General features: G+C 36.9%; 2 protein-coding genes across 2 annotated transcripts; one reads left to right on the forward strand and one right to left on the reverse strand.

Moving 5' to 3' along the window:
* The first annotated feature begins 18373 nt into the window (after positions 1–18373).
* ANO4 (anoctamin 4) lies at positions 18374–90118 on the forward strand. The gene is made up of 26 exons (XM_058191396.1): positions 18374–18492; positions 27303–27413; positions 32995–33131; positions 34425–34583; positions 37162–37262; positions 40881–40925; positions 44221–44352; positions 46866–46972; positions 47704–47759; positions 49423–49544; positions 54959–55093; positions 57109–57205; positions 58152–58212; positions 61371–61453; positions 63083–63223; positions 66223–66387; positions 68267–68303; positions 70189–70300; positions 73091–73148; positions 74313–74410; positions 77007–77149; positions 78502–78654; positions 80249–80396; positions 84907–85026; positions 87794–87899; positions 88576–90118. The coding sequence occupies exons 1-26, from the start codon at positions 18441–18443 to the stop codon at positions 88765–88767; spliced, it is 2871 nt and encodes a 956-aa protein (XP_058047379.1). The 5' UTR covers positions 18374–18440; the 3' UTR covers positions 88768–90118.
* On the reverse strand, positions 88957–120396 carry LOC131202556 (sodium-coupled monocarboxylate transporter 1-like). Its single transcript, XM_058191660.1, has 15 exons — positions 120169–120396; positions 118392–118457; positions 116218–116269; positions 114606–114673; positions 113510–113664; positions 111694–111834; positions 110169–110298; positions 108238–108326; positions 104436–104545; positions 102709–102776; positions 101795–101881; positions 100029–100213; positions 97497–97600; positions 96800–96885; positions 88957–89049 (listed from the first exon to the last, which is right to left on the reverse strand). The coding sequence occupies exons 1-15, from the start codon at positions 120379–120381 to the stop codon at positions 88957–88959; spliced, it is 1647 nt and encodes a 548-aa protein (XP_058047643.1). The 5' UTR covers positions 120382–120396.
* Positions 120397–121896: the final 1500 nt, after the last annotated feature.

Consider the following 121896-nt stretch of genomic DNA (forward strand, 5'->3'; position numbering starts at 1 on the left):
AACAGCATCCCTGCGGGGACCCTACGAGTCAGCGAAGAAGACCCACCCTAGATGACAACGATGCAACAGACCGTCTCCAGGAGAGCTTTTTACCAGGTCCGCCTGGTCCGCCAGTTGCGCCCCTTTCTAGACCGGGATGCCTTATGCACAGTCACTCACGCCCTCGTCACTTCTCGCCTGGACTACTGCAATGCTCTCTACATGGGGCTCCCCTTGAGGTGCACCCGGAGACTTCAGTTAGTTCAGAATGCAGCCGCGCGGGTGATAGAGGGAGCCACTCGTGGCTCCCATATAACACCGATCCTGCGCAGGCTGCACTGGCTACCTGTGGTTCTCCGAGTGCACTTCAAGGTGCTGGTTACCACCTTTAAAGCGCTCCATGGCATAGGACCGGGATATCTTCGGGACCGCCTTCTGCTACCACATGCCTCCCACGGCGATGCGCTCCCATAGAGGGGGTCTTCTCAGGGTGCCGTCAGCCAAACAGTGTAGGCTGGCGACCCCCAGGGGGAGAGCCTTCTCTGTGGGGGCACCTACCCTCTGGAATGAGCTTCCCCCAGGACTTCGACAACTTCCTGACCTCCGGACCTTTTGCCACGAGCTGAAGACGTATCTATTCTTCCGAGCAGGACTGGCTTAAATAGGGTTTTTAAATATGGATTTTATTGGGGTTTATTTTATATTTTGTATTGTATTTTAAATTTTAGGCCATATTGAATAAGTTTTTTAAAGAGTGTTTTTATTGTAATATATGGTATTATTTTATTTGCCTGTTCACCGCCCTGAGTCCTTCGGGAGAAGGGCGGTATAAAAATTAAATTATTATTATTATTATTATTATTATTATTATTATTATTATTATTATTATTATTATTATTATTATTATTATTATTATTATTTTGGCACCACAATAGCTTTTCCTAGAGAGGGGTCCAAATTTAGAGATTGTGCAGTTCCAATCTGGAGGTGGGACAGGGGAAGAAGTTCAGGGTAGACAAATCTAGAATCTCTCATGAAATATCTAGTAGCGTAGAAAGTTATAGCTTTTATTTGGCAAGATTTTGTCCAAGGACTGAACTCAATTGGATTTCGCTATGTCGTCTCAAAGCTTCAACCTGATGGTGAGAATTATTTCAGATTTTTTACTGAAATATTACAAATACATTTTCTTAAGTGTCAGATCTCTGATTGCAAAATTATTCCATTAGCCTTTGAAACTGATGAATCACTATTTTAGGAATTGCACCTGCAGCAATATGGAAAGTATGTTTCATGTGTCAAAACATTCTATTTTATATTTAAATCCAGATACTTTTGCTAATATTATTAAGTTTATTTTTAAGTGAGGGAAACTTGCTACTATTATTGTAAAAAGTTATTCAGAATCTGAAATTCTAACTGAGTTAGATTTTAGTTTGTGGGTTTTATCTTGGGTTTTAATTTTTATATTTTTAATTAAGGCTTTTGAATAAGTTTTTTAATTGTTTTTAGAATTGTATTTATTGTATTTTTTGTTTTTAAATGCCTGTAAACCGCCCTGAGTCCTTTGGGAGATAGGGCGGTATATAAATATAAACAATAAATAAATAAATAAATAAATAACCTTTTACCCTACAGTTGAGAAGCAAGATTCTAGTTCCAGTTATATAATTTTTTTAAGTATCAGATAACTTTTTTTAAAAAAATAAGTCTATTTTTTAATGGTACTAATATACTTCCATTCATGACACGGACTAATATACTTCCATTCATGACATGGATTGTCATATACACTTATTTCTCCAGTAAAAATAATTTTATTTTGCATGCAAATGTGTAAGCCATATTCTCATTTTAGTTTCCATGGTATACAAAATAAGAATTAAACCGAATCCAGGCTTTCTGGATGAACTCAGTTGGAAATGCATGCATGCATATTGCATCAGGGCTGAAGGATGCATAGTTCGTTATGACCCTGAATTTCTGGTTGTGATGTGATTGCAGTAACTGTTGTACAGTATTTGCAGGGCAAAAAGAAAAAACAAAGCCTAACGTCCCTACTGTAAGGCGTGTTATTTTCTGTAAGATATTTAAACGTGCTCATTCTGCTTTTCTGCCTGTAACACCTTGTCCTCTCCGTGACTCCGGGATGACTGCCGCGTGGGGGAGAAATAGTGCGGTTGACACCAAATCATTCGGACCGCGGGGGCTTCCGATCCCCTCCTCAGGGCCAGCAGGCAGGCAGGCAGCGTACGCCTCCGGGAGGCCAGCAGTCCTCCGACCCCAGCCTGGGAAAGGTGTGCGCGGGGCTTGCTCGCCTCAGTGGCGGGCTGCCAGCGCTCTTGGCAACGGGCGGCCAAGCAAGAAGCCTGATGGTGGTGGGGTCGTTTCCGCCACTTTTCCCCCCACTCCACAGAGGGCGCGCGCCCCCGCCTCTCCCCTACACTCACATATACACAGACAAACGCAGGCGCGCGCAAATAGTCGCGAGCTTAGGAAGGCAGCAGGGCAAAGCGAGAATCCCCACCGCGGAGCTTCGGCGTGTGTCCCGGCGAGGGAGGACCCAATTTGCCTGCGTTTAGCTGCAGTGCTCCAGGGGCAGAGCCCTCTCGCCCCACATTGGCCACTGCCGCACCGCGAATCGCCGCTGACAGGTTTGGGAGATACTGGAAAGGCTTCCCTGTTGCCACGCGGTGTGTGTATATGCCTCTGTGTGTGTGTGTGTGTGTGTGTGGAGTCTCGCACCGCGCGCCTCCTTCGCTTTGCCTCTTGTCCTCCAGATGACTATTTGCCGGAGCTTCGCTTGAACCTCGTCCCGTTACGGCCGCCTTTCTAAAGGACGCCTCCTTTCCTAAGCTGCTTCCCCCCCCCCTTCCGATGTTGCGATTCGTGTGGTAAGTGGCGGGTGTGCATAGATGGAGGTGTATTTGCTGCAGTGCTCTCTAGCTCTACCTCCCTTCCCTCCTCTTCCTCCTCCTCGCTCTCACCCCTCTGGATCACTTAAGCCTCGCGCCCTTCGTTTGCTGGCCCATTTTCTTCAGGTGCTGGATTGAAGTCAGTGCAGTTGTCTCCTGATTTTGTTCCTCGCAACCCCGCCGAAGTCCCTTGCCCGAAATCCCTTTTGTCCTTGACGGAGGAGGCATGGAACAGGCACCGGTTTGCTGTGCTAGAACAATATAGAGAAATCCCGCGGAAATAAAATGGTGTGTTTGGGGGGGGGGTTACTGCTGGTTTCTGTACGCCAGATTAAAGTCCATTCCCCAGAGCAAAATAGCCTCGAGCTGCAAAGAACAGGGAAGGAAAGCAAGTCGCGTAATTCCAGGACAGTAAGAAGTGGGGAGGGTGAGACAAATATGCGTGCACACACACACACACGTGTTCTCATCGACACTTGGTCCCTGTCATTAAAGACAGTTCCTTAACGCGGCTCTAGTACTAAATGCAAGTATCTGGGGGGAAAAACTTAACAGACATTTAATGGACGTGTGTGTGTGTGTGAGAGAGAGTGAAGGGTGAAGTCAATATTAGAAAGCAAAGCTATTTGATCCAGTAGATTGTGTACATTTGTAATCCTGCGGTTGTTTTGTTTTTAATCTGAAAAGTTGAAATGTGTTGCAGCTCTTCATGAAGAAAGAAAAGGGTACATAATGGAATTGTAATGGAGAATGTAATTGTTTTGATCCTACTTTGTCAGTTAGTGCAACTTTAACTTGAATATCAGAGGTGTTTAGAACTGAATCATTATACAGTACAGAACAGTAGCTTTTTGGAATATTAAACCCTCACATCTTCCTTCTTACTTCCTGTTTAAAAAAATAAAAACTTGTACATAATTTACTATGAAATCATATATCACAGTATTTTTCCACTGTGTATTAACAATTTCAATGAGATCATTTATCATAAACAATATTAAATCCTCAAAGTGCCACAAAATAAAAACCAGGACTTTATTTCAGGTATTATGAGTTTAATGTGCAGTACTTGGGTCAAAGATATGTTGATAGAAATCCATGTGCTTTCTGTCAAATGTATTTATTGTGTTTCATATGAATCATTCTTTCATCAGCATAATTGGCTCCAGGGCAACTGAGAGTCATATTTTACTGGCTGCTTCACAGAAGACCACAGCTGCCAGCTTGGATAGCATACATCATACTTACCTTAAAAAAAGAAATGCCTGCCCATATTTTACTTATATTTGATTCCCTCCTTTCTCTGGAGGCTTGAAGGCAGAGTTGCAAGATTTGGGTTGCAAACATTCAATCTCTAAATGATATCAAAGGGACAGAAAACACCAACCCTTTGCTGCCATTTAGTGATCTCTTGGATTTGTACTGTGGGGACTTAGTAGTTACCCTGTACTGTTTGGTAAAAGTAAATATTTCCTAATTAGCATCAACTAGTGGTTAGTATATTCATAATCCAAGTCATGTGCTTGGCTCAACTACAAAATGGGTTTGCCTCTGCCTTCTTCCAGATTTTTTTAATGGTTGGGTTGAAAAAGTCATGGTTAAGTTCATCCTGGTGTCATGCGTACGTAGCCATTCCAGGTAAAATGGGAAACCATTTTCTGTTGAATAATTGTAAATAGAATACAAATGTACATTGAAGCAACATGTTTTATTAATCTTAATATAAGAGTGTTTTATTTTTAAGAACCTTCAGAAAAAGATTTTTGGCTGAAAAAATGGGATTAGAGATGTTTTAAAATCTGAATTGCAGTAGCAATTTTAACATTAATGTAGGAAGGGGGGGTTAAGCATGTAACAATTTTGTAAAACAAAAAGTGGGAACTTCCTCTAATATACTGTTGTGGCAAATTTAAGCGTGCATGTTCATGTACTTCAGAAAAATCACATTTTAAACTATAGGGATCTAAAATACAGTTCCTAAATTGTAGATAAAACAGCCTTTGGAGTTTATTTGATAGGGTTAGTAGAATTTTAGCTAGTATATTTCCAATTTATACTAGGTGTAGTATGAAAGTATTATTTTCAGTGTATTTATTAGTTCTTATGCTTCAGGCATGTTCTATATGTCCCAACAAGAAATGTGTTTACGTACTTCACAGTTAGTGCATGGGATGAAAATTGCGTTTTGCTAAGGTGAACTATTTCTGTTTTATGTATATTCAAAGGATTGCTCTGTATCACTATATTTTTATTCCATTATTGAAACCCAGAGAAACTTAGTACAATCCATCAACATGATATCTTAAAATGGTAGCAGATAAAATTTCATCTACAGGGCCTATTTTGTATAACTTTTATTAAAACACTATTGAGTTAGAGAAACACCTGCAGGAGATTGTCAAGACCAAACAAAGGATCCTGTCAAAAGCAATAAAATTATTTTTATATCATCAAAATGATTTATCATATAACCATTTATTGAAAAACAGAAAACTGATTACTGTGACATGTTCTCTTCCTATTGCATGTAGTAACTAGCTAATAAGTATAACAGCAGCAATATGTATATAAGCAGGAAACTCCTTGTTTCTATTTTTAACAGCTACCATGAGGATTCTTCCTTTGTTACATTTGAATACAACAAAGTCTTCTCCTGTACAATTAATCTATGAGTTAAACTATGATTCCTATTAACCCTAAACAACATGGGTCATGATGGCTAGAGATTATGGGAACAGCGACCCAAAATGCATGGAGGGCACCAGATTGGAGAAGAGCCGTCAAATTAAAGAAAGCTTTGGCAGGGCAGGCAGATGAGTGGATTGAAAAAAGAACATTATTATTTATTATTTTATTATTTGATCATATTTATGAACAGTGATTCCTTTTGAGTTTTGTGAAATGAAGTTCAATGTTATTATGGGCACAGTTGAATAAAGCCAGCTCTTCACTCACTGTTTATTTGATTGATATAGCAATTCATCTCACATTTGTGACTCTGGGCAGCTCATATAATTAATAATGCAACAAAACAAATAAAAATAGGCATTACAACTCTTCAGCTAGTTCAGTACTAGCTTTCGTCTAGTTGTGCAGACAATCCTCAACTTACAATAGTTCATTTTCAGTTGCTGTTCAAAGTTACGACAACACTGAAAAAAGTATCAGTTATGACCATTTTTCATACTTATGATCATTGCATAGTCACATGATCAAAATTCGGATGCTTGGCAACTAACTCATATTTATGATGGTTGCAGTGTCTGGGGGTCATGTGATCACTTTTTGTAATCTGACAAGTAAAATCAATGGGGGAAGCCAGATTCACTTAACAACCAAGTTACTAACTTAACAACTGCAGAGATTCACTCAACAATTGTGGCAAGAAAGGTCATAAAATGGGATAAAATTGACTAAATAACTGACTCACTTAACAGAATTTTTGGATTCAATTGTGGTTGTACAGACTACCTGTACTAGACATAAGCTAGAATTATGTGCTACATTGTTACCCTAACTTCAGCTCTTTGAGTATATATTATTTATTTAATTATTTAAGTGTTCAAATGCTAGCCTCTAGAAATATGATTCTACTTAATATACAGTTTTATATGCTTTAAGGGGTGGGAGTGAGGCTGGAGAAAAGGAACAACCTGTAGTCTTTCAGTATTATTGGACTCCAATTCTCTTGAGCCCCATCATATCTGACCAACAGTTAAGAAAGATGAAAAAATATCAGCAACACATGGAGATCTTTCATTCCGTATGTATTGCACACATTATATTCTAGAAAAATGTTGATTAACTAGATTTCTATGTGTCAATCCAACTCCAGGTTTTTGTATTCTTTAGTTTTACTCTGTTAGGAGACTCTGATCACCAAGTTGTTTTAGGAGCTACAAGCTAGAATAAAATGGCAAATGTCAGTGAAAGTGGTAGTTCTTCCTCTTTTAAGCTTCTTCCTTAAGGCCGCCTTTGTCCAGTGAATTAAAACAGAAAAGTGGTAGCTAGTGAGGCTAAAAGAAATAGGATCTTAATCCAGCAACAGCAAGCAGTTAAGGTTCTGTTTCCATCAGAAGCTCTAGAACCGTGATGGCGAACCTATGGCACGTGTGCCACAGGTGGCACGCATAGCCATATCAGTGGGCATGCGAGCTCAACTCCAGCGTGCATGTGTGCACCGGCCAGTTGATTTTCAGGCCTTCTGGACCCACCAGAAGTAGGGAAACAGGCTATTTCCTGCCTCTAGAGGGCCTGGGTGGTGGTGGGGAAGGCCTGTTTTTCACTCTCATCTGGCTTCAGAGCCTCTCTATGAGTCTGGGGAGGGTGAAAACTGCCTTTCCCACCCTCCCAGAGGCCCTCCGGAGGCCAGAAATGTCCCGTTTACCAACTTCTGGTTGGACAGGAAGTGACTTTTTTGCTGTCCTCAGCCTCCAGAGCCTCTCTAGGGGGGTCACGTGCGTGCGTGCCCACACCCATAATTTTATGTGCCCCAGCCCTGCGACCCCCCTGCTCCTGGCACGCAATGGCAAAAAGTTAGCCATCATTGGTCTAGAAGAATGTGTGAGAAATGAGGATAGAGCATTTATTTCATAAAATCTGTCTTGCAATGGTATTTTAGCTTTATTTTTATGTTGGAAATGCAAAAAGTAAAAAGACAACATCCATCACAGAGTTTAATGCTCTGTTTGACAATGGCAGAAAAACACTAGTGCAGTCCCTAAACTCAAGGAGATGATGATTCATGCTGATAACAGACACCATATCTGTAGCAGCGTTCACTGAGCGATAAGCCTTCATTAAATATGAAAGCAAAAGCAAAAACAATGGGGGTTACTATAATAGTATTATTTAAATATTTATTGGTATTGGTGCTTTTAATTGACAGATAGCTTCAGAGGACCTACTGTAGGTTTTAGCTCTCGCAGCACATGAGGTAGTGCTTTGCTGCACAGCATGGTGTTAATTCTTTCTGCAAGTTGCCTGAAGACTGCATAGATTGTTGCATAGAAATAATGAAAAACCTATGTTTTACATTCAGTGAGCAAACTGAAGTCACTGTAAATAAATAGCATGATGTCAAGTTTTACTTTAAAAATCAATTTATATTGGTTCATAGTTTAGAATCAAAATTCTAAAGACACTGAAGAACAATCAATTGATCTTTGTGGGACTTGCTTTTTAAGTGAACATGCTTAAAATCCCTTGTAATAATTGTGGGATTTGTATTGATGTTGTCTTCATAGATAAAGCGTTAGTTGTATTTTAGCATAAGCAATTATTTTTGCACTTTAACAGCATTATGCATTTTCAGACAAAACTGCTTTTTTTGAACTGAAATGACATTATAAACAGTCAGACGTCATGTCTTCTGGCTGTCAGATCAATCCAATTCTGCTTGACTCTCCGAACCACCGGCCACCATCACTACCGGTTTGGCTGAACTGGTCCGAACCAGTAGTATTTCACCCATGGTTTTTTTTATATTATATATTTCTTTCTTCCATTCAATTCTATCTGATTTTCAGAGACTGGTGGACAAGTCCCTGCAGTTTCCTTGGCAAGGTTTTTAAAAGTGGTTTGCCATTGCCTCCTTCCAGGACTGAGAGAAAGTGGCTAGCCCAAGGGATTCTCCATAGAGAGTTTGTGACTTTAGAAATTGATCTTGGTGGCCACATGCAGCTCATTAGCTGCATGCGTGTTGTCTATTCCTGCAAAAGAGTTTTGAGGAAATTGCTAATTATGCAAATTTTTTCATTTGGAGGGATTGAAATACTGCTAGTCCATAATTATCAGAAGTCAATCAACTCAATTAATAATATTGGGGCTTCGTCTAAGAACGATGAAAAACAAAGCTTTTTTAAGGTTTAGATCAAGGGTGTCAAACTCGTGTCATCACAGCATCATCACGTGATGTATCATAACTTTTTGCCCCTTCGCCAAACCCAGCATGGGCATGGCCAGTGTGTGATGCATCTGGCCTGCAGGCTGTGAGTTTGACAGCCCTGGTTTAGATCATAGATGTAAGTTTTTATAATGCTAGTTGAGATGTATAATGAGAGGGAAGGCTGCTATTTATTATCCAAATAAGGAAACATAACTGAAGACTGCATGGACTTTTTCAATGCACATCAACAAGCAGAGTAGGCATCAGCAGAAAGAGAAAGTGAAGCAAGTGTGAATTTCAGAGACTTTGCTTACATTCCTTTGTGAAAGAAAAAATTGTGGGATGCCCAAGAGGAACTTAGTTTGGTATTGGAGATTGTAATTATTCATTAAAGCATATAGGATTAAGGTTTTGCAAATAGTGTCTCTTCTTTGGCCGTATTCCCAAAGGTTAAATCCATGCAAATGCATTCAGCTCTATATGACACAAATGCAGCATGGAAATTAAGGATGTAGCCAACAATTCTAGCTTGTTTGCATCTTCAGTGAACATAGGTATTTTTCTGGGAAAACAAATAGTTGTGGTATCAAAATAATCTGGCCCTTAGCATATGTAGCAGCAGCAGCAGCTATGTGTTTTGATTTTGGAGACAGAAAGTAAGGAAATCAGCTCAAATATTTCTGATAGGCTTAGTGCTAAAAAATTTAAATAAGATTATTTGTTTTATAAAATATTGCTAGCAGCTAATATGTGCATTTTTAGTTTTTATTCTTTGTTATCAATATTGGTTCTTTTAATTGGTACTTTGGTCTCCATGATTATTTTACAGTATTTGAATTAAGGCAAATTGTAAGTGTTATAGAAATGCAAAAATACTGTTTTTGCATCCTGAGTGTAAGGATGACAAAATTTAAATTCCTTTTAAGAAATCAGATTCTAGTACCGTGATGGCGAACCTATAGCACGGGTGCCAGAGGTGGCACACAGACCCCTCTCTTCTGGCACACGCGCTGTCACCCCCAGGTCAGACAGCACACGCGCTGTCACCCCCAGGCTTTCCATTGACCAAAACCGTCCGGAGCCCCTGTGGAGTCTAGCACTCCCTAGACACCTGGAGGGCTGAACTGTGGAGCTTCGTGCTCCCCATTTATTTGAAAGAGGCCTGGAGGAGCTTTGCGCTCTCGAATGAGCTGGTCGGGTGGCCATTTTAATAATAATAATAATAATAATAATAATAATAATAATAATAATAATAATAATAATTATTATTATTATTATTATTATTATTATTATTATTATTATTATTATTATTATTTAATTTTTATACTGCCCTTCTCCCGAAGGACTCAGGGCGGTGAACAGGCAAATAAAATAATACAATACATTACAATAAAATACTGTTTAAAAAACTTATTCAATATAGCCTAAATTTAAAATACAATACAAAATGTAAAATAAACCCCAATAAAATCCATATTTAAAAACCCTATTAAGCCAGTCCTGCTCAGAAGAATAGATATGTCTTAAGCTCGCGGCGAAAGGTCCAGAGGTCAGGAAGTTGTCGAAGTCCTGGGGGAAGCTCATTCCAGAGGGTATGTGCCCCCACCGAGAAGGCTCTCCCCCTGGGGGTCGCCAGCCTACACTGTTTGGCTGACGGTACCCTGAGAAGACCCTCTCTATGGGAGCGTACCAGCCGGTGGGAGGCATGTGGTAACAGAAGGCGGTCCCGAAGATATCCTGGTCCTATGCCATGGAGCGCTTTAAAGGTGGTAACCAACACCTTGAAGTGCACTCGGAAAACCACAGGTAGCCAGTGCAGCCTACGCAGGATCGGTATTATATGGGAGCCACGAGTGACTCCCCTATCACCCGCGCGGCTGCATTCTGAACTAACTGAAGTCTCCGGGTGCACCTCAAGGGGAGCCCCATGTAGAGAGCGTTACAGTAGTCCAGGCGAGAATAGTAGTCCAGGCGAGATTTTACCATCACGATCTGTGCGCCACCCGACATTTGAGCTGGTTAATGGAGCTTCGCTCTCCCATTTTTGGCTGAATAACATCGGCAATCAGACCAGTCTTCAGGAACTTCGTGGTCCCTTAACAGCTCGAGCAGCGGAACCCCTTTGGGTGATTGCCACATCGCGGTTGTCAGACCTCCCTTGTACAGCCTTTCAGGAGCTTTGCACTCCCTTGGCAATTGCGGGTGGTGAAGCACCATCAAGTAGCGCCGCAATTTCTAAGTCTGCCATTTTGGAGCTTCACGCTTCTTTTCTGGTTGGTGCCTGCAGGCGGCAGAGCGCAGCTATCACTTCTGAGTGTCTGCTTGAGTCTTCTCTCTATGCTTCAGGGACTCTGGTGGCCATTAGCAAGGACCTTGCCCTCATTGCTCGGATTTCCCTATTTCCTGCTTAAACAGCTGCAGTCCACATCTTGCAATTGGATTTGGGAGCTTTGCGCTCCATTGACAGTCTCCCTACCTGTTTTATATTAATTCCGATGTTAGTGATAGGAACTTGTTGCAGCAGACAACAGCTGCCTACCGTGGTACGGATGGTTTGGCACTGGATAGCACCTTCTTGGGCGAACAGAGCCCTCAGCATACAATCCCTAAGGCGTTATTCAAATCCCGGAGAGGCGGGAAATCAGACAACGCCAAGATGGATGCCTCAGAAATGGAGATGGGTGGACCAGATGTGTTGTGTCTGCGCCCCCCGAGCCGGGCCCCCTGCCAGAAAGTGACTTGGAAAGTGAGGGGGAAGGGCCATCAGGACTTACCTCGGGATCACTGGCTTCCCTGGCTCAGCTCCAGGAGCCAGAGGCAGGCCAGGTGGAGGAGATAATGAGGCCTCCGTCCCCTGACTCTTTCCCCCCCCCAGGCCATACCTCCAGACCCAGCTGATGGCAATCAGGCCTGGCTGGACCCTAGGTTTCGTAGGCAGGAGAGGCGGGAACAACAGAAGCAGGGGTGGGGCAGGCCTAGGAAGTGCTGAGTCATGGAGCCACACCCCACAGGATATAAAACCAGCGAAGGCTGCTATGCCTCTTCATAGCAGACAAATCAACTGCTTAACTAGAGCAGAAGTACTGTTTGTTCCTGGATGACTCATCGGCATCAAGGGAGATAACAGAGTCACTTGGCAGACTCTCGCTAGTTTGCTGCCAGAGCTGATAGTGCCGGATAATTAAGCCATCGCTCGGACGGAGGCGAGGGGGGACAGAACAAGATGCTTCCATGCCAAGAGCCATGGAAGGCATAAGCAGATGCAGACATGGACCAAAGTCACCCTAAACCATGCCACCATGATAGTGCCTCTAAGGCATCCCAGCAGGATGAAAGGCACAGAGATCAGGTTCTACAGAAAATTTGTGCTAGAGCAAGTAAGCACAAGCCCTCGGCTCGGTTATCCCAGAGTGATCCTTCCACATCAGGCGCTATGCAGAAACGCAACCAGCCTCCTGGCAGCACCCAGGATCAAATTTCCTTGCAGGGTTTTTCTCTGCCCATTGCCACAGCTAACTTATGGGGCTCAATTGATGAACCTCCTGTTCCCCCATGGGTAGTGGGACAACTAGACTGGCTCCCAGGGAGGATCCCCATGATACTCTTGCCCTAACAGCCGAAGGGTCGCTACCTGTTTTGGAACCGTCACTGGCATTACCTGCCAACACTCAGGACCTTATCACTAAAGCGATTCAGCAGACTATTGTGGCTGAATTTCAACAGTCCATAAGGGCGGGATCTAGTATGTCCATCTTTTCTGACACGCCCTCAGAACCGGATCCAGAGTGCCTCCAATCCTTTCGGGATCCAGGTTCGCCTGCCCCTTCTCAGGAGAGCCGTCCATCGCTCTTAGAAGAAGGGGAACATGGTGATTCTGATCTTTCTGATGATGAAGGTCTGAGGCTGGAACAACCAGCATTCACTGGTCTATTTCTGCCAACCATTTTTAAATCGCTGCTCTTTAAAGCCATGTAGCTCGCCTTGGGTCATCTGCAGAGGGGCTATCTACATCACACCCCAAAGAGTTGGTGGACCCCCTTTTTTCTGAGCTGGATAAAGCAGTGGACGCTGTTCCTTCTCCCTGACTATTCGTGGATGTTGTTCAGTGCCAGTGGGCATCTCTAGGATCGACCCCACTACCTACAACCGCTGATAAATGTTATTTTAATTAGGACCGGAGCTGGTTCAAATACTCCAGACTCCTTTGGTCGATGCACCCATTGCAGCCTTATTGTCAACCATCAATATTCCTGGGGACCCCAAGGACAGTTAGAGGCTAGACGATCAGACCAATCACTTCAGAGGACTTACCAGGGAGCAGCCTGGGCTATTTGTTCAGCCACTATGGCTTTGTTTTTTAATTGGGCAACCCTAGTTTGGCTTTGGCAGTTGCAGGACAAACTACCGGCAGATGACACCAGATTGCAGCAAGATCTTAATAAGATCACAGCTGCGGTTCAATTCTCGCCGACACTACCTTGAACTCAGCCCGATTTGCCTCCAAAACCATGGCCTTCACTGTGGCGGCTCGCTGCCTTGTCTGGCTGAAGAACTGGCAGGCAGATGCCCGCCACAAGTGGCAAGGGAACAAGTTATTTGGGGAGGCGCTGGAACCGTTATTAGTTGAAACCAAGGACAAACGGAAAGTGTTGCCTACCTCTCACCTCTGGGGCAAGTTTCACTACTCTCTGTTCTCCCATCGTCCTCAATTTCAGGTAACCGATTGGGGACCTGCGAGTAATCATGTCCAAGGGGCCTTTGACTCGAGACAGTGCGAGCAACAGGAAAGACTAGCCAGAAATAGATTTTCCAAAATAAACGGCCCTTTCGAGGGGGAAGAAGTCATTCATTCCGAAGCCACAGATAACTGCATTAATAATCCACCCATTGGAGGCAGACTGGCTCTCTTTGCCGACCGATGGGAAGCGATTACATTGGACGTGTGGGTTAGAGATACTGTACAATCTGGCTTATCCCTAGAGTTTCTTTCCACTCCCCCGAGGTTTTTTATATGCTGCCCAGTATCTAAAGACACCAATAAGAAGGCCCTCATGGATTGGCTATGAAACATCTACTGGACATTAGGGCTATCCAAAAGGTACCAGAGAACCAGATAGGGCAAGGGTTCTATTCCCTCTTATTTCTCGTTCCCAAGGCCTCGAGGGGGCGGTGGGAGGTGGAGACTTATTCTGGATCTTAAAAGACTGAACCGATATCTGCTGTATAAAAGGTTCTAAATGCAGTCTCTTCAATCAATTCTTGCTAGTGTCAGGAAGGGCGACTTCCTTACCTCTATTGATTTAACTGAGGCGTACTGCATATTCCGATTCTTCCCACCCATAGGAAATATCTTAGATTTTATTATGCAGGTACTCACTATCAGTATAGGGCATTGCCCTTTGGGCTTTCTTCAGCGCCTCGCACATTAATAAAGGTGCTGGCCATCTTGGTGGCCCATCTCAGGGTCTGACCGGTGTGTCCCCAATGTTACTTGGATAATATTTTAATTCAGTGTTCTTCTAGACACTAGTCGACAGAGGATCTCCATTTAACAATCCAGACCCTCACTAGCCATGGGTTTTCTATTAACCTAGAGAAGAGTCACTTGACTTCTTCCAAATGCCTGGTCCATTTGGGGGCGGTGATAGATTTGATTGAAGACAAAGTGTACTTGTCCCAAGAACAGCAGGACAGTCTCAGGGCCCTAACTAGTAAGGTCAAAAGAGACATAAAGTGCCATTGGCCCTGTTATCTCAACCCCTGGGCAAAATGGTATCTGCCATCTCCATTACCCCATGGGCTCATCTCCATCCCAGAGATCTTCATTGGTTTCTTTTGCCTTTTCAGAGAGCAGGCAGAAGCAATTCACCGGTCAGGGTCCTGGTCCCAATCAATGTAATCTGCTCCCTCAAGTGGTGGAGATCACCACCCATCTCCAAGAGATGCCTTTTTTACGCCTCAACGACTGGTGCTCACAAAGGATGCCAGCCTTTTCGGTTGGGAGGGCGCATCTCCATTCGCAGGTGGCACAGGTCTTAGTGCTAAAAGACAATGTGGCCACAAGGACGCACATATACCATTGGGGCAACAAATCAAGAACTCTAATGTTGGAGGCCAAGAAACTAGGTTTTTGGGCAGAAAAACATCTGAGCTCCTTGACAGTGGAAAACATCTCTGGGGTGTGCAGGCAGACTGGCTCAGCCAGAAAGTCAACAACCACGCAGAGTGGCACCTGCACCCGTCCCTCTTCTGGGACTTGACGGACTACTTTGGCACCCTGGAGATGGACTTGTTTGTCATTCTGGAGAATTTGCAGCTCCGGAGGTTTTATTCCAGGTTTCCAACTCAAGGGGTGGAATGTGTAGATGCTTTTCATAGCCCATGGCCGTCCAGGCTCCTTTATGACTTCTCACCTCTTCCCTTCCTCCTGAGGGTGATTCAGAAGATCCTGGAAAAATGGGCAGAAATCGTTCTGCTGGCACCTCATTGGCCAAGGAGGGCTTTGTTTGCCAATCTCAGGATCCTGTTGGTAGTCACACCCTGGAGGATCCCTTACGATGTGGCATTGCTCAGTCAGGGGGCGTTGGTCCACCCAGAACCTCAGTGGCTCCAACTGACTGCTTGGCGCTTGAGCGGCGCACTCTGAGGGGGGACAGTTTCTCCTCCAGGGTCATCAGGACTATTCAGGTCTCTCGGAGACCATCCACAGAACGCATTTATTTCACCATCTTGCGGGCTTTTTGTAATTGGTGTGAATGCTTAGGGATCTTTCCCCTCATGGTCTCGATAGCCCATATCCTGGAATTCCTCCAGGATGGCTTAGATAGTGGGCTGTCGCCGACGCCTTCAGCCTTCTCTGCCAATACGTTGAGTCTGTTTCTTCATCTTCGCCAAAAACTGGGAAGCCCTAGCAACAGGAGTGGGGCTTACAACTTTGACAGACTCAGTCCTTCAACTGAACTGACAAGTACAACCCATTCCTAGATGCTGTCTCCACCCAACGAGAAGGTGCATATCAGGCAAGCCTATTAATATTACTCAGAAGTCCCATGTGATAAATGCTAGAATTAGAGATAAATGTCTCTAATTCCAGGGGGATGAGCTAAAAAACTTGATTTGTAGACCAAATTTCTTTTTAGGAAAGTTAAATTCTTTAACTTCGCTTTTATGTAACAAACCTATTCTAGAGCTTACACTACAATTTTTATGAATTTTTTTCCTCAGAGTAGCTATTATGATTGTTGTTGTTGTGATGATAAGATTCTATTGCACAACTGAAATTTGGTGGTGGTGTCAAACAGGATTCTACAGGCTACAAAACTAAACATAACTTAAATAACCTTTTATATTATTTTGTAATATTACAAAGATTTATTTATGTTTTGAAGATGATAAAGATAGCATGGCATTTAAAAATCTGCACAGATGTTAAAGTTAGTCTAGAAAAGTAAGAATGTAAAGGGTGCCCTATTGGATCAGGTTATAGCCCTATCTGGTCCAGCATTTTGTGTTATACAAAGGAGATTTGTATGCATTGGGAAGCCCGGACTATGGGACACTAAACTTCTTCCAATGTCAATTAGTATTTAAGACAGGTTATGTATAATTTAGAAAGTGCTGTAGTAAACAGCTACCAGCATTACTAGATATTTAATCTGACCAGTATTCATGTTTCAGCAGGGAGCAATCCAGGCAGTCTCCAAGAATTCAACACAATTGAATGGAAGGGTGGGGGGAGATTGATGTTTTATATATCTCTACCGTATCTCCTATTACCCTTCTTTGTTTCAAACTAAAGAGCCTTGATTGCTGTAATCTTTCTTCATAAGGGAGCTATTTGGGTTCTCTAAAATTTTTGGTTGGTAATTTTTGAATTTTTTTTAGGTGTGTATATCTCTGTTGATTACCATTCAGCCCTAAAACAAGATAATCTGTGTACAAATTTAAAAAGCACTGGCCCTTCCCCCTCACCTTTTTTAGTCATTATCCATTAATTTCTCCTTTACATCCTGTTTTCTTAGTAATTGCCAGTTCACAAAATCACCTATCCTTTTATTCCATTACAGTTGAATTTTTTTAGGCGCCTTGTTCAAGTTTTTTAAAATCCCAAGCAACATCTGCTTGTCGTTATTTCAAAGAAAAGCACTTAGATGCTAAGTTTCTAACTCCTCAATGGACCAAATAAGCCCAGGCCAAATATATGAAGCCAGATATTTTCTATTTATTCCCTAGTCATAGGCAGCAATATATTAGAACCAGTTTTGTTATAATTTCCAAAATGCTCAGTTTTGCTCAGATTAATCAATGCAAATATTTTAACTGAAGGCTTCATATGATTCTATTGTTATCAGTTTGCTAGTACCAGCTTCCTCAACCCATAGAGATTTACTGGGAGTAATACAATTTGTAGCCAAAGACATCTAGCATTTTTATTTTGGGAAGGACTGATATAAAAAATGAATGGAAGCATAAATTCCATTTTTAATTTACATCTATAAATTCGTCACTCCCTTAAGAAATATTGTAAAGTTTCCACTATACAATCAGAATAGTTTGACATTTTTCCTCAGAGCATTAGAATGCTTTAGATAAATTAAAAGTATTTTCATCCAAGCTGCTGAATTCATTCAAGAGTTGAAACACATTTGTCCCTGAATAAAAATATCATAAAGTGGAAAGGAAAGCTAAGCTCACCTCTGTAACTACTGTGATGCTGTTTTTTTTAAAGAAGTGACATTTTATCATTGGCTATTCAAATCAATCTTTTAAAAATATGTATGTGTGTATGAATATAAATAGGATATATAAATAGAATAAACAATAGAATAAATATGATATAAATTTCTAATAGTATCAATAAGGTAGAACTTAATTTTATTCAGGAAGACATTTTGAAATCAGAATTGGAGAGGAAGGGATACATATCTATCTTGATTTTTTAATTATTTTTAATTATTTTTTAATTATTACAATAAATTTGATTTGATAACTATGGTTATAAATAAGGAGAGTAAATACACTGACACAGTGATTTAGTTTTGAAGGTAAAACAGAAAGTTACTAATGAAGTTCATCTGCTCCTTTTCAGGACCTTTCCTCTAATATAGATAAATTATTCCTCTACCATCTTTTAAAATCACTAAGAGGGTAATCATAAGATATAAAAAGACATTGCATAGATGTGAGAATTTTATTAGCAGCAAATAAACTCTATTGTTATTTTGCCAGTTTCCCATCCCCCTTTTTTCATACTGAAGAGAGCACATTACTTGGTACTGTTAGGAACTATTAATCTGGAAGTACTTTAAGAGCCTTCATAAAAAGGTGATTCTTAAGTATACCTACTTAATATATTGCAACAATAATTCTCAAAACTGGAAATGTTCAGATTTAAAATATGAATCCAGATTAGCGTAAAATTTAGACATTTCTTTCAATGTTTCATTTTAGATTCTAACTAAAATTTGTACTAGTTGTTTGAACTTTGCCTCCTATAAACTTTTATCTTTTCCTTTTTGGTAGGTAAAAGCTTGTGTATTCATGGGGCTGAAAATTGTACACGGGTCTACCACAGGAGAAGTACAGCAAATAATTGGCTATTACAACATTCATCTGTGGTTAGGCATTCTTCATTTCCACAAGTTAGAAACTCAATAAACATGGAAGCTTCCTCTTCTGGATTTGTTATATCACCAATTTCTCATCACACAGGTATTTAGTTCTATTGTTTTCCTAACTGCTTTACAAAAATTATCCCTGCTTTGAAATACTGTGTTTAGAATATCTATCAACCTCCATAAAATTAATCTCTAGATCGATTAATAGATTGATTTTCTTTTTTTAAAAAAACTACAGTTATTTGCAATGATTGATAAGGAGAGCAGGAACAGAGATGGTTGGAAGATCTTAGAGAAACTGAAATATTTCATTTTGTTTCTAAGATACTCTATTATCATCATCCAGTATTGTTATGCCCATTTTTGTATTTTAAAAAAGCCATGCCAAAATAGCTATATTTCTTCTCTGAATACAAACAAATTAGATAATTGTAAATTTATCTGTATATTATGTTTGAAATATACAGTAAATTCACATTAATCTAATTTATGAATATAATTGCTTGTTACTCAGGAAACATGTACTTCAAACATGTATCAAAAGGATTTTCACACCAATGAGGACAAGAGTAGCTTCTGGGAATCTTTTTTTGAAATATCATTGGTCTTTCTGGTGATTCTGAGTTCTTGAGAAGCAAGAGCATTTATTTTTATTTTTTCTTTCAAGATTACTTTCAAATTACTGACAGTCAAAATATTCATAAGCATCCAATTGTTGTGCAATTGTTAAAGAGTCACCACAGTCTAATGTTTTAAATCTATGTAAGAATAACTTAAATCATATCCTCATATACCCAGGTGTATCTATATAGGTTCAAATAAGTAAAGAACATTGCCTATCTTCGTTGTATCACTTAACTCTGTGATTATTGTCCAGTTGATTGATGACTACCAGGCATGCAGAGCCAGTTGAAGATGTAGCCAAGAGGCATAAAAACATTAACAGTATTTATAAGTAGCCATTTGGCCTAGGAAGGGCTCATAGTGTGATTTAATCTAAAGTTTCAAAATGATTAAAGACATTAAAGGACATGATTTCACAACAGAGGGCAATGAATTAGAACTATAAATAAGGCTGTTTTAAAATTTGGTTTTAAGTATTAAAATCATAGTTTCAGTATTTATACATTTCTAAATTTGTGAAGGGGATAGTGGTTCTAGCTACCTTTACTTATGAAGCATGTGGTATTTTCTAGAAGTATGTTTTGCATTCATCCAACAAATTTCTGAATCAAAATGAGCCTTGTCCAAAATCAGGTTAAATCTAAATCTGAAACTCCTGAAATCTCATAATCCTGTTTCCAATAACTCATACATTTATTTTTAAACATTACATTTATCATCAGTACCAAACTGGGAAGAGGAGGCTAGACATAAGGAAGTTTTGAAATGTGTTTGAATATTAGTAGCTTGGGTTGGTAATTAGGCTGTTGGTTTGAGCTCCGAGCTTGGCAATTTGATTGCAGATGTTTTATCACCATTTGAGGAGACATTGTCAGTGTGTTTTGAATTGTGCTCATCTGTTAGAACTCAGGTCTTTAAATACCTTTTATGAGATGCAAATTAGTCTGAAGATTGTTTGTTTGGATATTTGTGAGTCATGATCTGGTTTTGGACTGTTTGATTGGCTGGCTGTTGTTGCTGGGATAACATTAAGTACTATCTGTGTGATGCAGATTAGGATTAGAGTTGTTTAACTGGGTGCATCTGAGATGTGGTCTGATTTCTTTTGAGACCACGGGTTATAATTTTGTTGCTGTGTTAGTGGGGTGCCTGATTGTTCATTTTTTAAATGCTACCTTCAGGATCATGGTTGATGGAAGTTCTTTTGTTCTCAGCAATTAGTAGACTGGGTCAATGTCAATGTGTCTGTGTTCTGTCCCCCTCTCCGCCTCACAGAGAAGACGCCGAGATGCGTGTCCCACAGTCCTTTATATTTACAACAGACCTGACTTTCTGTAGTGGATGACAGATTTGGCAGCAACAGTGCAAAGGCCTGCCAAATTCCGAGTTCTTTATCTCTTACGGAGACAGAAGCCCACGTGTCCAACATCCATTGCCAAGAGCTCACAGAAAAATCCTTTGCACAGTCCAGGCCTTTAAACTCCCAAACGACCGATCTGCAGTTCACACTTGGTAGCTTTTTGTCCGTCACAAGGGCCAGATGGCAACTCCACCTGCTTTTATCCCCTGTGGGGTGTGGCTAAGTGACTCAGCAATCTCTGAGCCTGCCACACCTCTTCCTTTGCTGCGCATGCTTATCTTTTCGTCGCTGCCTCGGGTCATTCCAAGATTGATCCTCTGCAGCTGGAGCCTGAGGCGTTGCCAGGGAGGAGGGGGGATCCGGCAGAGGGAGGCCTTGTCAGCTCCTCCTCCTGGCCTGCAGCTGGAACCTAAAGCGGTGCCAGGGAGGAGGAGAGTCCGGGAGAGGGAGGCCTTGTGGGCTCCTCCCCATCACTCTCAGAGTCATCCTCCTCCATGAGGACAGGCTCGGGGGCTGGAGTCACAACAGTCTGTTTATTGACTTATTGGTGGAAAACTAGGCTTCAAGGAATTCTCTCTCTCCTTGATTTCACCTGAGTTACAAATGTTGTTCCAATTAGATCAAATTTGTGACCTTCTGAATTTTAGACTGACATGAGGGATAGTAAGGGATAGTGAGAAAATTTTGTTTCATAAATGGTAGTTTCTAGCAGTGGTGAAATCTAAATTTTTTTACTACCGGTTCTGTGGGCGTGGCTTGGTGGGCATGTTGTGGCTTGGTGGGTGTGGCTGGAGAAGGATACTAAAAAATCTCAATTTCCTCCCCACTCTGGGGCTAGCCAGAGGTGATATTTGCCGGTTCTCTGAACTGCTCAAAATTTCCACTACTGGTACTCCAGAACCTGTCAGAACCTGCTGGATTTCACCCCTGGTTTCCAGTCATAATTACAGAAAATGATAATAATTTCTTTCCTCCTGGAGTTTTTTTCCCTGATGTTTGTATAGAAATGCTGAATATTTAGTTCTTTTGCTACTATTTACTTCCTATAGGTTACCTATTTAATATTTATATTACATTTTCTGTGATTTTGGCTTCAGTGGAAGAAAGAAAAAAATCCTCATAAATGCCATTGCCCTTATCTTTCTGACATGTTCTAAGTTGTCTGCCTAAATAATGGCCTATAATTTCACCTTTTTCATGCATGTAGTCTCACCCCATCCTACAATGTATAAGAGTTAGGGGGAAAATACTCCCTTTATGCCAAATTTTAATTTCCTATAACCCTTTTATACAGATTCTTTTGGCATTTTAGCCAGTTATACATTTGCCATTGTTCGGTTGTTTCTGACTCATAATAACCTAATGGGCATCATTTCGCAAGGATTGTTTGTCAGTAACTACTTCTTTGAGCTCTTGTACATTCATGCTTTGGTCATCATTGATACTATTCTATCAATCTCTTTTTCAACTGCCCTGGATTTTCCCAAGAATCTTCTCCAATGACTCTTACTTCCCTGCACATTAGGTTCCCTAAATGTATAAGTTTTAGCTTCATAATTAGTATTTCTGTTGATTGGTCTGGTTTTACTTCATTTAATATTCAATTATTCACGCTTTTTGTCCAATGTATTCTCAACTGTTTTCTACAGTACCATAGTCCAAAGGCATTTTTTTTAAAAAATAGCCTTTGGATGGTCCATCTTTCAGAACTATATGTTAGAACTGGAAATCCTTTATTTTCTATGACATTTTCATAATGGTGCCCATAAGGGATAAGGAGAAGGGGAAAGATCTTAAGCTCAACTGGTTTATTGAAAAGACCTTGAACATACTTAGATCAAACCTGGAAGAAGGGTCAGCTTTGCCTGCTGATTTCATTCAACTTTGACATATTCCATAATGCTATTATGATTGAGGAGTTTTTGGTGCTCTCTATTTTCTTGCTGACATTTCGTTACCCAAATTATTGCACTGATAATATTACCTAGTTTGGATAATAAAAAAATCTACAAGAAAACAACCAAGCTTCGAGAGTACCAAGAACCCCTCATTTCAATGTGCAAATATTCTCCTCTGTCACAATTATGATTTGAAACATCAAATATGAAAGATATTTAATTTAAGAATGTAGGCAGCATTCCCATTGCCCAAATCTTGCATAGAGGTAATGGGGGTTAAAGCCCTGGAGGGAATCCACGTCTCCAATTGCTATGAGATATGCTGCTGGTATGAACTGTAAAGGAGAAAGAAAAAGAAAAGAAAATGTTGCCTTATTTAGCCGATTTGGCAAAATGTGCATTTTCAACTGTGTTGAAAGTTTGGCTGGGAATAAACATTGCTGTAAGAATGCTGGAAAGTCAAGTATGCAGTTGTCAGGAAGCATATTTTAGTTGTGCATCTAAATATGTAAAGTATGCTAGCTTCAGTGTGGAAAACATTTGGATTCAGCATTTGGATGGAATGCCTGTTCAAAATATTGCTATAGTTTATCTTACTCAAAAAAGTATATTTCTTTGTTTTTAACAATTAACTATTTCTCATCCTATGTCCACATCATATGCAAAACAGTGATAATTCTATAATGCAACACTTCTAAAAAGTAAAAATTATTAAAGGGCAGCATGTTTTGAACACTCCCAACAAATAGAACTGCTCATAACAACTGCTAATAACTAATAATAAAATATGAATGTGACTGAGTTACATCATTTTGTAACTGAGTCAGATCAAAAGTTCTTTCTTTTTCATTTTTCAATAGCTATTGAATTGTTATCATAAACTGTTTATGAATAATGAAGAATATTTCTTGCAGTGAAAATTATACAAAAATAATTTATTAATTTTTCAATATAAATTAAAATAACATCAATTAATCTATTTAGCAACTGCAATACATTATCTATAGAGCAGACCTGGGCAAATTAAGGCCCGCGGGCCACATCCGGCCCTTTGTACGTCCCTGTCCGGCCCGCGTGAGGCCAATCATAAACACCATAAATTAAACTTTTTTTTTAACTTTTATTTTGAAATTTTATTTTGAAAAGCGTTACGTCGCTACGTATGCACGTCGTAGACGTAGCACCTTCACTCGCGTATACACGTGTGTGAGTGAAGGTGATGCTGTTCGCCAGGTTATCCCCAAGATGTCGGCACACCCCAAAAAAAGAAAAGTTGATAACGAATGCCGTATTTTCAACAAAACATGGACTTCCAAATATTTCTTTACAGAAATTAAAGGCAAAGCAGTGTGCTTAGTCTGTGGTACACAGGTTGCTGTGTTTAAAGAATATAATTTGAATCGCCACTACACCACCAAGCATGAAGATAAATACAGAAATCTGTCTGGTGAAGAGCGTGCAAGGGAGTCTGATGCATTGCTTGCAAAACTACAAACCCAACAAGGATTTTTCACTAAACTTCACACTCCCAGAGATGCAGCCGTCAGGACAAGTTATGTCATTTCTCACAAAATCGCCAGAAAAAGTAAGGCGTTTTCCGATGGACTGGTTCAATAATTGTTTTTCTTATTTAACCAATAGACCACAGTTTCACATAACCTAATATACATATTTACAGAGTGCTTTATTCTTCTGATTATCAGTACCAGCTATTCAAAATATTTAATTTAAGTATTTTACAATGAAAGAAAGTTGGTGGCCCTCTGACACAATTCAGGCTTCTCATGCGGCCCCTGATAAAAATTAATTGCCCACCCCTGCTATAGAGTTTTCCTTTAGAAAGCCCTAATGTCTTAAGATAACAGGCACAGTAACAATGAAAGTGATAGCTGCCTCTCATCCTATGTATCTGCTTGCACTTAATACTGAAAGATTAAATTTCGAGCAGCCAATATTGTCATAGCTGTTGATGTACATCTCTTTTATGATTTTACTACACTCTGAACTAATGGCTATTACCAGTAGTGAATCCAGTATCAATAAATTCAATATATCAATTACACAATCTATGAAATAATACTTCCTTTCATTTCTTTTGAACCTCCTGCAAATCAATTTAATTGAACAAAATGATTTCTAGCATGAAGAAAAAAATATATGTTCTTTCTCAGTGTGTTTTTAATTTATATTTCCAATATAAATTAAATACATGTCCAATATTTCTCTTGCTAAAATGAGACACTTTGCTTTCTTTTATAAAGTAGGGGTTAAATTATTATTTTGTTACCAGATTTACCTCTTCCTAATGCTGGGACATCATTTTAGAAAAACTGTTACTAGAGCTAAAATCATTTTTTAATTTCATAGGCTATTTTTATTTGCTTTTATTTTCTTAATACACAAAAAATATATAACTAAATTTCTCTTTTTTAGTTTTGTTCTTGTAGCTATGGAGTCTAGTAGAACATGGTACAGGTGGAAAGACATTTAACCCTCAGTATTTTCTGTGCTAAAATTTTTCTGCTACTTATCCTAAGGAAATTATTAATCATACTTCATTGTTATAATTTATAATTATTTATTATACTTGACTGTTGGGGCCACGTTTTTCTGCTATCCCTAGTAGCCGAGCATATTTTCTTTTCTCCTTCCTATATATATATATATATATTTGCTTATACCTCCTTATATTTACTCATATATATGTTTATATACTATATAATCTTTTTATATGATGTTGTGACAAATAAATAAATAAATAAATAAATAAACATTTTTGCAACCTTAATCTGGTAGACCTAATGTTGGGCTCGGTATTATATTTATACATACTGCTAGTGGAAGGGGGTGACGGTCCACTTTTGACTGTATTAGTTTGTCTTAATTTCCCAGGGCACTTGTACATTTTATACAAGTATTAGTACATTAGTATAAATTGTATTTGTGATACAATTTATAAGCCCAATTATACAGAATTTTGCAATCACAAAATGAATTCTCATAATGCTTCATGGAATATAGATCACTTAATGGGGAGAATATAAAATGCAAATGCCAAAGCTTTATTATGATTTATGTTTAAAATAAGAATTCTAAACTTCTGAAAAGCTTCTCTGAATCTGGAACCCTTAGACCTTCAGTTTCACTCCCCTAGTTTTACTGTAAAGGCAGAAAGGTAGAAGATCCAGGACCCTTCAAGTTAATTCTTGACTCTTAAATGAATGGCCTATCAGAACATGAAGAGTCTTACATCATAATTCTGAGCTCCTGCCCTCCTTCAATGAGAGAGAGAGGGGGGAGCTGGGAAGGAGAGGAAGTTAGAAGTTTTTTTGTCACCAGGAAGTCTTGGTTTAAAGTTCTCATAGAAACGAGAACAAAATACAGATTTTGTCTGATTGATCCTAAGATTCAGGCTCTGTACCCCCCAAAAAATGAGAAAACTGGAATCAGATAGATAGCATTGGCAAGGAAATCAAACACATATAATGTTGTCATCACACAAACATCATTATGACATACTTGCAAAGTATGCATAGCAGCATTTGTGTGATGACATTATGCTTGTGTCATTATATATCATAAACATAGACGCCAGGTTGATGCTAGCTTTCTCTGCTACAACTATATATTAGGAATATATCAGTCTTCAGTTTCCAGAGCTTTGGCAGGCAACGTATTTATGACTAATTTAGATCCTGATTACATTTATTTGATTTTGCTGTATATGTGCAGATGTAACTGTTTTTAACATAAATTGTTAAAACTGCACATGTGAAAAGATGATTTATCAATAATAAATTTTGGAAAATTGATAATTTAGCCTCTGTTACGTTTTGTAAAATGTTGTTAAGTAGTACAATTTTTACTGGTTAAAAATAATTTCTGTACTGTATATTGTAATGCTACATTTTGTATACTTTTGGCAAACAAAAACTAAACAACATTCCCTGGCTAAAGGGATGTGCTTTGAAACAGCAATTTAATTTGCAAATGCAGTTAGTCTAGTGGTGAAATCCAAACCGGTTTGCTACCAATTTGCTGGCCGCACATGCGCACTATGCGCCAAATGTGTGCTGCATGCGCAGTGCACACCAAATGCATGCTCTGCGTGCACATGCGCAGTATGCACCAAAAGGAGGCTTGGGAAGGTAAGTGAAGCGAGGGGGGGATCAGCTGTGGCCGCATGATTTAGCTTTGTTAGAAAGAAGGATTTCCTGCTTTCTAGCAAAGCTAAACTGCACTGCACAGCTGATCCCCCCCACTGTTCTACTTATCTTCCCAAGCCTCCTTTTGGTGCGTGCTGCATACGCACGCATGCTTTCCTGCTTTCTAGCAAAGCTAAACCCCACTGCACAGCTGATTGTTGGAAATATCAGTTCGCAGGAACCGATAGCTTTTTTTAAACTACTGGTTCACCTGAACCAGTAGCTTTTTAAACTGCCAGTGTAATAATGTATTTTCTTTTTTTGTTTGTTGGAAAAAAGTAATAAAAAAATAAAAATAAATAAATAAATAAAATAAACTGCCAGTTCAACAAAATCGGTAACTTTTTTTTTTGCTACCAGTTCAACCGAATCGGTAGTTTTTATCACTACCGGTTCCCCCGAACTGGAGCAAACCGATATTATTTCACCCCTGAGTTAGTCAAATATTTTTTCACTTTCTAAGTAGCCAGTGAGAACAAATGTCTATGGAGAGGTAAGGAAGGAAAATAATAACATGTATGTTAGTACTTCAATTACTTCAAAGAAATTCCAACAAAATATATTATTACACAAGTTGATAATCATAACATTTGTATCATGACTTAATTTCACATGTTGTTTTAATTCGTGTATGCTTCCAGGAGTGAGAAATACATTGTAATTTGATTGTTGTTTGGCTGATATTTCCCTTCACTATTATATACACAAAAATAAATACGCAATAGTAGTTGCTGCTATGGTATCTTTTCCATTCATTGCTGTTGCAGTCACTACAAAATTTTTGCAAACTCCCCCTAATTCTCTTCAATTACTTTAGATAGAAGAGAGCAATATCATGGTTGTGAATTGGAAATACCAATACCAATAAGGCCTGATGCTCAGAAGACACATGTGGACTTTTCAGAGATTCTTAATGCAATACAAGAAAGTAAGTTATTTTGTGAGTCTTAGTTATATAATATGTGTTCATATATGTGATTTGAAGAATGAGCTAGAGTGGTTATAATTACGAGAATTGAAGGTAACTTCTTATATTTAAGTTTGATGAAAAATGAATGTCTGGAAAAGACTTCTAGAGGTAAGATACCTGAATAGGTGACCGGCCTCCCACCTTATCTTCTAAGCATAAAAAAATAAACTAAACTGGAAACACAAACGTGTGAAAAAAAAATCCAATGAGTCAGATCTTTACCAGAACCAGTGCTTGAAAAAGTAATCAGAACTTTAATAGCTTCTGAAAGATAAGCAGGCACCTCAGAACCAGACAAATCTCAGAGGAGTGTTGTTCCAAAGGCCACTAGGACAATAGAGAAGGCATGTCTCCTGCTTCACAGAGATGGCATTGCCTAAGGAATGGAACATGCCAACCCTATCCATTCTTACTTTATGGACAGAAATAATTGTAGATGAGTAGATAGATGTAGATGAGTAGCTTGGCTCTGCTTCATTGAACCAACACCTAGAACTGGATCCATAAAGTGGACTGTAATCACTGCAATTTACAAAGTAATCACATGGACCCATTGAATTATGCTCTTAATTATCCATGCTGAAGTTTCCAAGTAGTCATCAAGGACAGCTCCTATATTGCAGTGATCCAATTGTGAGGTGACAAAGGCATGAATGACTGTCAGCAGGGTTTCCCCATCTGGAAATGGGCTCAACTGGCACATCACATCCATCAAGGTCCCTTCACAGGTCATTAACAGATGCAGCCAATGCTGTGCCTAGGTCTAAAACCTGATGAAAGGGATCGAGGTAATCTACTTCATCCAGGCCTTTTGAAGCTACAGCATAATGACTTCCATAGGGAGTAGAAGTTGAGAACAGGCTTCAAGAGATCATGTCCACTAATGCCAACAGCTTAGTTTCAATTAGTCAAATCGTTATAACTTTTGATAACATCTTTTTCATGATGTTATTGCTATTCAAGCTGGTAGCCATTAGAATAGAATAGAATAGAATAGAATAGAATAGAATAGAATAGAATATATATTTTTTATTGGCCAAATGTGATTGGACACACAAGGAATTTGTCTTGGTGCATATGCTTTCAGTGTACATAAAAGAAAAGATACCTTCATCAAGAATCATAAGATACTGATTCCTGATTCCGGTATCAGTGGATTCAATGCATCAGTTATGCATCCTGTTAAATGATATTTTATTTTGTTTCTTCTGAACTTGCTGTCAATGAATTTGAGTAAACTTACTTCTAGCATGATGAAGGAAAATACCATAGTATATACTCCATCTCAATATATTTTAAAGTAAAGTATTAAATTGAGACATTTGTGTTCTTTCATAAGGTGAGGGTTGTAGAAATTATTTTGTTACCTTCTTTATATCTTCCTATTGTTATTACATGGTTCTAGAAAACAGGGACCAGATTTTTATGCCATAGGCTGCTGTTATTAAACTTTTTCTTAGTAGACAAAAAATAAGTAACATTTATTTTGTTAAATCTTTATTATAGCTATAAAGTCCATTAGACCATGATGCATGTGTACTAAAGACATTTACTCTTCAATATAAACTACTTCTTCTGCTGTTATAAATAATATAATTATTTATTATACTTAATTGTTGGAAGTCTTCAGCTTAAAGAGAAATCCATTAAATATATATCTCTGCTTATTCTGTATTGAAACACAAAGCCATTATTATTGGATGTCACACTAACTGATAATGTAGTTTGCTTGCTTATAGTTAAGTATTATATCTGAATTCAGCCCTTCTAGTTTATCTAAAAAAGTTGTTGTTGAAACAAGCCATTACCTATGGATCAAGCCTTCCCAGATAGCCATGCTAGGCCATACCTCAGGCAACTTCATAGGATCTGTCATAATTCCCATTTTTCCTGAGCTCAAGTAGAACAAGCTTGAATACCTTGTTTTTGCAAATATTGATAAAGTGGCAAGATGTTTTAAAAATAGTAAACTAATAAAATGAAAAGATGCATACATTATCAAAGAAAAATACAGAACAAGTAATTAAAAATAAGTGAAGAAAAATACAACAGAAGAAAATAAATAAAAATATAGTGCATAATGTCATTACAAAAATAAATAATTACAGTTCTCTATATAATAATCCCTTTGTATTTCTTTTTGTTATTATTTTAAAAGCAGTAAGAACTATTATTTTAAAAATGCTACAAATAGTCTCTCCTGATCTTAAAATGCAGTTACTACAACAAAAAAGTTTGCTTCCTATACGTTGAATCCCCTCAGAGAACATTCCATAAAGGGTTGCTATGGGAGCCAAAACAAAAAACTTGAAACAGAGGCTTGGCTTTTGCTTTTGCTTTGAAATTCTAAAAATTATCAGCTTGACCTTAGATTGTTGATTAGCAAAGAAACATACATCTTTTCTTATATTTCCAAGTTACCAAGATATCTAACTATGGATCCTTAATACACAGTGGTGAAGTGAAATAGTATGCTAGTTTGTCAAGAGATAATTATGAAGAGGATTTATGAGTCATTTGATCAATTATCTATAGTATGCATTTTTTACTCTCTCTTCCTCTTTCCTTTTAATTTTGTGATTTGCAATATTAATTTATGTTCATTATTAATTATTTATTATTTTTATATAATTTCAAAAGACATTTGCTCTTTTCTGTTTATACAATTATTATGTTCTTATTGCTATAGCTATTGTTTAACAATGTAAAAAAAATCCTTTACATTATAAAACTAGTCATTTTAAAAAATAGAATAGTCCTCGGGACTAAATATTTACCTGATACTGGCACATGAATTCCAGTAGATATATATCCCTGAATGTAAATAAAAGGACTAGACCTGACTTTTATTCATTAGGAGTATGTTCCACCTCTGTGTGTGTGTATGCTGATAAAGAAATAAAATGTATAAAATGGTTTGTCGTGAATGTGACTGCTTGAGGGCTCCTGGATTGGAGCTGAAAGGCGAAAGGGAAGGAGTATGCTCCCTCCCACATTGGGACAGTCCAGGTGCTTCGACAGAAAAGCACTATATATATATATAACATGTATGTATTAATCACTGCCATTTAGGAGATGCTCTGCTTATTCATATAACGTGATCTGTTATAATCTGAACCTACAGTGTGTTTGTGATGCACCAGAACAAAGATAATAGATATAGTTTGAGAATGTCCTCTCAGGAAATTTTTGTCAAACGAGTCCCTAACACGAGGAATGACACCAGACCCACACTCACAAGGTCCACACAGGATGTCACCACCGCACATCCACCCAGGAAGCAGACCCAAACCCACACTGATCATGAAGCACGACCAGGACCAGAAGCCAGACCGCAGCTACAACATTAGCCATTTCAAACCCCTCCAATCCATTCATGCAGCAGACTGACACCCACTATGAAGATGTAGCACGACCACAAAGCCAAACATCAGCTATGCAGCTCACCAGCTCAAATCCCCCTGCAGCACAGACTAGACTGAGCACAACCAAGCCCCCACCAACACAGGACACACCCCCAGCCAATCAGAGCACAGAAAAACCCCATCCAATCAGAGCAACCAAAGACCTACATACAAACACCCGCGAAAACCTCAGAAAACAAATATATATATATATATATATAACATGTATATTTTAAATATCTATAGTATATGTGTATGACTACAATATATGTATCTGTCTTTATACAAGACTGATTTTTCACTTTTCTAAACTAATGATGTTGGTACATATACAATACATAACACTCCAAGCTGGCATTTTTATTGCAGCTATTGCATATGCATGAATAAATTTGAAGCAGATTACCTGGAGATGGGAATGAAAAGGTTTACAAATGTAGCAAACTCAACTTGATAATACAAATAAGATATTTATCATTTACCGGTATTTGCTTGTTTTTTGTTTCTTTCATGAATGAAAAATAAATTGAAATATTATTACATCATTTAAACAAAATCAATAGAAGGTATTTCTTAGCCAAATATAAAACTTTGACAATATTTTGGGATACAGCTTTAAATTTTTCTTAAGAAAATAGGTTTACATCTTTTAGAAAATAATTAGATTTTGTAGAGTGGATATAAAAATGAATAATAGACATTATTTTACCAAATTTATTTTATTTTATCAAATTAGAATTAGAATTCCAGTCAAATGTTAAGAAGTTAAATGGGTGCTAATATTTACCATGAGTTTAAAAACTGGACTGTAGTTCAAACACAGAACATGTATGTATTAATCACTGCCATTTAGGAGATGCTCTGCTTATTCATATAACGTGATCTGTTATAATCTGAACCTACAGTGTGTTTGTGATGCACCAGAACAAAGATAATAGATATAGTTTGAGAATGTCCTCTCAGGAAATTTTTGTCAAACGAGTCCCTAACACGAGGAATGACACCAGACCCACACTCACAAGGTCCACACAGGATGTCACCACCGCACATCCACCCAGAAAGCAGACCCAAACCCACACTGATCATGAAGCACGACCAAGGACCAGAAGCCAGACCGCAGCTGCAACATTAGCCATTTCAAACCCCTCCAATCCATTCATGCAGCAGACTGACACCCACTATGAAGATGTAGCACGACCACAAAGCCAAACATCAGCTATGCAGCTCACCAGCTCAAATCCCCCTGCAGCACAGACTAGACTGAGCACAACCAAGCCCCCACCAACACAGGACACACCCCCAGCCAATCAGAGCACAGAAAAACCCCCATCCAATCAGAGCAACCAAAGACCTATATACAAACACCCGTGAAAACCTCAGAAAATATATATATATATATATATATATATATATATATATACACACACACACACACACACACACACACACACATATACATACATATGTACACTGAGAGCATATGCATCAAGACAAATTCCTTGTGTGTCCAATCACACTTGGCCAATAAAAAATTCTATTCTATTCTATATATATACATATACACACACATATATATATATATATATACATATGTAGGTCTTTGGTTATTCGGGTTTTCTCCCGCGTAAAATTGGAAGTGTCTTGGCGACGTTTCGACGAAGTCTCATTCGTCATCTTCAGGCTTCAGCTTCGTGCTTCTGGGAGCAATTGCACCCAGAAGCACGAAGCTGAAGCCTGAAGATGACGAATGAGACTTTGTTGAAACGTCGCCAAGACACTTCTAATTTTACGCGGGAGAAAACCTGAATAACCAAAGACCTACATACAAACACCCACGAAAACCTCAGAAAACAAATATATACATATGTACATACACCTTGCTGATGCCTTATTTAAACTTATACCAGTATTTGTATATCAGTGATTGCGCAACTTCTGTAGATGCCATACGCTAAATAAATAAATTATGTTATAATAGATACACATTACATAATTATTTTACATTATATAATTATTGCAGAGGCCAGAATGATCTTGTTCCTACTAGATGTGCTGAGCTCATCCATGCCTGTTTTGAAAAGATACTTTTATTATTTAAAGCACTAATGTTTTAATTCTTTGTCATTACTTTTTAGTAGCTAAGGATGTCAATATTATCTTTGATGAATTAGAAGAAATAACAAACTCTTCCAAAGATGATGAGTCTTTGCTTCACCATGGAAAATTGACTAGTACTTCAGATGATACTAGCAGATTGGAATCTATTGAAGAGGTAAGACATTTCATACAAATATTTTATTTATGGATTTCCTTTAGGTGGCTCTGAACTACTTCTCAGTTTACTTTCCAGATAGAGCAGTATGTTCAGTATACTATAAAATCACAGTGTTTTCATCATTCTTTTATTTTGCAGATTATTTTGCTAAATTACACCGCGGGATTCCTCTAACAGCTCACTCTTATGTGGAAAATATAAGAGTGACAGAAAGTCAAACAAGCATATTAAAACAGTACATGGAATGACAAATTATTTATTTATTTAAAACTATTTATATGCAGAATAATCACCTCCAATCATAAAAGCCATAACATCCAGGAACAAAATAAAAATCAGCATTCATTTTATCTTCTGAAGACACTATAAACAATAATATATACTTGTTTCTGAAACAAATATGGAGGGAGCCATTGTATCTTCATGGAAAAAGAATTCTAAAGGATATCAGACGTGCTTGCCTCTGTATTACCATCTCCTAATGTATCTATGCAGAAGGAACAATTAATAAGTGTTCCTAAATAGAATATGCCACTTGGAAGATTCTATTCAGAGGAAGGGATCCCATACAGATCAACGACGAAAGACATAAAAAGTTTTGTAGGCAGTGACTAGCACTTCAAAATCTATCTGGAAGCCTACTTCCAAAGCTAGGCTGTAGTATTTTGGATCAGTTGTAGTTCCCAGGTAAGGCAGCCTTTTCTTTCAAAGGCAACCCCAAGTAAAGTGCATTACAAATGTGTGATGATGAGGACATGAGTGACAGTTACAAGGGCATCTTCTTTCAGAAACAATTGTATCAAGCATTCCAAGTGTTCATGTACAGACCATAGTTTCTACCTTCTATTCCAGTAAGAATCATAATTCCAAAAGAATCCATAGATTCTGGATCAGCTTTTTTTGGAAGAATGCAACTCATTAATAGTTAAAAATTAAATTATAATGGATCCAAGTTATTTTTAAGAAAGGTCTGTTAGAGCATTCACTGGGACAGATAATATGAAAATTTGAAAACATGTAATAGGCACACTCAGAAAATAACTGCAATAGGAGAACAACTATATGGTGATCATAACTACCTATGACATGATAATATGGAAAATTCTTATGTGATTTAACAAATCTTATTTCAGTGTTATGTTGTTATGCTATGCTATGTTATGAATATTGATATGTTCTGTAGTAGTTTTCAGATATTTTATTCTGAATCCTTTTCTTATCAAAATTGTTAAAGCCATTGGTGGTTTTTTTGGGGTTTTTATTTGACAACTGTACCTACTGCCTTTACAGGATATTCCAGAAAAAAATAAATCCGGTGGACTATACTTCAGAGATGGTAAATGTCGCATTGACTATATCTTGGTGTACAGAAAATCTAACTTGCAAGCAGAGAAAAGAGAAGTATTTGAAAGAAATATTAGAGCAGAAGGACTTCAGATGGAGAAAGAGGTAGGGGGTCTGGAAGCAAGAGTATTTCATTGCAATTTATAATTTACAGCTGATTTCAAGATGGTTCCTAAAATGTCCATTGACAGTGGTAGGATTCAAATAATTTAACAACCGGTTCTCTCCCTAATGATTTCTTCCAAAAACCAGTTCACCAAACTGCTCAGAAAATTAACAACCGGTTCTCCCGAAGTGGTGCGAACTGGCTGAATCCCACCACTGTCCATTGACCTATATAATTGATTAAATACAATCTAGTGATTTAGGCAATGGCCTGATTCATTTTAGCCTAATTCAGTGGCTTTCAGATTGACCTAAAACTTGATTCAAAATGAGGTTTGAAAAGCCACATCTTTGAAACGGAATATAATAACATGACATAAAATCTGATATGCAATAGAAACAAAGCAAAATAAAGTTGTATTCAGGATCAGTCTTTGTAAATTTTCTCAAGAATCATACTTTATGTTTTAAGACGAAAACTGTTACAAGCGTGGACCAGAGGACCTATGAGGTATCTTCCAGCCCTATGATTCTATATTTGTACCACATCTTTTTCTTTTTTAACTCCAGATCTACATTGAAAGCAGTCTCAGTTTCTGTTTATCCAGTAAAATCTGTTGTTCTTTTATATTCCCTGCTATAATATTAAACAATCTTGAAAGTAACTTCTGAGTGCATTGTTCCCAAACAGCCTTAATTTTTTTAAAATAATCAAATAGTGTTGGTCCATTGTAATAAAGGGCCTGTCCTCCTTCAAGAGAAATCCTTTGTCTTTTGGTTCCCTATAGCCAGCCTTCTGTTCTCTTCTTATTGTCTTATTTTCCAGTCAACAAAACTTTCTCATAGAAGGGTTTCTTACAACTGATTTCAAAAACTTCATGTATTGTCTTATATATATTTTAAGCACCCACAGGAAATATTCTTTCAAGTCCATCTAGCCCCTTAATTTTCCAAAATCAATATTTTAGTTCCCCTTTGGCTGTTTTCCAGAAATTAAAGCTTCTCATTTTTTAAAAGTCTGACTCTTTCTTTAAAGATTGCTTTGAAACATCAATATGCTATACACAACAACCTGGCTTAGATTGTTGCCTTCTTGGAAAAGGTCTAATTCCTCATCTATATTCCATTAAAGCCTCTAAAATATGCTGACCACACTTGTCTATTTGTGGTCTTCATAAATAGAGTATGAATTAAAACACATTAGAAAGAAATGTAGTTAGTGCCTGATTCTCTTTCTGGCTAGAGCTTGCATGAATTAAAGGTACAGTACTATAAAAAGCACACTAACAGAAAACCAATACCTACAGTTGTTCATTGTATGAACATTGTATCATTGTATGGTAACAACATACAATACCTGTATGTTGTTAATATGCACTTTATACTGAATCAATGAACACTAACTTTAGGTTTTGTTTTGCTTTGCACTATATTCCTATAACTGCATGATAACTAAATAATTCAATAGTAAATCTGATCAGTTGTAAAGCAATTATAACTTCAATCAATTTTTCTTGAGGGCCGTGGTGGCTCAGGCTGTAAGATAGCCTGTTATTAAAACACAGCAGCCTGCAATTACTGCAGGTTTGAGTCCCACCAGGCCCAAGGTTGACTCAGCCTTCCATCCTTTATAAGGTAGGTAAAATGAGGACCCAGATTGTTGGGGGGGGGCAATAAGTTGACTTTGTAAATATATACAAATAGAATGAGATTATTGCCTTACACACTGTAAGCCGCCCTGAGTCTTCGGAGAAGGGCGGGATATAAATGTAAATAAAATAAAATAAAAAAAATAAAATAAATTCTTGTTCCAGTTAGGAGACTTGAAGCAAATGCAAAGGAAGCTAGTTAGTGGACTCAATGTTTTATGAAGCACCTTTGAAAGATGTTTCATACAAACTTCCATTCAGACATATTGAATATGTAATAATTTCAATAGTGTTCTGCAATCAAGTTATGAAAGAATTGTGAATTCACAAGTTGGAAAGCACAAAAATATTTTTACTATGCTAAAACTGATTTACAAGCATCATCACAAGCTTTTCAGTATTCTACAACTTGCATCTCTAACCTTGCAGAAAGGCGATTCTGAATGGGATTTTCCTACATTTCATTTATGAGTCTGTGAATGAAACACTTGAAGTAGATTCGTCTTGGGTCTTAAATGATGATTCATATTTTGTGGCCTTCTATACTCTTAACTACTTAACCATTTATATTAAGATAATATTTGAGAGTAATTTTTCAAATATTCTGTGATTTTTTAAAAATATATCAATTTTTTAAATTAAGTTTATTTTGAGGGATACTTTCAAAATATCCTGTTTAATTTTTTCAGGGTCATCATATTCCTACTTTCTAAATGGTTTCTGCAGTAAAACAAACCTTTTCCCTGTTCAGATGTTTTCTTGTGCTTCGGAATAATTTATCCTATTAGTAACAGCTAAAATGGTATTTACCCACGAGAAAAAAAGCATCAGAAGAATTGGGAGATTCCCATGGTTTGCAGAGGTTTTAAAATAAAAAAAATCATTTTTTACATGGAGGAATTTAACTTATTATCTTTTATCTGTTGCAGTCATCTTTGTCAAACAGTGATATCATCTTTGTGAAGTTGCATGCCCCTTGGGAAGTCCTGGGAAAATTTGCAGAACTTATGAATGTAAGAATGCCTTTCAGGTAGGTTCAATTACAATCGTGGAGAATGTAACATGAACATGAAGTTGATGCCATTATGATTCAGTTGAAATACTTATGCAATTATTGATTGCTGCAGTTTTGATTCAGTTTTGATTTTGACTTAATATGATATATTCTGCAGTGTCGCTAGTTTCTTGGGGCATTATGTCCTTTAGCCCCTTCATTACTAGAGTTCAAATCATGCCTTGCTGTTTTTTAAAGGGACTTCTTTGCAATCAATGAAAGGAAACAAACTTCCAAGTGCCAGTCTGTCAGAACCATGTGGCATATTTAGCGGCTATGATCAGCTATGATGTAACTTGCATTATTAGAAACAAAGTTCACCTAAATATTCAAGAATTCAGATGGGAGAAATTAAATATTTATTGTTTATTGAAGAAGAATTGTTAAAATGTGATGTGATAATAATCCACAAGTAACAATATATCATTATAATTTTGATATATTTAACTGTATAGTTTTTCTAAAATTGAATATATTACAAGAATTGTAATTAACTAAAATTGATTCCTATATCATATTGTTATAAAGGTGGTATTTCAAGCTACATTAGGCGTATGTTATATTAGCAAAAAGCGGTTAATAGTAACATAACATAACATAACATAACACATAATTTAGTTCATCTGTCACCTCTATAGGCTTATATGAGTGTTATAAAAGACATTTGATTAATCTAAATTTTACAAAGGATACTTTACATAAACAAAAATTAAATTCTTACTAAGTAAAATTTTCTGATCTAATTATGTTCTAAATAGGTATTAATATGCAGAGTTAATTGCAAAGACATGTTTTTTAAATTTTAACTCCGTTCTGTAAACATACGACGTTTCATTAAAACTGTGATTTCAGGATTGACTAAATTTTCATTGTAAGCTGTAAGCTTAATTCAGAGAATGTTTTGGTAATAAAGTGTGTATGTCTATAAATTTAATGCTGACCCAAATGCTTTATGGCTAGCATTCTGTTTCCAGCATTCTTTAACAAAAAGGGAAATGATCTGAAAAGAATGCAGACTATGCTTTGGAAAATTTATGAAAGGAATATGAAAGTGATGTCCATTTTCTACTGCTTTTTCTCTTGATAATTCAGTTGCTGAATGATGGTGCATATATTCATGAATATGGGCATGTATGGTCCCTATGAGACACTGTTCCCTTAGTTTTACCTAGTTCCCCAATGATAAGATCTTTATGATACAACACTAGATTAGAAAAGCCAAGTAATGTGTTGAAATTGAACAGGCCCAACAAATATGAGACCTCTCTGCTCAATCTTGTCCTCCAATTGGTTTTGTCTGCAAATTATTCTCCTGCGTAGGACCTACTGAAGTAGCTATCATCTCATATTATTATAGTGAACTTCATAAATGAATTATGCAGCTTTTCCTTTCCATTGGCAATTCTGACATCCCAAAATGAAGACATTTCTGCTTCTAATAACCAATTCTTAACTAAATTAAGCATGTAATGTTCTTATAGACTTCAGAATACAATAATCCTTAAGCCCTATGAGAAAAATTTCATCTCAGTTTTCTTAATAATACTTCCCTTAAAGCAGTGAGGTGATATTTTGAAGCTTAAGACTTATTGTTAATATAGTAAGACAATTATCAATTTTATAGTTCAGTTTTTATTTTACATTAAATCTTAATTGAGCAGAATTCCATATCACCTCAGTAACAGGAACAGAGAAGTTCTTTCACTGTGTTGCTAAAGCAACTTTCTTCAGTCTAGCTTTGCAACCTAAATGTGTTGGACTGTAGCTGCTAATAAACTTACAGTATAAGAAGATGATAACTTTAATTCCAATACACCTATAAAGAATTTGTAATGGCAGTTGTTTGGAGGCATATCCATTCTGTTTCTAGCCTGTTCAGCTTTACTCTAGATCAGCTTTTGAATATCCTGGAGAAGCTGAGATCCTTTGACATGCAAGGTGTTTATCTGGATTGCAGGCTACCATTGGACAATTGCTATGCTGCTGAGCTCTCCTAACTTGTTTGTACCAGAAAAGCAATTGCCAGTCATTTTCCATGCATAGAATACTAAACTGAATGTATATACCTCTGCTTCTTGTTTAGTGACTGCATTTCATTCCAATGACCATGTCCTTTATTAAAATGGTTGCTAAGTGAACATGTGACACAGAGAGAGAGAGACTTCAGCATGTATTGTTGTCAGATACACAAATTTTAGTTGTAAATGCACACATTGTTGAAAAATGAATTTTGTTATACCATTTATTACAATCATATTTGTGATCACAATCACATGAGTAAGATAGTTGTTTAATGAGGAGTGGCTGTATATATACAGTGTGCATAGGTATACATGCATACAAATACACACATATGTACAAATACAATAATCAACACTGAAATAAAAAAACTATATTGCCACACTATAGATCTCTAGCTCCAATAGTTTCAGAACTATTATTAGTGCATGAGACACAACTTGTATGAGATATAAATGGTTGCTGGTTCATAACGGAAATGTTTTTTAAATGATTTTTTTTCCTGAGTGATTCTTCCACTGGACTTTATTTTTGTTTTTAATAAATGTAACAGTGCACTTTTTCATCATCTTTCAGCTATAACTTCAAAATGCATCCAAGGCAACAAATATTTACCCACTTGATAGGATAATCCTGTCTCTGTAAGGCAATTAATCAAAATTAAGTGTTGGCCTAGAATAAATTAAAGCACAATGAGCAAACCAGACAGCAATATTTGAGTTGAAAAAAGCAGGCAACAAGGAGCAAGAAGGGAGGGGAGCAAGAAGACATGCCCAGAGATTTTATTGCGGAGTGGTGGGGAAGGGGGAGGGAAGGAGAGTAAAAAGCAATATCCTTTATTAGTTCTCGCAATGTGGTTGCTGGCCATATGGTCACTGGGCAAGGTGGCAATGTAAATAAGCCCCTACTGTGTTGCTTTTTGCCCTTGATTTAGTTAAGCCCATAACATCAGTTGTGTTACTTTCTCTTCAGAACAAAACAAAAATTACACCTAATGCTAATTTGAATTAGTAGCATTATCCCATAAATTTCTTACATCACATTCCTAATGGAGAATGCAAAAGCCATTCTAATATAATCTCATACTCACATCACAGATATAGGAAATATAAAAATTAGTAGGGAAAACACATATTAAATGCCTCAATATCATTATGCATGAATATAATCTTTTCAAAACTGCATCACTAGCAGTCACCAGATCATGTATTGCATGTATAACTATAACAATTCTCTTTTATATTCTCACATTTAAAGCATTTTATTATTAATATAAAAGCTTAGCATTTTATTTCATTTCAGGTTCATGATTCATTGAACAAAAAATGCTTCAAGGTGCATGACTTAATTGGAAAAAAGAAAGTAATGAACATACATGCATGTATACACACATACAGAGAAAGTGAGAGAGAGGTTAAGGATGTTTTTGATGGTTCTAATTGTTAATCTCTTTTTAGTTTCTTCTTCACCTCTTACAGGATTCTATCTTCAATCTCCTTTCCTTCCTTGCTAGTTCATACTGTAACTGACGATGGGTTTTCTTCTCGACTGGCTTCATTTTTGCTGTTCTTCCAGGAGAAAAATCTATTACCTGCATCGACGTTACAAGATCCTGAACAAGTTAGTGGGTTTTGTTTTATTTTTGGGGAATTCAATTTAATCAAAAAGTTAAATCACAGAAGAAAAACCTAAACTGCTGTTTCCATAAAAGCAGTAATTACAAAAATAATTTTTAATTGAGCTTTTCCAGGCATTATCACTTATTTCTCAAATATGGTGATAATATTTATATACCACTTCATTAACTTAAAGGTCTTTAACAAGGCTATCTAGGCTTCCCAGTGCTGTATAATCCCAGTTAAAGGATGGATTCTTTATGAAGTGGCAGGAAGGGGCTATGTTCATGCTTCTGTATGCATTGAAGTGGCTTTTTGGTGTCAAATCCAAAGTAACTGTACCAATCAAAAGGCAATTCCCACGGGTGTATTCCTTTGAAGAGAAATGGTATATAACACCATTCATGAAATTAGCATTTTAATTATTATTTTTTAGAGTAAATAAGGTTTCCAGTAGAAACTAAAGCCTGGAAGGGTACGGTGTTAATTGCTTGATGATTGCTTGCTTGCTTGCTTGCTTGCTTGCTTGATTATATGCCACAAGTCAGTGTCAGCTCTTAGTAACTTTACTCCATGATGAACTGCCCCCAACATGGTCTTTCAGGTCTTCCAATTGTGCACTCAATACTAACTGTGCCCTCAATAGTAACTAAGTCTATCCATCTTGCCACTGGTTAGTCTCTTCTTCTCTTTACTTCCTCCTCTCTCAAGATCCTTAGAACCTTCTCCAGGAAGCTAAGCTTCAGCAAAATGTATTCAAAATAGGATAATTTGAGCTTGGTCATTTCTGCCTAAAATGAGAAGTCTGGTTTGATCTGTTTCATACTCCATTTATTTATTTTCTTGCTATATGCATGGTATTCTTAAGTCTTCTCCAACACTAAAGTTCAAAAGCATCAACACGGGTATTTCCTGACTCACAACCACAACTGGGACAGGAATTTCCATTACTAATCGATGTGGTCTTTAAGTGAATCATCATATAACTGCACCCTATTTTATGACTTTTTGTCATGGACATTAAGCAAATCACATGGGTGTTAAGCAATCATGTGGTTGTTAGGCAAATCTATATTTCCTCATTAATTTTGCTTGTTGAAACTCAGTTGGGAAAATCACAAATAGTGACCACATGACCCCAGGAAATTGCAGTCATTATAAATACATGCAGGTTGCCATGCACCAAAATTTTAATCACATGACTGTGGGGACTGCATCATAAATAACTTTTTCAATGGCATCATAACTTCAAGCAGTCGCTAAGTAAATGGTCATAAGGCGAGGACTATCTGTACTTTTTGTATCCTGCTTTTTCAAAATCCAACTTTCATATCAATGGCTTGTCACAGGGAATACAGTTGCTTCCGCTGCTTACATCTTTGTAGGTAGAGAGTAGGTTTAGGAGTTACTAACTTTTTCTCCCACCTGGTTCCTAAGATAAAATGGAAAGATAGTCCATTGTCTCTGCTTTTCACTTTTCTAATTCCCATCATGCATCTTAATTTTGTTATTTTGTTCCTCCCCCTAAGAAACCAAAGTTTTATGATTGAAAGCATAATAGATAAAAGCAGTATAAAATTTTGAAAGAAACAAATAATCTGTTAAAGACTTTTACCTCAGAGAGTCACTGAATATATGATCAGCCCAAACAAGACACAGATTTATTTGTAAAATAAATTATGATGAAAGTAAATATATTTTACAGAGTATTCTCCAAACAATAATATGAAATATCCTTCAGAGCAATGATAAATAAGAATAAAGATAGGACATTTCAGCTAGGAATAGATATTCAGACAGCCACAAGTATGTTCTAGATTTTTTTTGTTTTTTTCCACCTTTCACCAGATCATATGCCACTTATATTAATGCCATTTCTTTTCAGTACAATGTAACAAGAAAACAAATATTAACATTGGCTATTTATTTATTTTCTATAGTCATTCTTCTCAACCAAGTAACTCTGGGTGACTTATAGTTCTAAAACAATAAAACATTTAAAATCAATAAAAACAAAACTGTATAAAATATATAACAACTGAGATAATTAATTAATTAACAGAGCGCCAGACCCTGGTTACGCAGCCAAGTTTTTAAAGCCTTGCAGAAGGCCAACAGGGCTGGGGCCATTCTAATCTCCAAAGGGAGAATATTTGACTGAGCAGCATCTACAAAAGAAAAGGCCCATCTTCTGATCCTTGTCAGCCAACACTCTGGGATCTTCGGGACCAAATTGAATGGGTAGAGACTCTTGGAAAAAGATGGTCCTTCAAATAACCCGATCCCAAGCCACATAGTTCATGTTGCCTATGTATGTTATTTGTACAGTCACAATCTTGATTGAACGATACAATATGTATATTACTCTCCTTGTAACTGTTTTGCTTTTATTAAAAAACAAACTGAGAGTTTTGGGATTGGGAATGGAAAACCAGTGTGCATGATAAAACTCAGCACTTGGTGTCTATATTGATACATCCAGGAAGTTTTCTTGGAAGTGATTTGGGATTTTCTTCCACATTTTCCTTCCTAGACTAGCCTATTCTCAATTTCTTATCCAAATACTCATCAGACATTATCCTGATTAGTTTTTTATAATTACCTTCCTGAACCAAAACAAGTACCTTTGAAACAAACTAAGAGAGCAGTACTTTTTAAAAAGTTCTCTTTGTGACACATGAGTAGGAAGAAAATGGCAGTGAAATCATTGCCCTAAAGTTCTTCTGCCAGAACCTTTCATAATGATTCTAGGAAGTTTTTATTGTATTTTATGCAGTTCAGATAAGATTAAATTTTTAATCAAAAAGTTAAACCTTTTGAAAATAAAATTGTTAATAAACGGTCCATATTGAAATTTTGTGCTGAAAATTAGTGGATAAAGCATCCTGAGATTATTGCCATAGCATCTTTTCTTATTTGCTACAATCTTTAAAGCTCTTACTAGCTTTTTGAACTGAGACACTTAAAAGGAAGATAAATCTAAATGCTTCATTCCTTTGCTTTTCTTTCTCAAAATCTTTATCAATGCAAAGATGTGATTCTAAGAAAGAATCCTTCATGCTACCTATTATGAAACAAGCTAGATGGACAGTTATTTTATATATAGATTGTATATAAACACAGGTATAGTCTGTTTAGTCATGGCACAGTTAATTGCCCAAGTTAATTGTGATTAATGTCTGGAAAATTATTGCATTTAATATCCCTTGCATCCATAAAATGTTTATGAATAGAAAGTGCTTATTTCCACTTAAATGTATTGATATCATTAAGTTTGCCTTCCCTTTCATCTCCTGCAGAATTGAGAAGCAATTAAGCAGGTTTCGAGGATGGTTACCTAGAAAGCCAATGAGTTTGGACAAGGAAAGGCTGCCAGATTTGGAAGAAAATGTCTGCTACACGGCTCCATTCAGTCAACAAAGGATTCATCAGTGAGTTTTCTTTAAAAAGGCAAATGTGAAAGGGGAAATATTTATATTTATGTGAAAAATGCGATATAATGCTTGAGAATTTTTCAAATGCTGAATTCTAAATCCTCCTTAACATATACTTAAAAATTCTTATTTTTTACCATCTAAGTATTCGCTGGGTGCATAATAGCTAAATAAAAACACTAGGCTAGCAATGTATTTAGTTCTGTTTGTTTCATTACACTTTATATGGAGATCCAACTTCTCCATATAAAATATACCCTATGCAGCATATAACATCAATACATCAATTATGAAGTAAAGACCAAAATATCAAAATAAAAAAGCTGAGATAGCTGATTTACTTAAATGCTTATAATCTTCTGCATATACCGGTAGTTCATAATTCAAATCTATATTTTACAAAGCATCTTATATAACAATTTAACAGCAATAACCAATGCATCTATGGATTTCCATTATATCTATCAAAAGAACAAATAGCTTTCAGACATAAAGAGGTCCTTAACTTGACCAAGTTATAGATCTTATTCCATTTTATAGAAACATTTACTTTTCTGTCACGTCTAAAAATAAAAAGTTAGAGAATTAGTGTAGTACAGTTGTTGGGATTTTAGTCTAGGCCTATAGAGATCAAGGATCAAGTTCACCATCAGCCTCAGAAACTTACATTTGCCCAAAGATAGCATCATTATTATTTTACCAATATTTAGGAAGTACATAAATGGAAAATGAAAAAATTAGTATTTGAATTAATTGTATTCAATTGTATTGAATATTATTTGAAAGAAAATAGAGGTTTTAATATGAAAATAAATTTTGAATTATCGTTGGAAATTTCATGTTGAATTCTGTATTAACCATTACCACCATTACCACCACAATGCGAAAAGAAAATTAGTTAAACACCTTTCTGGTCCATATAGTACATGGGTGTTATTTTTAAAACTGGCTGTTTTTATTTGATATAATGTCATTGTATCTCAGTGTTCTGAAAGAATTATATCAAAGTAAAGCAGGCGCAATCTATCTTTGCATGTTTCGCCTAAATTTTCTTACAAGAAATCAGTACATTTGACCCAAATCTGTGGTTTATCTAGACCCAATCTAGATAAATCAAAATTAATTAATTGGCTGGTTTACTGCCGGCTACATTCAAAGCTATTCTTTATATGACCGTGTGCTGCACATCTATTCTACTTTTTTATGTCACATTGAGAGCACTTTCAGATATTTAAACAACCACTATCTTAGTCTACCATATAACAAAATATTGAAAATATTGTATTTCTAGTATTCAATATTTTTAAAAAGGAATGTGTCCAAAAAGTGAATAAAATGACATTTTATAATCCCAAATTACGTTATCCAGTTGGCCACCCATAACGCACTTGTCTTGTGCTAGGCATTTCAGTTGTTTCCATGCCTTGCAGGTACATTTGGTTATATACAGAGGTGGTATTCAGCCAGTTCACACCAATTCGTGCGAACCATTGGCAGAAATTTGGCCAAGGTCACTGAAATGGTAGTGATGGCTGGCTGGTCATGCCCTCGAACCGGTCTCCTGGTTGCCACTCGCTTGCCCCCATGTTCTTCGCGCACACACATCCCATTGCCTTGCAAGTTGTGCATGTGCATGTATGAAGAACATGGCGATGGCAGCAGCTTTTTCCGCGCCCTCTGGTACTTTTCAGTGGCCTGCGGCTTCTTTGCCATCTGCTTTCCAGCACCAGCAGCTGGCTGGAGGCAGCTGAAAACTGAAGTCAGCTTGCCTTCCGGACGCTGGACCATCCACTGCAGAAGGTAAGCAGCCCAAACAAAGAGACGGCGGTGGGAGAGGAAGCGAGGCGAGCGCTGGGGCCGCTAAAGGAGGGGAAACGGTGGCAACTGGCAGGGGTAGATAAGTGGAAATTCCAAAAATTTTCCTACCTTTTCCTGTGGCTGTGGCTAGATGGGGTGTGTGTCATGTGACTGAGTGGGCGTGAGTGACATCAAATTGGCCACACCCACTCAGTCACATGCCCCCCCACCTAGCCACACCCATTAAACAGCTACAGCTTTTCCTGTATTTTGGAACACCATTTTGCCTTTGTATTCTAAGCACAGCCCTAATGTTTACCTGTCATATCTGGTAAGGAATCGCATGATACTTTTTCATTCAGGTTTGGTATTGATTTAAGATTCAGTGGCCAATTTGGTTAGCATAGAATTGGCAAGGGAACTTGTCGTTTGCTTCATCCACAAATAAATTGGTATAATCCTTTCATTTTACAAAGTATATCACTGAAGCTGATTTACCTCTTTGTAACTATATATCCTACAAACTCTAATAAGCAATAGATTTTACTTACAGTATTTTTGTAAAAAAATAGTGCAGTTCGTTAGAACTTTTATAGAAGATTCATTTATTTATATTTTTTATATTTTATTGTTGGTATCTCAGAAATATTAGTGAGACTTTTTCAATTGTCAGAAACAGTAATTGCATTTTCTTGCTTGTATTTTCAAAACAGCTTTATCATTCACAATAAGGACACATTTTTTAACAATGCTATAAGAAGTAGAATTGTTCATCATATTTTACAAAGAGTGAAATATGAAGAAGGAAAAAATAAAATTGGTAAGCATGGGATTTCTGCAAATCTTACTTCATTTCAACCTTTCCTTACATAGAATAGAGTTAAGAGAAGCTGCAGTACAGGTAGTCTTCAACTTACAACAGTTCATTTATTGACCACTTAAAGTTACAACAGTACTGAAAAAAGTGACTTATGACCGTTTTTCACAGTTGCAACTTTTGTAGCAGCCCCATGATTATGTGATCAAAATTTAGATTCTTGGCAACTGGTTCATATTTATGACCATTGCTATGTCCCAATGTCATGTGATCCCATTTGCGACCTTCTGACAAACAAATCAATGGGGAAGCCAGATTCATTTAACAACCAGGTTACTAATTTATCAGCTGCAGTGATTCACTTAACAACTGTGGCCAGAACGGCCGTAAAATCAGGCAAAACTCACTTAACAAATGTTTTACTTAACAGAAGCTTTGAGCTCAATTGTGGTTGTAAGTTGAGGACTATTGATACTAGTATATTTCTTGATAAAATTATTAGCTAGCAAAATTGTTCCTTTTTGTAAAATGTTCCTTTTAATTCAAGAATAACTTTCAGAAATTGTATCTTTTCATGCTTACACCTACTGCCCACTCTTTGAATACACAGTCATATTAGATTGATTGATTGATTCATTCAATTTATGCACATCTGACTCTACATTAATGCTGGATACAATATATTATATTCATTCCAGCTTTTTCTGTTAAATGTTAAATATTTCTATTTCCAGGTCTCAATCGGTTGCTTACTAATGGTTCCTATGAAGCTGCATTTCCTCTTCATGAGGTATTCCTTCTTTTTATTTTTTTAAATCCAATTACTTCCCACCATTATTGTTGGTCCATTAATTCTGATTTTCACTATATTAAGGGGACAACCCATTTAGGTCATATCATTTGGCAAATGAAACAAAATGCAATTTCAGATTCTTTTTTAGAAAGATATGCCTTTGAATTCACAACAAATAATGACCAAAAAAAATCAAAGACAAAGTAATTTAAAGGTTTGATGTATAAATTCATATTTAAGAAAATATGTCTGAAGTTGATGTTCATAAAAGGTGATCTACAGCTTTTTAAGTCAAAAACAATGAATGATGGAATGAAAGGATATAAATTCAGGACCATCTGTGGAAATTTCAAGGAATAGTGTTACGTCTAAATAACAGAATAATAGAGTTGGAAGGGACCCTGGAGTTCTTCCACTTCAACACCCTGATCAGGCAGGAAACCCTAAATCATTTCAAACAAATGGTTGTCCAATTTCTTCTTAAAAACTTCCAGTGTTGGAGTATTCACAACTTCAGGAAGCAAATTCCTTGTATTTATAATCAAATCTATGAATTTACCAATATATATTCTTCAAGTCCTTTTCTCCTGATGAAATTAAAGACATATGAATAGGTTATTCTGATGCTTGCCTAACTGACATTACAGAAGAATTAAATCCAGCAAGTGCAAGATTTATAATCAATAACAACAACAATTAACAACTCAATATAGAATAATTCCAAATCATCAGGCCGTCCACATTTTTGTCTACGATAGATATAACACTGCACATGCAAGACAGCTATTCTGTGTGAACCTAGCTTAATTTTGTATACAGGTAGTCCTCAACATACATAGTTCATTTTGTGATGGTTCTAAATTACAACAGTACTGAAGAAAACAACTTATGACCATTTTTCACACTTATGACAATTGCAGTATCCCCATGTCAAAATTCAGAAGCTTATCAACTGAGTCATATTTATGATGGTTGCAGTGTCCCGGGATCATGTGATCAGCTTTTGTGATTTTCTGACAAGCAAACCAATGAGGAAGCCAGGTTCACTTAACAACTATGTTAATAACTTAACAACTGTGGCAAGAAAGGTCATAAAATGGGGCAAAATTCACTTAACAAATGTCTTACTTAGCAACATAAATTTTGGGCTCAATTGTGGTTATAAGACTTACCTGTAATTGTTGGGCAAAATTACATATTTTAAGAGAAATGGAGGTTTGGAAAAAGGTTTCTACACATATGTAATAACTGTAGTATTTTCTCTTTTTGTTAACTTTATAATGTGTGTAGCTTTACTACAAAATATCAAATTCAGTCTTTCGTTATGAATACTGCACTTATTTTTACACTGAGTTAAGATCTGGAACTAAAAAGACCTCCATTCTTACAAAGCAAACTTCAAAAATTATGGTTGCTTCTTTTAAAATATGGGCTCCATTGTGTTCAGTAAGATTTATTCTCAAAAAATTGTATACAGACGTATAGCTTCATTCTTAAGTTTCTGAGATGGTATAGATCACAAGCTAATCATAATTTCAATGATAACATAATTTCAGTGATAAGATGCTGAATCTATATTTATGAATTTAATACTCTAAAATATTATTCATGGATATTTATAAATATCTATTAACTAATTCGTCTTTATTTACTTGTTTAGGGCAGTTACAAAAGTAAAAATTCCATAAGAAGTCATGGGGCAGAAAACCACAGGCATCTACTTTATGAATGCTGGGCCTCATGGAGAGCTTGGTATAAATACCAACCTTTGGACCTTATACGGTATTTTTTTTAAAAAAATCCATTTATGTTGGGAATGTACAGGTAACCTAAAATACTGAAATATATTTTGAGGTTTTATTTGAGGCAATTCACAATATGTATTTGAAATTCTCAAGAACTCTTGTGAGTGCCAGGAAACTAACTTGCCCTGTTGCTTTTTCACTGACAAACTGAAAAATATGTCCTATTGCTGCTTTCTCTGGGAATGAAACAAGTGTTATATCTGCATATTAACAAAATTTTATTTATTTATTTATTTTATTTGTCACAACAGTATATATAAGCATAAGCATGAAAATAACTATATAATATATAAGCATATATATGAGCATAAGTATGTGATAACTATATTAATTGGATATAATGAAAGGAAACAATAGGACAGGAACGGTAGGCACGTTTGTGCTCTTATGCATGCCCCTTATAGACCTCTTAGGAATGGGATGAGGTCAATAGTAGAGAGTTTTTGGTTAAAGCTTTGGGGATTTTGAGAAGAGACCACAGAATCAGGTAGTGTGGTTTGGTTTCAGAAAAAAATTATCATTCAACTTACAACTTCTCCACTGTAAAAACTTATGGACTATAAATCTTGATCTAGGCAAAACAATTGATACAATCTACATAGACTTCTGCAAAGCTTTTGACTCAGTAGTACATGATAAACTTCTCCTAAAATTAAAATCCTATGGCATTTCAGGACCCCTACACAATTGGATATCTGTTTTTCTGTCTAACAGACAACAAGTGGTTAAAATTGGTAATGCTCTATCAAATCCTGTTCCTGTCAAGAGTGGCGTTCCTCAAGGTAGCGTTTTTGGACCAACTCTCTTTATACTATACATAAATGATCTTTGTGACCATATCTCAAGTAACTGTGTTCTCTTTGCAGACGATGTCAAACTTTAACATCACTGACAATACATCTACCATTCAAAAAGACCTTGATCACCTAATCGCTTGGTCTAAAATTTGGCAACTACAAATCTCAACCAGCAAATGCTCAGTCTTACATATTGGAAAAAAGAACCCAAACACTAAGTACATACTTGATGGACATTATCTTACAGATGACCCCCACCCTGTCAAAGACCTTGGAGTTTTTATATCTAATGATCTAAGTGCCAAAGCCCACTGCAACTACATAACAAAAAAGGCTCTAAGAGTTGTTAACCTAATCTTATGTAGCTTCTTTTCTAAAAACACCACACTACTGACCAGAGCATATAAAACATTTGCTAGGCCAATTCTTGATTACAGCTCGCCTGTCTGGAACCCATACCACATTTCTGACATCAATATAGTTGAGCGTGTCCAGAGGTATTTTACGAGAAGAGTTCTCCACTCCTCTGTAACCAACAAAATACCTTATCCCACCAGACTTGAAATCCTGGGTTTAGAAAACTTGGGACTCCGTCGCCTTCGACAGGACCTGGGTTTAGCTCATAGAATCATCCATTGTAATGTCCTTCCTGTTAATGAATACTTCAGTTTCAACTGCAATAATACAAGAACTACCAATAGATTTAAACTTAATGTCAACCGCTCCAATTTGAATTGCAGAAAATATGATTTTTGTAACAGAATTATCTGTGCTTGGAATGCATTACCCGACTCCATGGTCTCTTCTCATAATCGCAAAAGCTTTAACCAAAATCTATCCACTGTTGACCTCACCCCATTCCTAAGAGGACTTTAAGGGATGTGCATAAGAGCACAAACGTGCCTACCATTCCTGTCCTATTGTTTCTTTCCCCATATATATATATATATATATATATATATATATATATATATATATATATATATATATATATATATATATATGCTTATACTTCCTTGTTTCTCATCATATATATGTTTACATATTATATAATCTTTTTGTGTGATGCTTGTGTATATTGTTATGACAAAATTAAATAAATAAATAAAATAAAATAAGTGTGTTCCAAGCACTAATAACTCTGTTACAGAAGTCATATTTTCTGCAATCAAGATTGAAGCGGTTAACATTAAGTTTAAATCTATTGTTTGCTCTTGTATTGTTGTGATTGAAGCTGAAGTAGTCTTCAACAGGAAGGACATTGCAATAGATGATTCTATGAGTTAAACATCGTCGAACGTCGAAGGCGGCGAAGTTCTAAGTTTTCTAAATTCAAGATTTCAAGTCTGGTGGCATAAGGTATTTTGTTGTATTCAGAGGAGTGGAGAACTCTTCTTGTAAAATATTTCTGGGCACGTTCAATTGTATTGATGTCTGAAATGTGGTATGGGTTCCAGACAGTCGAGCTGTATTCAAGAATTGGTCTAGCAAATGTTTTATAAGCTCTGGTTAGCAGTGTAGTGTTTCTGGAGAAGAACCTACGTAAGATTAGGTTTACAACTCTTAAAGCCCTTTTTGCGATGTAGTTGCAGTGGACTTTGGCACTTAGATCATTGGATATGAAAAGTCCAAGGTCTTTAACAGGGTGGGGGGTCATCTGTAAGGTAATGTCCATCGAGTTTGTATTTAGTGTTTAGATTCTTTTTTCCAATGTGTAAGACAGAGCATTTGCTGGTTGAGATTTGGAGTTGCCAAGTTTTTGACCATTCTGACACAAAGTCAAGGTCTTTTTGAAGGGTAGCTGTATTGTTGGTAGTGTTAAATATTTTGACATCGTCAGCAAAGAGAACACAATTACTTTTAATATGGTCACAGAGATCATTAATGTATAATATAAAGAGTGTTGGTCCAAGAACACTGCCTTGGGGAATGCCGCTATTGACAGGAACAGGATTTGATAGGGCACTGCCTATTTTGACTGCTTGTTGTCTGTTTGACAGGAATGCTGTTATCCAGTTGTGGAGGGGTAGGATTTTAGTTTTAGGAGAAGTTTGTCATGTACCACTGAGTCAAAAGCTTTACAGAAGTCTGTGTAAATTGCATCTATTGTTTTGCCTTGATCAAGATTTGCAGTCCATATGTTTTTGCAGTGAAGAAGTTGTAAGTTACATGATAGTTTTTTTCTGAAACCAAATTGTTTATTAGAGAGTAGATTGTTTGTTTCTAGGTGGAGGGTAATGGATTGGTTGATGATAGATTCCATAACTTTACAGGTGACACAGCATAGAGAGATAGGTCTGTAATTTTCAACTAAGCAGGGGTCTCCTTTTTTGAAGACAGGGATGACCATGGCTAGTGACCAAAGTTTGGGAAGGGAACTGCTCGTGAAGGCTTTTCCAAAGATTATGCTTAGGAGTTCTGCTGTATTAGAGGAAAGCTTTTTTAAGAAGTATGCACATAGTCCATCAGGTCCTATAGATAGGGATGGTTTCAGTTTGTGAAGAGCTTTTTCAACATTTTCTTCAGTGAAATCTATAGGTGTTAGGTTGTTATTGGTGCGGTTGGGGAATGTCGGGTATGAGCCATTACTGTTAACAATGACTGAGTCGAAGAATGTGTTAAAGAGGTTTGCTTTAACTGTTTCATCATTATTTTCTTTGCTGTTTGATTCTTTTAGTGGTGGGATGGATCTCGAGTCATTAAGTTTTTTGTTCACAAAATTATAAAAAGCACGATTGGAATTTGTGCGCAGAAGGTCTTCTTCTTGCTTGGTGTGGTAATTGGTGCATTCAATTTTTATTTGGTTGCATATATCTCTGTAGCGGTTTTTGAAATTAGCTACATGTCCCTTTTTGTTTTTTCTCCAAAAGGATTTTTTTTTGTATTGAAGCTTTTTTATTGATATGGGTAATTTGTTTTTCCTGATTTTGGTGGTGGTTTGTGGTACGTAGAGTTTAATGACTCTATTGACTTCGAGTAGGAAAATTCTGTAGTGGTCTTCAGCAGTGATACAGATTGTGAATAGATTTTGCCAGTCAAGAAATGAGAGGTAGGTGTTTATAAGGTCATAGTTGGCTTTTTTGAAATTGTAGTTTGGAATACTATTATTATGATGATTTTTGTAAGGGTGTATATTGAAACAAAAGTCTATCATGCTGTGGTCACTGTTGGAAAAGGATTCTTTTATTTGTAGTCGATAAATTGAGTTTGACTTGTTGCAGAAGATGAGATCAAGGCAGTTGTTGAGTCTTGTATTGTTAGTTACTAGTTGTTCAAGACCTAGATTTGTAACAGCGTTGTATAGGGTAGTATGGATCGGTTCAGTTGTATATTCGTTAGTTATCCAGTTAATAAGAGGTATATTGAGGTCACCCAGGAAGATTAGAGGATATGGGCAAGAGGTAGCCCAAGTTAGTAGTGAGATTAACATGTTTGCATGTGCAATGTTGTAGTCAGGGGCTCTGTAGCATAGTAGAAATTTTAATGGTGTAATATGTCATTACACATTTTTCTGATTTATCAATGTGATAGTTAACATGGTAAAATCCATTTAGGAAGGCTTCCTCTGGCAGATGATGTTCCTGTGAGAACTGTGGCACTAAGAGAGGAATATGAGAAATGATTCCTGAAAGACTTTAGCACCTAGTATATTAGTGGAATGAAGAATTTCAAACAGTGGGTTTACAGTAGAAGCACAGGAGCCGATGCATGTTCAATTAAATATATAAAAGGTATAGTTATATGGAATGGAGATCTTTTCCCAGCCTTTTGGGAGAAATTTTACTTGTTTTCCTTTGGATATTTATTTGCTAACTGGTTAAAATGATCTTTCTACTACTAAATAATTCTACCAGGGCTAACCAAGTGAAAAAACCAGCCCAAGGACACTTTTTCCGTGTCCACTGCATCCAGTTCTGCAGAGGCTTATTTTGGGATTCTCAAAGTTTCTATATCTAGAATCTAGTTAAATTTCTGAAATCACATGCCATAAAATGGCAAATTCTGACAAGGCAAGTAGTAGGATGCAATTTCACTATAAAATCAATCTGGAACAATATTGAGATTGAAAGGCACTTCTATACCCATAGAAATCTTATCTCATATAACCAATTTTGCTGTGTAAATTACTTCTAGAGATCCTGGGTGAAAAACTGAGAAGCAGTGTTGCCAAAACTCTCATGGAAATTGAAATTATCTTATGAAACAAATCGTTTCTTGTTTTTAATACTTTTGGGCATAGAGTGGCAAAATTCAATCTGTCAAAATTAATAGCAAACGTCTCTAACAAGGTTAAATTAATGAAGAGGCAGACTGTTGGTCTAATTGTGTATAAGGAGTAATCTGACTAGCGATAATCAGTTTTTGAAACACATGGTAATATGATATTCAGTATTGCTTATCTGCATTGATTTCTGCTTTTGCATCAATATAACAATATTTTTTTAAAAAAAATAAGGGTGAAAAGATGTGGATGTGTGATTTTATTCATATATGGGAAGTCCATACATTTCTGGATCATTTTATATTTAGAATCACTGATAAATACTACTTCAAAAATGTTAATAAAATTATTTATTTTCGTATTTTTGAACAGACGGTATTTTGGTGAAAAAATTGGTTTATATTTTGCCTGGTTAGGCTGGTATACAGGAATGCTCTTTCCAGCTGCCTTCATTGGACTGTTTGTCTTTTTATATGGAGTAGCCACACTGAATTACTGCCAAGTCAGGTGAAGTCAACATGCTTATCTCTAAAATAATTATATTAATTGTTACTTTTTAATTTTTTTAATTAAATTATTATATTATGTCTAATGTTTCTTTTGGCACAGAAGATGGTAGAGAATATGCTTATGAGTAGTCTGGAAGGTGGTAGCGTTACTAAAGGTCTTGACATTCTGAGATACATTTATTTTTCTCTTCGTGTGATTTCTTTTAATAACCTATATTTACCTCACTTTCCCTTTCTAACCTATTACTGTATATATTGCTGTTATGCTCCTGTAATATGGAAATTTCCTCATTTTTCTTGCTATACAAAAGGAATCCTAAATTACTTTCAGTGGCCAGCCATATAGTATTTTGCATCTGCTGACAAACCTTGCTATCTTTATATCAGAAAAATCCTATTATTTGTTTAACAGGCCATAATCCAATACTGTACAGTAATCACTGAATCATTCTGCCACTCAAATACTGATTTATTGCAAATGAAGGTGAATATACATGTCCCAGGATAATATTACAGAATCCGATCTGGGATGATCACTGGGACCAAAGGTTTTGTCTTCTGAGCTTTTGGACTCATACTGGAGCCCATCTTCGGGAAACTTCTGTCTCTATTTTTTTTGTTAATTTGAATTTATATCCCGCCCTTCTCCGAAGACTCAGGGCGGCTTACAGTGTGTTAAGCAATAGTCTTCATCCATTTGTATATTATATACAAAATAACTTTTATTGCCACCAACAATCTGGGTCATCATTTTACCTACCTTATAAAGGATGGAAGGCTGAGTCAACCTTGGGCCTGGTGGGACTTGAACTTGCAGTAATTGCAAGCAGCTGTGTGAACTTGCAGTAATTGCAAGCAGCTTAGTCTGTTGAGCCACCAGAGGCCCCTAGATCAAACTAGAGAGAAATTTCCTGAAGATGGGCTCCGGCACAAATCTGAAAGCTTGGAAGACAAAATCTCTGGTCGCAGTGACCATCCCAGATTAGATACTGATTTATTGATTTAAGTTCATGAGTTTGATCATAGATTCCATATGTTCTGTTTTTTAAAAAACTAGACAGCTATTTCTGCTCCAAATTTAAATAAGTTAATATGATTAAGAACAATTTACTCTCTGTCTAGGTCCCTTTATTCTACTTCTATCTTCCCATACCCTCTATCATTTTCTCAGATGCTTTAATTGATATAGGTTGTTCCTTTATCAGCCAAAATGATTATCAATCAAAATGGGGAAAATATTTTCCAGAATATTCTGTAAATATTCTGTAAATGGTTAATTCCTTTTCAGTCAGCAATCAGAATGCATTACATAGTATAGATTGATTCATTTGTTTCATTGTCTTGATTTATTTATTCTGTATGAGGGTTTTTTGATAAAATAAGAGTTTTGTCCTGCTCAGACTTGTAAAGATGCATATATTTGTTACAAACTGTGACCTTCCAAAGTGCCATTTGTACTGGGATGAAACACTAAAGGTGTTTAATATAGGCTAATGTAGTCTGAAAAGTTCTAAATAATGAAACAGTTAACCATACCAGGAGAATTTATTACAATAATTTCAATGAAACACACAAAAGAACAATTGGGAAGCAAAATTTAACATCAGTGCTTCTTGTCACAGTAAAGAAGGCAGGAAATTTAGAGATACAGCAAGCACACAAACCCAGAAAATGTTTCTCCCCTTATTCCTGTCTGTGGCATAAGGAAGCATCTCAGGGTTCTACAAAATAAATACATATTTATGGAAACTAGTCAATAAGGGAACAGTATCAAGGGATGTGTAACATACACAGATGGGAATCGGTACATAAATGTGGAGAAAAATTGTACACATGTTAAATTTAATGTCCTGAACTATTGATTGATGTTTTCTTTAAATTAATTTTAAGACAAAAAGAAAACATTGTATTGGTGCAGTTATTACAGAAAGAAGCCACCTTTTCTTTAATGGGAGGGATAAAACAAAATAGTTAGAACTTGGGTTAGTAATCATTATCTCTTCTCTTTTACAGTAAAGAAATCTGCCATGCTACAGAGATTATTATGTGCCCAATTTGTGATAAATATTGTCCTTTCGTGAGGTTGTCAGATAGCTGCATTTATGCCAAGGTACAAATAAATACTGCTTTTCTTTTTTTACCAATAGTTTTATCTATGCGTATGTGTGTATGTAGTGTGTGTTTATTCTAAATAAAGACATTGCATTTAAAAATGCTAAATATTTAAGTCTATAGAGTTGAAATCAACAACTTCAAAGAACTTGCTTCTTAAGGTATTAAAATATTAAGCATACTTAATTTTTTAAAAAGGATTTGCTGATAGATATATGTAATGAGTGAGGAATAAGGAGAGAACAGCAAGTTTTTTATGTCTATAGGTCACTATATTATATTAAAGATTATATAAAATTATTACTGTTTTATATTGCCTTTATTATTGAAAGTCAAGAGCCTCTTGATGGAGATTAGGGATTCTGTTTATGACCTTTTATAAAACCTTTCTGTGAGGTTTTGAAGGCAGTTGTTGAACAGGAACTAGGAGTTGTGCTGCGCTTAAGAAATAATTTGGAAAATATATTTCACAGTTTGTGAGAGTTTAAATCCAATACTTTGCATTTGCCCCATGATCCTGGGAAAGATACAGCTGCTTTAAAGAGTTTCAGACAGATGCTACATTTGAGCCTTCGTGCTGTGAAGCCCATTTTTTACCTGCATTGTCCTACAAAATAGTCCTTAATTTAATCTCATTAGCAAAGATCCTCTTCTGTTCCCATGAGAACTTCACAAGTAGAATCTAGTGAAAACATTTTAGAACTATGAAAAATTACATAACAATTCCTTCTAATAAAATAAATAACATTTAGCTTTAAACTTCAGTAAAGTTTATTTATTTACCATTCTTTGTAGAAGTTCACTTACCAGTACATAGAAAATGTAGGCAATGACGGGGCTGAGCCCAAGGGAGGGGTAGAAATAAAAACTATGTCTAGTTTAGAAATCACAAGCCAATGTGAATTAAGAAAGATTGAATTTAGGTTAAAATTATTTTTTCCTAGGTATCACATCTTTTTGACAATGGAGCAACTGTTTTTTTTGCTGTTTTCATGGCAGTATGGGGTAAGTGATGATAAGGGAATAATGTCAATGTAAATTTGTTTAAAATAACTACATGGAGGATGTGCTTAACGTCAGCAGACTTAGATCAATGATATTAAATTCTTGGGGTACTTCTATTCCTCTGTTGTGTCCTTTAAAAGTGAACACTTCTATTTTTATCTGCCCTCATCTTTGCAAACTAAATAGGAACAGTATATAGCAGCAAGACATTAATCTTATCTTATTTTTATAAAAGAAATTAAAATAAAAGTGTTTCCCACAGGAAGGCTTCTTTATAATTAATTCCAAAATCTTATTTCAAATTTTTCTGTACCCTTAGTTTGTCTATAGCTTTCTAAAATTCAAATATTTAATCACCCTTTTGCTGTTTATTCCATAAAAAAAAATAAGTCCTTAAATTTGTATTTAAAACTTCATTTGCTATTTGGATTGAAGGAAACTTGGTTTCCTCAAACTCAAATATTAAAGCATCCTAATAGTTGAAAAACAGTTAACAAACAATTTCCAAAAGTGATTAGAAAAGGAAGTATACAAATCATCCGCCTGGTGAAATCTGCCTGTTTCTATCTGGCTCGCCGAACTGGTAGCGCTGGCGACATGAGGCTCCACCCATCCGCCAGGCTATCATTACGTCCCGGTTTTTTACCCTCTGCGCATGTGCAGAAGAGGCGGGTGCACACTCCCGTGTGCTCCCATTTCTGAACCAGTAGCAAAGGTAAGTGGATTTCATCCTGATGCAAATCCAGTTAACTTTCAAAGGCACTGATCAGAGTTTAAACAAGATGGCTTTTGCTCATTTCACAGGGCTCTAAACCTGCCAGAGTCTTGCAGTCTGCTCAGAAAAGAAAGTGTCTGAAGCACTTATAGGTGATTTCAAGTTCTCTTGTGCAGAGCAGAATTATTGATTTATTTTATCTATTTGTTTATAAAATTTATAGGCCACCCATCTTACCTCGAAGTAACTCTGTTTACAATAAAAAACACACTATATAAGCTAAAAACATAAATAACCTTGTATAAAATCCAGAACTTTGTGACACAATTAAAAGATGGGGAGGGTGGGAGCAGGATGGGGTGGAGGTAGTATCTGTTGTTAATTGATCAACCACTCCACTGTGATATTCCCCTATTGGAGCTCCAAGCCTACAGACAGAGCCAGGTTTTTAGCCTCTTCAGATGATCAGGAGGATCAGTGCTGACCACACAGATCTATGAAGAACCATTCTACTCACTGGTTCTTCATTTCACTACCATCATTAGCTTTTCATGGAGCTGTCTTCAGTTCACCATTTGTTCCCCTGAAATCAGTAGAGCACAACAAGATAACTGTAGGTTTCTTCTGTTATTAAGAGATTGTATTCTAAAGCAGATTGGCAACAACGAACAGAATACATTATCAATTATCATTCTCCACCTAAATTGTTGCATTAAAATCATGTTAGAAATATGTATCCAAAATAGATTTGTTGGTAAGAGCTGCAGTAGCACAGCAGTTAGAATGCAGTACTCTGAGTTACTTCTGCTGATCATCAGCTGCCAGCAGTTTGGCAGTTCAAGTCTCACCGGCTCAAGGTTGACTCAGCCTTCCATCCTTCCAAGATCGGTAAAATTGCCAGATTGTTGGCAGCAATATGCTGACTCTGTAACCTGCATAGACAGGGCTGTAAAGCACTGTGAATATAAGTCCAAGTGTTATTGCTATTGAAAATGAAACCATTTTTTGTTGACACATTAGAAAAAGTTTTAAACAAAGCACCATATTTTAAAAGGAAACATGAATAACAATCTATACTATTCTTCTCCTTTCTCATATTTTTTAAGTGCAAAATAAAATTGACAGAACACAAAATAGTATGTGGAAACATGTTACACCAACACTGACCAAATTTAGACTAATTTGTATATTTCTATTTATTCCTTATATCAAATACAGTTGAATTTCATGCTTTATTTTCAGGATCCTTTCAACTTGAATCTGCTAAAGAATTCCTAGGTCAGTGTTGGTGAACCTTTTGGGCACTGAGTGCCGAAATGGGGGCACGCGAACGTGCGCGTTTGCCGGAAACCAGAAGAGCAGCTGCCCAGTGCGTATGTGCGCGTTGGGAAGATGATCTTCTGGTTTCTGGCACATGCATGCACACCAGCCACCTGGTCTTCTGGTTTCTGGCGCAAATACACGCGCAAAAACCTGCTGGCTGGCGCACATGTGCTTGCTGGTAACTGGAAGATCATCTTCCCGGCACACGCATGCTCACCGGGCGGCTGCTCTTCCAGTTTCCAGCACTTCCACATGCATGAAGACCAGTTGGCCAGCATGCCGGAACCCAGAAGAGCAACAGGTGATGACTCGCGTGCCTGGAGAGATGGTTCTGCGTGCCACTTCCAGCATGTGTGCCATAGGTTTGCCATCACAGTCCTAGGTCATATAATAGGATCAAATTATATATAGTATTCCATAAACTCCCCCCCCCATTCTTTTCAACTGGACAAAACGTTGAGAAGAAATTAGAGCTGTGGTGGCGCCAGTGGTTAGAATACAGTATTGTGGGCTAATTCTGCTGACTGCCAGCAGTTCGATTCTCACCAGCTCAAGGTTGAGTCAGCCTTCTAGCCTTCCGAGGGGGGTAAAATGAGGACCCAGATTGTTTGGGGCAATATGCTGATTCTATAAACAGCTTAGAGAGGGTTGTGAAGCGATATATAAGTCTAAGTGTTATTGCTATTGCAATTATATGAAGGGGCTCAGTACTATATTTGTCTGTCTACAGGTCTCTGCTATTGGCAGAATAACTCTCTGAACAGGACCAAATTTGGTGTGAGAATAGTAGCCAACAAAAAAAGATTGACTGAAAATGGGTTAGATTCATTCTTACCTAGATCTGGTCAGGACTGCAGAGAAAAAATAATCAGAAAAAATGCAGACATTTTCTTCCATGAAGATATTTCCTCTCTGAAATATGAAGGATTACCACTACTAGCCATGCCCACAGAGTAAATTAGATGAAAGACCTTCATATGTTGTTCATTTCCTACATTTCCAAGTATAGGAGGCACTAAAATACTATTGCTGAGAAGCAGGGGGGAATACAGAGCTACCTTGCAAATTCTCATTCAATAATATGACCGGATATATTTTTCCTTCTATTTTTCTGCGGTAGCCACTGTTTTTTTGGAATTTTGGAAAAGAAGACGAGCAGTAATTGCTTATGACTGGGACTTAATTGACTGGGAAGAAGAGGAGGTTTGTATGGATAATATGTCACAATTTTAACTAATATTAATGTACTATTAACAGAATTGGGTTATAGAAAATACTGAAGATCATTGCCTGTCACATAGAGCTTAGTTTGTTTCCTGGTATCTCTTTTAGCTATTCTAGTCTATGTCATTTTAGCTGAGTCATTGTCTTGCAGAAGACACAAATCAGTCAACAGTCTGACCAATGTGAGACAGTGAACAAAAAATGATGGGCAACTGTAAAAAAAAAAAAAAGCCAAGCAATGTTAAAGAGTCTTATATCCATTGCTTGCAGAGAAGAAACTCATATAATGGTATAGTTATCAACTATTCTATAGTTCTAATTTGGAGAAAACTGGCAGTAACTGATATATTTTTCCCCAAGAAAATAGGGACCTAATTACACAATGTGTCAGTTGTTTGGTTTTTAGATAAATGAAGGGATGTGTAAAATTAAATTATGTGTTCATTTGGAATTCTTTTGGTATAATAAGCAGCATATATAAAAGAAATACTGAACCCTTCAATCCCCACATAAGAACCAGGTCAGCACTCTGCTTGTAGCAGTAATTGCCAATATGTTAATTTGCCCAGAGGCAAACACCAAACATCAGTGTTATTTTAGGCCATCTAAGGTCACTGCTATTACAGAATCAAGCAAAGCACCACCTCAGAATCAGCTCTCATAATAAGAGCAGCTTTTGAGTGAAAGATGCCATTGAAAGAAGTGAGTGCAATTAATGAGTTAATGGCAAAAAGTAGCAGTAGGGGCAAGATGTTTATCTTAGGAGATCAAGCTTGCTAGACAGCTGAGGACAGCTCGCAAAGGGTCCTTTTGTGATTTTTGATTCTCTGATGCTGTCCCAACCACATTAATCCTTTGGCATTGCTGCAAGATACTCCTACCCTCAAAATGACACTATAGAGCACTGCACACCAGAACAACAAGACACAAGAATAGTTTTTTCCCGAAGGCCATCACTCTGCTAAACAAATAATTCCCTCAACACTGTCAAACTATTTACTAAATCTGCACTACTATTAATCTTCTCATCGTTCCCATCACCAATCTCTTTCCACTTATGACTGTATGACTGTAACTTTGTTGCTGGCAATCCTTATGATTTATATTGATATATTGACCATCATTTGTGTTGTAAATGTTGTACCTTGATGAATGTATCCTTTCTTTTATGTACACTGAGAGCATATGCACCAAGACAAATTCCTTGTGTGTCCAATCACACTTGGCCAATAAAAAATTCTATTCTATTCTATTCTATTCTATTCTATTCTATTCTATTCTATTCATAATTAACCTATTGTTATGTTTTTATAGTAAAAGGCAACAAGAGTGAAGAAACAGTAACTTTCGTGAACTTTAAAGAATTTTCCTGTACTGTACAGGAAACTAAAATAATCCTTTAGCTTCGTAAAGATATTTCTATCTCTCTCTGAAGGATTACAATAGTATTTTATTAGTTTCTTAGCAATTCTTTTAAATATTTTTAACATCTTGGCCTAATGGCTTGGCTGAATGTAATGTATTAATAAAAGCTTCATAAAATTACTAAAAGCTTAAGCTCTCTACACAATTATATCTAATTCTTTTTTAAAATTTTGTATTTTTTAGGAAGAAATACGCCCCCAGTTTGAAGCCAAGTACTCCAAGAAAGAGAGAATGAATCCTATATCTGGAAAATCAGAGCCTTATCAAGCATTTGCAGATAAATGCAGCAGAATGATTGTTTCTGCATCTGGAATATTTTTTATGGTTTGAACATTTTAATTCATTGTTTTTCCTGAAAACTAGATTTTTAAAATATCAGCAAAATGGAGATCATATATATTTTAAAGTAGAATTAAGCCATCTTGACTTTTTTAGTTTTGTTTTCCTGTTTTAAAATCATTTGTGCCACAGAATTGTCATGTTCTAAAAATATAAAGAAATTTAATATTCAGTAATATTAGTACTGAAACATTTACTTGCTAACATATTTAATAAAAATGAAATCCAGGAGTGATCAATTTAAACAATGAAAATAAAACAAAACTCTAGCATGTTTTTTAAAAAAGCTCTGACAAGGGAAATCTAGCAAAGAAAAATGTTCTTATCTAATATTAATGCAGATTAATTCAAGTTATTGTGTGATATGTTTCCCCTCCAAGCATAAACACTATAGACTTATATCTTTAAAAAAAAATTAAAGACTTCTCCACAATTCAAGCTAATATTGAATGCAAAATTCAGATCTACTTTTTCTTAGAGTAGAATTATGTATTCTGTAAACTGACTATCAGCTTAACTCTACCATGTTTCCCTGAAAATATGACCCTGTCTTATATTTTTTTGAACCCTGAAATAAGCGCCTTGGCCTTATTGCCATGCCCTCAAAAGCCCAATTCAGCTTATTATCAGGGGATGTCTTATTTTGGGGGAAACAGGGGAAACATTTATATGAATGAGTGTTGACTTGGATGAGGGGCAGGGTGGGATAGGTTGGAATAAATGAAAACACATGGATAATGATATAACAATTATGGTTTTGTGTCAGGGTATCTGATACAAATAATAACAGCATTCATGCCATGACATTATGACATGCATGTCATTTGGTGTTGCTGGAAATAAAATCTGGTCCGTTTCAAAGCCAAGAGAAAGACGGTGGAAATAAAATGGAGGCAGGCTGCAGGAAAGTAAGTCTCTGTTTATTTGGTAGCCAGAAACTAGTGACAGCAACATGTTTCTGGGGTGGCTGACAAAATCGGGTTGAGAGTAGGTGGGTTTTTATACATTCTATGGGGCTTTGTGTTTGAGATGTCTATTCTTATGCAATGTACTTTGACCTGTGTGTGAGTGTGCCCTTTTAGTATTCTAATTATTGTTGCCTGCCTCCCATTGTGGCTGGGAGGTCATGCCCCGTCCTTGGAGCTGGATAGGGAATGTAGATTTTAGAAGTGTTTGTTTTTCTGCTTTTAATCCCATCAGCTTCAGCCTTCTGTGGGAGCTATAGCTGAAGGCATTTTGTTTATGAATGGAGTGTCTGGCTGTCTGTAAATGATAATGAATGGAAAGCTCCAGTTTTCTCAAAAGTATCTCATTCGTAAAAAATAAATATTGGAGGGACTGCCTGGAGTGTTTTCCTGGTAATGGAGTATATGTGTATGATTTGTTGTGTATGATTTGTGTATGATTTGTTCATAGGAAAGCCTCCGTTCTCAGGGGTGGGGGTGGGGGGTTGTGATGACTTCCTACAGTGTCATCATAGCTTCCTGCAGATACCACTGCAGCATAAAGTGATTGTAGTACAGAGGTCTCCTCGCTCTTGAATGTGCTTATGTGAAGTGGAAGAAAACTTATTCCTACAGTAACTTTAGTTTTCAAAACAATAAACTATTATTTTATAGTTTTTATTTTGATTGTTATTTATATGAGCTTAACTTTAACTATGTAATAAAAAATTGATAGCCTGAAACTGATTCTTTAGCATAAGAGCTGTGGTGGCGCAGTGATTAGAGTGCAGTACTACAGGCTACTTCTACTGATCACTGGCTGCCAGCAGTTTGGCAGATCAAATCTCACCAGGCTCAAGGTTAACTCAGCCTTCCATCCTTCCGAGGTCGGTAAAATGAGGACCCAGATTGTTGGGGGCAATATGCTGATTCTGTAAACCGCTTACAGAGGGCTGTAAAGCACTATGAAGGGGTATATAAGTCTAAGTGCTACTGCTATTTGATTCAAGGTTAATGAAATTTTTAATTTAAAACTTATTATTTGTTGAAATATATTCTTCAAATATTGAAAATATCTGTTTCAAACAGCTGAACTTCATTTTATAAGGGTCATTTAGCATTAAAATAAATGGAGCCAGGATTTATTTTACAATACAGGGAATTGAATGTTACTATATTGTTACTGTTGTATAAGAACTAAGCGCTTTTCAAAAGTCGAGGGATTATTAAAGCAGTTATTAATGCTTTCATTTGATTTTGCTTGCTGCTTCTTATCTATTTACAAGTGAAGCTCAGTAAATTATTATCTCCTTGTTTTTGTTGATTATCTCCTAAATTTTCAATAGTATCTATCAAATAAGTGCTTCAATATCTATAGGTCCCAAAGCATTCCATAATTATTCTATACTGAGACTACTCCAAGAATTGTATATCTATATTTATGGTAATGGTCATTACTTCCTTCTCTCAATTCTCGTCTAAGACTTGCTTTTTTTTTTACTGTTGCAGATAAATGTTAATTGACTTTTCTGAGAGAAACGGGTCATCATAATAGGTTCTGTTCTTGTAATAAAATCTCATTTCAGTAGAGCATATTTCTTTATCCCTTTTAATCAGAGCAGCAATTAACAAACTATTAATTGCTTCTCTGAATCTCAGCCTAACTGAGTCCTTCAGAAAACTAGAGAAAACTGCCAGCCCTTGGATATGATGCAAGGTTAAGTAATTTCACTGAGAAGTGAAAACTCACAGTACACAAAGTCCTCCAAGCATGAAATTTTATCTTCAGAAAATTAAAGTGCATAATTGTCCCTGTTAATCTGACACTTGAGTCCTTGAACATTATTTCTTTCCATGACACTAATAAAAGGAAGAGATCACATTAAAATGAGGAAGGAAATCAGGGACAAATCCCCACACAGGTCCCATTTAAGAAAATCATTTATAGATTGCTTACTTGGATTTATTATTCAATTGTTGAGAGCTACTGTACTGGTTGTAAGCTATACTATATATTCTTTCTATCACCTCTTTCTCTAGATCTGTGTGGTGATTGCCGCTGTTTTTGGCATTGTTATATATCGTGTTGTGACTGTCAGCACTTTTGCTGCCTTTAAATGGGCTTTAATCAAGAATAACTCTCAGGTTGCAACAACTGGGACTGCAGTATGCATCAACTTTTGCATCATCATGTTGCTGAATGTTGTAAGGAAACTTTTTCATACCTTGATTAATTTCAATCTGTGTTTAGGTTATTTCTTAGTTGTGCTCAGATTTCTGTAATAAGAAATAGCCTCATCAGAACTATAGCACAACTTGTAGTATATGGTGGTTTAGCCAAAGTTTGCTTATATTTAAAATGATTATTGATATAGAATTATTTTAAATGAATCATAAAATGTTTTATAAATGCACATACACATACAGGATTACACTGGTTATATTGCTTTTCCTGCATATTTCTGGTATAACAGAGATCCACTGTGAACATTTAAAAATAAACAATAGCAAAATTCAATTGCAGATTGAATAGATCAAATTTGTTAAAGGCTCAGTAAGAATTTGAGAAATCCAAGTGGAATATCTGAACAAAAATTACATATGTATGATCCAAATCTTGGGAAGCTCCTGGAGCAGTGATGGGTTGCCCTCGGTTCAGACCGGTTCTATAGAACTGATAGTAAAACCGGCGGGAGGCTCCACCCACTGACCCAAATGTCATTAAAATTCTTCTCCCCGCATGCAGGCACGATACGAACCGGTAGTAAAGGTAAATAGAACCCACCCCTGTCCTGGAGGTAGAGCAGAGTAGCACATGGATGGATGGATAGATATACATACAGCTTTAGAGTCAAAATCTTACTGACTTTCTTTTTAAAATGCCTACAGAGCTAGTTAGAGCATTTTGAATCCCACTGATTTTGCCTATTCAATATTGGTTTGTATTTGTACAAATCTATATTTCAAAACAGCTGAGACAGTGCTTTGAGAAATGTATATTTGAGACTTGATGTTTTGTATTCATTATAAATGCAAATTAGATAGATAGATAGATAGATAGATAGATAGATAGATAGATAGATAGATAGATAGATAGGATGATGGATGGAATAAGACAGGCATTTTTACAATGTGAACAAACTATATCTTCTGTTGCTCATTTTATTTGAAAAATTGAGACATTATTAAATATTTGACTAAAGATAGTGTAATGGATGAAAACTGTTTAAAATATAAAATTAGAGCCCACCGTTCCATTTAACTTGGTTTGGAAATATAATTTGAAAAAATAGTGTTCTTCACTTTAATTTTTTAAACACAATTTATAATAAAATAGATAAAGTATCTTAATCAAAAGCAGTCCCATTGTTGAAAAGTCAGTTAATGCCATCTCTTTTTAAAGTATGTAAAAAACTAGATAGTAGCAGTGCAAATCCTATGTGAATCTAATAAATACATTATTGATTATATGCCATCAAATTGGTGTGAACTCCTAGTGACTGCATAGACTTTCTCTATAGTATAAATATTAGATAAATGCTAAATCACTTGGAGAAACAAATATGGAAAAATGGCCCTCTTATAATCTGTCTGCTAACCAGAAGAAATTGAAAAATTTAGTGCATTTACATATTTTCGGATGAAAACACTGTTTCTTCTCACACCAAGACCATACAAATATTTAAACAGGAATAAATTGCCCTTCTTTTCTATTCCTGCTTTTCGTCCAATGATTAGAGTTTTAACTTTAAACGAAAGTGCTTATTTATATTTATTTATAATAAATATAAAACAGAAATAATTCATCTCAAATATACCTTTCCCAAAGCACTGTCTTAGTTGATTCAAAATATAGATTTTTACAAATGCAAATCGATATTGAATATCCAAACTCAGTGGGATTCAAAATGCTCTAATTCCGTAGGCATTTTTAAAAGAGAGATCAGTAAGATTTTGCCTCTAAAGCTGTCATTATCACCGTTAGAATAGAGAAATAAGGAATGAAGATAGTAAGCACATAATGTTCATCAAATCTGATTTATATATTACATTAAAATTATATGCTGTTTTTCATTTTTTGCAGTTGCATGAAAAGGTTGCTCTTTTTCTGACAAATTTAGGTAAGTAATGAAAATGAAGTAATACGTTTCATGGTTATCATGCGCCTTCATTTCCTGCATGAATGGAGCTAACAGTATTCTGTATTATTTGTTTCTCTGTGTCACTGTATGTATGTATGTGTATTTGTATGTGTTCATGCTTCCACAAATCAACTTACTTTTCTATATGCCAGTTTTCCCATTCATCCGGTCTTCCATCCTACAGAGCAAGGATGCAAAGAAATAAGATCTGGAACAATTCCTTGTATAACAGACAATACTAAGCAGAAGAGGTAACTAGTTGAACCCCTATGTGATACACTTACACATGCAGTAGTGAGCTGCTGCCGGTTCAGACTGGTTTGGGAGAACTGATAGTTCCAATGATCAGCTGGACCTGCCCACACGCCCCCCGCCTTATCCTGTCCTGTATTTCCTTCTTTCTGGCTCAGCTGATGCGCATGGCACAGCTGATTTCTGTGCCTCTGCTGTTCTACTTACCGGGGCTGCCTTAGAAGGTAAGCAGCTGAGCTTCAAATTGCTGTATTTTGAACACTGCGCTCATGTGTGTTAGGCGCATGCACGTGCAAAGCCTGCGTGCTCACGTGAAGCCCATGCTTATAGAACCAGTTGTTAAACTGGTTGTAGCCCACCACTGTGCATATGTATTACATTCTTTGCACAAAAATTCTATTTACATGATTAGAATGAACTGTAACTGATGTTACTTGTCCCAAACAGCATAAAATGGATTGTTAGTTCTAGTTCTAAACTTGTACAATCTATTTAAGAGCCATCAGTGTGAGACAGACTTTGTAAAAAGCTGGAGTTGTTTTTGCCATGTCAAAAAGAAGTCTTTGATTCCGGATTGAACTTTCCCCTTCACTACATTAAACAATACACATGCTGCTTTATTTCTCAGAGTTTGTTTACAACCAACTGTTTATGTGGCATGTCTTGCCTAACAAAGTGCTTAAATTTTTCAACTGACATCTTTAAGATGTTTTAGTGTTGTTTTTACAGATACCATTAATATACCGTAGGAAGGAAAGTTCCTCCAAACAACTTCCTTTGAAACCTATTGTCCAGCATTTTAGAACATCTTCTGTCAGACTTCGATACAAGAGGACCAAATTCAAGGGCTGGGAAGTGGCTCACCAGGCTAATTTTTCTTACAGCTACCGTATCTAATTGCAACTAACATTTGTACTAGCTCCTATTTTCTAAAATTAGATCATATGTGCCAAGTATGTGAAAGTCCTATTGGACACCAGTTCCTCCCACATCATCATATTTTTCTCTCCACAAAATAAAAGAAAATTTAAAGTTGGCCTCTTTGGGTCCTAAATACAATTGAGCTGCTGAGAATATTATATGAGTCAATCCACTCACATCCCATTTGATGTCCATTGAGTGATGAGTTCATGCATTTTTCACACTTTTAAAGGCTAGGAATGGTTCCAGGTCCAGATCTCTCTCTGTACAGTTACAGGTATCTCCAATTGGAAAACTGAAAGCAAGAAGCTTTCTCTATAGAAAGCAGGCAGAACCTGCAAGTTCCTGCTGATGGATACTGTCTGCCTGCACTATGTATACTACTTGTCCTGCAGTGTTTCTCAACCATGGCAATGTTAAGTTGTGTGAGTTCAATACAAAGAATTCTCCAGCCAGCTTTTCTGGCTGGAGAATTCTGGAAGTTGAAGTCCACATATCTTAACATTGCCAAGGTTGAGAAGTACTGTCTCAGAAACTAGAACTTTCCCTGAATATGGGCTTCATTATAAGCAAGATCTGTAACTAAGTTTACCGGGACATTTCTAGACTTGTAGGGTGCATGCCATTTCCCCAAATTCAGCATTCAAATTTCAATAAAGATTACAATTTCCATTTTTTTTTTTCATTACAGAGCAGCCTCGTACTGAATCTGAGTGGGAAAACAGCTTCACTTTGAAAATGTTTCTTTTTCAGTTTGTTAATCTGAACAGTTCTACCTTTTATATAGCATTTTTCCTTGGAAGGTAAGATTAAATAATATGATATCTGCCTCTTTGTAAGTTGTTGTTTGTTTTGAATTAATGCCAAGTGTGCCTTAAGTAGTAGAATACAGTATGTCCTTCGAAAGTTCCTAAATGTAGATTAACTGTGATCACGAAAGGCACTTTTAGGGAGTCACATTGTCTAATACCTTCTGTATTTTTATCGTAATACCACTTACATAAGAACATGCTATTCCCTTGTAGTTAAGCAAAGTTACAGCAAGTGCAGAAAAACAGTAAGAAAGAGTAATGAAAGATAGAACATAGGAGAAATATTCCCAACCCTATTCACTTTATCTTTCAATAAATTCTATCTTTCTTTCACTATGTCCATACATTGACTCATACATCGCCTTTTGTTATTTAAATTTCACAGCTTAGTTCCATCCAAAACCACTTTGTCTATCTTCCTCTTACTATCAACCCATTCCATCTTCTTTGTGTAATTTAATAATTCATTCTCTATATAAAACCAAGCCCTTTCAACACCCTTCTTTTTTACTGTATTCATAAAAATGTTAAACAAGGAAAGAAATATTATCTTACTCTCTGTTCAGTCATTAATTAAGCATTTCAATTATTCCCATGTTTGCTTTACTTCCATCACGTCTGCCTAGAGTTGTTCAACAGTGAGATGAGCAGTATATAAATTCAACAAATAAATAAATCATATACCATTTTTGTATTCCACAATATTACCCATTTTTAGTATTCAGTCCACATTCATTGAGCATCTATTCATTCTTGACACTATCTGTTCTAAATTTACTACATATTTCTTGATTAAATCTTTCCCACTGCATTGGACTTCCTTTTAAATTTCTCCTCATACAGCTTTCTTGTAATGAAGTGGATAAAAAAATATAAGCAGCCATTTTAGCTTCTTTTAATAAAAGTAAATTCCTTGCATACATATTACCAGTATGTATTGCCATCATGTGCAAAACCTGAATCTCTCTATCGATTTTTTCCCATCTTTAATAAATACTAGGCAATCTATAACTCCTTGGGTCATCATTTCAGACATATTTCCTTACCAGTGCCTTCAACAATGGCAGAGCTTCTAATGCACTACCTTCAATGGATAAATTGGGATACATTCATTTCATACTGATAATAGCCCATGTTGGGATATGTAGCACAGTCAAATATCAGCACAGTGAATCTTGTATGACATTTTCTATTATGTCATAACTGCTTTAAGGTAGTTTTATGTCATAATGTGTTTTATAAAATTAACCAAATTTTCATTCCACATGAATCATGGGTCCCAGATTTTGGACTCCTTTTATAAGTTAATCCATTTGAGGTTTATATCCGACTTCGCTCTGTAGCACTTTCCCATGGCACCCACCTCCCTACAGTCTGTACCACACCTGCCTGCCTTCCCACTTATGCATGTTTTGTAGTGCCTGCCTCTGATACCCTCCCACACTTTGTAGTGCTTTCCCAAAGCACCATCCCACTTGACCTTAACTCTCACCTGCCATCCTGCTTGCCTGATTTCCCATCTTACCACATGACAATCCATGCTTAATGACCCATGCGGTTTTTGAGTTATGGTAACAACTAGGATTTCAAGGACTGTGATTGCTAAGTAATCTGGTCATGTGATATTATGCTTTTCAGTGGCATCACTTAATGATGGAAATTCCAGTCCTGCTTGCCATCATAACCCAAGAACTACCTATATTTGGGACAATATATCACAAGCATAACTAAAACCCAGTTTTATTCCAAGCGTGCTGAGGCTATTCTTTACAAGATAAGATCTCTTACCAGCAGTTTAAATGCTATGTTGCAAACTAAATCCACAAATAGGTGAATGAAAAGATGTATCTAGATGTCTGAGTGGACCACTGCTTAAGTATGAGTCAGCAGTGTATTGCCTCTGTGAAGACCCTATTGTCTTTTAATACATCAACGCATCAAATAATCATTTGGAATGTTCCACTTGTTTAATAAAATGTTTTAGGGATGTTTACCAACACTTGAAAACTATCAAATTTATCATTTGTTTAAAAGATCAGTATGTGCTTTATCATGAATATTTCAATATGGCTAAGCTGAAACAATTGTCTATTAATCAAAACCAAGAACAAAATTATTATTGTTAGCCAACATCTTGTTTTTACACAGATAGGAAAAATAACTTTTATGATCAGAGGTGTCAAACTCAAGGTGCCGCCCTGGAAATAGAAAAGGACTGGCCTGTAGTACCTCTGCCAGTAAAAATGGAGTTTGGGAGGGCCACGCACAGCTCCCCAAGCTCTGTTTTCATTGGCAGAGGGCTGCAGGAGGCCCTCACAGCCAAAAACACAACCGGGGGAGGGCAAACACGCCCCCCACAAGCTCCGTTTTTGCTGGTAGAATGCTAGCAAAACAAACTGCTTGCAAAAGTAGATCCCCCCCCCAGCCCCGCCTGGGCCACCACAGGTGCCCCCGACATAAGTGACATTGAGCTGGCCATGCCCATGCCCACCTGGCCACACATCCTGAGCTCCCCGAGGTCAAACACAACCCTGATGCGGCCCTCAATAAAATCGAGTTTGACACCCCTGATCTAGATTCTTATATAAACCACAAAAATATTTTTAAAAAACAATTGGTACATTGTACATTCAAATGCTAACAACATTAATGCAAACTTAATGCCCTTTTCCATGGAAAAATACAATTGTGCCTCTCGTCTTTGATCTTCTCCTCTTACATTCCTATTGTTTTGATCAAAAACGTACCTGCAAAGAGATGATGACCTCTCCTATATTGAAGGTTTACAGGTCACCCTGGTGCCTACCTCAGGCTGATAAACAGATGGAGACTAGAAGAAGTAAGTGTTTTATATTAATATTGAAGCATATTGTACAAAGTTTCAACACGTACATTCTTAGGGTTGAAAGAAGTTATGCAGAAGTATCTGGAAGTATATCATATTTTATAGTATCTAAAATATATCTAATGTACTGTGTTTCCCCGAAAATAAGTTATATCCGGATAATAAGCCCAATCGGGCTTTTCATTGCATGTGATAATATAAGCCACTGTGCAAAATAAGCCCCTCCACCAACTACTTACATGCATGTGCAGCCGGTCCTCCCATTTCCTCTGGTTGCTTGCCGCGCAACCAAAATGAGTTGAGGGGGGGGGAAAGGGGGGACATACCCTCCCCTCCCTTTCTTCGCACCGGCCGAGTGGCCCAACATATCCCATCCCACCCCACCCCAATGGCAACAGCAGCCTGGCTGCTTCTCTTCCTCTCCATCTCTTTATTGAGAGGAGTGGCAGGTAGGGTGGGAGAGAAGCAAGATGTGCGGAGCAAGACGTGGTTCCCCTTGCATTCTCTTCTCCCCCCCACCCTCACCGGGCATGGCAGGGATTCTGCCCCTTGCTTAGCCACCCACCCCCTTTAGGGATGCAATTTGGGGATGGCAGTTAAGGCGGGTGAGAAGCGGGATGCAGGTCTTACCTTTCAAGCTCCTTTGCTTTCCTTGCTGTTGTGTCCAGGGAAACATGCTGTAAAAGAAAACCTTCTCGCGAGTTCAGTCAAATTTCTCAGTCATACAGATAAAAACTGATTTCCTTGATTCCCCACTTCAATCCCTGCAGCTTCTGTTATTAATGCCAGTGCAAGACATCATCTAAAACTGGTATTCCAAGGGACCAAAGGTCATAACCTAGTCTCTCTGGCTCAAAATAACTCTCTATGGTTTATGAATTGCCGAACCTAGCATAAACACTTACGCATAAATTTAAACAGCAGTATGTAAATTCTTCCTCCATAAATACCTTGGTGCAATTTTAAACGGCAAGGTACTAGAAAGAGTTTGAAAGATGTACATAATAACAATACGATAAGGATACATACAAGGCTGAGTTGTGTGAAATGTGTATTGCCAGTATTCCTCAGTATGAGTGCTGGTGTTTCCTTCCAATAATTCCCAGTCGGCATGGCTTAAATTTCCCTTTGTTCCCTTGCTGCCTGCTTCTTCTGCAGTGCCACCCTAGTGGATGCCTTATTGATCTCTGTATGCAGATGGGTATTATAATGGTGCTAAAGCAGACTTGGAACAACTTCATGGAATTAGGCTACCCGTACGTATGTGCTTTTTTAAAATATACATATTAATGTTTGCTTATTGTAACATGTACAGAATACTTGCTGACAGATACCTCCTGGGCAATGTAACCTATTCATTCTGCTTTTGCAGATAACATTCTATTTATTGTGAAGAGATGTCAGATCCTTTATATCAGTGGTCCCCAACCTTAGAAGTTTGGTGGCCCAGTTTGGGGTGGGGTGGGGAGAAAGGAACCGGGCTGTGCAAGCAGTGGGCCAGCGTGTGCAGCTCGACTCACACAAGAGGGCAACGCAGATGCACATGCAGCTCGATTCGCACGAGTGGTCCAGCCTGCCACTCTGTGCGTCGAGTTGTGCATATGCCAGCCCACCACTAGTGTGGTCCAGTTGCAAATATGCTACGGTATACAGCCCAGTAGTGGGTCACGGCCCCGGGGTTGGGAACCCCTGCTTTATATATATTGGAATAGTAATAATCAAAGGTTTCTGTATTGCCAAATTATTTATTATACTGTGTCATCCTCCTGGAGTTTCAAAATCATGTTCTCTTTTTCATTCCTTAATATATAGACCTTCTTGGTTTATTTGCATGATCAAAGTTATTTTGTTTAAGGGTGTTCAATTTATTCTCTAATTATCTAAACACATAGATAATAAGTTTGGTTTAGAATATTTATCTTTGTAGGTGATTTCCTTAATTCTTCTTTACTTTTAATTTCTTGTAAGATCTCCCAGATTTTTCCTGGGCTTTCTTTTTCCGCTTGCTCCCATCCCATACTCTTTTTGTCTATACCTTTGTTTAGGTTTTTGTTAAACAATTCTGTTAACTTCTCTTTGACATCTTTACTATTCACTCTTTCTGTAATAAAGTTTCATTTCCATCTAAAATTTGCTGATTTCTTTCTTAAAGTCAATTCAACTGGATTGTGATCAAAGAAAGTCTTTGAGGCCAGAGTAACTTAATTTTTTTGTTCTTATCATGTCTATTTTGAAAATGATTGGTAAAAAATTGGTGTATTCTCTAGAATTACCGGGTTTTTTTATCTGTAGATATTGACTAATGTTAAATTTTCTGTAAGAAGTACTTTGGTAATTTTCCTTGGGTAGTTTTGATTATTTTTTCAGATGTTCTATCCAGTTGTGGAAACACCATAGCATTCCAGTCGCCTATCAGACACCAACTTTGGTATGGTAGATTTAACATTAGGTCCATCATATGTTTGTTGAAAGCATTTCTGTTGTTCAGTGCATAAATTCCCAGCACACAGGTTTTTGGGTCATCTTGTTCTGTTTCTACCCTTACATATTTACTATCCTGAACAGTTGTTATTAATTATGGTTTTAATTGGAGAGGGGTTGATGTATAGAACACTGCTATATTTGATTCTGCTGAGCTAAATTCATATACATTTATGCAAATTAAGTATTTTATATCTTTATTTCTAATATATGTTTCCTGAAGACACATTATATCCTTTTTTTAAAGTGGTGAAATAGGATTCCCCTGCCTTTTGTGGTGGTGGTGGGGGAGTTGGCGCCATTTATGTTCCCGATTAAGCATCTTATTACATAGTTAATGAACTGTTTTCGAAAAGTTTGAGTGCCCATAGCCCTCATCCTTTTTTCTTATTTCTTGCTGGTTATATACTTGTCTCTCAATTAGTTTGGATGTTCTCTCCTCAATGCCTTTCTGGGTCTGTTGTAATTCATTTTTATATTCCTCTAGAAATTCTCTGGCCTTTTGCACAGTATTTAGTCTAACTCTGTTTTGTTGGAAGGTAAAATCTATGTCTTCTAACTTTTCCCAACAAAATGAGTGGTTTTAATATTTCAGCTAGGAAAGAGTAGTCTTTTCTTATAAATAGGATTCTAATAGGAATATCTTTCAAAATAATTACCTCTACATTGTTGAGCTTCAGTTTGGATTTGAAATGGCATTGGAGGATTTGTTCTCTTGTTACTTTCCTTTAAAAAATGCATCAATGAATCTCTTGGAACCTTTCTTATTGTCATGAAAAAGAGTTAAATCTATCATATATGGATTTTATTTTATTTTATTTTATTGAAATCAACTTGCCAAGCAAAGAAATCAGCCAGGGCTTGGGTCATTTTTTCCTGGATATCTTCATCTGGGTCCTCCAGGATAGCTCTAAGTCTTAAACACTGTTCATTTTGATGCAGTTCCAACAGTAAGGAGTTATAGAGGTCTCTCAAACTATATGCCCATGGCATGGATATGTTCTTATTCCATCCAGAGGAATTTTCAGCATCCCACCAATGTTTTCGATAGGAGCTAAGGGCCAAAGTGTCATCTTGCTGAGCTCCTATCGAGCAAAGTGTCATCTTGTTCAGCTTCAGACATTCACCGCTAGGTCCGCTACACTGGAACTTTGCATTTTTGGCAATCAGATTAGTACATTGGTTATTCCAATTTTTGTTTTATACTTTAAGGTGCTTATTTTAATTATGTATTTGTTATGTGGCTATTTGTTATTGGGATTGTATGAAAATGAGTACCTCTATTTAAAAAAACCCAAATATATGGCAAAAATTAAAATTTAAAATTTAAGTGATTTGAAAAATATATAAAAATAATATTCACATACGCAGGATAATTCAGAACTGGTGGACCAGACGAAGACTGCGGCAAGAGTATGGTTCACAGCAAAAAACAACTTTACCACAATGGGAAAAAGACTATAACTTGCTACCTTTGAATGCCTATGGACTCTTTGATGAATACCTCGAAATGAGTATGAACAATTCTTTCTTTGTTGCCTGATTCTGGTGTTGTTTATATATTACCCATGATCCAATAAAATAATATGTTTTTTTAAAAAATAAAAACTTCCAAGACAATGTTGCATCCATTGTAAGTTTGTAAACTTATTTTCAGAAAGAGTCATTTTGCAGCAAAAATATCTCATGGCATTTTGATATAAATTCTCAGGCATCACAGACCTAAGTGTAAATGAAATTAGGCAACCAGGCATGTTGACTCTAAGTCAACTATGCCTTCTAGCATTTCAAACCATAGCATTGATAAAGAGGTACTGAAAGAAGAAACTGATTTAATCTAGAAGCTTAGATTCTTTTCATTATTTTGGAGATGATAAAGCATTGTATATTTTAATTTGTACCTTGCCATTTTAAGCAGCAATGTAGTCCGCAAATCTGTAGATATACTGTTTATTCTGGGATATACTGTCTAGATCCATGATGGCCAACCTATGGCACACGTGCCACAGGTGGCACCCGTAGCCATATCAGTAGGCACGCCGGCTCAGCTCCAGTGCGCATGCACACGCCAGCCAGCTGATTTTCAGACCTTCTGGGCCCACCAGAAGTAGGGAAACAGGCTTTTTCCTGCCTCTGGAGGGCCTGCGAGGGGTGGGGAAGGCCCATTTTTCTTTCTCACCTGGCTCCAGATGCTCTCTATGCATCTAGGGAGGGCAAAAACAGCCTTCCCCAGGCCTTCTGTAGGCCCAAAACGGCCTGTTTCCCAACTTCTGGTTGGACAGGAAGTGATGTTTTTTGCTGTCCCCAATCTCCAAAGACTCTTAGATTGGCTCTGGAGGCTGGGAACAGCAAAAAACATCACTTCCTGTCCAACCGGAAGTTGGAAAATGGGCCGTTTCGGGCCTACAGAGGGCCTCTGAGGGGGGCGAGGCTGTTTTCGCCCTCCCCAGATGCATAGAGAGGACCTGGAGCCAGGTGAGAAAGAAAAACGGGCCTACCGGGAGCTGCCAGGAGCGGGGGAGGAGGGGGGGTTGCGTGCTCATGTGCAGAACGGGGCGCATAGAGTTATGGGTGTGGGCACGCGCGTGCGCAAATCTTCCCCCACCCCCATCCTGGCACACGATGGCAAAAAGGTTAGCCATCACTGGTCTAGATATTTCAATCAGGTCAGAAAGAATATCTACTCTTATGAATCTGCCGTTGTTAGTATTTAAAAAGAAATGTTTATTTCTATATAGAAATCATAATCATCCCTTATTCTGAATTTAATTTTTAGTGTACACTTTTACTGGCCTTTCATCATATACAATATGCATAAAATATATGTGGCTATATATGACATTCCTTCTCTCATTTTCCATCTCAGTTCTCCAGTTTGGATTCACAACCATATTTGTAGCAGCTTTTCCACTTGCTCCACTTCTGGCTTTATTGAATAATATCATTGAAATACGCCTTGATGCATATAAATTTGTCACCCAGTGGAGACGGCCATTAGCTTCCAAAGCAAAAGATATTGGTAAGCAGAATCTTTAATGGGTGTAAAGTGTTGGTGCGAATTGAAGTTGACATTTGTAATCCAAGACCATCTAGTCTTCTTCTGGGATGTTTTTCAGACTAACCTATGAGATCCTGTCTCATTCAAGAAGTGACAGGGTCGAATCTTACTTAGCTTTGTTTCAAGATCAGCCAAGATCAACTGCTAGTGATTACTTGGACAATAAGTAGAGCCATAATCCAAATGTGCCAACTCATTACTGGTACAAAACATTTCTTTAACAATATAGACTACTCAAACATATACTCCCAGCTGCAATTTCCAGAAATAGCGTTTACGGAATGCTTATTTCTGAGATAATTTTATTCTCTCATTTTCACATCAGGAAAAAAAATCAAAAAAGAATTATGTATCAGGTAATTAATAAAGTAACAGATAGCCAATAAAGTATCAGGTAGCTAATACCACAAGGTATTTCATACTTTGAAGAGACCATTTTTAATAAGCTTGCTATCTTGGACCTTGCCTTTTCCAATTCTCCCGTACTTGTAGCATTGCATTGTAGCAATGTGGAAAATGTTTGAGCCAAAAAACAAGGGTAATTTCCAGTTATTTCTATCCAAACCAAAACAAGTATTTAACCCATGGTCTGGAATAGATAGTATGTACCAGGCAGAAAAGGAGGGTGGGGAGCCAAATGGGGATACAGTGGTGTCAAAGTGGAGGTGGCGAAAGAAAGATGTTGGAAAGGTAAGATTGGTTGAATCTATTCATTCATTTCATTCCCTTGATGCCATATTCTATTAACTTGCCTGTCTCTGAACTTTTCAAAGGCTCTTCTCTCCCTGCTTTCCCTTAGCTGCTATCAATTCCTTAGCTTCAAAATTTGTTATAAAGAAAGGAAAAGAAGGCACTGTAAAGATCAGCTGGTGGGCTAATGCATAGCCCATGAGAAGGACAAAGAAAAAAGCTTACCCAGATTTTATCTTGGTTGAAATCCAAAACAACCAAAATGTTGCATTTCAGTTCTGCCAAGCCATAGCACTTCCAGAATGTCGAACATAAATTCTGAAACAGTATGTGCATATTCACTTCACAAAACACGTTTTGTTTTTCAAGCTTCTTAAATAGCATAATTGTGCTACCATCATTATAGATCATAATTATAGTCCAATGTTAGAATATCATGATATACCAAGGTGGATCCCGTAAACCAGATTTCCTTTGGTGCTTTTCAGATTTGTTGAGTTGTAGGTGTCAGACTCAGGGTGGCAAACTTTTAGTTTTAATACATTTGTAGACACCATAGGAAAATAACCATCTTAATCTATGGTAGCAAACACTAATAGGAGTCTGGGAGCACTTTTCCAACTAACACATTTCAAAAACTTATAAGATTTATCAATGGGTACTACCAGATTCTGATTTTTTAAATTCATTTGAAAAAACATCTAATGGGGAAATCTTTGGTATTGACATTTTGTAGGCATAGGTCTGGTAGACCTAATTAGAACTGGGCCATAAATAATGTTGATTAAAATAGTGCATAAATGCTACAATTTAGGTAATAATTTCAGAAGCTGAAACTGACATGCCTCTTCTTTTCTTTTGTTAGGAATCTGGTATGGAATTCTTGAAGGCATTGGAATTCTTTCTGTCATCACAAATGCATTTGTTATTGCTGTGACTTCAGATTTCATCCCACGGCTTGTTTATGCTTACAAATATGGACCATGTGCTGGTCAAGGAGAGGCTGGACAAAAGTAATTTTTTAAGAAATATGCTACAAAATAATACAAATATCTTTCGCAGTTTCAGTTTTAGAACCTCATAGCAACACGTCTAAGACTTCATTCAGTTTTCCATAGATAGGACTATGAACTTTTTAATGAGATATTTAAGGAGAAATATCATTATTAAGCTTCTTCTTTGCATCCAAATTATTCTGTTTGACTCCACTGCAAAAATAATAAAAACAATTTGAAGGAGACTAAATCACCAATACAACCCACTTTTATTAGCTTTTATATGGGAAAGCAGGCCTACAAAGCTTTTTAGAAAGAACAAGTATTCTGACAATAACTAAACAATAACTTTGGTTTAAGATTATTGATCATGTGATTGTCCTATTAAAGAACACCACCATATAAAACAATGTTCCTCTGTGACACCAATAAGATCTATTATTTCTATTTTGATATTTCTTTTATATGAGATAAACCTCTCACTATTATATAGGCTTTTGAACAACCATAGATGACATATCTATATGATTGAATCAGAATAAGCTAGGCAGCATTTGTTTCATTAACCATTTAGATGTATTATATTTTACATTTCTGCTATACAGAAAGCTATTTCCAAAATTTTCTTATGAGTGAATATACTTGGATGTGTTCTGTTTCCCTTCCCCCAATACTCCCAGCAAAGAGTCCGTCAGAGGCCTTCCTTTTTTTTTTCCCTTTTATTTACATAGATACATGTCCTGGCCACGTCTACCCACGGGCCTGCCAAGTTTCTGGAGATAACGAGGAAATTATAGATAAGGCCAGAATTACTCACGAATATATTCTTCCCTCCATGAAATAGTTAGCTCGCGCCAAATTCATTGCTTTGTCCGAGACAAAAAACCAGGAAGTCCCGCCTCCTATTTATAGTCTCTGCAGATGTCACTGCATGACAATTATGACTTGGCTTTGTCCCAACTCTTCCGCTGCTGCGCACGTCGATCAAGCCTTCGTAATCTTGCGTCCCTCCAAAACTGTTCTTGGGGCGTTGCCAAATCAGAAGAAGGGCCGGGGGAATCAGGCCGTGCCGGCCCTCCCTTTGAGTGGGTGCCAGGGAGGAGAGGGCTCAAGAGAAACAGGGCTTGCCAGGTCTTCTCCTCATTTTCTGAATCATCCGAGTCCAGGAGTCTGGGTCCAGGAACCTGGGTCACAACACTATCCCTCACCGCAGGGCCCTTCCCCCGGGGCTGACGATCGGGATGCGGTCGGGCTGGGTTCTGCTCATGGAAGGCCTGCACCAGGTCAGGGGCATGAACGTCGGAGGCATCTACCCAGGAGAAATCAGTCCCGTATCCCTTCCACGCGATCAAATATTGCAAACGACCCTTTAGCCAGCGAGAGTCTCGTACGCTGTGGACTTCGTATTCCTCCGACCCGTCCTCGGCGACAGTGACGGGTGCTGTTGGGCACCGAAGGGGACTCGGTGTGGCCTCAGGAACCAGAAGGGACCGGTGAAAAACGGGGTGGATCCGCATGGATCGTGGCAGGGTCAGTCGGTAGGCTACCGGGTTGATGACTGCCTCGACAGGGAACGGGCCGATGAATCGGTGGTCCAACTTCTTTACCGGCCGGTCGGACGGGAGGTGTTTGGTGGAGAGCCACACCCGGTCTCCAACTGCCAGCGGGGGCGTTGCCTGTCGGGAGCGGTCAGCGGACCGTTGTAGTCCTCCTTTGCCCGATTCAGCTGCTGACGTACCAACTGTTGGACCGCATGCAATTCCGTCAGGAAGGTCTGCGTTCGGGAACAGGAGAGTCCGGTGGTGCCAGAGGAAGAGCGGATGGTACCCCACATTGGCAAAGAACGGGGTCATCTGAGTAGAGGTGTGCTGAGAGTTGTTAAAAGCAAACTCCGCCAGAGATAGGTAGTCGGCCCAGTTGTCCTGTTGCTGGTTGATGAAGCAACGGAGATACTGTTCCAGTATACCGATGACCTTCTCTGTACCCCCGCCGGTCTCCGGATGGTGCGATGACGACAGACATACCTGCACCTCCAACGCGGCCATCAGGCTCTTCCAGAAGCGGGCTGTGAACTGAACTCCGCGGTCCGAAACCACCCTGTCCGGTAGACCATGGAGGTGGAAGATGTGCTGCAGAAAGAGGCGGGCGTTTTGCGGCTGTGGGCAGTCCGCGGCATGGGATGAAGTGTGCCATCTTGGTGAGCATGTCCACCACCACCAGCACCGTGGTGAACCCAGAGGACGGCGGCAGGTCTGTCAGGAAATCCATAGAGATCGCCCCCCAGGGTCTGTCGGGTGTCGGCAAGGGTTGGGGGAGCCCGGAGGGGCCCCGTGGCGGTCTTGGCTTGCCGGCACGGTACGCAGGATGTCACGTAGGCATGTATATCATGCCGCACTCGGGGCCACCAAAAGGTCCGTGTCACCAGGTGGAGGGTCTTGAAGAACCCAAAATGTCCTGCTGCAGGGTTGTCGTGGCACTGGGTCATGACGAGGGCTCGGAGTGGTCCTGTGGGTACATATAATCGCCCCCGAAACTTGAGTAAGTCCTCCTCCAAGGTCCAAGGAGACGTGGGGCCCACCTCCGCTCTCCTTTGCTGCGACCAGGCGTCCTGGCGCTGCGCCTCTCGCACCTGGGCCCGCAAGTCCACTGGCTCCCGTGCTGCGGCCAAGGCTTCTGCCGGCAGCACTGTCCCAAGAAGGTCGGGAACATCTCAGGCTGCCCAGAAAACTTATCCGGCACGGTTATCGGGCACTTGCGACGAGGAGGAGGAGTGGGAGGATGGGGGGGGGCTGCAGGCACATTCCTGGCAGCAAGTTGGCCTGCCAAGTGAGCCACTTGCTGCTGGAGCTGTTGATTAGCCGCGTGTAGCTGCTCTAACTGCTGCTGTACCTGCTGCTGATCCATCTTTGGTGGAAGATGTTTTAGTCAGGTCTCGGACAAAATGTTCTGTTTCCCTTCCCCCAATACTCCCAGCAAAGAGTCCGTCAGAGGCCTTCCTTTTTTTCCTTTTATTTACATAGATACATGTCCTGGCCACGTCTACCCACGGGCCTGCCAAGTTTCTGGAGATAACGAGGAAATTATAGATAAGGCCAGAATTACTCACGAATATATTCTTCCCTCCATGAAATAGTTAGCTCGCCAAATTCATTGCTTTGTCCGAGACAAAAACCAGGAAGTCCCGCCTCCTATTTATAGTCTCTGCAGATGTCACTGCATGACAATTATGACTTGGCTTTGTCCCAACTCTTCCGCTGCTGCGCACGTCGATCAAGCCTTCGTAATCTTGCGTCCCTCCAAAACTGTTCTTGGGGCGTTGCCAAATCAGAAGAAGGCCCGGGAGAATCAGGCCGTGCCGGCCCCTCCCTTTGAGTGGGTGCCAGGGAGGGAGAGGGCTCAAGAGAAACAGGGCTTGCCAGGTCTTCTCCCTCATTTTCTGAATCATCCGAGTCCAGGAGTCTGGGTCCAGGAACCTGGGTCACAACAGGATGTTACTGCAGCTTTGTCATAGGACAGTGATGGCTAACCTTTTTGTCATTGCATGCCAGGAGGCGGACGGGGTGGGTGGATCATGCGCATGCGCACATGCCCACACCCATAATTCTATATGCCCCACCCTCACGCATACACACGCAAGCCCCCGTGATCCCCCCTACTCCTGCCATGTATGACCCAGTATGCCCGTTTTTCTCTCTCACCTGGCTCCAGAAAAAAAAAATCAGCATGAGAGAAGTATATATTTAGCATATTCACAAATAAATATTTAACTAAGATCTATTATAATAGTTTATACTAACATAAAAATAGTTGGACCCATACTGCATTCTGTGTATCCTATTCAGTTCATCCCATTCATTTCAACTAAAATCAATATAATCTAAGTTAGCCTTGATTAAAATTCCATTGAGCCCGGTGGATATTCTGTAATTTTAAGTTTGTTAACTTTGTTCTTCATTCCAACTGTGAAAAAAGTATCTTTTTCTTATAGCCCTTTGGCTCAGTATTAAAAATAAATTAACTAAAAATTGGTCAGTGACCAAAATAAATGTTTTCATTTACTGGAATACTAACTAGAATCTCATGTGCAGTTCTCCATTGACATTATTTATCTTTTTAAATAATTTTATATAACATGTGATTGCAGAATAAATATTTTAATGGAGAATCAGTATTTTTCTCTTGAATTTATGAAAAAACAAACCCCTAAGCCCTTAAAAAACCTGAACAATTTTGTGTTTTTTCCAGATAATAAAATCTTTGGTGTATATTTATCTCAACATACAAATAACCAGACTAATGCTTTGGAAGAGATGTTTACTCTTATTTTCCCAATTGTAAATGATCAGAAGCTTGGCAGATAATTTATGTATTATTTTCATCAATTCAGAATTAAATCCAATAGTTCTTCCTAGGATGTTCATGGTTAGCAAATGATCTAAGTAATATGGACCTGAGGTTTTGTAAGTACTTATTACAGAATCTGGTGTAAGAAGGCTGACTTCTCAGTAAAATCATTCTTTCTTTCTAGGTGTATGGTTGGCTATGTTAATGCAAGTTTATCACTATTTTTGGTGTCTGATTTTGAACATCGTTCAGAGCCATCATCAAATGGAAGTGAGCTTTCTGATGCATCTTTAAAATATTGCAGGTAAAGAAACGTGTGAAAATGCTGCATGTTTATCAGAATTTTTACTGCTTTAACATCATTATTTTTATTCAATCAGTATACATCTTTTTTTAAAAAAAATTAACATTGACCTAAAGCACAGGTATCAAACTTGCGGTGCCACATTGCTGTCATGTGATGTTTTGCGACGTTTCCCCCCTTTGCAGAGCTGGGGTGGGCGTGGCCTGTGTGTGATACATCCGTCCCACGGCTGCAAGTTTGGCATCCCTGACCTAAAGCAATAGTACCTACAAAAATCCATTTTCAGAAATAGAAAACTTTAAATGCTTGCCTGAGTAAAATAAAAGTGTTTTATGCCATATGAAATCAAATCAGGGTTTTCCTGAGTTATTCTTAGGTCTTCCTCACAACTTCCATCAGCAATTTGGGATGGTAAAAATACTAATTTATCCAATGTAGTGCATATGAAGCAAAGGACTAAAATGCTGACTGGATACCATTTTATTATAGAAAAAGCTTGAACATTATCCACTAACATCCACAGGGAGGGACAAACAGGCAAGGTAGCTGTAGCATGATAAAAACCCATATGCATGACACTGAATCATATACAAACTGGTAGAGCCTCAATCATACTACAATCACCATCTTGCCTGTTCTGACATCCTCCCACAGATATGAAAGACATTAGTAGCTATGTAGACCATTGGTATCTGCCTTTAAGATGTGACTTGTACAGGTAGTTAAGATTATGACTATTCATTCAGTAACTGTTCAAAGTTATATCGGCATTGAATAAGGGAGACCTAGGATAGGTCCTCAGAATTCCAGCTTTTGCAATGTCCCACTGGTCACATGAGCACAATTTCCAACTTTCCTGCTGGCTTCCCACAAGCAAAGACAATGGGAAAGCCAGCAGGAAATCAGAAGTCACAATGTCAGCCTTAACCAGGTAGACCCACAAGAAACATAAGCTATTTCTACTTTATTGTAAAACTATATTAACAGAACTTTATAAGTGTGAAAGTACAATTGTCCCTCCATCAGTTCTCCTTAAAAAAGGTCCTTCCTGAGCCTTTCTCTGCCTATTATGCAGCTATGGACTATGCTGTCTCTTATGGACTATGCTGCCTCTTAGTCACCAACGAGTGGTCCGTGGACCACTGGTGGTCGTGAGAAAATTTTGGTGGTCTGCAGAAAAATTTGCATTTTTTAATATTGCACTAAATCAGGAGTCCTCAAAGTACGGCCCATGGGCTGAATACATGGAATGAACGCTTGTGTTGCTGCAGAAAGTCTTCACCTTTGGGGTCTTCTTGTGTGGGTCAGAAGGAGGCAGAAATTCTGACTTGGGGTCTGCTGGTGTGGGGCTTTGGGCGAAGACTGGAGGGAAGGGCCACTGGTGGCGAAGAGCTGGAGGGCCTTGATCCAGTGGGACTGCATCATGGCTTGGAACTGCCTGACCATCTCAGCCCACTAAGCCTCCAGGTGCCAGTACCTGGCCTTGCACTCCCGCAGGTCTTCCCTCTGCTTGGAAAGCCTATGGTCCTAGTCCTCAGTGAGGTGCTTCTACCGAGCCTCCTTCTCGGTCAGATCCAATATAAACTGAGCCAGCTGTTTTGCCAACTCTTTCTCATAGTGGCTGCTTAGCTCCAACAACTGCTTCCTGTTAGGGCCCTAAGGAGCCCAAGCGGGCAGGCAAGGAATGGCTGGGAGGAGAGGGGGGGGGAGAGGCCAGCGAGGCACCCCTCGATGTGAGTGACATCAAGTTGGCCATGCCCACCCGGTCACATGACCACTTAGCCACACGCATCCAGCCAGTCATTAGGCAGATCATATTAGTGGTCTGTGGGATTTAAAATTATGAATTTAGTGGTCCCCGAGATCCAAAAGGTTGGGGACCCCTGCCCTAGACAGCATCATTTTGCCTATTCTCCCAAAGACATTCTACCATACCATTGCAGTCATCATAGGAGGCCCCCACTTAACAATCCATGTGGTTTTCATTTAACAGCGGCAACTGGAACTGCCAGAATTGGCATCACTGAATGGCATGATCATGTGATGTCGCACTTTACAACCATATTGCTTACTGATGGAGTTTCCAGTTCCAATTGCCATTGTAACCTGAGGACTATCTGTAGTCACATTAAATCTGTTATGAAAATGTAACAGCACTTAGATGTAATGCAGAAGCTGTGTTTGAATTTTAATACCAAAAGATGAAGAGCAAAATATAAATAGAAGAGAGATGGAAACACAAGAAATAGGTAAGAAGCACACGTAGTAAGCTAAAAATCAGACATTTACATAGATAAATGTGGCAACCTGTGACATATGACGACTTAACCCATTGATTACCATGGTTGATCTGACTGGTCTCACTAGCTTGGCAGGTGTCCCTTTTCTCCCTCATCATTCCATGTGTCCCTCACAAAGATACATACTCAGTGGAATGGGATGTCAATAACAGATAAAATTGGTATGCCATTCTTCTTCAAATTATTACCTACTCAGTTATTTACAACTGTCATACAGTTCTCTTTTATGGCAAACAACCTGCAAATGCAAATATAAATGGTTTAAATCATCTTGTTGTTTGTCTGGAAGCTCAGTATATTGGAAATTTCCATAATCTTTCAATACCTTTAATTTCAATTATTAATGGGATCAATGGTGAACAAAGGCTTCAAGACAGACTTAATATCATAGTAGTGTTGATATACATTCAGTAGATATTTTGCATTTTAATAGATAAAATTTATCTTTTTTCTGCTTGTCCTTTCAGGTACAGAGACTATCGTGATCCCCCTCATTCTCCAGTGCCCTATGGTTACACATTACAGTTCTGGCATGTCTTAGCTGCACGATTGGCATTTATTATTGTTTTTGAGGTAAGTTTCAGTTTTGCAGCCTTCCAAATATAAAACTTAAAAATGATTGAACTGCCACTTCAGTTCAGTGTCAAGTATAAAATGCTGATATTATTAACACTGGATAGGCTAACCCTATATAATAAATTCTGGTTTCCTGTGCTCAATCTTTTTCTCTTCCAATATCTATTGAAAGCTTGCTGAAATGTTTTTTTCACAACACTATTCATATATATTCACAGTACAAGATCCTCCTATGTGAATCTATTAATTTAAAATAGCTGTTGTTTGTATGTATGATGGCTCATAGTACCAGGGATGCAGATAATTCACATGTAAACATGTTAAAATTTAATTTAAATAGTACTAAAATAAAAAAATAAAATTCTTAAATGTATCTGGATTGTTCCCTCCTATTTCTTTATTGTACTGAACTAAATAAATTGACACTAGTAAGTACAGTTAGAAATTAACATTGCTATTTGAGTACTATAAAGAATAGATACCAGTAGTTGTTCTTTGGGATGTGAGGATGTTAATAGAAAAAAAGTGATTCTTTTAAAAAAGAAAATACAGAAATATAAAGAGTGTGTGAAGGCAACTGTATTTTTCCCATTAATTTATTAATAATAAAGATTACTTCGTAAGTGTTCAGGTTTTCATGCTAGTAAACTCGCTGTTAAAACTTTTTTTACAGCACCTTGTGTTTTGCATAAAACACTTGATTTCCTATTTAATCCCAGATCTTCCTAAAGATCTAAGGGATCGTATGAGAAGAGAAAAATATCTGATTCAGGAAATGATGTATGAAGCTGAACTTGAGCGCCTCCAAAAAGAACAAAAGGAGAGGAAGAAAAATGGAAAATCTTACCACAAGGAATGGCCATAACTAACGGAATGAGCATTTCTAAATACAGGTGTAAAGTAAATTCTCTGTAATTTTTCAAATAAATCAAAAGTTCGGATGGGTATTTTATGAGGACGTTGAACAGGGGTACTGAACACAAATCAGTAACCTGCACGTTTTCCAGTTAGTGTATTTTCATTAAAGGATACAGTATAACATACTTATATCCAGCTATGGATAGGATTTAGCAATATCTTTTTCAGAGCCATGCAAAGCATCTGTAGAAGGCAGTTGATGTTCTTGAAGCATTAAAGTGGCTCTATTCTGCAAAAGGATAAGCATACTAAAAGTAATCCTTTTTTTTTTTTTAGAGAATGCCTCATTTAGCAACTATCCAAAGTTATAATGGAAAAAGTAACTTTACGACCAGTCCTTGCATTTATGACGTTTGCAGGTCTGTAAAGCACAGGAATGCTGAAACATAAGCAATGTTGAAGTTTCACTAAACAACTGCTTTGCGCTTAACTACCGATTGGCTGGTGCCAATTGTGATTACTAAACAAGAAGTACCTGTACTTTGAAGACTTTTTAGTGGCTGCCTGTCCATCATGTGTGCATGCCCAGGCCACACTTATGCTGGAAATGCAGGCACCCACACTGGTAGCCATTTAAAATCTTTGAAAGAGTAGTTGTGCTTCTTCCAGAGGAAGTGGATTCTTTAATATTTCAAGGAAGAATTTTCACCAGCATTACTTCATGTGGCTCCAGGATACTGTATAGATATTAGCATCTCTCTTCTTTTTCTTTGACATATATGTCATGTTTCTGCCAAGAGTTTTGGGTCTGGAAATATGACCAACTCTCCCTGTTTACTGTGTATGCGTGGATCTCCTCTTCCAAAGATAGAGAGGAAGAGGCGAATGGCATGCATACTCAGTAGTATCTGATACCTATCTCCAAGATACTTATTTGCAATCTGATTATGTCTCCTAGGCTGCCAAAAAACAAAAAGCTAGAAGAAAAAAACTAGAGAAATATATATTGCATTAACTATCCAGTTTTAAATTAAATTGAAACTTATTTTTTAGCATTCTAGTAACCATATTACAATCATAGTACAAGTTTAAGGATTCAGGATTAGTTACATTTAACTAATACATTTAATATAGAAAAGGCATATGCACCCTAATAATTTAACTGGAAAAGAAAGATGGAAAGAAAAACTATTAACATAAAAGTTTTAATGAAAGCTCAGCTGATTTTTGTTTATGCTGTGTAGGGCTGGGGAGGTAGCAGACCTATATTCTTTTCCTTTTGGCATTTCCTTGAGAACCCTGTCTTCAGGAAAGTGGAAATGATGCAATGTCAATTCATGGGCAATTTTAAAACAGCAAATGGGGCAAAACATTTCAAGGAGTTTATTATTTGGAATAATGAGGCAGCCTGTATATGATTGCTTTTGAATCTAGAAAAAAATAGTCAAATAAACCTAACGTATACACCCTTGATCATTTTTTAGTCTGATTGTTCTTTTCTGTGTTGTTTCATCTGACATTTTTGAGTTTGGAAATAGAAATATATATAACATTATCACTGATTAAAAGCATACCGTGTTTCCCTGAAAATAAGACCCTGTCTTATGTTTTTTTGAACCCTGAAATACGTGCTTACTGCCATGTGCGCAAAAGCCCAATTGGGCTTATTATCAGGGGATGTCTTATTTTCGGGGAAACGGTATTATAGTAGTATTTTTTACTGTTATGTACATTAGACATACTGTTTGCATTGCAATTTTTAAAGGAAATGCTATGTATCATTGATGAATATGTACTGTATATATTGTTTATTTGTAAATACCAAAAAAAACATGAAAATCAATTTTACACTTATAGAATACTATTATCATAAAGCTATATTTAGCATTCCTACAGTTATATAATAAATTTTAAAACATGTTATGAATTAAATTTTTGCTTTTGTGTTTATTTTTCAAAGAATAAAAAACATATTTTATGAAAGTCTGTTATGATTTTCTCTTTTAAAACATTACTCATTTAAATCCACATTATATTAAGAAATTGGTTGCTCCCAAAATTAGAATAATTATCTGGCACCTTAAAACATCCCCCAAGTGAGCACAAAACCACAATGTTTTCCTGTAATCTGGTGGTCATTCCAGCATGTCTTTCCAGTGTGAATCTTCCAGGCTTTGTTAGTGTAGTTTCTCTTTTGGTGATTTTTTTAAAAAACTTAATTGCGATAGTTATTGACAGGTTTATGGTACTTTATTTTCCTCCTATTAATTGCCTTGTTTATGTACTATTTATAAGAATGGTATATGTTGTTTACTATTCCTTTTTTAAATTGTATTTTATGGATTATATGATCTTAAGATTTTGCTATGCAAGATGATAGAAAAGATATCCAGTCTTCAATCTTTTAGTCTTTATCTAGCTGAAAACATTTCTAGTGGGATTCATTCCTTTCTATTCCCAAGTAGTAAAAAGAGCTCGAAGAAGCTTTTTCCCAGATGATTAGTTCATCTCAAAGTAAGATGGTTAACTGTGAGTTGTTACTTTGAAGGGCTCCAGTCCAGTGACATTTCCCTGCCCTTTGGACTGCTCACCCCAATGCTGATGTGATTAACAAGAAGAAAATTGTGTTTACATTCATTGGAAAGGAAGAAATAACAAGCGAGTAAGGTGCATAATATGGAATTCACATGAAAAGAAAGTGATAAGGCTGGCTGTTTGCCTAGTATACACTTGCAAGGCAAAATCCATCAGCTATTAACTTATGAAGATCAAGACAGGGATCTTATTAATTTCAGGCAGCAGTGCCAGTGTAGGAAACAACTAATTAAGGTCACAGAGTAGAGCTTGTTAACTAGCCATTAGTACTTTTTAAGAAAGTGTTGCACAGCAGAGAAAAGTTCCTCAGGAAGTGGAAGTGGGGGTGGCTCAGGCACAGGATACAAGTTCTCTGAAACAGAACTCTACAAACCTAACGGAGAAGAGTGAGTAGGATCTCTGATGCTTAGCCACTGAAGACACTAATCCAAAATAACCGGTCCTCCAAAAGGGCCATTTGTCCTCTAACTGCATCTTCATTACTTTTGTTTTACGCTGGTCAAGTTGTTTGTAATACAATTGAGGAATGTTACAAAGTTTCTCTTATTTGTTATTATTAACACTCCAAAATATTGAGGGCTTTCTCAAAAAGTAGAAAGAGTTCCTAAGTATCTATTAATTTGTTAGAAATGAAAAACATGAAAATGTTACTCAATTTTCATTATTTTAGGTATTTCAAGAGAATGCGCATTGGAAATTGCAGATATTGCAAAAATTAAATGGACCAGGGAGAGGATGTTTGCAAACTTTTTTCCAGATTGAGGAACCTGTTAGGATATCTGGATATAAACAAATCCCAAAACTTTTAATCAAGAGGAAGAGCTTCAGTTGATGTCCCATCTTTTCTGTTGTATCTTGGGGAAATTGTGATGAATTTTGTTCTTAATTTCTCACAAAGTAGGCGCAAATTCTTGTGGAATTCAATGTTCCATGGAACACAGTTTAAAAACCTTAATCTAGACATAAACCAAGTATATTTACACTGACAATTGAAAGACATGCATAACCGATCAATTTTCATCTAAGAAGGCACTAATCTAAAAAATTATTTTGTGCATATGCACAGAATGGTAAAGATTGTAATTTCAACATACTAGTCTTCCAAAACCATTTGCAACTTCCTTTAATAGCTTTCATTAAAAATAAAACCTCCATCACATAGTTCTGCCACATAATAGTCAGTGGAATGTGTTTTATGCATTGTAAATTAAAAAGTTTATTTGGAAAAGAGATGAAAAACAAAAACAAAAAAACACAACATACCCATGTGCACAAGGAAATTCTTTTTGTGATTTATATTGTGAATATTTTGTCACTTAACAATATTGTAAAAATTATGTTCAAAATTTAGAATTCATCAATGCATTAACTGTTTTACATAAAAGCATAAATAAAACAAATGTAAGGTTCTTCAACAAATAATGGAATGTTATATATTAAACTTTTGCTTTTGCATTTCTATAGAATTTAGTTTACCATAAAAACATGCTTATGCTTTGACAATCGGTAAGAACATAACCAAAATAATTTCAATAATTATTGAAAAATAAAAAAGTTTTTCCACTTCAAATATAACTGAGTAAAAACCAAAGATTGCTATATGCTCTACATTACTGTATTCTATGGGTTTCGTTTACAGAAGTTTTTTTATAGAAATGCTCTTCTTTTCTGTTTTGTCCTCTGAATCAGCCTTGTTCAGGAGCAACCTGTTTTGCTGACTGCAAATGTAATACAAATTAAAAACAACATAATCTTTATACAGAGATTAAAATTAAAAACAACATTATCTTTATAAAGAGGTGCTGATTCAGTTCTACAGGGGAATTATTGAATCTCATCTGTACCTCCATAACTGTCTGGTTTGGCTCTGCAACCAAACAAGACAGAAACAGACTTCAAAGGATAGTTAGAGCTGCAGAAAAAACATGTATACTACACGAGTCAAAAAGAGGGCTGAGAAAGTATCTACAGACCCCTCACATCCTGGACATAAATTGTTTCAACTTCTACCCTCAAAGTGATGCTATAGGACACTGCACACCAGAACAACTGGACACAAGGGCAGTTTTTTTTTAAATGCCATTACTCTGCTAAACAACTAATTCCCACAACACTATCAAATTAACTACTAAGACTATTACTATTCTTCTTCTCATCCTTACTAGTACCTATCTCTTCTCACTTATGGCTATATCCATGTTTATTTATTTATTTATTTATTTATTTGATTTGATTTTTATACCGCCCTTCTCCCGAAGGACTCAGGGCGGTGTACAGGCATAATAAAACCGACAATACAATATATAAGTTTAAAATACGATTTAAAAAACTTATTTTAAATTAGCCCAATGATTAAAATTTCCCATACTAAAAACCCCGTTTAAAATAAATAAATTTAAACATTAAAATCCCAATTTAAGCCAGCCCCGCGCGGATAAAAAGATGAGTCTTGAGTTCGCGACGAAATGTCCGAAGGTCGGGTATTTGGCGTAAACCCGGGGGAAGCTCGTTCCAGAGTGGGAGCCCCACAGAGAAGGCCCTTCCCCTGGGGGCCGCCAGCCGACATTGTTTGGCGGACGGCACCCTGAGAAGTCCCTCTCTATGGGAGCGTACGGGTCGGTGGGAGGCGTGTGGTAACAGCAGGCGGTCCCGTAAGTACCCAGGTCCTAAGCCATGGAGCGATTTAAAGGTCATAACCAACACCTTAAAGTGCACCCGGAAGGCCACAGGCAGCCAGTGCAGTCTGCGCAGGAGCGGTGTTACATGGGAGCTACGCGTAGCTCCCTCTATAACCCGCGCAGCTGCATTCTGGACTAACTGAAGCCTCCGAGCGCACTTCAAGGGGAGCCCCATGTAGAGAGCATTACAGTAATCCAAGCGAGAGGTAACGAGCGCATGAGTGACTGTGCATAAGGCATCCCGATCAAGGAAGGGGCGCAACTGCCGAACCAGGCGAACCTGGTGGAAGGCCCTCCTGGAGACGGCCGTCAAATGGTCTTCAAACGACAGCCGATCATCCAGGAGGACACCCAAGTTGCGCACCCTATCCTTTGGGGCCAGTAACTCGCCTCCAACAGCCAGCCGCGGCTGCAGCTGACTGAATCGGGGTGCCGGCATCCACAGCCACTCCGTCTTGGAGGGATTAAGCTTGAGCCTGTTTCTCCCCATCCAGACCCGTACAGCTTCCAAACACGGGACAGCACTTGAAAACTTCATTGGGGTGGTCCGGGGTGGAAAAATACAGCTGGGTGTCGTCAGCGTACTGCTGGTATCTCACCCGAAACCACTGATGATCTCACCCAGCGGCTTCATGTAGATGTTGAACAGCAGGCGAGAGAATCGACCCCTGTGGGACCCCACAAGTGAGGCCCCTCGCGGTCGACCTCTGCCCCGTCAACACCGTCTGCGACCGGTCAGAGATAGGAGGAGAACCACCGATATCGGTGCCTCCACTCCCAATCCTCCAACCGCGCAACAGGATACCATGATCGATGGTATTGAGCGCGCTGAGAGGTCTAATAGGACCAGGGCAGAGGAATATCCCTGTCCCTGGCCCTCCAGAGATCATCCACCAATGCGACCAAAGCTGTCTCCGTGCTGTATCCGGGTCGGAAGCGGACTGGAGCAGGTCTAGATAGACATCTTCATCCAGGTGTTGGGGCAGCTGTCGCCACGGCACTCTCTACAACCTTCGCAACAAAGCGAAGGTTGGAGACTGGACGATAATTACCCAAAATAGCTGGGTCCAAAGAGGGCTTCTTAAGGAGGGGTCTCACCACCGCCTCTTTCAAGGCGGCAGGAAGACCCGTCCAACAAGCGTTGATAATCCTCTGGAGCCAGCCTCGTGTCACCGCCTGAGTGGCCAGTACCAGCCAGGAAGGACACGGGTCCAGTAAACATGTCGTGCCGTGAAGCCTCCCCAACAACCTGTCCACGTCCTCGGGAGCCACAGGGTCAAACTCATCCCAAATGTGCTCAACAAGACGTGCCTCCTCTCCCTCGCTTGGATCATCCCAAATTCGGTCCAGACCGTCCCTCAGCTGAGCGATTTTATCGTATAGATAACCACTAAACTCCTCGGCTCATCCCTGCAAAGGGTCATCCCGCACCTCCTGATGTAGGAGAGAGCGGGTCACCCGAAACAGGGCGGCCGGGCGGTTATCTGCCGACGCAATGAGGGTGGAGGCGTAGGAGCGCCTCGCTTCCCTCATTGCCACTAGGTAGGTCCTAGAATAGGTCCTAACTAGTGTCCGATCAGCTTCGGAGCGACTGGACCTCCAGGTGCTCTCTAGGTGTCTATGTTGCTTGTATCTTTACAACTGATACTGTTTTTACTGTTTCCTAGTATGATTTGATTGCTTATTAGTATCCTATGACTATCACTAAGTGTTGTATCTTACGATTCTTGACAAATATATTTTTTTTCTTTATGTACACTGAGAGCATATGCACCAAAGACAAATTCCTTGTGAGTCCAATCACATTTGGCAAATCAAGAATTGAATTCTATTCTATTCTATTCTATTCTATTCTATTCTATTCTATTCTATTCTATTCTATTCTATTCTATTCTATTCTACCTTTGTTCCTTTACCAAGGCCGCATTCTTTATCAATTTGATTTATGTGGCCGCCCATCTTACAAACTCAGGTTCTGATCAGCTAATACAATACTAAAACCAAAAGCAAAATTGACAAGGAAAAAATAGCAGGAAACAGATGTAAAGTAACTGAGAGCAACTCCATTTGTACAACTTCCATCATTACAATGAAGCCCAATGCTCAAATGAAAAGTCAATTCTTCAAGGACTTACAGAAGTTAAAGGTTTAAAATATCAGGATGGAATATGTAGCATTTCAGATTTGATTCCAAATGTATCAAGGTATATAAAACCAGAAATGTAGTACTTTTCTGGAACTTTTTAAAGCAGGTACTATGCTTTTCTTGAGCAGAGGCTGAACTCTGCAAGCACCATGTGATCCCAAGGGGAAAAAATTGTGACATCTACTTCTGTCTGTTGCTGTTAATTGCTATGTTTTCATTCCTTTATTCTTCAAATTGTCTTACTAAAATCAAATCTACACAGCTCTATTAATATATACCCTTAAATTCCAAGTAAGGTTGGAGAATACCCAAAATCCACTTGCTCTAATTCATTATGATCTAATTGTAAAAAGGTTATTTAAATTGCCTTGTGATCTGATCATGAAGTTCAGTAGAGTGATATAGTTTAGATAAACATCTTGAATCTAACACCTATATATTTAGTAAATGTTACCCAGTTACTGATAATTAATACTTGGAAAAAAGATACTGAACTGTCCTGTAAATTCAAATTCATACCAGACATCTAATATGAATCTTTGAAATTTAAACCTACAAATATTCTATTAGCATACTAAATGGAATTAGGTACATCAATAGCACTCTTAAACTTTACTTACAAATTTGTCTTTCCAGTACTGAATATTCACCATAAAATCCTTTTTTGTAAACAGAAGTCTGTGATCTACCTCTTTATTTAAACCTCCTAAAAGAAAGTTTAATAATATAAAGCAAAATTCTGCACTTTAAGCACTGATATGATGAGCTTTGTATCATTTTAAACATTCCAAACATAAAATGCTGAAACAAAAATGAAAGTTGGAAATGTTTTTGGAAGTAATGCCGTATAAAATAAAGAAACATTTTACCCCTGGGATCTGTTTCCAGTTGCTGAACATACTATCTTGGTATTAGCAGATAATCTGTCACACATCTACTAATGCCAAAAGTGGACTTCTGAAGAAATGAATATGGAAAAAAGGAAAGACGTTTCATTGGGCTTTTAATTGTTTAATTTTTAAAAAAAAATTAGTTTAAACTTTTTATTTTAATATTGTTAGCCATCTTAAGTACATGTTTCTATTTAAAGTTGATTTATAAATCAAGTAAGTCAGCAATTACTAATTTGCATTTTAGTCAAGAAAATTGATAAATAACTTTATACTACATAAAAATTGTAACACACAAGTAATGTATAATAATTCATTATTTGTGTGTTACAATATTATTGATACAATACAAACATAGTAAAGATTGCAAGATAATTTTTAATAAACTGGCTGTGAATTTCCATAAATATAAATTAGATAGAATTACCTGTTAATAAACTTATAATTGTTCCCACAATAAATGTAATCAAAGCACCTAATGTGCTGAAATATAGATATGACACTGAATACCAGTATTCTTGAAGATATGATCTGAAAGAAAAAAAGTTTAGTATTTTCTGTTCTGTTGATTAGAGATCACTTAAAACAAACTACAAATTTAAACTGCTTTAGGTTTAGTAAATATATTCATGTGGCTTCCCTACTCAGAACTAAGCATTTTTGATAGAACCCATTTTAACAAAGAAAAATAACTCCTATTCTATTTACATTGTGCCCTATGACCAATACAGCAGGTCATACCTAATGGCAAAAAATATCCTACAGAACCATTGGTTTAAAAAGAAAAAAGCTTTTCCCTCACCTGATTGAGAGATAAGCTAATTATCTTCTTGATGGTGAGCTGCCCATAAGGTGGGCACCTATATAAAAGTTATAAATAAGGCATTAGGACATATTAATAAGAGAGCTCTTCGCCAAAAAAAAATAATCTCTGTTCAATCCAAAGATCCAGATTGCAATCTTGGGTGAATATTAAGTTGCAATCATGTAACAAGCTGGTATAATTCTAGATTTTCTAGCAGGCTGATATGAACATACTGTTTATGAATCCATACACCAACATAGGAAGATGTACATTTGATAAATTCTCTACAGAGTTACAGGCTCATGAAATATCATTGGCTTATCAAATAACATTGGGTAATAAAATCATTTCCCATTTTGTCTACCCCAAAGATTATAGACAAGAAGATTCTGGTCCTCTCTGGAAATCTCACAAATGCAGGAAGCTGCATGTTGAAAAGACACACAGTGGCCTCTACATTAAATATATTATGAAATATAAGTGAATTTCTGAGAAACACTAATCTGAAATCATCAGAAATGGAGAAGTGCTGAAAAATCCAACTATAAATTATTTAGGTCAATATGCAGTCAATACTGAAAATGTCATAAACCTGACTCCTATTGTGATATTTTGATATTCCGTTTTTACAATTTTGGATTGCTCTTTCAGCTGTGCTCTTTACCTTGGTGTTTGGACTCCAATAAATTTATCTTCAGTTTGTTTCTTTAAGTTTCCAATTTCTGATTTCACTTTCTCCTTTTGATAGAATTTCTGGTGTTGCGTCTAGATTGGCTATATATAGGCAGTTGTTAATCCTAATTCCTGATACATAACTTTCAATCTCAAGCACAATATGAGAAGACTCACTGCTAATTTATAGCAGAGCAAATGGTGGCAAATACTTAGATCAAGAGCCTTTCTTTATTCTTCGATATTAAGAAGAAACAGAAGCAAAGTTTTCCAAGAGCCAAAGAAAATAGCAACAGGGCTCAAGTAGATACAAAGAGGTATTTGGTTGATGATATTGTTGCTACGGCAGATTAGGCATAGGAATCAAAATTTCCAGAATGGGAACATTTCAAAAGAGATTAACAGGATAAACACTGTTATATGTTATGTATATCCTCACAGTTCAGTAATTAAGTACATGACTGGTATAAATGAAAATGAGTTCTGATACAGAAATTACACTGCCATGTATTAAGGTGTCCTCAGCTTACCCTTACAGAGAGTCAGTCAGGATAGCAACTGATATAAACACACAGCCAGTACTTACTCAAATGAGGAATTTTATTCCGGACATTAAGATGCTAAGAAATCAACTCTTAGCCTGTTTAATTTTCCTCTCTCTCAAGTCTCCTCTTGTGCTTTATTTTGACTTATTCTTCCCTTCATCTCAATTATGGATACTGGAACATCTGTGAGTTTTCCTCTGAATGTCTTGCTGTCTAAGAAAACTTTTAACTCACAATGTACAATTGTCCAGCATTTGACTCTCCATAGTCAGAATAAAACCAGTCCTCTATATCTTTCCACATATTCACAAACCATGCCAGGATTTGCCTCCTGGTTTCCTCCCCATCTGAGGTGCAGAATCTCTGCATTTGGCAGGCTCCCCTCCACTCCACATTAACCAGGTAAAATCCTTTTCAGCAGCTTGAGCTGCAGCATCTGAAATACCACCCCTCATTTCTCTGCTCTTCCTGGCTCTTTTGATATCTACACTCAGACATACATATGGCACTATAGATGTCTTCTAGCATTTTCTCCTTTTCTGCCTACATACTGTACTCTTGGTCGTGTGCTAAGTCACCTGCTTTTCTTAAAAAAAGAAAACATAATCTTGGCACACATCCAATGACTTTCTTTCAGGGAGGTACTTCAACCTCTCACCACTGGCTCAAGCATGCTGTAATACTCAGAATTCCAATCACATAAACTCACTTGGGACTTGGGACCAGTCTTTAGGTTATTTTGGGGGAAATAAAGAGGAGGGAGTGATATGTATGCTGTTTTGTACTCCAGAATAAAAGCCAGAATATAAATCCAAGAAACGAACACATGTACTTACACATACACATCTGTATGCAGTATATACAGTACCAAACAATTACTACGTATAAGTGTGAAACATCCAAAGATACTTCATCTCAATTGATTTCTTGGGCCTACCTTGAAGGAGCTGGTGAAGGGCTAGTAACAATCATTGATACAAATGCACTGTCGTTGGATCTTTGACAGCCTGCAATTGAAAGAGGTAATGGTACTGTCCTGTGAGGTCCCGGTGGGTATTTCTGAGCACCAATTCCAATCCACATTATTACACAAAATCCACAAATAAAACCTGAGAATGCACCCTGAGAAGCAGAAAATTATATACAACTCAAGTGTATGTAACATTAAGAGAAGTGATACCTCTAATTTTATAACCGGAAGCTAATATTACCTACTCAGGCATGGCTTTTGCCCTCAGTCCAGTTATCTCCTGCAATTATAGAGTTCCCTTTTGTTACAATAGAGGAAGTACTGTAGACCCTCACATCTACTGATATACAAGAAAGAAACCTGTAAAGGCACAAGATCTATGTGCATGCTTAGGAATCCATGGTCCTTTGTACTAGAAACCTGCTTTTAGCTGCAGAGTAAATAGGCTTGATAAATGTTTTTATTTAACCAATATTGCTATTATATTGGTTTTTATCCAATCTATTTATTCCTGGAGAATTCTTCACCAGCATGTGAGATTTCATTTTGCTGTAGTCAAGTATCCTTATGGCAATGGTAATGTGATATTAATACTGAATAAAAACATTGATAGTTAAAAAATAGCATGTTTAAATTTGTCACTGTACAGGCAAAATTGATTTTTTCCAGGAAGCTTCATTACAAGATCTTCTAAGCCAAGGAAATATGAAAGAAGTAATACATGTTTTTTGAAATTTTATATATACATATCCCATATTTGGGTTGGTCTATTAATTCAAAGATTGTGCCAGCAGGCTTCTAATTATTCACTCTTGGCAATCTAGATTATGGTCCTGCAAAAAGGGAAAAAACATTTAACCTGATTTTCACTACCTATGCCTTGCTTCTAGGAATGTTTACATCTAGCAAAAAAAAAGTATTTTAAATTAAGCAGAATATTATTACAGTATTTGAGTTTCTTGGGTTGTTTGCAGCATAGAGTAATGTTCCTTAATCTGTACATTTAAGTATATGATCCCATACTTTATTATTTTTTTTTGCCTCCCTGGTAAACACTGGGCTTCTACTGTATGATGTTTTAAGGTGAAAATATTTTGCTGCTTCTGATCTGCTTCAAAAGAGAGTAAGAAACAAAAAAAAATGTTGCATGAAGGAAGAAGAGGGTAGTGGGAGTAGATTATCCTAATTTTTTCATTCCTGGTTTCAATTTTTTTTGGAAAATGTAGATACAGATGCTCCTTGATTTATACCAGTTGCTTAAATTTGGAGGTATGATGTGATCGTAAAAAGTTACTTACAACCTATTCTCAAAGTTACAACTATTGTACCATCCCCATGATCACGTACTGCATTTTGGGGACTTGGTAACTGGTTCACATTTATGACCAGTTGCACCATCCCACAATCACATTTTGATATTTTTTTTTGCTATTTTCCAGCAAAAACATCAATTTGATAAGTTGAATTCAGACTTATGACTATGTAATTCACTTAATAGCCACGATTCAGTTAACCACTGCAATGACTCACTTAATGACCATTGTCCAGGCCCATTGTGACTTATGACTGCAATGACTTATAACCAAAATTCCAGACTCAATTGTCGTCATAAGTTGAGGAACTTTCTGTACTCCCATAAAGCTATTAGAAGTAAAGACATAAGTAATAATTTTAGAGAATTATTTGACATACTCGTTTATTTAATGACAATAGGATACGTTATTAACACTTACTTTAGAATTTGCAGAAGGAAATAAGATGCCCAAAGAATATATTCCTAACAAAGGTCCTCCAATTAATTCAAATACACTGAATGCAGCCTGAAAGAAACAAAAGAAAATTATAAACTTTTTGTAAACACAAAATAAGCATTGATTTTTTCCACATACAATGGGAATCTTGAAGAAAGCTATACCCAATAAAGTAAAGCCATTGGAATGTTTCCAGACTAAAATGGCTAAGAAAAGTCTATTGAAATCAGGAGAACAAATCATGCGAGAACTTTTCAAAATTGTTCGGGAATATCAAAAAGCATGTTGATAAGAGGCTTTTTTTGTGAATTTCTTCATCAAAGGCTCTCTATTAATATTGACTTACAACAGTTCATTTAGTAACCATTCAAAGTTACAATGGCCCTGAAAAAAGTGACTTATGACCATTTTTCACACTTACAACCTTTGCAGCATTCCCATGGTCATGTGATTTACATTTAGATGCTTGGAAACTGACTCACATTTATGACAGTTGCAATGTCTGGGGTCACGTGATTACCTTTTGTGATTTTCTCACAAGAAAAGTCAACGGGGAAACCAGATACTCTTAACAACTGTGTTACTAATTTTATCACTGCAGTGATTCGCTTAACAAATGTGGCAAGAAAAGTCGTAAAATGAGGCAAAAACTCATTTAATAAATTTTTCACTTAGCAACATAAATTTTGGGTGTGGTTGCAAGCTGAGGACAACCTGTATATAATTCATTGGCAGAAATCATGAAGCAATAAATTACTAATTCCTGGAAGAACCTAAGAAATAAAATTACACAAAGATCTGCACTGGGAAAATGGAGCCCCTGGCTATTTTTTTTTGAAAATACATATTAAATATAAACTTATTTTAGATTAATGTAAGAAGCCATTAAGTCTTACCTGTAATAAAGTACCCATAACAGATATTAATGCAGCCATGGATAGACATGCTATACCAAATAATAGACCTATATGGATAAAGTTATATGAAGTTTATATGATTTATAAAAACTATTTTACACTACTAAGCAGAGAATTCACTATTAAGAGTTGCTTCCAGAATAATCAATAAAAATGTTCTCTTGGAAAAAAAATCAAACTACCAGTTGTTAGACACTGATTTAGTCCTATAAAGTTCTATCTAGTAGTCCATATAAAACAGGTTGATTTTTTTAAAGCTCTTACAGTTAAGAGGTTACAAGATAGATATTATTTGGAGATGCAGGTACAGAAATGGCCCAAGATTTAAAATCTATCTCTGATAGTTTCTATGTTTAACTAACTTATTTAAAAATTAACTATAAAGGGATGGCCATAGCTAGTCCCTGGCATTACATTAAACAAGTCTTTGCTCGTCATTGTCCCCATACTTATTTGTGTCTGTAACCATTTTAAAAATAAAGCCTTAATAATCAACCTCATGCCAATAATTGCTGGAATCAAAAAGACTGCATATTATAATATAATGAGGGGGGAAAAATCCCCTGGTCTCAATTCTGTAAGGAATCCACAAACTTTAATTCCAAAAGACAATCTGCTAATTCAAACCTCTTTTAGTCCATGCATTGTCATAAACAAGTCACCAAAAAGATACCATTATTAGTATATATTGTTTTGTGTTATTATATACCATATTATATTACATTACATTATATTATAATAGTATTATATAAAAGGAATCAATATTAACAGGCACATAATATCGTGCCTCTAAAATTTTGCAGTAACTACTGCTACATAACAAAAAAACCAAAACAAATAAGAGTAGCCTGGCAGGAGACACCTGTTTCCATTCCCTGAAATTGTTATTTGGAGGCAAATATATGACTGCTTGAATATATTTAGGATTTCTAGGCCTGAGGGGGGAACAATATGACTCCCAGAGGCCTTACACTTACACAGGTAGTCTTCAACGTATCGCCACAATTCATCCTGAACTCTTGATCTTTGAGTGAAGTGATGGTTGAGTGAAATGCCATGTGATTGCTTTGCTCAACAATTGTAATCCCAACTCTCTCTGTTATGGTAGTAAATAATCATGCAGGGTGCCTCCCCAACTCTAGAAGGCCTGGCACCTACTGGAGTGTGAAAACCTGCCACAGGCCAGGAGTCTTCAGCCAGGTACTGAGCCCACCAGCAAGTGGAAACCTGCCATAGATCAGGAGGCCCTGGCCATGCCCCATCATGCTTGGGAAATGTTTCCCTTCCTTAGACCCAGTAAGCTGGGTCTACTTACTTTTGCCTTTTTCTGCAGCTGCTGACAGGCACAGCCAGGGTTGCAAAACATAGTTAGAAAGCCAGCAGATGCAATTTTTGCAAGCCAGAAAGAGCTTATCTAGTGGTAATTATGTCTTGCCTTGACTGAGCAATGTAGACTGTGTTTTGTTATGGTAATTTAGCCCAATAACATACTTAAAAATAAATAAATCAGTGGTGCACAATTTGGAAATTCAGATCATCAGTAGGCTTCAAATGTTTTGCATAGACTCTTCAGAGCTACCTATATTTTTTTAATGACAAATCATCAACATTAAAAAGGGAAGAAATCATCATAGAAACTATTCTTAATAAGATTCTACAGCATTTACATATAAATTTTCAAAGCAGAATACCAAAGGTAAACTTACTTATTCCCATGGCAATATATGATAACTTTTCTTCAGACAGTGTGAAATAAGGCTTAATAAAATCTTCTAAAGTTACAGTTGCTAATGCATTGATGCTGGTAGACACTGAACTAAAAAAATGTAAAATTAAGCTTTGTTAGTGTTTAACCTGCATTGATTATTATTTCACAAATATTAAAAAACGCAACGAGAAGAAAAATAAAGTTAATCTGAGAAGCAGCAAAATACAGACCTATTATTTATTTCATTTATATCCTACTACAATCCAAATCAACTCTTAGCTTTTGTTATCTGCACTGGATTGTTGCTCAGTTGATTATGTTAGCAATCTGTGTAAGTGTAGTAAGTGACACTAGCCTTGAAAGTATATGCCTGAACTGCTTTTTAAGGAATGCCTTTCTTTTATTTCACCATGACTTTCAACTCTGTAAAATAAATTGTTTAAACATGAAAAATATTATTTGTGATTTTATAATGATTGCATTTTGGCTAGCAAAACCAAACACAGATCATCAAAATTATATTTCTGTGTCTATGGTATAGTGAGACTTGATGGGTTGATGGTAATTTTATTGTTATTGTTATATTTCCTTGATCTGATTTCGTATTCATACAAAGAGAGATTTTTTTGTTGTTTCCATGGGTTTTCCTTTATTATATTCCTTTTGGAGGGCTAATTAATTTCTTCTGGGTGGAGAAAGAGGCTTCTATTTCAAAGTATGTCTCACTTATTTAAAATATATATTTTATTTAAAAGTTCTGACTAGTTTAAAATCAGACAGTTTGATAGAACATATAGTAAGGAAACTTATAGACAAGTTGGCATTCCATTCAGAACTAACTAATTCAATATATATATGGAATGATTTAGTAGTTTATCTTGCCTTTCAGTCTGAGCAAAATTTAAGAAATAATTTCCCAAGATTGTATTCTTAAAGCAATTCAGTTGGGTTTATCCATGAAAAAAATGTGTAAAGAACTGGAGCATTATTAAAAGTCAACTAAATATGAATCTCTATTCTAGGATGTCAGTAAGTGTTTCAGCAGTTAATGATTGCATGAAATAATGTGCATCTAGCAATGAAACAACTTTCATAATGAAAACAGTATTTTTTTCACAGTATTGCACCCCACAAAAGGCACTGCTCAATGGAAATCTACTCATGTAATATTACACGTACCCCAATATTTATTTAAATATTTGCATAACAGTTGCACATTATAATATCTGGCCTTTGAATGACAGAAGTGGCCTCTGAGTTAGAGGATTTAAAACAAAAATAAAATCTGATATAACTTTATTTGTATTTCTAATATATCATTATTTTACCCTAGTATATTTTACTACTTTACTTTTTTGAATCATACCAAAATGTATAAACTGGTACATCTTGGCAAATGAGGACCCAGATTGTTGGGGGCAATAAAGTTGACTTTGTATAATATACAAATGGATGAAGACTATTGCTTAACACAATGTAAGCCGCCCTGAGTCTTCAGAGAAGGGCGGGATATAAATTCAAATAAAAAAAAAAGTCACAGATTTTGGACTTTGAAGAAGCAGGATAAGAAGAGTATTGATGCTTTTGAACTTTGGTGTTGGAAAAGACTCCTGAGAATACTGTCGATAGTCTGGCCAGCACAAAGCCCTGTCATTGAAGCTGCTTTATTATAAACTAAAATTAACTGGTACCTGTTAAGACTTTATGAATAGTTAAACTAAATTGGTTTAAAATCTTTGCATACTTCTAAACAGAGGACAATGACCCAGGAGATTAATATAAGAGTCTCATTCAAATCTTTATCAAATATTCAGTCCAAATAGTCCAGAAAGTAGTAGCACATAGTTGCAGCAAATACTTTGTGCTTGGATTTTTGCCACAAGTAAGAATCAGAAACTATAAAGGGCTGGCAATAGGAAAAAAAATGAATGAGTTGTTAGCTGAAACAGTTTTATGCAATTGTATCAATCTGAGCATACATACAAAGGAGGGAAAGAAGGATCCCAGAATGTTAGCAGCCAGGATAGATTAAAATAAGCAATGCTCAAAGTAGTGCAATAGGAATAAAGGCAGGAGATGTTGGCCCTGGAAATCTGGAGTTTATTTTTGCTGAGGGTGAAATTGAAATTGGAAGTGGGTGAAATTGGAAGTCCCCATGCCAGGATAAACTAGATGCAGGTACACTTCCCATTGACCTCTATCCTTCTCTGCTTCAGCGATTGTTATTCCTGTCTCTTATCCCCTTCCTAAACTGGCATGATTGCAAGGGCTATCCCCAAACTGTAATACAGCAAAAGGTCCTATTGGAATGGTTTTATCTAATCACATTGCTTTAGAAATAAATGAAAATGTTTTTTAGTTGATATTGTAGCTGAGGGGTCCCCAACCCACGGTCCGTGGACCAGCACCGATCCATAGCATGCCAGTAACTGGGCCACACAAACAAGCAAAGCCCCATCCTCAGGATTCACACAGCATGTGAAACCATGCTCCCTTGGGTCCACGGAAAAACCTCTCTCCACAAAACCAGTCCCTGGTGTCCAAAAGGTTGAGGGCCTCTACTATAGCTGATTCTTCATGCCCAGCAGGGGTGGGTTCCACATACCTTTGCTACCGGTTCATAATGGGAGTGCGCACGGGAGTGCACATGTGCGCAGAGCGTCCATGATGAGGTCCAGGCAGGTGGGCAGAGCCTCCCACTGCCGTTACTACCAGTTTGCAAGATCCGGACCGAACTGGTAGCAACCCACCACTGATGCCCAGTGGTAAAGGAATTTCCAAGTGATCCTCTCACTACTGCTATTCATTTTGCTTCTGGAATTTCTGACACTCCAATTTCCCACAGAGAAATTGAACATCTGCCAGTAACTTGGGGCCTTTTCCTAATACCCATTCTTTCTTGGTAGGAACTGATTTAGATGTTAGTCTTTTGGATGGAGACCTCCTTTATAAATTATAAAATGGCATTTTATAAATACCGGTAAATACTTAAAACTATTAGCATTATTACCGAAACATTAAAACCATAGAAAGACTGTCAAAAAATCCAGCAAGAACAAAGAAATAAAAGAATGAATTTTAATAATAACCAAGCTATATCACTTATATATTACATTGCACTTTTAAAAGTGCCTTCATGGACATTCCACACTGAGGATCATAACTGGGTGACAGCAATGCTGGAAGTAGAAGCTGATAAAATGAACTCTATTAAAGTTTACTATTCTAAAGAGAATGTTTTGCCAGGCCTTCTTTTACATTGTACTCCTAAAGAATTATAGATTACAGAAAGTCAGATTTTGGTTGATTAAATCAGCTGATACAGTCTAGATTCATTTAAAGACTCATTACATTATTGCCTCAGTATGCCCTGAACAGAGCTGCAGTAAAAGGCATTCATCCTGTTACTCAATCATTATTGGAAAAAGAGATATGGATTTAATTTTTTAATCCCTGGTGAAGGAACCTGATTCTAATCCCACTTCCTAGAGATTAATTCAAGACTTTAGAACTGTAAATAAGGTTGGTCATCCCTTATTTCTTAATAAATAGAATGTCTGGTACCTTCTTTTATAACATTTTCAGCATTTAATGCTGATGTCTGTGGTGGTACTGTTAATGATGAGATTGCCAGATTTATTCTTACTTTTAAAAGATACTACATTTTTAATAAATTTTGTCTGATAATACAGATTGTCTTTGACTTAAATCCATTCATTTAACAACCAAAGTTACACTAACTTATCACACTAAAAACTAATTTAGCAGTGAGGATTTATAATGTGACACTTAACGCTTACCTTAATGAAGCACTGTAAGTTCCAGCCATAAAAAGCCCTGGTACACCTGGATAATCTTCCAGAATATCCAGGACAAAATATGGCATGAGCTAAAAAAAAATTACAATTAACAAATATTAAACGGGTATTTTTATTTTGCTCTTTACGATCTATAGTTGAAAATCAAATTTGAAATATATTTAATTTCAGTCATGTAATATGAGAACTCAACAATTATGATTTATACAAACATATATTATTCTCTACTTGTTAATCTACATAAATTATGCTCCTTTTTATATAAATTGACTTTGACAAAAATTGGGAAAGCAATATTTAATATCATCAGTATCCTAATATTAAAGAATGGATTAAAGAGCAGTGTAATTTATATTTTAAAGGAAAATTTATCCACTAATCCTTTTTTATGAATTTTATGACATGTTTACATTTTGTAGCATTAGATAATTATCATTCATATTCATTGATTTAAATCTAGAATTAGATAAGACGGAAATAGATTTGAACATAGATTTAAAAATGACTGTCTACAAGAATGATCAGGAAAAAACATGAAATACTACATATACAAATGATCCAAATGCTCTCTTAATAATTAAAAGGGACATGCAAATAACAAACTTGAGAATGATTAGGATAATTTTCTTATATTAGACTTATAAAGGAAACCTGTTAAAAGTTTTGAAAAACTTGATAAAAAGGAACAAGAAAAAAGAAAAGAAATAAAGGTGTACTGTAGGGCAATATTTGAAGGGATTAAAGACTAAAAGTGTTAAAAAATTAAGGGAAGAAATATAAAGTTGGTTTATTTGATCAAGATTAAAATAGATGTTATTATTTCTATTAATCCTTAACGAACTATGCTTACCGTGACTGAATGTCAAGGTTTTAAAGATTTGTCTATAAATAAGAAATGTGATATGGGATGGATATTGTTTTTTAAGATAAAGTGATATGTTTCTAAAATTGTTTATTTTTGCTTTTCTTTTTTAAAAAAAATGGGTCTGTTCCTACCAGCATAAGACCAGGAAAATTTGTATTCCTCAGACTAAAACCAAAAATTGGACCCATAAACATTTAAAATTGTTTGTCTTAAAAATTAACAGTCAATGAAGTAAACTAGGATAGATACTACATATTCCCTTGCACAGCTGCTGAAAGAAAATACATCAAGGTATTTTGTGCAAGTGAAATTTCCAAAGCAGTCAAGAAAAAAAATCTATAAATTCATTAAGGTACAAATGATAGTGAGAAGATCCTTTATATCCAGTACATATATTTATATTAGTTACATATCAGATATAACTAATTTGAAACATCCTAGTCACCATTATTCCCTGCTATTCGAAAAGCAAAATGCATGTATAAAAGAATAGTTTCAAATTTCAGACCCACGTTAAGTCAGTGGTTAATTTGAAACCCAGTTCCCAAGAAATAAGATATTCATACAATGCTGAAACAGAGTCTTAAACAACTTAATTTAAAACAGAGAGAAGCCATCATTTGTGTTGTTATATTGCATCAGATACATTTGAAAACACTTCTCAAATGAAACAAATATAGATGTCCCAGGATAATGTTATAAGATCCAATCTGGGTTGGTCACCAGGACCAGAGATATTTCTCAGAGAAAGAGTAAACCTCTGGTCCCAATGTGTGACCTAGATTGGATCTTTTTTTCTTTCTCTTTCTTTCTTTCCTTCCTTCCTTCCTCCCTTTCTCTTTCCACAAAATACATATATTTTAAGCTTCTCCCCACTCCAGAATACATCATTCTCTTCCTTCATGGATTTACATCTATTTCTAATAAAATAGTACATTTTGGTATAAGCATTTTAATTTTTCCAAAATAAATTATTTACATGGGAGATGCAAATAAAAGATACAACAAATCCAAATGACAATTATTTCACTTGTACCAAATACTAAACCTGATCTGGGGCTGATACAATTCCGGATGTCAATGGATCACAATCCTTATATATTGAATACATTGATAATCCATCCAGTGATGCAAAAATCAGAGCTATCCAGAGGCCCACAAGATTCAGATATAGAGCACTATAATAAAATTGAATGAAGTTTTGGAAAATTAGAAAATTTTCTTTCTAAAATTATACTATCATAGAAGTATGCCACATTTATATGCTGTAATACTTTTACACTGAACAAAATATGAAGTATTAGTGCTTTTCTTTTATAATTTTAAATTTTTATGTACTTCTTTGGCCAGCTCACTATACTGGCAGGGTATCTGATGATTGGCAGGTTGTATATGTTAACAGTTGTTCTTCCCATAGAACTGGCTCTTCAAAACCTGTCTGATCTTTACTGTTTTTCTTGCTTAATCCTCATGGTTCTCATGTGACTATGGGTTTTTGTAACTGGGCTATATGTCTCTTAGGTTAGCAGCCCTCAAACTTTTTGGCTCCAGGTATCAATTCCATGGAGGGTGATTTTTCTGCAGACGGTGGGGGGTTCTGTGCTGCCTGGATCCCACGCATGAGTAAATGAAGTTTTACTCATCCATGTACAGACAGTAACTGATGGTAGTTCTACTCTTGAACCTATAGCCATATCCAGCCCCTGTGGTCAGAGCGGTTCAAGCCTATGCAGAACAGCCTCTTTTAGAATACTATCCGATAGTACTTCTCAATGAGCCTTGGCAACCAGTCTTGAGGATTGATTGCAGCTAGTTTACCCATGATCTTATGTCTCCTATCATCTGTTGTGCTCTGTAAAGGAGGGGGTGGTAGTGACATCCCAGTTTCAGGGATTGGCTGCACATCCAGTTGTTTTTCCAGGTCTTCTTGAGTATGGGATGTAATGTATAATGGATTTTTCTCAAGTTGTGAGAGCAGCTTCCTCTTCACTATATTAAAGCATTGGGTAACTAGCTGTTTCTCAGATTGTGTGTGGATGCAGGTCTTCTGTCCATCCATAGTTCCAACATATGTTTCATATAGCCATGGTGGTGCAATGGTTAAAGTGCAGCACTACAGGCTACTTCTGCTGACTGTTGGCTGCCTGCAATTTGGCAGTTCAAATCTCACCAGGCTCAAGGTTGACTCAGCCTTCCATCTTTCCGAGGTGAGTAAAATGAGGACCCAAAATTGTTGAGGGCAATATGCTGACTCTGTAAACTGCTTAGAGAGGGTTGTAAAACACTGTAAAGTAGTATATAAGTCCAAGTGCTATTGCAATATATCCTCTCTCATTAGATCTACTATTGTAGTAGCAGTCCATCAATTCTAAGTTCTAGGTTCTAAGTAGGAAGGTGAAGTGTTTGGGGGTTTTTTGTCCAAGGACACCTAATGGTAAGGGATTTGAACCCTGGTATCCCACATCAAAGGCAGCGTTCTAACCACTAAGCTTACCAACCACTACACACACACATACCCTATTACTGCAAGGATGTCTGGATTGGAACAATGCATTTACAATATGTAGACTTACCATTTGGCATCCCATTGTGATCTGCAAGCAAAATATCGTTGAACTTGACTTTGATTTGTTGCATACATGCCAGCCCAAGTAAAAGTGCCACCAATCACAATAGTCCACACAGTGTGCCTTTTCAAAGGATTCGGGTTAAAGCTTCATAGAAAATTCAAGAAAATAATTTAAATATTGTCACTGAAAGAATTCGAGAATTTAGTGAAAAAAAGGACCTTTGGACAATAAAAAATCATGTTTTTCCCAGTATATAGAAACTATTAATAATTTAAAAAGTCAGTCTTACAAGTGACACTTCTCATGTTATTAAACCAACATCATCATTTATCACAAGCTCCTATTTTGCCTATAACATATTACAATCGTACAAAATTTTCTGTTCCACAAAGAAAGGAGTGAAACTCCAAATAGTTGCCATTTCCTCTCTCTTGCAGTTGCAAGTTGGAGAAAATATTAGTTGGCTCAAACAGGGGAAAGGTGAAGAACTATGCATTGGCAAAAATATTTCTTATGGTTTTCTGGAAAAGGCTGTAGAGAAGACTAATTTCTGAACTTAGCACACAATCAATACACAGTACAGATTTGAAAACTATTTGGGGAGAAAGTTTTCTCTGAGGGACTACCTACAAATCCTTGAAATAGTGACTGTGGCATTTCACAGGATATACTTATTATGTCAACATATTGTGAGAATCACCTGAGTCAGTCACATCTCATTATTAAAGGGCAGTGGCAAGGATTTAGAATTTTTGTACAATTAATTACAGTTTTGGTATTACTGCTAACATTTTTTAGACATTTTATTTTCTAAATTTCAAAAGAAGAGAATGCTGTTGCTACGATTCATACAGTCCAACAAAAATTCCTACCTCCTGGTCAACCTTTATAAACTTACTAGGAAAAAAAAATACTTAACCTTGATAATTAAGCCTCCTTTTCAAAATACTCAATGTATTTTTTATTTTTTATTGTTCATATAGTCTAAATAAGATAGAAGCTCTTCTTCCTGAGTTACATTGTTATTCAAGAATATCTTCTATTTTTTTTAATACAAATAGTTATCATTAAGAAAAACCACTCTCTAATTTAATCTGGCATTCATATATAGAAGATTTAGGTGAAGAGACAAGCTTTTAACAATCACTTTTAAAAGATGACAGTAACCTCCTAAACTTCAGGAGAGAGAGAATACGTCTGTCTAGATTTAATATAAATGACTGTTGTTTAAAAACGAACCCAAATCAGCTAATGCAAAATTTTATTTATTTATTTATTTATAAAATTTATTGGCTACCTACCTTAGCACAGGGCAACTCTGGATGGCTTATAATCATAAAAAGTATATATAGTATAGATATCCTAAAAATGTAAATAAATTAATACAAGCAAATGCTATGCTCCAATTACAGATTGAAAGGGCAAGGTCAAGGTGGGGATAAACTGGAATCTGTTGTTTATCAATATATTATATTGTTATTATTATTATTATTATTATTATTATTATTATTATTATTATTATTATTATTTACATAAAATGACATTATACACAGCAAACGAGATTATTATTATTATTATCTTTTATTCATTAAACATGAAACTCAGCCAACTGAACATTTAAAAATGTATCACAAATATCATTATCATTACCATTATTATTATTATTATTATTTAGTTTGTTAATTTACTTTTTTAAAATGATTAAGATTCATATCATTTGTCCACTAGTTGAAATACAAATTCATAAACTTTAAAAAACTTTTAATATTTTTAATAAAAAGTTGCATTTTTATTAATTTCAATGCAAAAGAATACTTACTCCCAAATGTTTAATCTTCCTCCCTGGTAAGCATCATGTAGAATAGGGCCAAATCCTCCTTTAATGATCACAGCCCTTGCAAATACTACTCCCAGCCCAATTATCATCAGTATATATTGGAAAACATCTGCCCAGACTACTGCCTTTAGGCCACCCTAGTTGGAAACAACAGATATAACCTATAGTAAAATGTATGTTCTGCTTATATAAACATGCATATGAAATCTGATCTTTGCACAAACTACCCACTAAATATAAAAGTATTGGCATACTGTAGATCATGTATACATTCAATTGCCTTTAGAAATTTTTTTTTAAAAAGTTGAGCTTTCATTTATATGCAGATTTGTTTCAACTGAATAAATTAATATTCATATTCTAATTAATGCCAGCTTCTTTTTCTGAAAACAATTACGAGCTCCTGTATTTGTGATATTCTTTTGGAGGTCTTTTTTCTTTAATTATGTTATATTACAATATTAATACTGAAAAATATTTGTATACAGATTGGTTTTTATATGATACAGAAATGTTTACATGATGAAAAGTTCAGGCCCTTAAAAGCAGTGTTTGTTCTCCTATGTTGTGCCATGCATTTTATGAAGTGGTTTATAAACGCATGGCATAACATAGGAGAACAAACATATCAGGACTAGATTCAGCAGTCCATCTGCATTTAAAAGACATAGGCCATATTTTGGACAAAAAGGATCGCTGATTTGAAAGAAGAGCTAAAGAGGCCATCATTGTCAAAACTGAACAGCCCTCTCTCAACAGAGGGGGAAAGATACGACATCATATACCAGTACTTTATAAAAAATAGATCTATTAATGATCTGCTAAAAGAATGCAAATGACCAGCTGTCTGCAAGGAGTATAAATGCTTCCATTCCCCACCATCCAGTCAGAGCTGAAGAAGCTTTTTGGATGAAAAGTGAAGCGTTTTCAAAGAAAAATTAGAAAGTCAAGTTGCCTCTTGAAAAAAGCACCTTTGGGACAATCATGACCTGGATGACTGAGAATCTCCATAGACATCTAACTTGGATTGCTTTACTAATAATTTACAAAATGTGAATTATAGAGATTTTTAACATACTACTGAGCAGTAGAAGGTGCAGATTAATCCTGTTGCTATTACTGATCCCCACAACTGAAATCCTGCAACTGAAAAAGAAGACAGTTTTTGAAATATTTCTAGGAAAGTATAGAAGAAATATATTTAAATTAATTAAAGGAAAGATAAACCAAATGCACATAAGAAAAACCATAAATTATAGTGCATGTAGTGCATACATAGATTGAAAACCTCTTAATTAATAGACAGCCCATAGGCAGACAGCTAGTGCCTCAGCTGAGTACACATCTTTCTCTCAAGCATAGACTTTGCTGTGTAAGTGAAAGGCAAATTTATCTTCAGTCCACCTTCCCAGAAGACTTTGTTATTTTGAGAGACTGTCACTAAGCAATGCGTTTGTAAAGTATGATGGCACATGACCATATTTGCTTAACAACAGCAATCCCTGTAGTGCTTATTGTCATCATTAAACAAGGATCCCAAGTTATTAAGTGAGGACCTCACATGAATGTGACTTCCTGCAAACTTCCCATAAACAAAGTCAATGGGGAAACCAGCAGGAAGTTGCAAGTTCTGAGTGGCTCACAAGCAGAAAACTTATTAGAGTGAGAAGAGACAAAGGGGCGCTGGAGAGATAGTGCTGTGGCAAGGTGCAAGTGCTTGCAGAGTGAGAGACGGTGCCGCTGTAAGGTGTGAGTATGTGCAAGCTGGGGAGAAGATGATGCTGCACCATCCAACTGTGAACAGGCAATGGAGGGGGTGCTGCTGAGAGGCACAAGTACATGTGGACTGGGGAAAGGATGTTGCAGAACCATACAAGTGCATGAATGCTATGAACAGGTGCTACTATAAGACATGAGTGTAGCTGGGAAGGGGAAGAGGATGTTTCTGCCTGAGTGCATACTACAAAATATGAGATCCCTGGGATCTCAATACTCTTTTGTAGAAATCTTCAACAAAAAAGGCGTGGGGGTGTCTTGCTATCAGCTTCTCCATTGGATTTGCTTGTGGAAAGCCAGCAGGGAAGGTCACAAATGGTGATCACTTGATGGCCAGAATTCTCAGATCTGGTTGAAATTACTATTCATTCAGCAGTTTTGTATCTTCAAATGGTCACTGAACACGTAGACTACATGTAATGTAAAACTTGAAATGAAGAAATCCATAAATAGATTTTAATATAAAATTACATAGCATAACAGTATTGCAGGATGGGGAAAAAAATTTTCACATAATGAAAATGGATATTTCACATAAAGTTAATTTTATGAATTTATGAATTGCAGTGAGTCATCTAGTTTTATTAAATGAGGTAGGCAACCATAAAAGTCCTCTAAGTAATAAATAACGAAAATCTGAATAATTAATTTACATAAAATTCAATAAAACAATGAACTACTTGGAAACTTTTCCCTCAACAAGTTTTTTTTATAATAAATCAAAAGTAGGTCTGTGGATGTGAATTAGAGACATTCAGACTTTTCCTGCAGTAATTATTTTTTGATACAATGTTTTGTTTACATAGTCATCTTTTTTTTTGGTTCCAAACTCAATAAAGTTGTAGCTCTAGGTTATGCAGCTTTTTCTGTGTTAGAACATTATATCCTTGTGTGGATATAAATATTCACAATACCTTTATTCAAAGCCAGTGATGGAAAATAAATAACAATGCTGGTGTATAATATCTGAAGAAATAACAGAAAGAAAGAAGCATGAGCACATAGGTATTCTCATAAATATTTTTTATGTTAGTTTACATTGAATATAATATGAAACAATAATTATTGTGTAAATTTATTGTAATAAGAGTTAGTGTTTTTTTTATTTAAAAAGTTTTACAAAAAAAATTTTCCCATTACATCCCACACCCCTCCCCCCACCCACTATCACCTTTCCCCCCACCTCACCCCGGACTTCCCAGAGGAGAATACAAGGTATAAGATCTAACAATCATAAGCTACAATACCCTAATTATCCATAAATTCCCATCCCTCCCCTAAAACCTCAACTCTCCTTCTCCATAAAAAACAAAACAAAAAAAGAAGGAAATGTTCGTTCATAAAATATGAGCAGATGAAGAATGGGTTTTATAACAATATAAAATAATGGAATCTGCATTGAGGGTGAGAGGTTTAAAAGAAAATAAGCGAGAGAATCTATTTGCAGAAGCCTTCTCACAGGTGATTGGACTGACATCAGTGGATCTTGAAAATCAAATTGAGAAAATTTACCGTGTTAATTCATGGGTGGCAAGGCAGAGACAACTGCCAAGGGATATAGTGATTTATTTTACATCTAGGAAAATTAGGAGTGAAATTTCACAAGCCTCTTATAAAAGTAAAATTCAAATATTGGATCAAGAGGTTTTGGTGTTGAAAGAAATTCCTTCCAAAATATTGAGGGATAGAAAAGAATATGCTTTTTTGGTAGATGAGCTTAGAAATCACCAGGTATGGTATAGATGGAATGTGCCAGCCGGATTAACAGTAAATTATATGGGAGGGAAGTATTGTTTTAACGCAGTTACTAAAGCAAGAGATTTTTATATTAAGGCTAATGAAGGCTGGAAGTTTACCAGTTTTAGAAGTTAAGGTGGGAGGAGAAGTGGAAGTGGCTAAAAAAAGGGAGAAGAAGTAAAGCAAACACAATTTGAAATTGGGGCTGTATCTTTGGGAGAAGAAATACAGAAAATAGCAGGGGAGGAGCAAAGGATGGTAATCTCTAAAAAAGAGCAAGGAGTAAAGAAGCAACATTGTCAGATGAAAAGTGTTTCCTTTTATGGGAAAGGGTAAATTGTAAGTGAAAATTTCTGAACATAAAAGAAATAGAAAGGATAATGTGCATTTGTTTGAGTCTGTAAGTTAAATGTGGGTGTATTATATTTATGCTGGTGGATTTATTTATTTTGGATAAAAATTGAAAGTAAGAAAGGATAATTTAAATTCTTTTTTTATAAAAATGTTTTATAGATGGTATTTGGAAATTAAATTGGAGTGTATTTGTTTTAATTTGTAAATAAAATGTGGGAGATATATTTTATTGACGTTATTTTATTAATGGTGGATTTAGTTACTCTGGATAAAAATTGATGTTGGGTTTAAAGTGTTGGGGGGTGAAATTAAATCAAAAATTAAAACAGAAAGGGAGTTGCTTGAGGTTAAAATGTTAAAATGGTTATAAAATATTTGTAATTTATTGTGATGGAAATATGGAGGGGGGAAAATTGAGATAATGTCAGTGTAATATTGGAAGATGGATTATACATTTGTTATCAAAGACTGGAGGTTAAAAATATTGAACTTGTTGGAAACTTCAATGTACCAGTCTGAAAACCCACAAGAAAATAAAAATTAGTTTTGACCAGTACAATACTAATTCAAGATGAGAAGAAAAACCAGACTGTAAGACCCCATTACAGCTTTGTATTTTTTGTTAAGCAACTGCTATTTTTATACCTGATTTCTTATAGTAAATTCTCTGTACCCAAAGAGTTACGATAGGGTGATCTTTACTTCAGATCAAGTAAAAGAAGAAGAAATCAACTTATATGATGACTTAAGAACAAGTTCTTCTTATTAAGAACCAACAGTAATAGAATAATTATTACCATAGTTTCAATATACCTTTAATGCCCCATTTCCATACTTTTCATATATGAGAGATTATATATGGAACCTGCCTTTTCTTATAAATATGACCCTTTATAAATTCTCATTAAAAGCCAATTTAATTTTAAACTAGGAACATATCATTTATAATACCAAATCTATATATTATCTGTAAATAAATAACACTGCTTCTACTTGCCGTTAGCATTATAAACATCATTGTTCCAAGAATACGCATATACTTGTTATACCGAAGCTCCAAGTACTGCAAGAGAGGTAAGTTATTTTAAAAAAAAATCTGCTTGTGAACAGAAAAATGCAATGTACAAAAGCAAAAGAGCAAAGAAGTTCTAATGCCCAAATTTTAACAAGAAAGCCAACATAAGAGTTAACACAAATTTATCAGTGAATAATCAGAGGAAAAAAAGGAATTTGCTTATGAACTATCAAACATTTTCTGAATAGTTGCAGATTACAATGGAGGTATCTTGAGGAAGGGTGATACTTACCTTGGTTTTGGTACTTATAAAAAATATATTATAAGCAGAAAATGACTGCAGTGTAACATAATTACAGAAAAAAGGCAAAAACAATTTTAAGATGCACCAACAAAAAATATACTTTCCAAATTGTGGCAAATAATTAACTATTTTATTCTGCTATGAGCAGATCCCACTTTGAGTAGTATGTCCTTCTGTACATCATACTTGATAAAAGTGGAGAATATGCTACTCTAAAGGGTAAATGAGAAAATTAAGATCTGTTCTCTTTGATTTCAGAGTGCAAGACATAAAAACAAATTTAAATTACAGGAAGATTCCAATTTAAGAGTGAAAAAGTTTGTGCAGTGCTCCTTTTGCTGGATATGGTTCAAGTGGAGGCCAGCGAGCCCTCTTCCTGAAATACTTTATTTGTGATTAATGTACTTAGTAGGATATTTACTTAGGGGACTAAATAGATTCTTCCACTCCTATATTCCAAAGGCTGGTATGGGTTAGAATCAAATATTAGTTTCTATTCTTGAGAATGGGGAGCCATGTGAAAAGATTGCATTTTATTCCCATAAACAGAGATGACTGAAAAACTAAACAAGGACCCAGTTGGGGGAAGAAAATCAACAATATATCCATAATATATACTGCTCCCATTTTAGAAGACATCTCTTTTTCAAGGAATCTTGATAAATTATGTTTTTGGAACAAAAATTAAAGAACTCATTTTAAGAGAAGCCAGAAAATGAAATTATTCTAAGGTATTATTTTTGCAATATAATAAATTCCACTGAGTTCAAAGAAACCTGAAGTTTCATTTTAAATTAATTTCAGCTTTATGGAAACAAGTTTATTTTTTTAGCATTGTTGTTAATTTATTAGATTAACTAGTGAATTAACTAGTTAGTTAATTTAGTTAACCATATATTGCACCAATGCTTGGTTAATGGATTTTTAATAGAAGTGAAAAAAGCGCGGAGAGGTTTAAATTATTAATGAAAAATATATATTGTACCTATATACTTTACAAATGGCAATTGCTAATAGCAATTGACATAGGACTTGCTCCAATGATCAACAGGTGGACTTCTCAAAGAAATAGGAATTTAGATGGAGGAGTTCCGAAACATTTTGCATTTCACCATTTGTAAATTTAAAATAAACCACTGGTTGAAATCCAAGAAAGATTCAGAAATTAAAATCGTTCCTGATGGGTCTCCGTGCAATTTCAATATGAAAATTAGACAGACAAACTCATTTACCTTGCAAACTCAGCTAGAGAAGAAATAGAAATCTGTATCTATTGAGTTTATATGCCACCCATCTCATCTCATTATCAAAGCGAAATCTTAATCTACAAGTCCAGCTCCAGCAAAACACTGGAAAGGTTTTAACATTAAACTAGAAAGTATATAGTTATGACGTAATAACGTGTGAAGTAAATTTTAGCTTGCCACGGCGTAGGAGTAGGGCTACTATGCCTACCTCGTAAACGCTTGTGAGTCTCAGGCGATAAAAGACGGGTAGGAACACCTCAGCGCTGATCACCACCATGATGGCGTACGAGAAAGCGAAGAGGAGAAAAACACTTCCGAAGCGGTAGACTTCGGCTGGAGTTCCCAGCACTGTCAAGGCAGACATGAAGCTGGTCGCGAGGGAAAATGCCACAGGCAAAAAACTTAGGTTGTGATCCGCCATCAGAAAGTCTTTGTGATTTTTAAGGACTCCCTCGAAGGCGTAGAATACGCCGACTATAGCCGACAAAAGCAACATTGTTGAAAAGATGACATAGTCCAGGGTGGTTAAACGTTGATTGAGCACGTCGGGGCCAAGAGCGGGCTGAGAGCGGGTCGCCGACATGACAATCCGGCTCACTCGAGGGCTAGCAATAGCCTGGGCTAAATAGAAGGAAAAGGTGGCACAGAATCTTCCCTTGCGAAGCAGCGGCCGCAAGTAAAGCACCTCCCGAGTGGCCTAAGGTCGGTTCGCCACCCTGAAGAGCTGCTTTCCTTCCTGAGCCTAACGCAACGCAAGTCCTAGCCGCGCGCCCGGGAAGACACGCGCTGCTAACAGTCCAGGCTAGGCCTCCGCGCCCCGTTACTTAGAAGCGCTCGCAGAGCTTGGAGAACTAAGCGCGGGGCCGTTTTCCCACTTCCCTGCGCTTTTCCACCTACTTCTCCCATTGGTTGTAAGCATGCCCTCCTCGTTGTGTTTTTCTCGTGCCTGGCTGTTCTCTTTATCAGATTGCTCTTTCTTCATCCTGTGTTCCCAACTGAGCTGAACAGACTTTTCCACCTAACACCTTCCCTGTTAATCCCATGGTGTGTTTTGATATTTGTGTTTTTTTTTCCTTATACCTTTTTTCCTTTGCCCAAATTTTGCAAAATAGCCAATTTTTGGAGGGAGTTGTGAACCAGGCAGATTTTCTGATACTTAAGTGTGGTCTGGAAATACCTTTCAGCTGCAAAGAATATCTGTCTCTCAAATGCTTCTTCCACTGGCAAAAAAGGTGCAGCTAAAGATGGTTCCAATTATCACACAATTGCTCTCATCCCTCACATCAGCAAGATTCTGTTTAAAATTATTCAACAATGTCTCGCACCAATCATCAAAAGAATTACCAGATGTCCCAGCCAGCTTCCACCGGGGGCGTTGTTGTGGCACCTGAGACCATATTGCGCATCTGTGCTGGATCATGGAAAAAACTTGTGAATAGCGATGATCATTTATTTACATGTGCTTCATCAACTATAAGAAACTCTTCATTTGTGTTGATCATGAAAAGCTATGGAGAGTTTTATAAGGCCTGGAGGTACCAATACATCTTGTCAAGTTGGTGCAATCACTGTACACAAATCAGGAGGTCACTGTGCAAACACCATATTGAAACACCGATTGGTTTAAGATAAAGATGTGCAGCAAGGTTACATTCTCTCCCCTTTCTTATTCAACCAAAATGATAATGAGGAAGTTAGATCTTGAGAATCAAAAATCTGAGTAAAGAAACATTAACAGTCTTGGATATGCGGATGATACAACTCTCAGAAACAAAAAGACATGGAACATCTGATTAAGAAAATCAAACAAGAAAGTGAGAATTTTGATCTCTTTCTGAACTTCAAAAAGACCAAGCTCATGACCACTGCAAGGAATGGAAACAAAATAGAAATTGATGGTGAACAGATAGAATGCATGGAAAAATTCATTTTCCTA

This window comes from Ahaetulla prasina, chromosome 7 (genome assembly GCF_028640845.1).
Source record: "Ahaetulla prasina isolate Xishuangbanna chromosome 7, ASM2864084v1, whole genome shotgun sequence".
NCBI lineage: Eukaryota > Metazoa > Chordata > Lepidosauria > Squamata > Colubridae > Ahaetulla > Ahaetulla prasina.

What these genes read in the sequence shown, in the direction of transcription:
- ANO4 (XM_058191396.1), top strand. Translation starts at nt 18,441, where the DNA reads ATGGAAGCTTCCTCTTCTGGATTTGTTATATCACCAATTTCTCATCAC. An exon ending in TCTTAATGCAATACAAGAAA is followed by an intron (nt 27,414 to 32,994) that starts GTAAGTTATTTT and finishes ATTACTTTTTAG; the next exon opens with TAGCTAAGGATGTCAATATT. An exon ending in CTGCATTTCCTCTTCATGAG is followed by an intron (nt 47,760 to 49,422) that starts GTATTCCTTCTT and finishes TTACTTGTTTAG; the next exon opens with GGCAGTTACAAAAGTAAAAA.
- LOC131202556 (XM_058191660.1), bottom strand. Translation starts at nt 120,381, where the DNA reads ATGGCGGATCACAACCTAAGTTTTTTGCCTGTGGCATTTTCCCTCGCG. An exon ending in GACTCACAAGCGTTTACGAG is followed by an intron (nt 118,458 to 120,168) that starts GTAGGCATAGTA and finishes CCTCTCTTGCAG; the next exon opens with TACTTGGAGCTTCGGTATAA. An exon ending in ATCACTGGCTTTGAATAAAG is followed by an intron (nt 114,674 to 116,217) that starts GTATTGTGAATA and finishes CTTCTTTTTCAG; the next exon opens with TTGCAGGATTTCAGTTGTGG.